The following is a 144,179-nucleotide window of genomic DNA, read 5'->3' on the forward strand; positions in this document are numbered from 1 at the left end:
ATCAAAAAGCGGAACCAATTTAATACATTTTAGACCAACAATTGAAAAGGTACTATCAACTTTTTTAAACAAAACGTTGATTATTCTTTCCTCACAAATCGAACGCAAATTACCCGCACCATCGGATAGGGAAAACTTTCTCCGACCCAAAGATGGTGTTAGGTAGGTATTAACATTTACTTGACTTTTAACTCCGCGAGTTATTTCGTCAAGGGTGTCTCCGTGAGGGCACTGGTAGTTGGTAATTAACGCAGCAGCTGGTAAAGCTGGAAAGGCCCACACACGGGATGGCCATGGAAGGTCCTGCTGGTCCTGCTGGTCGTGGCCTAGCTAGTCAGTTTGATGGCCACGTCCCTGTCTTTGTGGTTTCAGTTTGTGTTTCTATTTGGTGCGCGTGAGTGTTTGTGGTATAAGTAAGGCCAAAGAGATTTCGTTTTATTGGGTCCCTGTGTGTGTTGATTTGCTACCGCTTTTTGAATCTGTTGTTCTTATTTGTGTTTTACATTCTGTGGAGGGTTTCTGTTTCTCTTAGGAAGTTTATTAGGTTGTTCTCGTTCTCATGTGAGTGATTGTATATTGGTATATCTGAGGTTTGGTATTTTTCTCTTTCAGCATCATACGCACTGCATGCTCTTATGCTATGGTCTGCTGTTAGCCGGGTGTATTTGCGTATGTGGATTATCTTCAATTTGTGTAGGGCTATTATGAATCCAATGTCATTTACCCATTATACGGTTTTGTTTGCTGTGTTTTGTAGTTTAGTTTTTGGTTTCTTTTTAACTATGCCTATTACAATTATGGCAATGTCATCTACGTATACTAGTATCTTGATATTTTTGTTGTTTTTGACTTGTTCAAAGACTGAGTTCGTGGCTATAAGGAATAGCGTTACTTATGTTGTTGTTCCTTTGGGTATGCCCTTTTCTTGGGTTTTGGTATTTGATCGCGTGTTTTCCACTTCTACTTGGAATGTTCTATTAGTTAGGAATTTCTGTGTGTATTGTGTCGTTGTCCCGTTTATGTCCTACTCTATTAGTTAGGAATTTCTGTGTGTATTGTGTCGTTATCCCGTTTATGTCCTACTCACATAGTTTTCCATTATTGGTCTACGCCGTGCTCTGTTTCCAGGTCGAAAAGTGGATTAGTTGGGCTTTTGCTTCCGCTGGGTATATAGTGCGCATTTTATTTAGCTTTGTGCTTTTGTTGGTATCATAGTCGGCAATGCTGTAGCCTACTTCGTTGCCTCTAACTGATCCATCAGTGTATATTTTGTTGTGGTTGGGGTATTTTGTATTGTTTCCAGGAATACTTTCGCAACTATGTTGTTTTGTGTTCCTGCTTTTATGGTGTTTTTGATTGTCCAGTCTATTTTTGGTTTTTGTTTGTACCATTGTCTGTCTTTCGTGTATATTCTTTTGGTTGTTTCGGGTATTTCCTCTCCTCCTAGTTCTACAGCAAAGTTGTTCGCTCTGCCCATTAGTGGTGATCTTAGGGTTTTGTTATTTGGTTCGTTCTAGTTTCTTGATGGTCTTGTTTATTGTGTTTAGTTTTAGTTTTGGTCTTGTGTTTAGGGGTAGGATTCCAGCTTCAGCTGGTATGTTTGGTATTAAACATGTTCTGAATACTCTGGTTATTGTTCTTATTGTTTGATTGTGTATTGGGGTGAGTGGTTTTATCTGTTTTGTCTGAACCGCCATAGTGGAGGTGGGCCCCATATAATGGTTTTGACATGTGTTGTTGTATTGTTGTTTTGGTTTGTCTGAGGAATGATTTATTTGTGTTGAACCATTCCTCTTCATTTGTCCGTATTGCTTGTTGCTTGTGCCGTTTTGCCGCGTCTTGTCGCATGTTGTGCGGGTACTTTCATAAAGTCTTCCCTCCCGATTGTCCAGATAGTCGCCTCATACGACAGGGAAGGACGGCCCGTGGATCTATTCTTATTCTACCCGGAGTCCACACGGGGAAAAGATGGTGTTAGTTTGCGTAGGCGAGCCTTGAGTCACGAAAAAAGTGTTTCCGAAGTTTTGTTCGCAATAGCTGATGTGCTCTTTTCTGTTGTTGGTCGTGATTTGCTCGATTGGTTTCACTATTTGACAGCTCAATTGGTTCCCGAGATTCTATCCGCCAGACTATGAATATAGCGACTTTAGATTGTCAAGCCGGTCCCAGGTATCATCCACTACTTTATATTTATCTGTGCGGCAATGATATGCGGTAGATACGAAGAGAAGATAGGGTTTTTGATCTAATTTCCGTCCTACCGCGCTGTACCTCTCTTTTCTAGTTTAAACAAAAAATGGAACATGCCTGTCAAAGATGACTTCTAAATTTATTCACCTTGCCATACGTACCGTTAGATTTGAAAAAGAGTCACAAATTGTTGAGATATTGTTTAAAATCTAATACTGCTTCTTGATTCTAAATTCGTTCTAAGAGTTTCAATTTCGTCCAAATGTATTGAAATCCCATTAGATTTTCTTCGTTCTACGGATAAACGTAGGAAAAGGGGATTCGCTAGAAGCGCTTCTTTTGTTTTGAGAACGATGAGAGTATATATTCATACAAAGCGCTCTAACAGGATTTATGTTATAGCTAATGAGCTAACGCATCGGAACTAACTTATTATTGATTTGTGCACGGTGAAATCATTGATATGATTGATGTTTTCTTATCGATAGAACGGAAATGGGCGATTACGACGAAGTAGCGCTCTACCCTATGTGCAGTTCAAACTTGCATACAATCATTGAACGCGTTATTTGGTAAACTGTTGAGATCGTTTTTTTATTTTTTATTTTTTTTTTTGTATTCAACCATCGTTCTTCGTTTCGTTCATTAATTTGATGCTACAAAACTTAATACTCTTATTCTGCAAAGGTATCTAACACTTCACTCATTTGTGAATATCTATTCATGAACAGTTACGAACCTGACAAACGGTAGTTCAATGACATGTTGACAGATTTCAGATTATCAAATTACTGGTCGCTGGTTTCTTTTCCCGGAAAAGAAACACCGTAATACGTTCAAGTAAGTTGAATTTAGTATGCCTTCGATCTGGTAGTCGAGATCTAAGAGACTTGAAAGTAGACTGAAAAAAGTAGGACATCGATCAGCCTTCTGAAAAGGTCAATTAAAATGTTATTTTGGCGAATATTTCTGTCATCGTCAACATCAATCACAAGCAAGACTTCACACTAATGATAAGTTTCAACGAAGAAATGAAATTCAGCTGAATCGAAAGCATTATGTGTATAAATATATAAATTTCCCAGGAAATTTGAAACTCCTGGAAAATATAATTTCCCTGGAATGAAAATCCGTACAAAAACAAATCGAGAAAAGGAGGTATCCAAGGAAAACATCGAGTTAGGGAGAGTACAACGATTGTAAAATTGAAACGAATATGAATCTCATCAAGTAAGGAAAAATATCGAGCATCTTGGGTAAATTCTTCAACGGATTGTTTGGAAAAAGCTACTAAGCATTAGAAATATGTGGGAAACTTGTCTGTTCAACGTTTAAATCTTTCACTCGTATTCTATTTGCATTAAATTCGAAAGTCCCCGCATCATTCAGACACACGTGCTACATTTTCCCCTCGGGCAACATTACGTAAGACCAACACCAAATGACACGCTGCATCGAACCGAACCGGAAAACTCCGTACCACAAATCCAGTTTCCAGTTGGTGTTGAGTTTAGCACTAGCAGAAATGCAGATCCTGCTGCAACGCAGAAGACCGCCTGGCCAACGGATGGGAAGTAGGTTGATCACGGCATCTCTTAACCACCCGTAAGTTGTACGGTTGCCGTTTCTCCGTTGGCAACCAATCCAGTTTTGTCACTGCTGGAAGCGTGTGCATAATAAGCACATTTCGCATGCATTGCGGAAACACCTCGTAGCCTCTAATTTGCGGCGATCATAGAAATTGACCTGGCGCTCATGTTAGTCAAATTAAATGTAGGCCTAATCAACCGCCAAATCGCTTTTCAGTCCAATCAAGTGTACTCCACTAAATTGACTAGTGTCTTGAGAGGTGCTGCAATTGCATCTCATTTCACTTCAGCTCACATATCAGCCATCAAATGCGAATTTTACAACGCTTGACCAACTTACCTACACATGTGAGTAAGTGCGTATATATAGGAAACCAAAAAAAAAAAATCCACAACATCGGCAAAAAAAGATCACAAAGCTCGATTCGACCTAATCACCTACAAATTTGCATCTGTAACCACTCTCATCAATCACCCAATTGGTATTGTAGTTCGCGAGTCAAACGATAGCGGAGTGTTTGCATGTACTCGCTCAAGTTACAAAATCGGCAAAACTCTTTAAATCGCTCACGTAATCCAAGCAGGCTCTGAACCATGGCAGCGACGACGCCGTCAACGGCGATCGCCACTGTCCGATGGATACTTTGTTTTTGCTGAGCTGAAGCGAAGAGAAGACGCTCGCGCCAACCGTGGAAATCGATATGATCGACAACGTTTAGCCGGTGTCTCTAATCGTACATATTTTTTTTCCGGCACTTTTGCTTTCTTTTGGTACGCAGCAGCGCATCTTCTTGCAAACAGAGTGCATATTCCATTCAGTCACAGTGAGAGCAACCGGCGTGGAGTTAGCATAAATTACGATTGACGACCCGCTCGCATGCATAAAATATGCAGACTGGCACTGTCAATGAGGGGTTTCATTGAGTTCTTTTCGCTGTCAGTGCAAGTTTCTGCGAAATGTGATTGCGCGATGCAGCTTGGGAATTTGTATGAGATGCGCAATACTACTCGAAAGTGTGACTTGTCGACTTGAAGTAGGCCTAGACAGATGTCACCGTGGGGTATGCGAATTTCCTGATTGGCTGTGCTGTGCTTGGAATTGATAAGAGCTTTATTAAACTATCGTTTGTTCGTTTCGTAAGAAAACGCCTGTACTGTTTTCAATTGAAGGTGTTTGCATTATTTTCTGCTTTTAAATATTTGGTGGTTTTTGGTAAATTTTCTACAAAAAACTAGAGTTTAGATAGAAGCTTTGAAATACACGGATGATTTTTACTAATATTAAAATATATTTTCAAAACTAACAAAATTTTCTTAAGGCCCAAACACAAGAATTTAAGATAGCTATCTCGTGATCATATTTTTGCAATAGCAAAGATATACTGTAATTAAATCATGGATTTGAAATTTCATGAAGTGTATTTAGTCGTTTTTATGCGAGCGTTTACCTGCAATCAAATTAGTGTTCTTTGAAGTACTTCCACCATTATCATCGGCAGTGTTGTTGCCGTTCAATTTGAGCTAAATGTATTACACTGACTTCTAGACACAACACAGCAAAAAAACTATTTTGATATCACATCAAAGTGGATGCACTTCAATCGTTTCAAAAATACGGCGTGATATAACTTGCCAAAAAGGATACAATTATCATTAATGCAGTGCATGAACTGAAATTACGCTGCTTTTACTGCATTTGTTTATATTTGTGGCCATAAAAATTACATGAGATTTTCGACATGATTTAAGTGCATCCTCTTGGAAGTAATATTAAAATTTATTTTTTGCTGTGTAGACTGACTGTGTAATTGTGGGAACAGTGTAAATATATAAATTGCCTAAGAGCACCCGCACCAATGCGTTACTATTCGGGCTGCTAGTTAGTCAACTTTAGCTATTGCTATTTTAGATAGAAACTTGTTTCCGCACCGGTCGCTGCTATCACGGTTGTTATTTTCGTTTTCGGCATTCGCACCGATAGTAGCTAAACTTATCGTCGAACTTCGAACTGAAATTGATCACAGAGTTTTGTGATTGTTTTTTTCGACGAAATTGATATACCTAACCATGAAGACTGAAAATTGAAGGTTAAGATCCATCTACATACCCAGGTACTCAATAAACGGTCCTCCGGAAGATCCGAATAGCCCAGCGATTTTTTTTTTTAAATCACTTGTTGTGATGCTACATGAATGAATTTGAAACTGGGTGTGGGGAAGGTTTGCCCGATAAAGGAGATGTGGGCCGTCAATGCATCCGAACACACCACTGCATCACCAGAGCGACAGCGGAAGCATTCGTCAGCGCGGTAGCGCAGCGAACGGGCCTCTTCTCTCGCAGACCGTCGCCAAAGACACACGTATAGGTGAGTTGCTCCCCAACTGGCAGAGCGATTCCGCCGGACGACTCCGAACCGCTGGAGCGGCCAGCGGAACTCCACACTGGGAACAGCATGCGTACACTGGTGGTCACGAAACTGTCCTCTATGAGATCCGGAACATCCATAAAAATGGTCAATTTGTAAAAATGATCGAAATATTGATCTTCGTATGCTCACCTTATAAAAGTTGCGCACCAAAATGCATATAGGCATTATCGGATATCTGGATTACTAGATTACATATTTTAGCTTGTGAATGTATCAAAAAATGTTGAAACCTTTAAGAAGTTCTGATTGATAGAAATGTGGGGAAGTTAAAATATCTTTAAGAGTAAGTTTCGACAGCTCCAGGGCAATCTAATAGATTTCAGGAAAATTTACTTCACCGAACATTCTGCGATGAACATCGTTCGCTTTTCAATCAAAAAAAGGCATTTGACAAGGGGCAATCAACTCTGCACACTGTGCCGAAATACAGCATGGCACACTATTCGGCACTTCAGGACAAACGTTGACAAGTAGGAAAAAATCAACATAATATAAAACGGCATCACTGTCGAGAGTTTACGTTCTGCCAATCGTTGCTATGGTTAACTTCTTTGTTTACTGCATTGGGCTTCACATTGGGTTCGGTTTGCAAGGAAAAAAAGCTGTGAGTATTGCCTGCACCTATCTGCACCATGAAACTAAGTTTATCTTATCCGATTCGTAGCGAAAATTCCAGCGACTTGTGGTTTCGTCCAGAAGCTTCACGCCAACAGAGTTCTTCCACACCATGGTCGGTCGAGAGGGTCGATACGACACTCAAGATGGCCAAAATGAGTGCGAAATACAATCGGGGAACTGAATTAACAACAATCCTTTGAACGACGACAATATTGTGCCTGCTGCGGAGGATTTTTGTTTTGTTTTACAAGGTTGTTATGCAGAACGAAAGATAAAGAAAAAAAATCACATCATAGGGGATGTGGGTGATGGGTTTTGTATTTCGGCCAGGTTTGAATCCCGGTTTGGCCAATGGTCTTTTGGGATGAACATTTTATCGTTTTCTCCTACGTTTTTCCTCAGGTATCCTTGCCGGTCATTGGTTTCAATTGATATGGACTTCGATGGGAAATCCACAGGACTTTATATGGATATCTATACAAGTCCCAGGACGTATTAACCCCAAATATTCCATCAGATCTGGACGATTGCCTTAGCGAAACAGTAAAGTATGTGTAGGAATAGATCAATGCAATCAAAAATGCATTTACATTCTATGCACTAGTTCATTTGAAAAGGACCCGGTGCGATGGGTGACCTACCAAGCAATCGATTATAAGGCCTTGCTCAATCTCGAAAGTGCATGACGCATGACGACACTAAGTAATTTGCTGTTCGGATAAATACGAAATGTAGGTTCTAGAGTGGACTGAAAAGGAAGAGGCAGTTAATCAGACCTCATTAATATCCTTAATTCAAATAATGCTGCAACTCACACAAAACAAACTAAAGAAGTCTATTCATTACCCTCTAAAGTCGGTCTCCAACAATAATCCCCACCGGTTCGAACTCTTTCCAGCCGAAAGCCTAGGTTTCTGGTCTGCCTTTGAGGGCATTATAAAACACTAAAACACAGGACTTTTATTATCCTAAACACCGAAATTTCGCACATTCATCACTTCCCGCGTCATCCTCAATCCGACTTATCCTTGCGATTTCAAACCAAAACATTCAAGGTGTCAGAAATACCGGATTGCCGGGATGGATATTTTACAAACAATCGCAGCTTGCTCTATGACTGGCACAATCAGCATACTTGCGGCACACTAACAAAAGAGATGACCTAAAATTGGTGTGCGGAGTGACCTACCTCTTGGTTACATCCCATAAATCGTCTATTCCAGTGGTCAAGTACAATCACAGCAATCGATCATTATTTGATGTTGTTTGCTACTCACGAATGTCAAGAGTATCAAATAAATTATAAGGCTATTTTCAGAAAACATGTTTGGCAAAACATGAAAAAGGTCATCACACTGACATATAACCAATGACAAATACAAACCAAATATTTACCATAGCAATATTGCGTCAGATATATTCGTCAAAATTTGCCAAATATTTGAAGTTTTTTGACATACAGTGTGATGTCAGCTATAAGGTTATTTTTTTTACTGATAAAAAATGGCCGTTTGTTGACACAAATATTGCTCTCAAATTTTCATTTTACATTTGTTGTGGATCTACAAAATTAGGAGTGTTGACAAATACCATGAGTATGTATCCTGTTGGCGATCAAGTAATACATGATCATTATACGCAGCAACTACAGTTTGTTATTCAGAATTAATATGCGTTCCACCAAAGGGATAGGTCACTCCACACACCAATCATGTGTCATCTTTTTTGTCAGTGTACTGCAAGTGAGCCGCAGGTGTGCCGATTGTGACGGTCATAGAACAATTTGCGATTGTTTGTAAAATACCCATCCCGACAACCCGGTATTTCTGACAACTTGAATGTTTTGGTTTGAAATCTCAAGGATAAATCGTTCAAAGGCAGACCAGAAAGCTAGCAACGGTCTATCAGTGGCCGGAAAGAGTTGGAACCGGTGGGTAACATTTTTGGAGACCAAATATATAGGGTGATGAATATGGCTTATGTAGTTTATTTTGTGACAGTTGCAGCGCGAGAGTTATTTGAACTAAGGGTACTAATGGGGTCTGATTAATTGCCTCTTTTTCTCGAGCCCACACTAAGACCTACATTTTGGATTTTAATCTGTAAGTGAATCGAGAAGTAAACAGCTGGGTTGAGTTCCTCTGGTATATTCAATAAGAGGATGTTCCTGAATATACAGTCAAACAGCATGTAATGTTGTGAACAACTTCAATGGCAGTTGTCCAGCAGTGCTCCCATTCTATTTACAGCAGTCCAATGCCTACTAGATTGTGCCGAAGGTGTACCGAAGGTGTGCCGATGGATATGCCCAAGCTGTGCCAAATCAAATAACACGTACCATAACGGTGGCCATAACTGGAAGTCCCGAAGAAGTATTAATTTTTATAGAAGATCGAAGTAGTAATGGAAGCAAAAAATGCGAAAAAGTAGTCATGGATGCGAAAAATGCGCAAGAAGCTTGGCAGAAGTTGAAAACCGCTTTTCAAGACGATTGAATCTTTCTTCGATTCTTTTGAACACTTTTCGAGAATTGGTTTGCTATACAGCAAAAAATAATAATTTTGATATCATATCAAAGTGGATGCACTTCAATCGTGTTAAAAACATGGTGTCATTGCCAAAAAATACAAAATTATCATTAATACAGTATATCAACTGACATTACGCTGCTTTTACTGCATTTGTTTATTTTTGTGAATGAAGTGCATCCTCTGGGATGTAATATTCAAATTTATTTTTTGCTGTGTACAGCAGCTGACATTGATTCACCTAGAAAATTTTGACAGCTCGGAGACCTACGTTGATGCTTTGGTTTCGACGATTCTTAAATTGTCAGAAATCAACTTTCCGGTTGCCGACAAATGGCTTGCGGCGCTGCTCCTGATGGGGTTACCGAAATACCACAGACAAACAGGCATAGCACATTGAATATTTTTCACTGTAAAACATCGTCGCTAAAACATTACCGCCATCTGTTGAGCACACTGTGGTGGGCACTACCACTGAACAGATGGCGGTAGTGTTGAAACGTCAAACGCAAGGGAATTGACTATGCGCGCCACAGCTGGCTGTACTACCAACTACGATACTTTTAAATTGTCCGTTAAATGCTTGTTCGATGAACAACTTGCGAGTGTTATGTCTGTGGAAATACTATGCGCCGATGGTAATAGGTTTGGAACCGTCTGGGCAGGTTGAGAGGGCAGTTCCAGTGAAAGCTAATATTCTGCAAGATATCAGAGCAAAGTATGGGCCACGGAGTAGCAGAGACGAAGGAGCATTCTACAGTGGAGCAGAGCGTGAGAGTGAGGTGATAAAACATGGGACATTATGCAGGGATTATACAGTGTGATGTGTGCTGTTCTGGCAGTGGGTAATGTGGACCAAGAAGAATGGTATTTTGACTCTAGTACCACTACTCACATGGCACGGCCTGGACGGAACCTACAAGCAGAGCAGGAGGTTTCCTATCAAGTCGGTACTGCGAACCAGAGCAGCATGACAGCTAAGGCGACAACCTGGAGTGCGTCGAAGGTCCTGTGGACGTGGAGGATGTACTGGATGTTCCTGATTTGGCAGCCAATTTGTTATCAATCAGCAAGATTTGCAGAAAGGGTTTCACGATGGTATTCACAGCGAACGGCAGTAAAGTGCTCACCAAAAACGTAGAAGTGTTTCGGTCGGGCACAGCAGATGGCTGAACCGGTAGAAACAGAAGGTATTTATATCATGCGAGATTGAGACGTGGCATAGGCCACCTAAACATGCCTGAAACAGTTGAAACAGATGGAAAAAGGAATTTCGATGAAGAATTCAGAAGCGCTGGACTGTATTGTATGTGTGCAATGCATGCATGCTCGTGAAACGTTCCCAAATAGTGAATCAAGAGCCAAAGAACGACTGGAGATGGTGGAACCATCGCTCGGTGGTAGCCGATTCTTCATCACTTCTATCGACGATGTTACACGGAAGGTATTCGTCTTTACTCTAGAAACTAAAGATCAAGCAATGGAAGCGTACGAAGATTTCAAAGCGATGGCTGAACGACTTACGGGAAGAAAATATGAATTTGTCAACGGCCTATTCCGAACGAGTTTGAAGCAAGATGGAGTACGACATCAGAAATCCTGTCCGTATACGTCAAAACAAAACGGTATTCCAGAACGGATGAATAGGACGATTCAGGAGAAAGTAAGAACCATGTCGATGCAAAATTTTCGAAAAAGTTCTGGGCTGAAGCGGTTAACACTGCAGTGCATCTCATCAACCGCTGGCCAACACGGTCGTTGCAAGGTAAGACGCCAGAAGTGGCATGGACGGGGAAGAAGCCTTACGTTGGCCATTTGAAGACTTTTGGATCTGGGGGCATGGTCAATGTGCCGAAGTAAAATAGATTGAAGCTGTAATATGCGTGTATGTGAAAATATTAACGAAGGTCAGTTCAACGAAATATCATCCGGGGAAGCAGAATGTATTGAATTTCTAGAGATTGAATTTTCTGAAGCGGCTATAGAAGTGAGTAACAGTGCCAGCGCATCGGCAGCACAACAATAATTCGTAGACGAGACGCCTACAGAGACAGAAAATGACGAAGCAACCAGTGACAACAGCAGCAGTTCCGAAAGCGAGTTCAAAGATGTAAATGCAGAAATCGCGCTCCCACCTAAATTAGTTAAACCGGCTTTACAGGAGCATGAGTTCAAGCGTAGCGGTAGGAAGCGCAGGTGTCCAGGCAAGTATACTGATTATGTTACTTAAAGAACGTATACTGGCAAACTTGTTTCCCAAGCCTAACAGTCGAAGGTGAACACTACATGCGGTACTGAGCAGAGTACGCTAGACCATATCGAGCAGATGAGTGATTCAGTCACTTACAATGAGGCAGTGAATAGACCTGACCGAGAGTTGTGGATGGCAGCAATGCGTGAAAAGATTGCTGCGCTGAAGAATAAATAGAGACGTCGATGCTGAAAGATCTACCAGACGGAGGCAAAGCCATCAAGAGCAAATGGATCTTTAAGACGAAACGGGGACCTGACGGTAATATTGAACGGTAAAAAACCCGCTTGGTGGTCAAAGGATACTCGAAGCGACCGGGTATCGACTACGATGAAGGTTATGCCCCGAAATATGTTTAAGTTATCTTCAATCCACATATTTATCTTAAAAAAAAATTACGAAAATGGGGCATAACAAATTGAAAGAGCGGTGATAGAGTCACCGGCAAACCGACATCACACTGAATTCTAATTTATGGCCGAGAATCGTAAACGGCTGATTTAAATTTGCAGTGATCCGAACTGTCAAAACCATAGGAGTTTCTAGATCTAGATTAAAATAATTTGTCCAGAATAGATCAGACACGAACCAATTCATAACTTTTGCATTCTGGTTCATGGCTTAGCTAAATATTTCCCGCGAACACGGAGCCAGATGTCAGTAGCTTTGGTCAGAAATTTTATTGTTTTTGCTATGGTCATTCATGTCGGTTTGTCGGTGATAGAGTGTTCATGAAAGGGATTGAAAGCCATAATGAAGTTTCGTTTAACTAGAAAATTGACGTTACTTGCATTGAAAGCAATGAGCAAAGCAACGTCGACAAGACCCACAGCCAGCCTTTCCTTCTAAGCGTGCTTCTTTTTCATTTTCGTTTCTTGCTTATAGTTTAGCTAGGCGTTATAGAAATGAAGCGTTGAACACGTTGTATGAGAGAAACAAAACTTTAGTTAATTTTAGAGTTTCGAAAATTGAGAGCCCTGTTCACGATATCATGCACAACTCATTAACATAAATCACGTTTACCAGAACTAGTTCATGATTTTCATAATAAAGTTCGCTATTACTTTTGTTGCCGCAGGCGTATTTTGTGAAACAATGTTCACGGTTTCATGATTTTTATTCGTTGTGCACTTTCGTAAACAAAAAATTGACTTGGTCCTAAATTCGTTAGTAAAGGTTCACGAATTTCGGAACGGATTATTTGAATTTATTGGACACAAATTTTGAGGAGTTCTTTATAAAAACTATTTTTTTAGCAATTTAATGTACGTAACTGTCCTTGATCTAAAATAAGTCATAAATCTTTTGAGAAAAACAACATCTCAAGTCAAACCCATGAATTCATTAGTCATTATTTTTACATACCGGTCATCCATACACTTCATACAATCAAATCTGATCCAACCTCCCTGACTATCAGTGACGTTACATCAGACCTATCAATTGATTGATGATACTTGGTACGATCGGCACCGATCCTCCATCGCATGGCATCCATACGGATGAAGACATTTTTCAATTTCACACTTCACCGACCGACGCCGACCTGTGCCGACATGAGCGCTCATCCAGTCAACACGTTTGTTGATTTTTATGAAGTCCAATCTAATCACGAACACGAATCAAGATGCAAACAAACAATGTCGATGGGGCAAAACCACCTGCTACCAACTCGTTGCTAATCACTGCTGCTATGGGAAGAAACATTTTAATCGATCTCCAAACGAGGTACCGATCCTTGCGACCACCCTGAACGGCATCGCATTTCCATGTTCATGTCCACTCCGTTCACTGGCCAAGCCAAGATGATGATGATGGTGATGATGATCACCCGAGTTAAATGACGTGTGTGCTGGTTTCCTCATTGGATCGATCGACTGGAAAACCAGTTCTTACGCCGGTGTAGGAAGAAAAACATGACCAATATCGGTTCGATGACGATGGACCGTCGCTTCCCATATAGTTTTAAAAGGCTGCGCTTATGCAATGCCCTCCCGAGCCAGACCCGGTCAGTGGTGGACAGTATCCGTTTTGTGTCTCTGTTACAGGGCTTGATCTGTGGAGACAACAAGGGTGTCATAAAATGGTTGCTCCCCCTATGATTATCACGACGACGCACCGACTCGCCGTCGATCGGTCAATCTTCATTATACCCATTCAGATGCGATCTACGTCAGGTTGCAACGATTTTATCGTTTTATTGAAGTGATCAACGAAATGGGTTGTCGATTTGTTGTTCCGACATGGCCCGGAAATCGGATACCGTGATCGTTGATAATGTACCACCTCGATGCTACCACTTTTGGTTATCGGTTTGTTGGAAAATTCCTACCGTCTGCGTGATTGGAATTGGGAATGCAGTAGCATTATGGTTTGGAGTGACACGCCGATGATTGGTGATTACCGGTTTTCCTGCTACTGATGACCTAAATTAGCTTGTTTATCGCATTTTGCGGAAGACTAGCATTTTACGGAGAAGTTACATGATTTGATATTATGCGATATATATGCCGTGGTTGGCTGCATGTTTATTGCATTTGGTCAAAAATTGATTAAACATTTTTCAAAAAATAAATTTCAGTAATAAGACTCAAAACAGAAATTCTGTACAAACAAATCAGTTCACTGTTTTCTATTTTTCAAGTGGAACACAGTGACATATTTTCATTTCAATCCGGTTCTGAACGGAAGAACATTATTTGAATTTTTGAAAAATGTTTTTCGTCCTCTCTCCCTTTGTTTTGTGAACATCTTCCGGATTTTAAAGAATAAACACAATTTTAATGATTCATTCTAAGAATAAATGATTTTTTTTTCAATTCAACATTTCAAATTTAAAATGAGAGAGAGAGAAGGATTAGTAATTTCCATTTTATTCCACTACCTTATTTGCTTATCCTTGACAGATACGCGTATTTCGTCTACAATGTGCAGACTTCTTCAGTGTTTTGTACTAATAATAGGCGAGTATTAGTACAAGACACTGAAGAGGTCTAGTGTGTAGACGAAATACGCGTATCTGTGAAGGATAAGCAAATAAGGTAGTGGAATTAAATGGAAATTACTAATCCTTCTCTCTCTCATTATACAGGTATTCCACTAACACGCCCACATTCATCAGGATTTCAAATTTATTTTTCGGGCATTCAATAGACAATCTACTCACTATAAGAAGTTGGATATGTGAAACGTCTTGAAATAAGTTTTCATATCTGCATATCTACTAGATGATGAGGTTAAACTGATTGTATGAAATTTAACAAAATTGTTATAATGTAAAATCACTTAAAAGCCAACGAACGATTAAAACATGTTCAGTCAACAGACGAACTCAGATAATACCAGGATTCTAGATTTACAGTATTTCCAGACATACAAACTTAATTGGCAAATCAAAGATAGCTCCCGAGAAGAATAGATGAACTACAAAAGTGATGATGATTTAAAAGTTTTCCTTGGGAAGTGGAATATGAGTATATGAGTACAAGCTTAAAGACCATTTATCTTGCAAATGGAGCTTTTTTTAATCTAGTTGCTGATACGGTGAGCTCAAATCTATAAATACCACTATGTATCAGAAATGAAATTAAATTTTATATTGAAGTTATGAAATTGTATTGTTAGTGGAATGCTTAAAAACACAGCAAAAAGGTTATCTTCCATTTAATTAAACTAAATTAATGTTGGTAACCATGAAAGCTACATATTTTTACTACAATGATGAAGAAGGCCCATTGTAGTCGAAATACGTATCTGTCATGGATACCAAAATTAATTAAGTTGAATTAAATGGAAGGAAACCTTTTTTGTCGTTTTTTTTTTAATTATGTCTATAATATAGTATGTGCTTAGAGTAGCCGTTAAGATTTCTACTAACGTAGCAATAACCATATTTTGTCCTTCGATATTTTTTTTTTCCAGTAACCGATTCAAGGATCTTAGATTTTGAAAATCTGCCCAGGTGTCAGATGTCATATATACTATGATCTCACATGCTGAAATGTGGATACAGCTGTTGCTTATTATCTCTATGAATAAAAATAAAATGGTGATCGTATGTCACGCCATACACAGCAAAACAATTATTTCAATATTACATCCAAGAGGATGCACTTCATTCATGTCGAAAATGTCATGTAATTTTTATGGCCACAACAATAAACAAATGCAGTGAAAGTAGCGTAATGTCAGTTCATGCTCTGTATTAATGATAATTTTGTCCTTTTTGGCAAGTAATATTACACCATATTTTTGACACAAATGAAGTGCATCCACTTTGATGTGATATCAAAATTAATTTTTTGCTGAGTAACTCGAGAACGGATTGACGGTTTTGCAAAAATCTTTTTTTTTTTTTAATTCGTCAACGGATTTATGTATATTACACAACTAGGTACTACGTGTTTGCTGCACCAGCTAGTCTGAAATAAATGTGGTGCACACTTTAATTCAAAACTATCCCAATTTTTGTAGGATCCACCCTGTTGTCATGTCGAAGTAGAAATTGGGAAACACAGTTCTTTTAGCAATTCTTATTCAAATATTTTCTGAAGTATGATTTCTGTTAGTTAACTTAAACTAAGGTTCGCAGATTTAAATGCTCACCATTCTGGTGACCCTATTCGCCTTCTCTACTTCAAGTGGAAAATTGTGCTTGTGGTTTATATTTCCTGTGCTTGATAATCAATTTTGTGTTAAGTTAAACTTAAGTTAAGGCATATATCATTTTTTATTTAAGATTTTAGGACGATAAGCTTTAATAGATAGTTGAATATTTAATAAATAAGGACTACAATTTTTTGTGTTTGCCACCTGAAATAGCTCATAAGTTTTAATCTATAATTCATATTCATAATTATTCATTTACTCACAACAAATTGTAGCGTGATCAAAATACATTAGAAATCCAAAGTAATCAATTTTATCTATACTAGTAATATACTACATCAAATCAGATTTTTTTTAAAGCTGCACAATTCCATTCTAGATATACATTTCAAAAGGTCCTATCTGCATTGATCGATTCTCTTCCTCGACTCTCTCTTCCGTTAATAACTTGGCTGCAAAACCTTTTCCTATAGTGTTTGACGTTTTGAATGCTAGATAAGAATCCTCTTTATCAAACTATGTTGTAAAATTAGCGCGAAATCTGTTTGCATAGCAGTGGTTATCAAAAGAGAAAATCGATGAAGAGAATCAATCAAAGCAGATAGGACCATTGGAAATGTTTATCGAGAATCAGTGTTTTCCTTTCTATTTCGCTAAATCGTTTCCCATGACTGTGCTCATCAATCTACTCATGACCTGTCGAGTTCACAGCTAGCCCGTTCATCTACTGGATTCGGGAAACCTCAAGTCCCTATGAGAACTTTAAACTGGTGTAGTGACGCTCGTTATGCCTTAGCAAACACACTCATATCAGTCAAAGGTGATCCTATTCAAAAATGAGATGACCAATGGCAAACATCAACCTAAATCCGATCGATGTTGTTCATTTGTCAACTTGTCAATCTCTACTTAGTTTACCAATTTTTTGGTGGGTTCACTTTTAACCGATGTGGGATGATCCTACTCAAGTTTGAATAGTTTAAAAATAGCTTGCGTAACTTTACCAACAAAACTTCTACACTAATGGTTACATAAATCATTAGTGACCTACATAATATTTAAATGTAGGAGAATTTTGCACCCTACCAAAAAGTAATGTAAATTTCCGTGTCCTGAGACCGACACATGCAAGCGGCCCAAATGACATAAGATTCAGTTGAAAGAAACGAGAAAATAAATTCAATCAATCGTAATTTTCGCCGAGTTGCGTATGTTTCAGTTTGGGAACACTTAATTTTACATAACATGTTTGTTTACGTTCCATAATTTACGTCAAAGATGGATTACGTCTCGTGTAAAAATAGTTATTTTTAAGTGTGTGGGTAAAGTAATACGTAAAATTGACAGTTGACGTTTTAAACGCTGTCCAGACTGCACAGAAAAAAATTCTGAATTTTAACTATCGCGTAACATCTCCCTTCGTATAATTTTGAGCTATACTTGGCGTAAACAGCGAAATCGTTTACAAGCTTGCATACATATTGCTAATTTATGCGATATTGCACTTAAAATTATACGAAATATTGCGTAAATTTATGCCAAATCTAGCGTTAATTTTATGTGTGCTATATCTGGCAGAAATTTACATGAATTTTTCGAACGGTGTGAAGAGTTATAACATGTTATAACGGCTGTCAAATAATTGCAACACAGAGACCACCATCAAAATAGCGCTATAACATGTTTTAACTCTGTAGTCTGAACGTACTATTAAAGTGCTTATCGTTACACTGTATGAAAAAATCATGTTAATTTCCGCTATGTCACTGAAACAAATCGACATGTACCGTTTATTGGATCCATCTTATAACATAGCAATGTCAGCAGATTTATTCATTCTATGTGATGATTGATAGATTCCATTGGATTATCACTTAAAAGCTATGACTGCGATATGGAATGATTTCTATCGTAATTTCACATACTTAGTACTTGATAATACTTTGCTTCGAACGTGGTTAGCGATAGGTAATAAGTATATGAATATTGTCTGATATATTTCATGGTGAAAAACTGTTGATATGTCATGGGTGGGAACAGACATCTAGAAACTAATGGAAAATCATATAAGTTTGCACTATAAGAAAATCCAGTAAAATATACCTGTTTTCATGATGAATATTACTCACTAAAATGTATATCTTATAAGATAATGATGTATATTTTATTGGAGTTGCTTTTAATGATTTTTGACGTTTGTTGATATGTCGCGTGTAAACAGACATGAAGAAACTATTGGACTGTCATTTAACTTTGCAGTATAGGAAAACATGTATATCTCATTGGAATAGCTTCCTTTGATTTTTGATTTAATAGTCATATAGATATGCCTTTTAAGAAATCCAACAGCAAACGTTTGTTTTTGCATGTTTTTCTGGGCTGAATATCGCTCCCAATAAAATACATCTTACATGATTGTTCTTTATAAATTATTGAAACAATTTTCAACGATGTTATCGTACACTTATTAATATGATTAGTTGAACTAAATACTACTAACAACAATGATACTGTATTGAATAATCTTTGTTTGTTTCCGGAAAAGAATGTATTGAGATTGAAAAAAAAAATGATTCTACTGCAATATTTACTTTGCTATGATTCTAATTGTAAGCCTTCTACACGGCTAATTCAGATTCCAGCCCTAGTACTCGAACTTCATGAACCAGTTACATCAACTTATATAATTTAGTCGTTGATTTATTGCACACAGGTGCATTAAGAAAGATTTGAACAAACCACACCACCGAAACGGAACATAATTTTGTCAGTGCTATTTGTCTTCACTCTAGCAAAACGAGCATAACGTTGCACTGCATTCCATTTCGGGAGAGCTGTTCTTACTTCATGCTATTTGAACGAGCTCAATCTTGAAGTCAGCCGTGGCCCAGTGAAATCGAGCGCAGAAACCGAAAGCATCACACCTCAACAGTCCTTGATCGAATCCCAAATCAGCTACAATAAAAAAAGGCACAACTGTGAAAGCTACCGCTGCCTGATGTTTATTTTTCGATTTATTTTTAGAAATCGATTAAATATATGTGTCAAAAGAAGAAGTAAATTTCATGTGATTTTCACACAAACTTTACTTCGATTGATTTATGACACATATATTATATTGTGGTGAAAAGTGTAGCTTATGCTTATGGGTTTCAAATCCATTTCAGTTAATTATTATAATTTGATCGATTTTCATTTATCATACGACGATCATATAAAAGTTACCAAATTATCAGCATTGTAAATGTATCAGATATTCATATAGAATTTACCTGACACATTTTCAATCATATAATTTTCAATGGATTATCTTATAGCGCAAATTTATAAGATTTCCACATAACAGGAATATGTCATATTGGTTCAGTGTATAGCGCACATGTTATTAATGCTCGATTCGGCGTAAATTTACACGATATTTTATATAAATTTAAGCGCAAAACCGCATAAATTTACAATGTTGTGTACAAGCTTGGAAGCAATTTCGATGATTATGCCAACTATAGATCAAAATTAAACGAGAGGAGATTTTACGGGACAGTTAAAATTCAGATTTTTTTCTCTGTGTATATCAATCTTATTATCATCATTACACAGGCCTTTTAATCGATGTATCGTTCACTCCATAAATCTATTACACAGTTTAAAAAAGAGGTGTAAATTTACGTTACTATGATGCATAAAAAAGGATCGTCATATATCATACAAGTTTACATGATAGATCGAGTAAATTTATGAGACATTTCATGAAATATTCAAAACATTGTATGCAGTCACCCATATTTGTAGGCAACATTTCCTACAAATTGCTAGTTAACGAGAAAAGGAAGTTGACATGCATGGATTTTTTTTTTTCCTTTGGTTTGTTTTTTCCGTCGATCTTGTTTTCCGTGCTGAGCACCAATGCTACCGACGTGCCAGGAAGGCAGCTCCCACACCTGGACCCTACCTATCGACCCATCAACTCATGAACCGGGGACCAACGGCTTTTACTTCCCATCCGAAGGAAGGCGTGATCAGAGATGTTATGCCTCAGAACATCCCGGCGGCACCGACTGGGATTGAACCCAGGCCTGCTGGGGTGAGAGGTAATCACGCTTACCACTACACCACCGGCGCCGTTCCACATGCATGGATGTTTACATCACCAGTAAAATTCAGATTTGTTTTTCTGTGTGTGATCCGATTGTTCATTTTACCCCCAGTTCCTCTACCTTTTGGACAAAGCTGAGGCTGTTTTGTGAACAAAAAAATTAATGATACCCAAGCAGGAACGAATATCTTGATACCTTAAATTGGTATGGACGAGCCTGAAATAAAAGCCGACTAAGAGTAAATTGGTACGCTCAAAAATACCTGTAATTCGTGATTCAATAAGTTTAAAAAGTCCATTAATGGTTGCTTTACAGTGCTTTTATTAGAACATCAAAGTTACAGCATTAGATGGTTACATTTCTCCAGTTCGAACGAAATCTCGAACCTTCCTCTTGATGGAGTCCACCAGCCCCGCCGCTTCGTCGAAGTCACTGCTTTGAAATTGCCCAGTATTTTTCGATTGGTCGAAACTCCGGGCAATTCCTAGGATTCATTAGCTTGGGGACAAAATCGATCTTGTTGGCAGCATACCACTCCAGAATCACCTTGGAGTAGTGGTAGCTAGCCAAATCAGGCCAAAAGATGACTTTGCCCCTATGCTTGCGGATGAACGGCAATACACGCAGGCATTCTTCGATGTAAACTTGGGATGTCATCGTTGAGGATGTGACGAATGGCTCCGTTTTCAGGCCACAATTCCAAATCATGGCCTTTTTGGCGAACTTGTCAGCAAACACGAACTTGAATCTTCCCGGCACATCCCCACGTCAAGTCGCGATATAAAACTTTTGACCGGGAAGCTGCTTAAAATCGAGTTTGACGTATGTTTCGTCATCGATCAAAGTGCAGCCCTTGTGTTTCGTCAAAACATGGTCGAACAAGAGCCTTGCACGCTTTTGACCACGGAATTCTGCTTCATGTGCCGGTTCGGATATTTACTGCCTTTGTACAACTTGTATCTTTCTGTGACAATGATGTTCCGCACCGTTTGAAAGTTGGCGTTGTACCTTCTGGCCACATCTCGGATCAAAAGACCGGGGTTGGCTTTAACGTACCTCAACACCTTGTTGAGCAGCTGACGATCGCTGATTCGAGGTTTTTTCGTAGGTCCGCTGATTCCTTTCCACACTCAGGGTTTCCTTGTAGGTTTAGAGCACTCGACAAACTGTTGTTTTCGACATCTGCAGCACTTTAGCCAGCTTGGAACCGGACCACTCCGGATTTTCCAGGTGTTTGTGCACAATATTTTTTCTTCTTTCGAGTTCCATTTGACGTTAGTTCTGAACGTGATCGACTACTTTGATCAAACTTGCACCAGTTGTTATCTATAGAAGTGAAAACAAACCACCGATTCCCAACACTAGAGGCGTGGGAGCGGCGCGCAAGGGGCGTACCCATTTACTTTTAGTCAGCTTTTAAGAGGTAAAATACCAATAAAAATACAAAACTAAAATTTCTTAAAATACTTAATTATACAAATGTAATACCAAAACAAAACCAAACATAAATAAATTTGTGTCATCTGCAAAGTAATTTGCATGACATTTTTTTGGTAGTATTCTGTGGTATTTTACCTTTTATGTCAGGCTGATCTACACCAAATTCTGGTATCAGATCGGAATTAGGTATTCATTAGCTATTTTCTCCTGCTCGGGTTGGGATGCGGTTTCTGAGCAGGAGAAAATAACTAATGAACACCTAATCAAAGATGAATACTAAGATGAAACTGTCGGAAGAAAAACTTTCTATTTTAGTGTCCTCTTTTTTAATTACTCGATTAACAACTAATTGTTTTTTTTTTTTTGTTCGCTGTGCTGTCATTTTTCCACCAATGAGAGTGTAGCACATGTTTGAAACGATCGGTGATGATTCTGTGGAAAAGTTAATGCTTATATCGACATGATATAGGGGAAATGACGGCTTCGGCATGCCAGACTATTTTCGGCAACCCAAATTGAAACACTATTTTCACTGGATTTTCTTACGAAAACACTTCGCTGAATGCATGCAAACGATTCTTTATGCTTTCAGCTTCAATTTGACTATATTTTTATTACTGAGAAAAAGCAATCTAGCAAGGTTTTCTTGAAATGAAACACACGCACTACAAATTGTAGCTGATTTCGAGTTGCCGATAATAGAACAGCAGATTTACATGCAGTTCAAATGGAACGGTTGCCGAAGAAAAACTGGTTGCCGACAATACTCGCTCTCACTAGAGAAGATTGGAGCTTTGTAAAAGCGTTTCAAAACAGTTTTTGACAATTCTTTCGACTGAAATTGTTAGAGCAGCTGGCAGCAAAAGATTGTAAACAAACCAATACTGCATATGTGTGTGTTCCTTAGAGAAAAGGGATATAGAAAGAAGGTCGCTGCTTAGGTTGTCGAGAATACGTAAATTCCCCTAGCCAATTACAAATATTTTACTTTTCGGTTCGTTAATCGATTAATCGATTATTCGAATGAAAATCGGACATCACTAGATGAATGTGAAACGTCATTTCAAATATAAGGACCGTTCGGAAATAATGATACAATTTTAAAGGGACCGGGGCTTATCACAAATAACGTCCCCACGGTAACTGAAATAAACACGAGTGTTCACCGGTTGACCTAATTCTGATCCGATACCAAAATTTGGTGTTGATCAGCATGATATAAGTGGTAGAATACCAAAGAGTTATACCAAAAAAATGCACGCAAAATACTTTGTAAATAACAAAAATTGATATTTGAATACCAAAAGAATACCTGTGTGATATTCTTTGGTATTGCATTAGCATAATTTGGTATTGGAGTGGTATTGTGGGAACAATGTTTTGGTATTATTTTTTGGTATTTTACCTCTTATGTCAGGCTCATCCATACTAATTTAAGGTATCGAGATATTCGTTCCTACTCGCGATACCTTCATTGATGCATAGGGCCTTGAACCTGGTCAAATTCCTGTCGACTTAATTGATTAATAATTGTTGATGCTTCAGCGCCATTTACCGACCAATGAAAAACAAATAAATGAAGCATTTGGGCATAGAAGCTGATAAAGCTAAGATAACCTATTTTTAAAGTATCCGTTAACTAATCGCAACAAAATGCATTTGAAAATATACGTTTACGTAGATTAAATACAGTAACCCCTCCGTATAAGGGGTGAGTGGTACTATACACTAGCGAATCAATCTTCGAAAAAAATTCTTTCACTTTCATCGCGCAAGAAATCTTCAGAATCGTCATCAATCTTCTTACTATCTACTCAGCGTGCACGCAGCTGACCACAGCAAAATACAATTCAGTGCCAACATTTCAAAGGGGCGTAATTGCATGTGTAAACAATGGCTTTAGCCGTCGATTTCTCGCGAATAAAAGCTCACTCATAAAAAATAATGACACCAGCAGGTAGAGGAATGTTTCCTCTACCAGCTAGCATTGTAATTTTGGAGAGGTAAGATTTCATTCGCGTGAAATTGACGGCTAAAGTCATTGTTTACAAAAGCAATTACGCCCCTTTGAAATGTTGGCACTGATTTTTTCCTACATCGTAGATAGAGTTGCCCCCTCGCACCCAACGCTCTTTCTCGGCTGCCCTTCAACCAATTACGCTTTTTTGTATGTGACTAGTGTCAACCATAAACTAGTTAGATACAGAAAATCAGCTCAATTGGTTGCAGGACAGCCGAAAAATAGCGGTGAGTGGATGGTACCACTCATCGCATATAGAGTGCTATTCTGAACATATACAACGATGGTAACGGAAGTATACCTGTGATCGAGTATATTGGTCTCCTCTAGTGACATCATGCGGACACTAGCAGCATCTTTTTGTTTAAGCTTTCCATCGATCACACGGTCGATCAGACCAACTCAAAATGGAGTCGAGTCGAGTCTATTTCGTCAATAGTTGATTTACTCAAAAGCGAGTTTAGTGTACCGGGCCAAAGCCGTGGAAAACCAGTAAAAAATAATCAAATATGAGGAAAATTCATGAAAATTTAGCTCAGTCTACGTGTATAGTAATAGACTTAATGAACTTTCTATCGATTTTCCTCTATTCGAGATTTTTTTTGCCTCGAAAAGCACAGGGAAGTTGGGTTTTTTAATTTTTAAAAATGTATTGGTTTTCGTACATCATCTGAAAGAGCTTCGTTTTCTGAGCACTGCGATATTTTTTTTTCGAACCCACACTTTTCATCTTAATTTTTAAATAAATATTTAAAGCAAAATAATAACTTCACTGTTTGACACTAAACTAACAAACTAACAAACTCGCCTCCATACAAAGGACACCGAGGGGCGCTCATGATGTGATTTTTGCAAATGTAATCGTACTTATTTCAAACAGTACCAGTACCACTTTTGACGAAATTGAGTCGACTCGACTCAATTTTGAGGTCATCTCACCGATCGTGTAGCTCTACTCAACGTAATCGATCAAAGTGAGCCGTACAAAAAGCTCTCTTCAGCGCGAGCGATTCATAGCATTATTCGAGTTGTTTTTGTTATCGTTAGATCGCTACTGGTTGGCTGCTTATTGGTCCACAAGCCACGGGGACAGTATTTAGGCAAATTCAGACCCCCTGCCCACTCTCTGTGTGAACAACAGTTGTTACTATCCTAACAAATATGAATATACTATGGACACTAGGGTGGGTCAAGTTTATAAGGTGGATCACAACCCCTGGCTCTCCACAGCACTTCCGATTCGTACTCAAGTAACATTTTAAGTTTTATGAAATACTACAAAGCTACTATAAAACAACATTCATAAAACCCTTGTCAAGACTGCTTTGCCATTGATGCATCCACCAAAACCTCATTGATGCTAGAATCTGTCTAGTTGGTCCACTCTGGAGAAGGTTCTGAAGGGTATATTTTCGAAGCACTTCAAGATTGATTTACTGCAAAATGGTTGTACGATAAACGCATTGAGATCCATTTCAAAACCGCATTTAAGCTACAGTAAAAGCTATTTGGCAACAATTAAAACCATTATCCGAGCCATTTACCCTAGCTGCTTGCTAAGTTCACTAGAAAAATAACAATCAAGATAAAAAGGATTCATAAATACCATCCGATCTTAGCAAAATAATAAAATAAAAACTGATCGTATAAAAATCAGTTCTTATGAAGTGGCCTAGTTTTAAGTGCCATATAAAATTTGATGTGAAATGTACGTGAAAATATCGAAAAACTTGAGTCCGCCCACAGAAAACATCGATTTTACAAATTATTTAACATTAAGAAAAAACATTTTTTCTTCAGATCGATCATTAAGCTTAGCTGAGATTTTTATTTCTCATGCTTTTGCATTCTAAATATTTTCTCATTGCTTAATTAAAGTTATATCCAAGGAAATAAAGATTGAAAATGGAAGATTGTAAAAAACAAACAAAATAATTGTAAAATGGTGGAGGCACAAAAGTTGATTTTCATGGGCCATTTGTGAAAAAGTTATTTTGCTTTCAAGAAATCCAAGGTTTGGAAATGGCTTTATGAAGACTGTAGACTGAATTGTATTTATCTAAAGCCATTTTGTTTGGTCCTAACCCGTTCAGATTTATGACAGCATTTATGGCGGCAATGTTGCCTACCAAATGTTAAACGTCAAAGTTTGTTTATCTTTCGATAGTTGCGCTGTGTGATTCAGTGTTCTTCCAGGCGATTCTCTCCCGATGGCTTGGAAGCAGTTACTCAGAAAGTGTTCACAACATTTCGTATTCCGCACAGCTGTAACCTCGATCATTCCCGAAAAGATCCCCTTCTTCCGGATGGTTCTGGAAGTGCACCATCAAACGATGCAGGAATTTACGGTTGAATGAATTTGTCCAAGTGATGACCCTTTCACCGAATAAAATCGCAGCTATGGATCGGAAACCAACTAGTGTCCGCTAACTGACAGTTTCAGTGGTTTGCTGTCAGTACTGACGCAAGTTATTCCGATCTTCATCCATTCGCAAAGTCTGGAGAAGGCTGGTCTGTTTTCAGATTGTTTTGACAATGTTTTATGAATTTACCACTTTGTCAAGCAGTTTTGGCGTGACTTCTACCAGCGATTTCACAAAACTGGACCAACTAATTTCTATTTTTTTAAGAAACGCACAAATGTTGGCTCTTTTTCTCGTGGTTCTAGAAGAAAAAATCTCAAAATTATGTTTTATTTCAAAGTTTGAGTAGTAGTAAACGTCATTTTAACTGCTCGAATGAAGTGGTTAATTTGAGGACCACGCTCACTTCACTCTTCTCCACCAGATGCTCAGTCATTGATGGTACCCGTTCCGCCGGACGTGCTGGTTCTTCTAAAGAACTAAATATTACTGGAATCGACTTTGGTCGTTAGCATCGCTTGAATTTTTCCTCCAACTTCGTTTATCGAGATATTCTTGTCATAAATTTGGTTTTTATTCACTATGAACCGAATGGTTTTATGATTGCTTGTGTAATGATAGAACAGGTTTATATAGTTTTTTATCAAGACATTAATAAAAAATTGCTAATGAAGTTTATGATTGATTTTTAGAACAATGTTATGGTGGGATTGAGAACTATTTTAAATTTAATTTTAAAACAAGACTGTTTTTGACTTCTCGCCAGACTGTAACAGATTTTTAAAACAGCGAAAAGATGAACTACTAAGCAGGAACGTTTTACACTGCTACAAATGCTGTATCTGCATCTAAACTAAATGGATTATTCATTGCCATTACAAAACCATCATAAATCAGAGTGGACGCCAAATGATAGCAGAATTGTTAGTTGAGTTTTGAGGTCCCACAGCAACTGTGCCAAATGGATCAATGAAAATGCTGAGGTTTTAACAGAACTGTGCTGTGGCTACCACAGTATTTTACATTTGATCGTCCATATACAGTAGCGCCAAAATCATGATGTGGTGGGTTCAAACATGACAATATAAAATGATCTATTTAAACGTATTCGATTGTGATTGGACTTGCGGAAGAGGTCTCATCAACGAGTTAGCAGTGGAGTACCTGCTTCTACAGGAGATTAAACTTAAGTTTACGTAGCTTCTAAGTGAAAATGTACCTAGGTTTATATATATATATTCGGTAAGTTGCAGTGTTTTCTTCAGTCGAGTATTAGTACAAGACACTGTAGAAGTATGCACATAGTGTAGGGTCCAGAGGTTGAAACTGTTGACGTTTTTTACGACACTCGCTTCGTTGTCATGCGCGACAGTCTGTTTTTATTCGTACTCTCATGCTCTACCGTCGTCTCTCTCACACAACACAACCGGTAGAATAACATTCGAACAAAAAGAAAATGTTCAAATAACTATCATATGATATGAGTGATTTTGTTCTAATTCCTCAGTTTGGTGTAAATTAAACCATTTCTGATCAGAAATGTTATTCCTAGGACATCATTGCTTGATTTTTTCAGAATTCACACAAGCACAACATCAGCAGCTCTTATAATGAGAGAAACTAAAATACATACATTCGTGACGGTCTTCGGCGACAGTGTCGTATGACAAAGCCTGTCAAATGACATTTGAGTTTGGTACTGTACTATGATAGCTTGTTTTGCAAGTGTCGGAGGCAAAGGCAGTCGATTATCACAGAAAATGTGTCGACTACCGTGACCGCTTACAAGACTGGTAGGGTCACAGCCCTCGTCGTAGTTCTATGGAATTGCACAGCTCTACAAAAGTGGCAACCCTGAAGGAGATGGCAGCACGGGAAGGGGAGAACAAAGATGGACGGAGAGTGTAGGTTCACATTGTTGAGGAAGCAGAATAAATACAGTGTATCAATTTAATAAATAGTTGTTTTAAATCAAGTCCGAACCCTACAAATTGGCGACGGGATCGTGGAATCAAGGTAAAAAAATTTAATATTCTGAAGCTTTACTAAAAAAAAACAATAAAATAAAATTGAAAACCGTCGGTTAGAAAATGGTGGATTTTTATTTTCTTCTGATCGTTGCTCGATGATGCTTGCAGTGCTGTAGACTGTCGCGTGACTGTATTGGTATTAGTGCAATAATGAAGTAATGAAATTGGGTTGTTAGCGGAATGCTAAATAAAACAGCAAAAAAGGTTATCTTCCATTTAATTCCACTTAATTAATTTTGGTATCCATGACAGATACGTATTTCGACTACAATGTGCAGTCTTCATCAGTGTCATTCCCACTAAAGAACTTATCAAAATCTAACCCCCTTAAGTACTCATCCCCTAGGTAAAAAAGTCAAGATCATAGGTATAAAAATGAAACTACAATGTGTTGAATCGGAACCTACCTAACTAATAAAAACCAAAGATTTAAGTAAGCTAAAGGAGACAAATCTATACAACTCTCTAATAAGGAAAATCCCCAAAGGCTTGGTAGCCATCATAATGAAGTAATGAAATTGGGTTGTTAGCGGAATGCTAAATAAAACAGCAAAAAAGGTTATCTTCCATTTAATTCCACTTAATTAATTTTGGTATCCATGACAGATACGTATTTCGACTACAATGTGCAGTCTTCATCAGTGTCATTCCCACTAAAGAACTTATCATTTTTATACCTATGATCTTGACTTTTTTACCTAGGGGATGAGTACTTAAGGGGGTTAGATTTTGATAAGTTCTTAAGTGGGAATGACACTGATGAAGACTGCACATTGTAGTCGAAATACGTATCTGTCATGGATACCAAAATTAATTAAGTGGAATTAAATGGAAGATAACCTTTTTTGCTGTTTTATTTAGCATTCCGCTAACAACCCAATTTCATTACTTCATTATGATGGCTACCAAGCCTTTGGGGATTTTCCTTATTAGAGAGTTGTATAGATTTGTCTCCTTTAGCTTACTTAAATCTTTGGTTTTTATTAGTTAGGTAGGTTCCGATTCAACACATTGTAGTTTCATTTTTATACCTATGATCTTGACTTTTTTACCTAGGGGATGAGTACTTAAGGGGGTTAGATTTTGATAAGTTCTTTAGTGGGAATGACACTGATGAAGACTGCACATTGTAGTCGAAATACGTATCTGTCATGGATACCAAAATTAATTAAGTGGAATTAAATGGAAGATAACCTTTTTTGCTGTTTTATTAGTGCAATAGTTGAGAGGGAAGAAATTATGCTCACTATTGATATTCATTCTTCTCGATGCAGTGCGATACTCAAACGTACGACTGGTGTTAACAATTAAACAATCCAGTGGAAGTTATGCAAAATGTAAACTCGGAAGTTTATGTTGATTTCAAGCACGAGTGCCGAAAGATGCATTAGTAATGATTGTAATCAAGAGGGAAATGATAAACATGATATTAACGTATGTACCTGTCAATAGAACTGGAAGGGATCAAGTGTATTTGTTCCCGGGTTCAATTGTATCTCGGTCGTACCTGCCTTACGGGCAGGAGGTGAATAATTCACGGGTGCATGAACAAGTTTCCAAGTGCGTACCTGTTTCACAAACAGGAGAAGAACAGGATCAATGTTCTTGGAGTCGTCTATTAATGAGTGATATAATGTATGTACCTGTGGTTTAACAGGAGGTGAACTTGTATTCGTTCACGGGGCAGACCGTGTTAAACTGATATTTGCTTAAATATGTGCATGAAGTAGCATAACATTGCTGATGTATTAGACCAATGTATGTGAATACCGATTAATGGTTTGAAATTATTTACGGAGAGTACAATCGGAGGGAAAATATGCAATAGATGTTTTCTTTCATCACCAAAATTCAGCAATTCTTGCTTATGGAGACCAAATCAGTTCCGCAGAGATGATCAGATTTCAAGGGTATGCAATTCATCCTGCATTTTATGTATAAGTACTACATTTTATTCATAAAACAGGCATGTTGCAAAGGGAATGATAGATATTGTGTATTAAGAGACCAAGGATTTACGTCCATCCTACGTATTTTGAATAAGCTCATGATTAAGTGGGGAGTGCATTGTGAAATATCGTAGTTTGGAATGTTATTTGTTTTCAATGAGTATAATAGCATATGAGATTAGCATAATATTCACCGAAGATTGCGTTTTTTTTTTTTTTAAACTCTTTATTTGTTTCAAATTCAAAATAAATTACATTTCATTTTAACCTAGGTGCTCCAGTTACTGCAGTAACGTATCAGCCTTAATTGTTATGATATATATCTAACTGTTTTTACAATGTTCATGTCTTGGCAATTCAGTATTTCAAACAGATTTTTTAACCTGCATGTCAGTATAACAATTGATATCTTAAAACTAAAAACTAAAACTAAATCTTATCTAAGTATAAAGGGAATTAATCGTTGCAATTGAGAATTATAACGATTTTTGCCTGAAATTATTAATTATTTTGTTGGACATTTGTTCTAAAGTCTCAACATTCGAAATTCTATGTACTTCAGTAGTACTGCACCAGGGAGGCAACTTCAAAATCATTTTCAGAACTTTGTTCTGAATCCTTTGAAGTGCTTTTTTCCTGGTAGTGCAACAACTAGACCATATTGGCACAGCGTAAAGCATGGCCGGTCTAAAAACTTGTTTAAATATTAGAAGTTTATTCGTCAGGCAAAGTTTGGATTTCCTGTTTATAAGAGGATATAAACATTTTATATATTTATTACATTTGGCTTGAATGCCCTCAATGTGATCTTTAAAAGTTAATTTTTGGTCAAGTATTAATCCAAGATATTTCACTTGGTTTGACCAGGAAATTGGAACTCCGTTCATAGTGACTATGTGACTACTACTAGGTTTCAAAAACGAAGCTCTAGGCTTATGTGGAAATATTATAAGTTGAGTTTTGGAAGCGTTGGGAGAAATCTTCCATTTTTGTAAATAAGAAGAGAAAATATCTAAACTTTTCTGCAGTCTGCTGCAAATAACACGAAGACTTCCTTTAGCGGAAATGCCTGTGTCATCAGCGAACAAAGATTTGTGGCAACCCTGAGGCAAATCAGGGAGGTCCGAAGTGAAAATGTTATACAATATAGGCCCAAGAATGCTACCCTGAGGAACTCCTGCCCTAACAGGTAGTCGATTAGATTTGGAATTTTGATAATTTACTTGAAGAGTTCTGTCAGTTAAATAATTTTGAACTAATTTCATAATATAAAGTGGAAAATTAAACTTTTTCAATTTAGCAATCAAACCTTCATGCCAAACACTGTCGAATGCTTTTCCTATGTCTAGAAGAGCAACTCCAGTTGAGTAGCCTTCAGATTTGTTTGAACGAATTAAATTGGTAGATCTTAAGAGTTGATGAGTAGTTCAATGCCCATGGCGAAATCCAAACTGCTCATCTGCAAAAATTGAGTTCGTATTGATGTGAAGCATCATTCTATTCAAAATTATCTTTTCAAAAAGTTTACTTATTGAAGAAAGCAAACTTATTGGGCGGTAGCTAGAAGCTTCAGCTGGATTTTTATCCGGCTTCAAAATTGGAACAACTTTTGCATTTTTCCATTTCAGGAAAGTATGCCAAATGGAAACATCTGTAAAATAATTTTACCAAGAAAGACAAGGTACTCTCTGGGAGTTTTTTGATGAGGATATAGAAAATTCCATCATCACCTGGAGCTTTCATATTTTGAAACTTTTTAGTTATAGACCTTACTTCGTCCAAATCAGTCCCCCAGGAATCATCAAAAATATTTTCCCGAGAGAAAATATTCAGAAAATCCCGAGCAACCTGATTCTCAATAGGACTAGTAAGACCCAAACTGAAATTATGGGAACTCTCGAATTGCTTGGCAAGTTTCTGAGCTTTTTCCAAATTTGTGATCAAAATTTTACCACCTTCTTTAAGCGCTGGAATAGGCTTTTGAGGTTTTTTCAAAATTTTTGTGAGTTTCCAAAAGGGTTTGGAACTCGGGTCTAATTTAGAAATATTATTTTCAAAAGTTTTGTTGCTCAGGGCAGAGAATCGCTTTTTAATTTGTTTTTGCAAATCCCGCCAGATAACCTTCATGGCAGGATCGCGTGTTCTTTGATATTGTCTCCTATGGACATTTTTAAGACGGATCAAGAGCTGAAGATCGTCGTCTATTATAATTGAATCGAATTTAACCTCGCATTTTGGTACTGAGGCAGCTCTTGCTGCAACTATAGAAGTAGTCAGAGATTCAAGAGCATAATTAATTTCATCTTTGGTTTGCAAAGGAATGTTTGGATCGAAGTTATATTCCATAAATGTTCGATACTGCTCCCAATCAGCTCTATGGTAATTGAAAGTAGAGCTGTTGGGATTACAAATTATTTCTTGGGATATTTCAAAAGTTACTGGAAGGTGATCAGAACCGAAGTCAGCATGGGTAACCAGTTGGCTACAAAGTTGACATGAATCAGTTAAGACCAAATCAATAGTGGAGGGATTTCTTGCAGAAGAAAAGCATGTTGGGCTGTTTGGATATTGAATAGTGTAATAACCTGCAGAACAATCATCAAACAGAATATTACCATTGGAATTGCTTTGAGCATTATTCCATGAGCGGTGTTTTGCATTAAAATCACCAATAATGAAGAATTTAGACCTATGACGGGTAAGTTTCTGAAGGTCACCCTTGAGAAAATTCTTTTTCTGGCCTACGCATTGGAATGGCAAATAGGCAGCTATAAACGTAAGTTGTCCAAATTTTGTTTCAACAGAAACTCCCAAAGTTTCAAAAACTTTGGTTTCAAATGAAGAAAGAATTTTATGTTTGATTCGTCTATGAATAATGATGGCAACGCCACCACAGGGTCCATCAAGACGATCATTTCTATAAATCAAGTAATTTGCGTCCTTCTTAACCTTATGGTCAGGTTTAAGGAACGTTTCAGTTATAACGGCAATATGCACGTTATGAACTTTCAAAAAGTTAAATAGCTCGTCTTCATTATCTTTAAGAGATCGAGCATTCTAATTTACAATATTTAATGCTTTAAAATCCATTACTGAATTTTAAAGTCATGACAATATTATTTGCAAATTTTACTCCAGTTTGAATAGCATCAAACATGGAGTTAGATTTAAGCATATCAGAAATCATGTCAATTAATGATTTCTGTAAAAATTCCATTTTAGGGGCAGTAATGCTTCCTAAGTCAAAATTGTCAAAATTTCCGTTAGAATTACGTAGATTAGTATTTTGATTTCTACCCGCTGCAATAGCAGCAAAGGTAGCTCCATTAGCTTGCTGAACATTGTTAGCAGCGAGGGGAGTAAGTACAGATGAAAAATTTGAAGCAGGGGTGATATTTGTACCTACGGGAACGAGTGTAGAATTTGTTCCTCGCTGACCGTTGTTAACAGCAGAGGAATTTGTACCTGGTCGGAAACGTTGAGCGTTTCCTACCTATCGCTTAGAACGAGATTGTAGGATCGCTTTGCGAGTCTTACATTCCCAAAAATTGGATTTGTGGTTTTCACCACAATTTGAACATTTAAATTTCTTAGGATCTTCCTTCACAGGACAGTCGTCTTTTGCGTGAGAGGAATCACCACAATTCATGCCCTTAGCTGGCATGTAGCAATTTTTAGTTCCGTGGCTCCAACCCTGGCACTTACGGCACTGAGTGAGGTTTTGGAAATTCCCTCCAGTCTTCCTGAAGTGTTCCCACTTCACTCGGACATGGAGCATAAGGCTAGCTTTTTCTAAGGCCTTAAGGTTGTTTAGTTCACTAGACTTGAAGTGAACTAAATAAAAATCATTAGAAATCCCGTTGCGCAAATCGCCAGGACGGGATTTCATTTTCATTTTGATTACTTGGAGTGGCACAACTCCAAGTAATTTTGCCAGTTCATCTTTGATCTGATCCAGGGATTCACCACTGGGCAGTCCTTTCATGACAACCTTGAACACACGTTCAGTTTTGGTGTCGTAAGTAAAAAAAATGTGCTTCTTCTCAGTAAGATACTTGAGAAGACATTTAAATCCGTCCAAGGTTTCAGCCAACACACGGCATTCACCCCGACGTCCAATTTGTAGTGAAAACTTAACTTTCACAAAATTCAAAAGTTCCATGCGAAGAGCATGGAAATCGGAAGTGGTTATCACAATAGGAGGAATCTTTTCCTTCTTGGCATTAAGCCGGGAAAGTTTACTAGAATTTTTCTTGGATGATGGATCATTCTCATCATCCGTGAGCAAATCAAATTGATTACTCAAATTAATTTCATCAGAAGGGGGGTCAAGAGTTTGCCCCTTTCTTTTGCGTTTAGGCGCCATGGCGGCAGTAAATTTTTATCCAAATCGACTTCCAAGCAGATTACTATAAGAATCTGAAGGATCGAAGAGGATCCAAGAAGGATTACCTCGGGTAGGGTCCAAACAAGGATCGAAGAGGAATAAGAGTTGAACAAGGTAGAAAATTTTTTTTTACAGGTTGAGCACTGAAAAGTGCTGTTTAAATTTGTTGTAGCTTTAGGTAGTAGTAACACTTCCTTCAGCAAAAAGCAAATAGATCCGCACGGCAAGAGAGCACGATGCGGACTGCCCGAAGATTGCGTTTATTATTAATTACAGATGGAAGACTCTCGGCCTCTTCCACCTTTTCGTTGTGAGGAGATTGAAAAGCAAAGGTTGTACAAGGACTGGAGGTCTTGGAAGGGCGCATTAGAGTGCTACTTTGATGCTTATGGTATTGTTGATCAAAAACAGAAAAGGGCAAAACTGCTACATCTGGGTGGCCCGCCGCTGCAACATGTATTCCACAATCTGCCGGATAGAGAAAACTTTTCTTTGGTATCACTTGAGAAGCAATGGTACGATGTTGCAATTAATGCTCTAGATACATTCTTCCAGCCGTATCGACAGGACTGTTTGGAGAGATACAAGTTAAGACAAGTTAAGCAAAAGGAAGGAGAAAGATTCGCTGATTTTGTTCTTCGGTTGCGACAGCAGATATCCGATTGTGGCTTTGCCAAGTATCCGGAAGAAGTGAAGGTTGTGTTGGTGGAAATATTCCTAACCGACGCTGTTATTGAAGGCTGTCAATCACAAGAACTGCGGCGTAGAATACTGCAACACGATCGGCCCTTTGCAGAAGTCGAATCATTGGGCGTCACTTTGGAAGGCATAGAGAATCAGGTGAAAAGTTTCGGTGGAAGATGTGAACAAGCGGAAATGAAACAGCAGGTACACAGAGTAAGCGATGAACCTGCCTTGTATACCAAGAAGAATTATCAACATTCTACTGGATTCAAGCGTAAATTTGAAGGAAAGGATGAATACAGTTGTTTTAACTGTGGACGCAAGGACCATATTTCATCATCTGAAACATGTCCAGCAAAAGGGAAGGTGTGTCATGCCTGTAAGCGAGTTGGACATTTTGAGTTATGTTGTCGCTCCAGAAAGTCAAACAGGAAAATTCATACTGCAACAAAAAAAGTACGAACCGTAACGGAATCCGAAAATAACCAGAAAGTCGTTCCAGTTGAACCAATAACGAAAACTTATTATACGTTTCATTCTGGAAATGAAACCAATGTCGTTTCATGTGGGGTTGGCGGTATCCAACTGGATTTACTCGTGGACTCCGGATCTGATGTGAATTTGATTCCTGATAACGTGTGGGAACATCTCAAGCAAGCGAATGTAGCTGTTTATCAATGCGTCAAAGGAAGTGAAAAGGTTCTTAAAGGATATGCTAATGACAATCCTTTACTAATCATTGGTACTTTTGTGACGGATGTCAATGTTGGCAAGAAGACTGTTCTGGCTGAGTTTTTTGTAATCAAAGGAGGACAACGAAGCATCTTGGGAGATAAAACATCGAAGGAGTTGGGAATTTTGCAAGTGGGGTTGCATATCAATCGAGTTGTATCTAAGGTCGAATCGTTTCCCGAGATCAAGGATGTACAGGTGCAGATCCACACATACCCAGAAATTAAACCTGTTTTCCAACCAATCAGGCACATCCCAATACCCTTGGAGGTAGCGGTTGACAAAAAATTGGATCAACTCTTAGCGAAAGACATAATTGAGGTGAAACATGGTCCTGTCTCTAGGGTCTCACCCCTAGTAGTTGTTGGCAAAACCAATGGAGAATCAAGAATTTACCTTGATCTACGGCGAGTTAACAAAGCTGTCCTTCGAGAACGTCACCCTATGCCTGTTGTTGATGAGTACCTGGCCAGGTTGGGCAAAGGTAAACTTTGGAGCAAATTGGATATCAAAGATGCATTTCTACAGGTTGAATTAGCTCCGGAATCAAGGGATATAACAACGTTCATTACGAACAAAGGACTCTTCCGTTTTAAAAAGGCTTCCTTTTGGTTTAGTTATAGCCCCTGAACTGTTCCAAAAAGTCATGGACCAAATATTAGCTGGGTGCACAGGTACGTACTGGTACCTTGATGATGTAATAGTTGAAGGAAGGGACAAACAAGAACATGATGAGCGTTTAGAAGAGGTTTTAAGGCGTATGAAGGATAGGTCAGTGGAATTAAACTGGGAGAAGTGTGTGTTCTGTGCAAAGAAAGTTGAATTTCTGGGACACACGATTTCTGCTGATGGTATATTTCCTTCAATTACGAAAATTGATGCCATTTTATCGTTTCGTCAACCGGAAAGTGAGCCAGAGGTTCGAAGTTTCTTGGGTTTAGCGGCCTAATCTGGCCACTCTCGACGAGCCGATGCGAAAACTTACAAGGAAGGGTTCTTACTTTCTTTGGACAAATGAGCACCAACAATCTTTCGAACGTGTTAAAGCTGCAATGGCAAACGCGCAGAAGTTAGGGTTCTTTAATAAAGAAGACCGTACCGCAGTATTGGCTGACGCAAGTCCAACAGGGCTAGGAGCATTGCTACCACAAACAGATGCATCAGGGTGCAGTAGAATTGTTACCTGTGCATCCAAATCACTAACAGACACGGAAAAGAAATACTGCCAAACCGAAAAGGAGGCTTTAGCAATCGTCTGGAGTGTTGAACGATTTTACACATATCTTTATGGAAACGAATTCGATATACTCACAGATTGTAAGGCATTAGAGTACCTGTTTACCGTGCGTTCCAGACCTTGTGCCAGAATTGAGCGGTGGGTTTTGAGAATTCAAGCTTCCGATTACAAAGTAATCTACATACCTGGTGAGAAGAACATAGCGGATGTTTTGTCTCGGCTTGGAACACTTAAACCGGTCCCATTTGATTCTTCTGAGGAGCTTACTATCAAACAAGTGGCGCAAGATGCTGCAACAACAGCTGCATTGGATTGGAAAGAGATTGTTAGTGCATCACGTGATGATACAGAATTACGTCATGTTTTGGAATGCTTGGATCAGAACAATTTCGAAGAGTTGCCGCTATCTTTCCGCATAGTAGCCAACGAACTTTGCCGTTGCGATGACGTTCTCATAAGAACTGATAGGGTAGTAATACCAGCGGTTTTACGGGATCGGGTATTGCGTGTTGCTCACGAGGGACATATCGGAATGCGCATGATGAAATCCCATCTGCGAAGTGCTGTATGGTGGCCTAAAATGGATGCTGCGGTGGAAGAATTTGTTAAAAAATGTCGTTCGTGTATTCTGGTTGCTGCTCCTGAACCACCTATACCAATGGTCCGTAAGGAAATGCCTTTTGGGCCCTGGGAAGAACTAGCTGTGGATTTCTTGGGTCCACTACCAGATGGCCATACGCTGTTTGTCGTTGTTGATTATTACAGTCGTTTCATCGAGGTATGTGAAATGACGCAGACCACTGCAAAGGAAACAATTCTACAACTTTCGAGGATTTTCAGCCGATATGGTGTACCACTAACTTTGCTCGCTGACAGTGGTCCACAGCTGAATACGACCTGCGAGGAGTTTAAAGGCTTCTGTCATGGGCATCCGGTTGATAAACACAATACCCTACTGGCCACAACAAAACGGAGAGGTTGAGCGACAAAACCGCTCCATATTAAAAAGATTGAAGATTGCTCAGGAATTGGGTCAAGATTGGAGAAGGGTCCTGGATCAGCACATATTGTCGTACCACTCAACTCCCCATCCGACCACTGGCCGGTCTTCTTTTGACCTAATGTTTGGAAGGAGGATTCGCAACAAACTTCCTCAAATACCTCGCGAAGTTCATTATGATGAAGGAGCTAGTGATTTTGACCGAACACAAAAGGAAAAGGGGAGGGTTTATGCAGACCACAAGCGAAGGGCTCGCCAAAGTGACATCGAGGTAGGAGATCAGGTATTAGTAAAAAGATTTGAAAGGAAAACAAGCTAAGCACTGATTTTACTCCGGAAAAACATATTGTTATACGACGATGCGGGGCAGATGTGACATTGCGATGTTTGAAAACTGGTAAAGAATGCCGCCGGAATATAGCGCACCTCAAGAAGTTTTTAGATATCACACCAGCAAGCTCACCAGGCAGCTTAAGTGTTCCAAGGTCAGGACCTATTGAGAACACATTACATCCGGATCCTGAAGACGAACGGCAATTGAACGTTAAAGGACCTACAGAAGATAATGGATCAAACGACCATAGGCAACATGTGAAGCATAATAGGAAGGAGCCCAGTAAGTTCAAGGATTATCTTCCGCACTAAAATTAAAGTGAAAGGGGATTGTAGGGTCACAGCCCTCGTCGTAGTTCTATGGGATCGCACAGCTCTACAAAAGTGGCAACCCTGAAGGAGATGGCAGCACGGGAAGGGGAGAACAAAGATGGACGGAGAGTGTAGGTTCACATTGTTGAGGAAGCAGAATAAATACAGTGTATCACTTTGACTATATGTTTTTAGTATTACTTCTACGTGAAGTCAACGATTTACATAGTTAAAGATGCTAATTTCAAATAACAGACTGTAGTGGTAATTTTTATACGATAGATGGAGTAGATGAAAGCATAGAGTTGATAGTTCCGTTAGAGTACGACAGTGTGAAGATTGTATATAGATATTAGACAAGCGAGCTAGGACAACTTTTAAGGAAGGTACAAATTGGTTTTTTCATCTCTCTTTACCAAACTCCCCCTTTGGAGAGGGACGGTGAGGGGTGTCCCCCCCCCCGCCACCACTGGCAAAAAGAGATGAAAACTGACCCGCTCATGTACCAACTGTGTGTTTGAAACAGTTCTACCGATTTTTTACCGCACTTCAATTGTTATTTGAAGGAAGGCATCCAGTCGTAGGTTTGGAAATTGCAACTATTGTTTACCCCTACCACGATATGTGCTCCTGTCATCGTCGACTTGACGATCTCGAGGGGACACGGGTGGGGTAGGTGCTGCTACTGTACCTTTCGACCATTGACAGTAATTGATGGTATGCTCCCATCCAGAGTTATGTACTTTGACTATATGTGTTAGGGAAATTAGGAAACATAATTGTGTGCATCACTGTAGATTAGGGAATCCAGGAAAAATGAGTGACCACGATCGTCTGCATGTACCTACACGAGAGATAGGCACGATAGGCTATCAGTGATGTGCTCTCGCAGCATCACTTGCAAATAGAAAAAGGAGAATAGCCAGTTAGCTCCCGACCGCCGACGGTACCGGTATCGATTCAGTTCGATCGCGTTGTTTAAATACAGTCCACTTTCGTAGAATAATAAAATCATTAATTAGTGATCGTATCACACCGGTGTTAATCCGAACTAGCTATTCGCGGGTGCGCACGTAGTGCAAAACGGGGAATTATCCAACATTTTGGTCCTGGCGAACCGGATTTGCTAGACCCGTTGATAACTTGTTCGGTGATAGTGCGCGTCGCTTGGGTTCGATACGGTCATCGAACTACTGGACAATAGACCAGTGGTGTCTGATTGTTTGCCGTTTTACTGGCGTGGTGGTACACTGGTACGAAAAAAGTGGCTTGTTCTGCTGGCGTGAGGATACGCTAGTGCGAGAAAAGTGATTGTTCTAACCTGCCAGCGTGATACGCTGGGGTGAAGAAGGTGCTTTTGTCCGAGTGGCGTGGTGATACGCTGGCGCGGAATAAATTGAGATAAAGATTCTGCTGGTGCAGTCTGCGTCAACAGCGTTTGGATTTCTACATGTGTGATTGCAGTAGGTGATACCTGTTTAGGTTTGAGAAGGATCTCGTTCATCTCCTGTGGACATCACCATCGATTCCCAAAGGCCTAGGGCCAAGTCAGCTAAGTACAGTGTGTGTGAGATTGCGTGGTTGAGGTGGCTTGGTTGGTTTGCATTGTGCGACAGCCATAGCAAAAGCTCTACGAACGGTAGAGAAAATTAAAGCTTGATGAGATTACATTGCATGCGAGATTGTACTCATCATCAGTAGAATACTGTGGAGAACGTTTTTGCATTTCTCCGGTTTTTATAATTTATTGCCTAGCTGGAAAACTTTGATACTGCTGATAATTGATTGAGTTTTTACATTTGGCCTGTCAGTTGTCAATCGTTCGATCGCTTGAGGTCTCGGGAGTGATTTGGGCTAGTGATTCGTAGTAAGTGCAAGTGCAAGTCTTCTGTAACGATGCCAGTGTCTGAACTGAGACAGCTAGTGAAGCTGAAACGTCATGCGTGGATTTCGTTGGAGAACATCGAGGAGTTCCTGGCTTCGTATCAAGAAGAACGTGATAAAAGTGCAGTGGAATTACGTCTAAAGAAGATCGACGATGTGTATAATAAATACTGTGAAGTGAGAGTAAAAATTGAAGTGCTTACAGACGATCTCGACGTTGATGATGGCTCGCAGAATGCAGCTGAGGAAGTAGCCACAGAGCCGATTGATATGGCTGAGGCGCGCCAGAGAGAGAATGAAGAAAACTTCAAGGAGTTTGAAAATAAATACTTTCGACTGAAGCAGGCACTTCTTTTGAAATGCAGCGTAGATATGGGAGTTGTTGCTGAACGGCAACCTGCAGTTCAGGTCTGCCAGCCATCGCGGACGAAGTATCCGGAGCTGAGGCTACCCACATTCTCGGGAAAGCTGTCGGAATGGATCAACTTTCGGGACAACTTCAAGTCGTTGATACACGACAACCATCAACTCTGTACAATCGATAAATTTAATTATCTACGTACCTCGTTGAAGGATGATGCTCTTCTGCAGATCAACCAAATTCAAGTGACTGCTGCCAACTACACTCTCGCTTGGGGAATTCTGGAGTCGAAGTTCGAGAACCACAAGCTCATCGCACAGGAACATTTGAAGGCATTGTTCGCTGTTGCGCCAATGAAATTGGAGAGCTTTCAAGGATTGAACCATATTCTAACGACGTTCAGGATCAACCTCCAACAGTTGGAGAAGCTGGGTGAAAATACGGAAAACTGGAGTACGCTGTTGGCTTTCATGCTATCCCAGAAACTGGACGATGATACGCTTCGCCAGTGGGAAACCCACCACAGCTCGAAGAATATTCCCTCCTACAAGGCAATGGAGGAGTTTCTGGAGAATTACTGTGGAATCCTGCAGTCAACGTCAGCGCGAAGAAGTAACGAGTGCAGGAAGTCATACAAGAACCCAGTAGTTCACGCTGTGGTATCGTCGAAAGACGATTGCCCAATCTGCAATGCTGGACCACATTCCGTGGAGCAGTGTAGACGTTTCGGGAATATGAAGGTCGTTGATAGGAAGATGCTTGTTCGAAAGCTCGGATTGTGCCTAAATTGCTTGCGTTCCGGTCATTTCGTTGCGGATTGTTCGAGGTCTACGTGCAATAAGTGTGGATACAGCCACCACTACCTGCTTCATCCGTACACCGCATTCGCAAGTAAGGGGCAGACATCGAATCAGCCCTCCTCCCAGAAGCCTGCCAAAAGACCTCAAGACGCGAACTTTCAGTCACAGCAATCAAATCAGGCTCAAAACCGGAACAGTTCTCAACACACACAGTCTACACCAACTCCAAGTACATCTTCGCAAAATGCATGCTTGTCACCTCCCACCAATACTCCAACAGTACACCACACTGCTACACCATCCAAAACACACCACCATACAAACAATGCATTGTTATCAACCGCTATCGTGAAGCTCGGTGATCGTCACGGAAACATCGTTCTTGCACGCGCTTTGTTGGACAACGGGTCTCAGATTAGTCTGATGACCGAAAACCTTTCTCAAAGGTTGAATTTCCAACGAACTCGGGAAAATGTACCAGTAAAAGGAGTGGGTGGTGCCCTTTCTGTTGCTAAACAAGCCGTATTAGCAACGGTTTTGTCATGTAATTCGTCGTACACGTCTTGCGAGGTCAAGTTCTTTGTGCTGTCAAAGATTACATCAAGCCTGCCGCAGCAGCACATTGAGGTATCATCGTGGAAAATACCTCCAGGAATTTGCCTAGCAGATCCAGCCTTCAATGAACCTGGATCTATCGATGTGATACTGGGTGTAGCTGTTTTCTACGAGCTGCTGCTAAGTGCACAGTTGAAACTCTCTAATTCGGGTCCGATTCTACGCCACACGGAGCTTGGATGGATTGTTGCTGGAGAATTACCTGAAACCCCTGTTGTCAGCTACAGCACGGTAGCTTCGTCATCGGTAACTACGGAAGACGTCTTAGAGGAACTAACTAAGTTCTGGGATTTAGAATCCTGTCAAACGACGAGCTGCTTGTCCATCGAGGAGTCTGCCTGTGAAGCCATCTTTGAGGAGACAACCACAAGATATCCTGATGGAAAATTTCGGGTAACATTGCCGAAAAGGAAGCATATGCTGGAGAAACTGGGAGAGTCTAAGGCGATAGCGAAGAGACGGTACCTCTCCATGGAGAAACGGCTGAATGCCAACCCGGAAATGAAGGCATTGTATTCGGCTTTCATGCACGAGTACCTTTCCATGGGTCACATGACGGAGGTAGTAAACGACGATGAGGAATCTGGTCCGGAATATTACTTGCCGCATCATGCAGTGCTGAAACCTGACAGCACTACTACAAAACTAAGAGTAGTTTTCGATGCATCGTGTTCTACGGATTCGGGTGTGTCCTTGAATGACGTCTTGATGGTGGGACCTGTCGTTCAAGACGACCTACGAAGCATCCTTTTACGATTCCGGTTGTTCAAGTATGCTGTTGTAGGAGACGCAGATAAAATGTACCGGATGGTATGGCAGCACGAACTGGATCAGCTGCTGCACAAGATATTCTGGAGAGATTCGGTTCAGGAGCCATTGCGGACGTACAAGCTATCCACTGTAACGTACGGTACATCATCTGCACCTTATATTGCCACTCGTTGTCTGAACAAGTGTGCTGAGGATGGAGCAGAGCGCTATCCCGTAGCTTCAGTGGTGGTCAAGAAGAGTTTTTATGTTGACGACATGCTAGCCGGCTCTCATACCGTTGAAGAAGGCGAACAGCTCTGTAAGGAGGTACTGGAGCTCCTGAAGGGATCAGGTTTCAACCTCAGGAAGTGGAACTCCAACAATCCGAAGATTTTGAAGGCAATACCCTCGCATCTGCAGGACGATCGAGAATTCCTGAATTTAGATGAGAAGGCAACTGTGAAGACGTTAGGTCTCACTTGGGAGACGGCTACGGACACACTGTGGATCAAGGTTCCGGATTGGAGGCCAGGTGGGCCAATCACGCATCGTGTTGTTCTATCCGAGATAGCACGTCTTTTCGACCCCTACGGACTAGTTGGTCCGGTAGTAGTCCAAGGAAAACTATTTCTTCAAGAGCTTTGGAAGGCGAAGTACTCCTGGGATGAACCACTAAGTGATGAGCTTCAGTCACAATGGTTGGAGTTCAGAACCAATCTTTGCGAGTTGGACGCTGTGTCTGTTCCTCGATGGATCAGGTTCGGAAGAGATGTAATCACATGTGAATTCCACGGATTCAGCGATGCAAGTGATAAAGCATACGGTGCCGCGATATACTTACGATGTGTGAACCGGGACGGAGAAGTCACGATCAACCTACTGATGGCCAAATCAAAGGTTGCGCCGTTAGAGGACCTTAGTAAAAGGAAGAAGAAGCAATCCACACCTCGGTTGGAGTTATCTGCTGCGCTACTGTTAGCGCACCTGTATGAGTCTGTCTCCACCAGCATGATGATAGCAGCCAAATCATTCTTCTGGACCGATTCTACAATTGTAAAATTCTGGATTTCGTCACACCCGTCTAGATGGCAGGTCTTTGTGGCCAATCGTGTATCAGAGATACAACATGTGACAAAGGGTGGAATCTGGAACCACGTTCCGGGAATCGAGAATCCCGCTGACATAATTTCGAGAGGAGCCACTCCAGCTCAGATAACGAGCAATTCTCTGTGGTGGAATGGTCCAGAATGGCTGAAAAAGGAAACCCAGTACTGGCCTGTAAACGCGCAGGTTCGAGAGCAGCAGTTCGATTCGGTAATCCTGGAGGAGAGACCACTAGTGTCAGCAGTCCTACAGACTCTGCCTCCAAGTGAGATTTTCACGCTACGTTCGTCTCTACTGAACCTTGTTCGTCTGACCGCTTGGATACGCCGTTTTTCCTTCAACTGCCGACCAAGAAATCGGTTGCATAGGAAAACTGGATTGCTGACAGCTGGTGAACATGATTCATCCTTGATTCTCCTAGTGCAGCTAGCCCAATCGGAATGTTTTCCATTGGAATTATCAAACCTTGCGGCTAAGGGCGAAGTTAGGCCTTCGTCGAAGCGTTGGCGGCCGGCTCGGAAATGCTCCTGTTTCGCGAGGAAGGAAACATCCGATGATTTTGGATAGCAATCATCCACTCACGAAGCTCATCTTGGTCGACTATCACCGGCGATTGCTGCACGGAGGACCGCAGTTGATGATATCGTGTGTTCGAGAGAGGTTTTGGCCGTTGAGCGTCAGAAACTTAGCCAGGAAGGTAATGCACGAGTGCGTAAAGTGTTTCAGGGTGAAACCACGCGTCCATGATCAGTTGATGGGAGATCTTCCGTTGGAACGAGTATCACCAGCTCCTGCTTTCCAACGAGTGGGTATCGATTATTGTGGACCATTCGAACTGCAGCCTGTCACCCGGAAGAGCGCTCCGGTGAAATGCTATCTCTGTTTGTTCGTTTGCTTAGTCTGCAAAGCCGTCCACATTGAGGTCGTGATGGACCTCACCACCGAGGCATTTCTTGCTGCTCTTCGGAGATTTGTTGCCAGACGCGGAAGACCGGAGTTGATACTCTGCGACAACGCCTCCAATTTCGTGGGAGCACAAAGAGAACTGCGTGAATTGCATCGAATGTTTCGTCAACAACAGTTCCAAGAAAAGGTGTCAATGGAGGCTGCTCAAGATTCGATCGAATTCAAATTCATCCCTGCCAGATCACCCAACTTTGGTGGCTTGTGGGAAGCCGCAGTCAAATCGCTGAAAGGGCACATGAGGAGAGTAATCGGCAACAGAATGCTGAAGTATGATGAACTGCATACCGTTGTGACGCAGATTGAAGCATGTCTAAATTCGAGACCGCTGACACCTCTCAGTAATGACTCCGGTGACTTGGAAGCATTGACTCCCGGGCATTTCTTGATCCAACGCCCACTCACCGCAGCACCCGAACCAAGTCTCCATGATCTACCAGAGAATAGGCTCAATAGATGGCAACGTGTTCAGAACTACAGTCAACTGATTTGGAAGCGCTGGTCAACGGACTACTTGTCAACTCTGCAGAGTCGCAACAAATGGACAAGGCAAAGAAATAATTTGAACGTTGGAACAATGGTTCTTTTGAAGGAGGACAACATTCCACCTCTCAAGTGGAAGCTGGGACGCGTCATGGAGACTCACCCAGGGCCAAACGGGAACGTGAGAGTTGTCACCGTTCGTACGAAGGATGGCTCTTATCGCCGGGCTATTTCGAACATATGTATTCTTCCCATCCGAGATAATCAACTGGATGTCGAGGAATCGCAGTAGATCCAGCACAACAATAAGTATTATCGCCCCCGTTGGGGCACTTTTGGCACCTTGCGGTGTAACCCCGCCGCTGTTGCCAGGGGGCAACCTATAAGTTACGTATTATATATTCTGTGTATCCGGGAACATACTGATCTGTTCTCCCTCGACAGTCATAATCTGCTGCTCATATGCTTGGCTGGAGAGATCATCCGTTCCTTCGTTCATCCGTGTGCAATCAACCATAATACGGATCAACCTCTGATACCTTGCGGCATCGTAGATCACTGAAGATCAACACAGCTAAGTATGGCGCCATATGGGGCAAATTTGGCGGTAACCGACAGTCCATGTCGTTTTATGCCAGGGGCCGCAGTATAAGTTACGTTATTAGAAATAAGTAGCATTTCGGAAGTCAATCGAATTCCCTTCCTCCAGGATCATCTCCAACACTTCAACAATCGACGGTCGGTAGAGATGTATTCTCCCATGGATCGACAACAACATCGGGAAAACTCAGATAAGTATGGCCCCAGTAGGGGCACATTGGCAGCTGACGGCGCTTTCAGCCGTTATCGCCAGGGGCCGCACTAAAAGTTACGTTTTCCAAGCTTAACAAGTTGTTCGGAGCCCAATCGGGTTTTCTCTTCAACAGAAATCCTCTGAGATAACTTCTGATCTTCTACGACCACAACTTCCGCTGAGCAATTTACGCCCCCATTAGGGCAAACTTTGGCAACAATGGAGAGTTCGTCCGTTATCGCCAGGGGGCGACAGTTAAGTTATGTCTGTCCAATAACGAATTTGTTTCGGAATCAAGCCGTCTTATTCTCCAATAGCAAACGAGGGTAAATTCCACCGACAGAGGCCAGCATGTTCGTTCCACCGGCAGCGGAAGCATGTGCGCTAGAGGCGTATGGTTGGGAGTCATACGAAGTCAGTAAAGTTTCCAACATCGGAATCTATGGATTGAGTTAGGAGTATCGTCAGCGTTTGGTTTGGCTTGACGGACGGTCAAGGCCAGTCACCGATCGCGAAGAGATACGACTTCCACGAGGTTGTTGAAGGAGATAGAGAGGATCTGTGTATATATTTGAATTTATCTTTTGTAGTTATAGTTATATTTTGAAATGTTTTCGTTTTGAGTGAACTCAAGGCGGCCGGTATGTTAGGGAAATTAGGAAACATAATTGTGTGCATCACTGTAGATTAGGGAATCCAGGAAAAATGAGTGACCACGATCGTCTGCATGTACCTAAACGAGAGATAGGCACGATAGGCTATCAGTGATGTGCTCTCGCAGCATCACTTGCAAATAGAAAAAGGAGAATAGCCAGTTAGCTCCCGACCGCCGACGGTACCGGTATCGATTCAGTTCGATCGCGTTGTTTAAATACAGTCCACTTTCGTAGAATAATAAAATCATTAATTAGTGATCGTATCACACCGGTGTTAATCCGAACTAGCTATTCGCGGGTGCGCACGTAGTGCAAAACGGGGAATTATCCAACAATATGTTTTTAGTATTACTTCTACGTGAAGTCAACGATTTACATAGTTGAAGATGCTAATTTCAAATAACAGACTGTAGTGGTGGCGGGGGGGACACCCCTCACCATCCCTCTCCAAAGGGGGAGTTTGGTAAAGAGAGATGAAAAAACCGATTTGTACCTTCCTTAAAAGTTGTCCTAGCTCGCTTGTCTAATATCTATATACAATCTTCACACTGCCGTACTCTAACGGAACTATCAACTCTATGCTTTCATCTACTCCATCTATCGTATAAAAATTACCACTACAGTCTGTTATTTGAAATTAGCATCTTCAACTACAGTGTATCAATTTAATAAATAGTTGTTTTAAATCAAGTCCGAACCCTACACATAGCAGACGAAATACGCAATATGTATCTGTCAAGGATCAGCAAATAAGGTAGTGGTGTTAAATGGAAATTACTAATCCTTCTCTCTCTCTGTATTAAAAAAAATGTTTTTGAGAAAAACTTTTTTTTTTTTTTATATTTACTTTAACACTCTTGGATCATTCGTGACTTGTCCGGGGTGAGATTTCAACTCGTAACTATGGCGTGAGAGGTACGGATGTTAACCACTACGCCAGAGTCGTCCCCATTGTTGGGAAAAACGATTTTTAAGTTTATATTTTAAATTCAATCAAAAGCGATGTTCTCTACCCAAGGTACAAAAATGATTGAACAAACATTTTCGAGTAACAGTTTTCTGAAAATAAGCTCAATATTTTTCTATACGTCCTTTTCAAAATTAAGGCTCGATTTAAAATGGCGATCTGAACATGCAAAATGGCATTTATGGTCATAAGAAAAGTTTCTGCAAAAATTCAACAAATAAAAAAATACCAAAACTAATTTGCGAATTTGTCTGGAATCCCTCCTTTTGCAAATATCTATGTATGAAAACATGGAAACAGAGATTGAATTTTCCTCACTGTTCATATTTATTAACTATTCAGGATATCGGATCAAATAACTGGCGCCAGCTTCAAGTATACATTTTATTTATTTATTTATTCATTCAACGTCCTCTTATCCCTATCACTTAGGTGCATAAGTGTAACAATAAATTACTTATCCCTACTCGATGCTATTCTTCTAAACCTTACAGAACGAGCTTTGATCTATACTTTGTTGGCGTTTGGGTGTTTGTGTTTATATCCATCCGACTGATTCTAACCTATAATCCTACAACCGAAGAGTCTCCAGTAGCATCATCGGCAGAACTAGAACTACTCCTAAGGCTAGACAGTTACGAAAAACAAAAATCAACTATTTCAGTCTACGCACACGATTCGCCTTCCCGGAATCGATCTCAGTTCGCGTTATGTTCCTTGTTCAGCGGAATCCCATTCTCGTCGATCTCCAGCGATGGCACTAGCGGTGGCTTGAAACCCCCGTACTCGATCCGCAGGCTCTTGCCATACGCGGGACTCCGGCGGAACTTGACGTCACTCTTGACAGCCCAGTGGTCCTCCAGCAGGGGCGTAGGCCCAATATAGTCGTCCTTGTAGATTCCGGGCAGAAGCTGAGGCTGCGGTGGCTGGTGGTAGTGATGATGCTGTGGCGGTAGCGGAGCTGCTTGGTAGGTAAATTTGCCTACAAAGTGCGATTGATCGATTAGCGGGTAGGGCAGATAAGGGTTGAAATGGTACGATGATTTACCGTTGTAGACATCTCCGGTCAGTGGGACACCGTAGATATGTTTGGGCTTTTCGGGGAAGTGATGCGGAAGGACGTTGATCTGGCCGACGTCCACGTAGGACGGTGAAGCGATCGATGCTCCAAAGTGAAGATCGTTCTTGGGGTATTGGCTGTGGAAGTAGTAATGCTTCCCAGGGGCTTCAACAACTGGAGGCTTAGGTAGTGGCGGTGCTTTTAGGATATAGTGCTCCGTGTAATGTTTCTTTTTCCCACCGAAGAATTTGTGAAAGTCAAAGAGTTTTTCGTGGTGCGTGGTTTTGATGATGGCGTGCGTTGGTTTGGGTTCATGGACGGTAACAGGGATGAGTTTTTCGACGGGGTACGGAATGGGGACACCTACTGGGACTTCTACCGGGTAGTGAACGGGGACCTGGACCTGGACTTCGACAGGGACTTGAACTGGATAGGGAACCGGACGATCTATGAATTTTTCGACGACCTTTTCGACCGTTACGGGTACGGGAACTTCAACGTGTTTCTCGACAACCGTTTCCACGGGGCGATCAACGATCTTTTCGACGATCTTCTCTACCTGCACTTCAACCGGGTAAGGCCGATTAACAATATGGGTAACGGGATAGGGAACCTGAACCTCTTTGGTGACGACCTTTTCTACCGGGAAAGGGCGATCAACAAATTTTTCGACGATCTGTGTCACCGGGTAGGGCACCTGGACTTCTTTAGTGACGACCTTTTCAACAGTAACAGGCTTCTCGACTATCTTTTCCACTGTAACGGGAAACGGTACATGATGAGGAACGGGACGATCGACGTAATGATGAACTGGAACCTGTTTCTCGACGGGGTACGGGACGTGGACAGGTGTTGGAACATGTTTCTCAACGATCTTTTCCACTGGATAAGGTACGGGGACTTGCTTTTCTACAATTCGATCAACCGGTTGCGGGACTGGTTTCTCGATGTAAACTGGTTGTGGAACATAGCGATCAACTGGTTTCTCGATGTAGATGTTCTGTTTGACAATCCGATCAACGGGCTTCTCGACGATGATTGGTTGCTGAACTATTGTGGTTCTTGCACCAAACTCACGCTGTCGTTGTGGTTGAGATGGCTCTGGGCCAATCAGGAGATTCTTGATGTTGACGCTCTTCTGAACCTCGACGATAGTCTTGGAACCTTTCTCGTCAACGCAGTCATCAATGTTCTTACCAGAGTTAGAGAGCCGTAGTCCTGCCTGAATTGGGGCCAAGTACTTTTGTGGAACAGGTTTTGCAGTTACAGTGATTGGTTCTTTGGCGGTGTAGCGTGCAGTTGACGAAGGGACGCTGGCTGAAGTCGTTCGAAAACGTGTACTCAACCTCGTTGCGGTCGATCCGCGAGCCTTGGTGGATATAGTAATCGGTCGAATCGTGGTGACTTCATGCTTGATCTCAACCGGACCATACTTCACATCATCGTCACACGGCTCTGAAGTCACCTGATTGGTTCGATAGGTAGTCTCCTTCAAGAACTGTCCCTTGTTGTGATCGTCAGCTTCTCCGAGAATTTCCACATTGATCTGTTTGTAGAAATTATCTGATTTACCACCCGACCGATGGTTTCTTTGAGCTCCCTCAGGCATATCTCCCACGATGATCGGATTGTCGAAGGACGGGACAGCTAAATTATCCTTGAGTCTGTGTTCCTTCTTGGAACTCTCACTCGGTTCGCTGTCCGATGCTTTCTGTTCCTTCTTATCCGCTTGAACGTTCTCCGACGGTGGCTCCTCTTCCTCGGCATTGTTGATACTCACGACATCTTCGTTCGTTACCAGGTTCTGCGTGGATGTCACCAGCTTGTGGATGCCCTCCTCGTTTATATTCACATACGGCGAGGGTTGTCGCGCAGCAGTAGCATTCTCCTGTTGGACCGGGGCTTCGATCGTCGGTTGCACTAGCGTCACTAGCTGCACCGGTATGGAGTTGGGGTTAAACATTATCTGACTAGACTGTTCGTTGGAGTAACTGCTGAAACGGGAAAGTCCTGTATTAGTAATTGGCGTGAGCTTAGGTACCATAAGTCAATTCGTTGACCATTTAAAATTGAACATTGAACATGGATAACTAGAACCATTTTACACGTTGTTCAATCTTATACTATTCTAATAAAGTTACCCAACGAGAGGCTGATAAAAAAGTTGATGTTGTTGCTGCTGTTGCTGCTGCTGCTGTTGCTGCTGTTGCTGCTGCTGCTGCTGTTGCTGCTGCTGTTGCTGTTGCTGCTGCTGTTGTTGCTGCTGTTGCTGTTGCTGCTGTTGCTGCTGCTGCTGCTGTTGCTGCTGCTGCTGCTGCTGCTGCTGTTGCTGCTGCTGCTGTTGCTGCTGCTGTTGTTGCTGTTGTTGCTGCTGCTGCTGTTGCTGTTGCTGCTGCTGTTGCTGCTGCTGCTGTTGCTGCTGCTGCTGATGTGAATTCCGAACATTGTCCGAGTAGTACACGTAGTAGTTGCTGTGAGGACCCAGCGGTATCGAATGTTCATAGTGAACGCCATCCATCAAAAGTGGTCCCATCGTAGGTGCTGGAGACTGCGCATTTATCACGGTGAATAACTGGAATTGTTTCGAAAGCAATTTAGGTTTCAGAACTGCAAAAGCACGCCAAAGCTACCTCATCCGGTGGAACGGTCGGCAGAAGAATCGTTCGATCCGGCTTCGCTGCCGGGTCATTTGGGAAGGGATTTTGGGCGGCCGTCCGCAGTATGGACGTGACCAGTATGAGCGCTACCGTCGTCAGCATCCTGGATCATCAAGGCTAGAAATCTGTGGAAATCAAAGGAGAACGATTATAGACTGTGGTTGATGAAGGCGGGTTTGTCGGACGCTATTGTGCAGGGTAATTTTTTGCGATAATCTCGTGGATCGTGAAACAAGATGAACTATCATTACGGGTTTGCCTCTACTCCACGTTGAAGCTGGTGAAGGTGGATAATTTTAAGCGCGTTATACTTGGATACGGTTCGGAAATTGATATCTGTGCGAAAAGTTTCCAATACAACTGCAGGTTATTGACCGCTGTTTTCATCATCCGAAAAATATTCAATACAGTACATAACGAGCAGAAGGTGAATTAACTTCCAACTAGCCCCCTCGGCCACCCACCTCCGAGATAAACTACCTAAGGCCAAGCCACTGACTGGCAGATGGTCACACGTTGATAGTAAAGCACGAACATTTCCCATGTTTTTCGACCAAACAAATTGAACGAAGCAAAATCGCATACCCATTTTTGGAGGCCTCGAACTTTCTCGTTGTCACCAATTACATAGATAAAAACTTAATTTTCCTGATTCACTCGCAGTGCCCAGCGTTTTGTCTTTATCTGATCCGCTAAAGGGTGAAGCGTGAAATGTGACAACGAAGAGGGTGCAATTTGGGTACGCCGTATAATGAGCTGAGAAAATTTGGTTATTGTTCAAGGTGGTTGTGCAACGCTAATGGCGCACAATGGTCAGAGACATCCAGTGCTTGGTGAAAATGTGGTGTTTATAGTGATTGGCATGATTTGGCTTTGTTTTTGATGAAGGTTGAATTTGTTATGTGTGTCTATTACTTAAGAAACATTTTTAAGAAAGTCACTTCTAAAGCATTTGAATTTGCATGGAAGTGACAGGCAGCGATTAAAGACATGCAATGGCCGATTAGAAATAATTAAATTGCAATCACAGCGACGGTATAGTATCAACAGTTTATGGTTTGACGCTTGGTTTAACAACTTTCTCAGTCTTACTTTCACTCTGGATACTTAAGTCAGAGTGTATTTACCAGGATATTCGGGAGAATTATCAATCACGTCTCCTTACGTGCAGGCCATTCATCATTTTAGGACAACCGAAATCATCTTAGCAACAAACAGTTCGATTTATTCACTTTAATAATGAGAAAGTGTAACGACGAACGTACACTTTTCATGGGTTTCTCTGCGCTGTAACTTAAGACAAACGGCATCTCCATAGAAATCGGGTGACTTAAGTAGCTTTGAAAACTATTTTGATCGAAAGGTGATTACGTCAAAAAGGAATTTGACTGGTAAATATATTAAAAATAAGATGTGATCCTATATTCGAACAGTATATAAATAGTGTAATAGCAGGAGGTTAAAATGCAACCGCTGAAAATATGAATTATCGCGTATTTCTGTTGTTCGTTAAATTCCAAGTGAAATTCGAGAACGTAATTTCATTGGAATAGCTTGTTTAACCAGGTCTTAAACAATCGTCACGTCGGTCATAGCTTGTTATGATTGTCTGTACCATGCGTAAAGAGAAAATCGAAACATTGAACGTCACGTGAAAGTGGATCTTAATGAAGGCCTAAGTACTCTTTCGTAGCTTTTAGTTTTAGGATTTCAAAGATCGTCGGTTGCAGTGGCTTGCTTACTGAGGAGAAAAACGCGGTCCCAGATCCTTTCATATTAAAAATGCATGGTAAGATCGCTTGTTTATCGTGTATTTTGTAAAACTTTTCGTTGTCGTTGGTGCCGGTTTTGAATAGTTATAAAAACATGAGTAACGCTATAATGTCATATGAGAGGTTCGGTGGCCTTAGAGCAACCGTTTTTGCTTACTAAGCAGAACATCTCAAGCCCATCCACATTCAAGATTCGTCAATGATTAAAAAGAAGCTCGTCTGCCTAGTGGCAAACGTTTTTGCTTACTGAGCAGAAGACCAATCAATCCCAAGCTCCTTCGCGTTATACGATCGTTAGGACATCAATTCAGCTTATCGTTTACCAAAACGAACCCTGCTGCAAACCCAACCCTCTTACCCAACATCCCTGTGATTCTTCGTGGAAGTGCAGAGGACTCATCGGCTTCCATCAAAGCGAGTGTCACGTCAACACATTCCTACCCATTCCTTTCTTGACCTGCGTTCAGGCGCGGCTGGCGCTGGTATTGCCTAATTCGAGATCACCAGTTTTTACACATTGAGGATGATTGCTAGCCCCAACCATCGTCTATTGGTTCTCTGTGTAATTACAGCTGGTCTGGAAATAACAGAGTAGCAACCGTGGGCGGTCAATCATGCTCATGCTCATGCTCAGTCTTACTTTCACTCTAACGACTACGATTTAATCTTCCCAACGTTTCGACCATGGGAAACCACTTCAGAAAGTACTAAATTACTTCAGAAAAACTCGGAATCTCTTCGGATAGTATTAAATCACTTCAGATAATTTCGGATTCACATTGGAAAGTACTGAATCATCCCAGAAAGTTTGCAATCATTTCTGCAAGAACGAAATCACTTCAAAAATACGAATGCACTGAATCACTTCAGGAACATTCGGAATCATTTCGGAAGTACTGAATCACTTCAGAAAAAAATTACTCAGGAATGTTTGGAATCACTCTGAAAGGTTCTGAATCATTCCAGATAATTTGTAATCACTTACGAAAGTACTGAATCACTTCGGAATGAACTGAATCACTTGTTAAAAGTTTAAAATCTCTTCTGAAAGTACTTAATCACTTTAGAAAAGCTCAAAAATTCTTGGCATAGTATGAAATGACTTAATACAATTTCTAAATTTCTTTGGAAAACAATGAATCGTTCCAGAAAGTTTGTATTCGCTTCCGTAAGAACTGAATAATTTCGGAAAGGTCTGAATCGCTTCACAAAACTTCGAAAAGTACTGTATTAATTCTCTCAAGTTTGCAATCACTTTGTAATAACAGAATCACAGAATACCATAATAAAATATTTAATCACTTCAGAAGAATTGAAATCACTTTGGGGAGCACAATTTAAAATAAAAATGAAATCTCTTCTGAAAGTACTGAAATACTTAAAGAAAATCCCGGATTTAGTTTGAAAAGTACTGAATAACTGCAGAAAAGCATCATAAAGTACTGATTCACTTCAGATTGTATAGACATAATTTAGCATGAACAGGGATGGAAAATCATTTACATTCATTTCTTGCATTCATTTACATTCATTTGCCTCTAACTTTTTTCATCAGTAATAAAGTGATTAAAGCTTTTATAGGTTTTTATGTTAGCTACATCTTTTGTAAACAAATCAAATCTGTATCTCTTATGCATGATGAATCAGAGCGATTAGAACCAACCTTTGTTTTTCAGTAAATGTAAATTGCATTCACTGAAAAACAATAACATGTTCTGCCAGCTCTATTTCATCATGCATAAGAGGTTCATATTTTAGTTGTTAACAAAAGTTGTAGTTATTATCAAAAGCTACAAAAGCTTTATACATCATTTAACTGTATTCTGTTGATGAAAAGAGTTAGAGGCAAATGCATGTAAATGATTTTCCATCCCTGAGCATGAAAATGATTAACTGCTCGTGGTTACTACTCACTTATTACCAGAACACCTGTATTACACAGAGAAGCAACAAATGCATCTGCAATGTGTAACACTGGTGACCTCATTCTTTACGATAGGCAATAACACCACCTCAGCGGCGCCAGTGGTGTAGTGGTAAGCGTGATTACCTCTCGCCCCAGCAGGCCTGGTTTCAATCCCAGTCGGCGCCACCGGGATGTTCTGAGACATAACATCTCTGATCACGCCTTCCTTCGGAAGGGAAGTAAAGCCGTTGGTCCCCGGTTCATGAATTGATGGGTCGATAGGTAGGGTCCAGGTGTGGGAGCTGCCTCCCTGGCGTCGGTAGCATCGGTGCTCAATACGGAAAACAAGATCGACGGAAAACAAACCAAGGAAAAAACACCACCGGCCGTGTCCAATTCAAGGTCAATTAGGGGATGGATAGGAATATGTTGACGTGATTCTCGCTTTGTTGGAAACCGAGAAATCCTCCTCACTTCCACGAATTTTTCAATAGCTTTTCAACAGGATTCACTCAAGAGAGTATTGATTTTCAACGCCAAGCCATATTAGTACTTAATTGTGACACATCGAAAAAGGTCTCGATTTTGGCAACATAGATGAAGAACAGTCAACTATCCACAAATCGATGTCCACTAACTCGATATCGAACTATAGAACTACTGAATGTCATGACTACTGCGATAGCGAATTTGAATGGGATTGTTAGTATATAACTCGATGGTCCCTTGAACATCGAGTTGTAAAGAGTGCACTGTAGTTTAGTTTCCAAAAACGAGATCTATCTGTACTGACATTACATTTCAATAGGAAAGTTTGGAATCACTTCAGTACTGTACTGATTTATGCTATCTTAAAAGTAGTTCTTATTTAAAGCTACTTGTTCACGCCGAACGTGAACCGCATTTGATTAATAATATTTTGACCCCCATGGTCACCCCCGAGCCCATAGTGCAGAAAAGTTTATCGATCTTACTCTCCAACTCGGCTATATGCAGCACACAGCTGATCGACGTCCATATGATGAGAAACAATAGTTTCATCGTCTGGGACATTTCCACACTTCTCACAAGCAGATCAAACCGGTCGCATAGGCACATACAGGGTAGAACGTACTGTGCTTTCTATAGCCTGAAAATAGATGTACCTCTTTCATCCTACCCCACTTCCACCGCAACAGAAGCAGCAGCAGCAATAGAACAGTTCGATAGTTGACCGCCGAACCAAACGGTCCATCGTCTACACAGACGGACTCTGTGTAGACCGCGCGCGCTCGCTCGCCTCGTTGGCACCCACCCCTTGCCCACAGATCGGGAATGGGTGTAGTAACATAGCAATTGTAAATATTGTAAAATAAATATGGACTATTTTTGTATTGTGAAGTTTGTGAAGAATGATTACTGCACCTCAGGCCCTGAGTATCGGCCAGTCTATCCCGGCGTCAACACTACTCAAGATATAAAAAATCCACCATTTACAGCATAAATTGACCAGCCACGAAGAAACCAAATTGGTAATTATTTGTAAAATGCTCCAGGTATTCTGATTTAAACGCATAAAGCGAATCCATTTGTAGGTATCTTTTTATTTGAATTTAAGTATCATCATATCTAAAATCTTCTTCTTATTTAGCCACGTACTTGAGACATAAGAATGGCTACCGAGTGCCTCGGAGAAACAAAAGTCCGTTGCGCCATTGCTTTGGTTAGGGCTTCATACTGTGGAGGTTTTAATTTGGTAACTTACTGGTAGTTTTAAGATCTTCGTTTTTCCCACGAATGTTTGGGAAAATTTCTAGAAATTGTTCAAAGATTTTCCTTAAATTTTGAAGGAGAATGATGTGAGATAAATAAGGAAACGAAAATTATGAAGCTTGTAAAAAGATGATGGAACTTTAGAAAATTAATCATAAGGGATTTTGTAGATGTTTAAGGAACATAAGAGCGATTCTCCACCCCTCGGGTTTTGTTGTGTGGCAAATTCCACCTTCCCAACCTGTAGAGTACGATGCTGCTCATCATGAAGCATACATAAACTTCAAATGATTTGCAACGAACATGAAACAGATTTCTGTTTTCCCTTGATTTATTTTCCGTCGATCTTGTTTTCCGTACTGAGTACCAATGCTACCAAACATTTATCTAGAGTTTCTAGTTATGTCTTATAAAATTGTAATACCAGCGCAGAAAATAAACAGTGCCTATCTCTGGGTATTTTCGAAATAAGCATCACTCCATTGTCGTATCGCATGTGCTCTATTTAATTGCTCTTCTTTCACTTTTACTTTGTTAACTCCATGGTACCAGAAAAGATATAGCAAAGCTGTGATATAGCAAAGCTGTGATATAACTACAACGGGATGGCCGTTCAAAATATTTCAACGGATGTTAAATGAGGGAACATAGGGTAACTGATGATGGTTGGACCTATTTAGGCCGGTTTCACACGACGCCAACATTCATGTCGTATTTTTTTTTTAATTCAACATATAATTATGAAAAATGCGTGATTAGGGGAAAGATCTACCTTTCGTGTTTCTAATAATAACATAAAAAGTTTAATATTATGAACAAATTATTTTATAAAACGTTTTTATTCAGCAAAGAATTATGATGTTGGTTGGACCTAAAAAATGATGATGGTTGGACCTATTTTTGCAAATGCTAGTTTAGCCCATATTTGTTCAAAAACTTTGTTTAAAGCTTATTGGTATCATGAAAAAAAAACCCTTTTTATACAGTTTTTATGAATTTGCTATTTAAAAAAATCAAGAAATTTGAGTTTAACTTCGTATTTAAAAAAGTTCACTTTCCACGCATTAGCTATTCATCATGGCTCATTTTCTCGGAAATCATTGACCACTTCTGGCCACTTCCGGGCATGTTCTGGGTGCCCCCGGGGAATTTAGGGGCTTAAAATGACAGAATATCAGAACTTAATTCCGGTTTTATAGTTTTTTTTTTTCTCCTAGGAGTTTTTTTTTTCGGAAATAAGTTTCAGTTAGCAATTTTTAGTTTGTTAACATTTTATTTCAAGTTGATTCACACACAGAAGGTGTATGAGAAATGCTTGATGTAAATTCATATTAACAGATTCTTTCGGCGCTTTCGTGGTAGTTCGAAAATCGGTGGTTACCCTTTCAGCCAACCTGACGATGAAATTCCTCCTTTAAATTTACGCCCTACTAGTGACGCAAGGTCTTTAGCAGCTTCCAAAATCTTTTTGGTCGTCTTGAGACTGCCAGAAGCAGCGCACATACAAACCCAATCCCCTAGCAAATCATCACTCACGATTTCTTTTCGTGGCTTCCCTTAATTTTTGCGTGAAGTGTCGTTTTCGGAATAATGTACCTTTTCTGTGCCTGATACGCGGCAAGTGATTTATTTCTCACTAAAAGAACAGCCTCTTGAAGATTTTCGACCGTATAACTCTTTTCTTTAGCCATTTTTCAATCGAAGAAACTGATCAGTCGGCCAAAACGAAATCGAATTTCAAATCAGCTGCGCATGAAGGATGTAGACAAACCGAAGCGCACCTAGCGGCCGTCTTAGGAAACACATAGGTCCAACCATCATCATGCGTAGGTCCAACCATGATCATATTTATCTATTCGAATTTCATCAATTATTCAAACATTTTAGTGAAACCAATGGATAAATGGTGTACTAACGTGTTGTTTACACCTAAAAGCAGTTTTTTACTGCATGAAAATAAAAATAAATGTAAAAAATATTCCTTTTTTGTATGTTTGAAAGTAAGGCATGATGACGAGCTAATGCGTGGAAAGTGAACTGTTTTGAAAACACATTGAAACTCAATTGTTTTAAAGTTTTTTCAATAAAACACCCATGCAAATTGAAGCAAAAGAGTTTTTTATCATAGTAAAGTGATCTTTGAAAATAAAAAATAAGCGAAGATTGACAAAACTAGCGATTGAAAAAATAGGTCCAACCATCATCAGTTTTTGGATAGGTCCAACCAGAATCAATTACCCTATCAATTTAACACGATATAAAGTATTTCAATGCAACATTATATATTTTAACTAACAATTAACATGTTCTTCAATATGTTATCTTAACTAATTTCTGGAAATATTTGCGTTCCGTCATATCGTATCTTAAAGTGATCTTTTCAAGCGCCTATTGACGTATCAAGAAGATTTATCTAAAAGGTGCCTAGGAGAGGGGGCTGTCACATTTTTTTTTTTTTTGCTAAACTACGGTTAAATAAAAACATGCGAAGATACTATTGAATCAAATTGAGTCAAGGCTACTTGTTTTTGGGTATTTTTTTTCTATAATCAATAATTTGTCATTGAGGTTTACTATTTTTTCAATGGTGAAGCAATTAATTTGATTTTATTTATTTCAAAACAACGATTGGGACCTCGATTGAGGGAGCCTTAAAAGCGTACTGATTTTGAACAAGCAATGATCGTTTGTTCATGCTTTTGTAATGAAATATCACAGCGTCCGGATCTCATAAATTAAACATCTCAAACCAAAAAAGCTCAGAGCTAGGTAGTTCCATGAATTTTGTAACTTACTTTTAGAATATTTTGAATATTTCATCATAAGTTATAGAAACGAAAATTATATTCTAGGAGTTTGAGTTTAATAATTTTCTAAATTTGTAAAACATGGCAAAGTGCACACAGAATAAATTTCATACATTTAGGACTAAGGAAAATGTTTACGATATGTGTCAATTGCACAATATGCACAATTCTGAACATTCAATGTTCAAATAAAAATAGTTTTGATAGCCAAAACCCACATGTTTCCAAGATAGCTAAAAAAATTGATAACTCGGATACAGATTGTAAGCATAAATTTTACGAATACAAATGTTAATAAAAGTCAACGAAAATCAACTGTCATAATTAAAATTCTGGTAGTCATTTCATAAAAATTCAAGAACATGAACATTAAAAACAAATAAATTAAAATTTTTAATAATTATAATATGTTCAACCTACACACTTAGAAATTTTTACCGACTTCGGATTTTTTTTATAGAACTTTCAACAGCTGGACATTCGGAAGAACTTCGACTCTCATTTCAAAAGCTGCTTTACTAAATTTTAATTTCAAAACATTGCCAGCCTTGTTTTGATACTCAAGTCTTGCCATTGCGATAATGTTTTCCTTGATTTGAAGCTTTAACATTAATGAATTAAAATGCCTGATCTCTACCGAACAGTCCAGGTGTTGAAAGTTCGGTGAAAATTTCCGAAGTCGGTAATCATTTATAAGTGCTTAAACAAAAGTTTCATAAAACTACATAAAACACATATCCATGAGAAAAAAAAATTCGACGAAATTTTGTTCAAAATAAATAAAGGAATTAAAAACAAGGCTTGATATCGTAGACTTGGACAAGCATGGAATCTCCTGGTCTTCAAAATTCGTATTTCAAGATCTTGGAAAACTTACCTAGATTCTGAGACTTACAGCATGTTTCGAGAGAAAAAAATTTTGAGACAAGAAAGTAAGAAAAAAATCAGATTCATTGAATTTCGAAAAATCTCGGCTTAATAAAACATATGAAAAATCAGGTTAAAATTTAATTTCATCAATTTTTTAAGAGGCGGAATTTCGAATGTTTTTTTTTTCCTTGATTTGTTTTCCGTCGATCTTGTTTTCCGTGCTGAGCACCAATGCTACCGACGCCAGGGAGGTAGCTCCCACATCTCCCAAGTAACAATTTTGGTTTTATGAGGGTTCTATAGACCAGGATTTAGACTTGTAGAATGCTATAAAACCGCAATAAAACCTGCAATGTTACTTGGGCTGGACTCTACCTATCGACCCATCAACTCATGAACCGGGGACCAACGGCTTTACTCCCGGCGTGATCAGAGATGTTATGCCTCAGAACATCCCGGCGGAACCGACTGGGATTGAACCCAGGCCTGCTGGGGTGGGAGGCAATCACGCTTACCACTACACCACCGGTGCCGCTGAATTTCGAATGTTATGTTTCTGATATTTGAAAAGAAAAAAAGTAATAAAGCATTTATCAAGTACATTTTTTATCCGATGCATCGAACTAACTAATATTAGGATTTATATATAAAATCACGAATCCAAAACTTGAATGATTGTGTCCCTGTTTGTAGCTAGTAATAATTGAATTTATTTTTTAAAAGGGATTGGGATATTTTTGTATTTTTTTAAGGGAGTTAGTTTTGGTAAAATCAGGGTTGCTTCCACTCACTTGCTATAAAAACATATTTTTCGGAATTATGCAATCATTAGATGATTTAATGATATGCTGTAGTTGCAAGTAACGAGAAGAGGGTTTAAAGTATGTGTTTGACTCATAAAACCGGTCAATTTTGCTTTCAGAGCGTCGCAATAAGCGATCTTATGATTCGTGAGCGTTCACTCAGAGTGAGCACTCACGAGTCGTAAAATTGCTGATTGTGACGCACTGAAAGCAATATTGACAGATTTTATGTTTCAAACACATACTTCACGTCCTCATCTTGTAACTTACAAGTTCTAATTATCAGTATACCATCTCATGATTTCATAATTCTGAAAAACATTTTTTTATAGCAAGAGAGTGGAAGTAACCCTGGTTAAATCGATTTGGTACCAATTCAATACTTACACGTACTTTATATAGGTAAGAGCTTTTTCATTGTTTTTAATTGATTTAATTAAAACAAATAAATGGATTTTTTTTGTGCTAAGCCATTCAAACTATCCTGAAGCTGAATTCCGGGCATAAATTTCATCGAAATGTATGCCCGAAATTCAACTGCTGGAGTGCTAATTCTTGACAATATAGCTAAATCACCAAGGCACGGGTCTTCCCTATATAGAATGTAAAAACATGTCCATAAAATCTAGATTCACCATTCACGATTCCATCGGATTCACATACCGTATGCGTGATAATGTTTGCACCATCGTACAAATAAGGTTCCCGTTTCACCTGTGCATACAATGCCTTGGTTTTCTTTGCATGCACGCAGGGTTGCTTCCACTCACTTGCTATAAAAACATATTTTTTCGGAATTGTGCAATCATTAGATGATATAGTGATATGCTGTACTTTGCTTTCAGAGCGTCACAATAGGCGATCTTATGATTCGTGAGCGCTCACTCAGAGTGAGCACTCACGAGTCGTAAAATTGCTGATTGTGACGCACTGAAAGCAATATTGACAGATTTTGTGTGTCAAACACATACTTCACGTTCTCATCTTGTAACTTACAAGTACTAATTATCACTATACCATCTCATCATTTCATAGTTCTGAAAAACATTTTTTATAGCAAGTGAGTGTAAGTAACCCTGCATGCACGTAACCTATAGCTCATACCGTAGTAGGCTGTGTATAAAAGAAAATTATTTACTCAGTTTGACAGTTGCACCATGACGAAGTGGCAGCGTATTCGTGATTTGTCCCACACGCAAATGTCGCAAAAAGACATTTCAATCGCCGTGGGACTGTCCCGGTGGACCGTCAAAAGGGTTTTAGAGGGTTATCGCTGCTATCAAAATGAAGATTCGGATGAAGCCAGTGCGTTCAAATGGCAAAGGAACACGGGTTCAGTGACTTTACGGCACGGAAGATTGCGTGGCGAAGTCGAGGGCACGGAAAAAAAAACTCACATGATTACCAACCGCATCCGGGAGCTACGAGTCGAACGATGCAAGAAAATCTTGAACTTCCTTAAGCGAAAAAATCCGGTAATCCTGTTAACCGACGAGAGCATGCTTACCGTCGATCCCGTATCAATTTCCAGAACCGACCGGTATATTAGTTCTCTTCCGGTAAAAGACGTGGCCGACGAGCACAAGAACGTGTATCTGACCAAGCATCCTGCTAGCGTTATGGTGTTTGGATTGGTGGCTTCCGATGGCAAAAAATGGACCCGGTGTTCATTCCAGAAGGCGACTAGGTCAACACGGAGGTCTACATCGGGATATTAAGTAAATATGTTCTTCCGTGGATCAAAGAACAGTACGGTCCAAAGCCAAATGTTGTATTTCAACAAGATGGGGCGCCGTGCCACACCTCGAACCGCACTCAGATGTGGTTGCAGGAACATCTTCCGTTCTGGGCGAAGGATATGTGGCCGCCATCAAGCCCCGATCTTAATCCGCTGGATTACTCAATATGGCGCGTTATGAAGACCAAGGCCTGTTCTAAATGCCACCCGAGTACAGCAAGCCTCAGACAAACATTGACCCGTACCTGGAGAGAAATGGATCCGTGTGGAGGCCGTAATTGCAGCAAGTGGAAACTCGATCGATGATTAACATAGTTAAAGACTCTGAGAAACATCTCCCCTTTGAATAAATAAAAAAAAAACTTTCGGCATCTTCAACACTTTAGCCAGCTTGAAACCGGACCACTCTGGATTTTCCAGGTGTTTGTGCACAGTATTTTTTCTTCTTTCGAACTCCATTTGACGTTATTTCTGAACGCGGTCGACTACTTTGATCAAACTTGCACCAGTTGTTTTCCATAGAAGTGTAAGCAAACCACTGTCGAAGATTTTCAATTCCCAACACTAGATGCGCGCTAGCGGCGCGCGAGGGACGTACCAATTTACTTTTAGTCAGGCTTCAACATTCTGTTTTACTTAAACGGTCCATTCTGTGACACTCTCCTCCAAATTGGTATCCTCCTATTAACAAACTTCCATAATAAAACACCTCCCCTACCGGATTCCAGCATCACTTTCATGCACTTTATTCCACTGAAGCTATTAAATTCAATAACCCCCTAATTCCACCCACCAATCAACATATCAAACATGGAATCACTTCGTGATTTCCAAACCGAAACCCTTGAAGGCTATTAGACGTTCAAACCGCCAATTATGGATCGGATAGTCTCAACCGGCGGATCATTTATAATAGGTCGCACTCCGCAGCCAGCCTCTTCGTTAGTGGGGACCCGATGCACCATCAGTGATCAATACTTTCCCGCATCCGCGTGCATGGTGCCACCCAAACACCAAACCGCATCACCTCAGCTTATATTAGGGAGAGAGAGACTTCAACGAACCGTAAACCACAAACCTGGTGTTTCGGAAAACCTTTCATTAGTGTTGCACCTTCGGTGATGCTCTTTTGGCGAACAAAGTAGATATTAAGCCAGGTTGATTTGCCACCCCAAGCCCAGCTTTTTTTTATAAACCTTTGACTTTATTAACACCGCAATAAAACCGCGGTCGCCGCCTGGTGCCAACACTTTCTATTTGCCAAGACGTATAAATATGATATTTTATTGAATTACAATTGTACCGCTTGTTTCGAACGCAGATTTTACTACCGGTAGCACACCCGCTGCCCATTGCCAGTTATTAACTTATTTTTCTTTTCTTTTTGAATGCCTTAGGTGGTGCTCTTTCATCGTTTGATATTTCGCGGTTCAAGCCTCAAAGTAGTAGGAAGGAACTAACTAAAGTATATTTTTAATAAAAGAAAAAAAGCAGATACCGCCGTTGTCGTTGTCGACATCGGGCCAAGCTATTACGATGTTTTATAAAAACCCACGGGCGGTCCTTCCAAAAGTCTTACGTACCAATCCGAATCTCAGCGAGGGTCTACTGGCTGCCTGTTACAACATTGACCTCCGGTAAAAGTCATCAGGTGCACAGAAAGAAATTTTCGGAAATACACCTGTCTGTTAGAGCCAGAAATGGCAATAACTTTTCACAGTGCACTCAAAATTACAACCCAACAAACGAGCGGCAGAAATGCAAAGAAAGATGGGAAAAAATGACATTACCAAATCTGAGAAACTAACCGCGGCATCTGACCGAACCCTTAACCGTAGCTGGTGTAGAGTAAGCAAAGAGGAGCGCCACACACCAACCATTAACTAACTACCTTCGCACTGAGAAAAGTGGCAGTGAGGAAACATAAATCGGAAAGGAAAACCTCCGGGGTACATTATGTTGGAGCTGCTCCATGGTTGGCATTTGTTTTCGTCGTTTCCCCCTCTGTTCCTGAACCAACTGCGTGTGTTAGCACCTAGTATTAGCGCTTGTAAGCAAGCTAAAGATACGGTACGATTTTTTTTTGTTGTTGTTCGATTTTGCGTCTTTCTATTACCCTTTTTTTTCTTCTGTGCAGTGTTATGTCTGATATTTATGTTTCTATTTGCTCACGTTTTCAGGGAACATAACACGTGTGTTGCGCGGCATTGTGTGCATTTCCCATTTTTTGTTTGCTGTCGGTATTTATTGTGTAAATAGCCGATAATGGCACTTCTAATGGAAGGTGAGGGTTTTTTTTTGTGTGTGAAAAGGTATTGATGAAGCGCAGCTTACAAGTCCTCAGCAGCTAATTTAGTGGGTTGCACAGTCTGGTTCATTCATACATGGGTTCTTTGAATCAATGAAAAGAATGTGGTTAATTTCTAAGCAAACCAATAAGGCCAGAACAAATAATAAATTTTACTTTTTAGTGACGTCGCACATAAGAAGGTCCCATACAAAGATGCGCCCAATAATGCCAAAATATTAACAGCGTTTATTTAACAGCGTATTTTGATAAGTTTTGATTGTGTTTCAATAGTTGATAAGCTATATTTCCATGATGGAATGACTAAAGTTCCTTAATTTTTTTTTTTTGCATATAGCAAAGGGTCAAGTTGACCATTTCAGAAGTTCAATTTGAAAGTCCTTCGAAAAAAATGTTTTTATTTAACAATAACAACTTGTGTTTGTAAAATGTTGTCATACTATTTTCAAGCTTATGAATTAACCTTTTAAAAATTGTAGATATAAAAGATCCAATAGCAATGTAGCCTGTAGCCGCATGTAATAAACAGGGATTTTTCATATATTTCACATATAAAAACAACCAATATCATCGCACGTCGTCGCAGCTGTTGATAGGGCGCCTTAAAAATCCCATTACTATCTTTCAAAATCCGCACCACAAGTTTGTTCCAATTTGCTACTTTTTGAATACAAACTGTTTCAAAATTGCCATTTTCATTAAATTTTCAATATTTCGAGCTCTTTATTAACATATAAAATCGAATTTGTAATTCAGATCACTTAAACACACCAAGAATTTATAAACTACTCAATTCAGTTCAGTCTGATTTGTAATAATACGTTACATTGACCTACTTATTCACAAGATTCAACGAAAATCATGTGTGAATTCTTTCTAGTGTATACAAAGAGTGTCAGCTGATTTTATAAGCAAACGCTTTTTTTTTTCTTTGGTTTGTTTTCCGTCGATCTTGTTTTCCGTACTGAGCACCAATACTGACGCCTGGGAGGCAGCTCCCACACCCAGGGCTCTACATTTTCGAAGCTCTAAAATGAACTCGAGTTTTGTTTCTCTCATACAAACGTGTTCAACGCTTCAATTCTATAACGCCTAGCTAGACTATCAGCAAGAAATGATAATGAAAAAGAAGCACGCTTAGAAGGAAACGCTGGCCGTGGATCTTCTCGTCGTTGCTTTGCTCATCGCTTTCAATGTAAGTAATGTCGATTAACTAGTTAAACGAAACCTCATTATGGCTTTCAATCCCCTTTCACGAACACTCTATCACCGCTCTTTTAATTTGTTTAAAATGCGTTATGTCCCGTTTTCGTTAATTTTTTTTTAGATAAATATGTGGATGGAAGATAAATTAAACATATTACGTGTAATCATCAAGTGTTTTCACGTGAGAAATGCTTTAAATGTGTAATTTCATTTTCCGTCATATACGTCATGAAACCTCTGTTGATGTGTTTCATGAAAGAGAAAACTATCAAAGTCGAGCGCTCTTTCGCTCATCCGTTTCACTGAAGCTTGAAAGGAAGACCAATGGAGCGACGGGAGAAAGAGAGACAAGCAATTGAACATTTGTTTGTGCATGGCGACTGAGGTTCTAGAATGCTGCGAAGCTGTTCGACTTTAACAAAAAAAGAAAGCCAGCAGTCTCTTCGTCGCATCGATTTGGTCGATTGAAGCTGATATTGTGACGCCCTGCCCACACCTGTCGACCCATCAACTCAAGAACCGGGGACCAACGACTTAAAATTTAAAGCTTAAACCAGTATTTTTCTTCATAAAAGTTATTTATTTAATACATTTGCATAAGACAAAAATATAAGATTATATGGTTGTCAGTAAGAAAACCGAAACAGAAAGAAACAACCATATTTTCGACATTTTTTCTTTAACTCCATATAACTCGGAACCAGTAGGCTGTGAAAATTTTACGTCTTCAAAAGAGTTGTTTATTTTGTCAAGGCAAACAACTTTGCAAAGACATCAAGTCTCGAAAACGTCAGAGAAAGAAGTTAGATTGTGGTGCCATCTTTGAGGAAGAGTTTTGAACTATTTTTTAATGTCAATAGATGGCCCTTATTATGATGAGAAACTTTACCGAAGACACAAAGTCGCGAAAATGCTTTGTTTCGGAGTTATTAATTTTGCTCCTCTAGATTGCATTTCTGGCCCAGAGTGCAGTCAAGGAAAATATATGGAATAAGCAGTTCCACGCCAAATGACGCATCTGAAAACCTCAACCTTCTCCAATTTGTATGAAACTTTGCGTACTTGTTTGTTATGGGTAAAGATCTTGTAAAATGTTCAAATGGCTTGTAAAATGTTCAAATGGATTTTTCGAAAAATTGTAGCATGAAAACGGTACTTCTGATCAGGGCCCATCAAAGCCACTTATAGATAGCTGCACCGTCGGGTTAACCTCACTTTTTTGACATCTGGCAGTGGTTTGTTTACATGGACTTAGAAAAACAAAATAAAAAAATGTGTTTTTAGAGTTTTTGGAGAGGAATATTTTTCAAACGGACATAGTCGGATATCATATCTTTTAATTCTTTTTATTTAAAACCTCAAACCCAGTTGAATCGACTAACAAGCAAAGGTAAACAAACCACCACTGGATGTCAAACTGATGAATGCGGGTTCATCGCGTTCATTCGTGACGTCAGCGTGCAGCATCCTATCATCGAAAATAGTCGAGCAACGATGAAGCTGTCAATCATCACTTTCAAATGAAAGTCATTCTGACTTGTCGAGCAGATCCCCTTCAACATCATGAACAGAACCACTTTCGATAAGTAATCATGTTGTTTTTTTTTATCGCCTCGTGTTCATTTTGTCTTTCATTGTTAAATGAACTTACTCTAGCATTGATGCATTGATTTCGGAATTCTGTTGATTGTTCACTCGGTTAATTTAAGCGCATGCGCATAGATCTGTGCACGTGGTTGTCAAGTATAACATTGTCGGGTGGTTTATTTACCCACCAATATGGGTATTTTTGGAATCGGGGTGACGTCTAGAGGTCGGAAATCTATGATCGACGCCATTTTGAAATTCAAGATGGCAGTTTCCGATTTCAGAAAGTGGAAAATACTGACAATATGCACACTTAGAAATAAGTAATTTTACACGAGACAAAATCCATATTGGACGTCAATCATTGAACGTAAACAAACATTTCATGCAAAATTAAGTGTTCGCACACCGAATCAAAAGCAAATCGACAAAGAGAACGTTTCATTGAATTGATTTTCTTGTTTCTTTCAACTGATTCTTATGTCAAAAGGGCCGCTTACATGTGTCGGTCTCAGGGAACAGAAATTTACATGACATTTTTGTAGTGTGTGGATATTTTTGGAATCCGGGTGACGTCTACAGATCAAAAATTGACATGCAACGCCATTTTAAAATCCAAAATGGTGGCTTCCAGTTATAATAAAAGTGGGAAAAACTGTCAAAAACCCATCAATATACACACCAAAAAATTCTGAATTTTACTGGCGATGTAAACATCCATGCATGCAAACATTCATACATGTAAACTTCCTTTTCACGTAAACTAGCAACTTGCAAGAAATGTTGCAAACAAAAGTGGACAGTTGCATACAATATATGGGATATTGCATGACATGTCTCATAAATTTACACGATCTATAATCTAAACTTGTATGATATATGACGCTCCATTTATGTGCATCATAGTAACGGAAATTTACACTACTTTTTTTAGCTGTGTAGGTATTTTTTTTTAATAATCGGGATGACGCTTAGAGGGTGAAAATCGATATCCGACACCATTTAGAATTTCAAGATGGCGGCTTCCAATTTCCGAAAATAATGGGAAATACTGATGCCGACCCATCAATATGGATCTCTTTGGAACCGTAATGACGTTTAGAGGCCAGAAATCAATGACCGATGCCATTTTGATTTTTTTTTTCATGATTTGTTTTCCGTACTGAGAACCAATATTACAGACGCCAGGAAGGAAGCTCTCATACCTGGACCCTACCTATCGACCCATCAACTCATGGACCGGGGACCAACAGCTTTACTTCCCTTCTGAAGGATGCTTAGAAAATCCCGGCGGCACCGATTGGGATTGAATCCAGGCATTTTGCGCTGAGAGGCAGTCACACATACCACTAGACCATCTGCGCCGCTACTCCCGGAAATCGATGTCCAGCGACATTTTTAAAATTCAAGCTGGTGGCTTCCAATTCTATAAAAAGCGGGAAATACTTAATCTTTTTAAATTTGTCGAACCTCTTAACGGAATCCCTTTATGAAGAGCTTTGGTTAGTTTATTTCCTTTAAATTCCGTTATAATTGCTTATCTTTTGACAGATACGCGTATTTTGTCTACTACTTGCAGACTTCATCAGTGCCAAGTACTCAACACCACTGAAGAATTCATCTTTTATCTACGAGTTGTCACAGTTTACTTAACCAGGTACCTAAATTTAGTCTCCAACAAGTAGATGAGGCATGCTACGATGTGTGGCTTTAGGTAGCATGCTAAAGAGTCTCGAGTATCCGTTTCCTTGATCTCTATTAAGCAATATTGATGGACTATGTTTAAATAATTCTAAACTTTCTACTACGTCTAGTTTCTAAGGCGAAGATACACTCCGCAGGATATTAATGAAATACCTTTGTCAAATTGTGCCCCTTTGTAAAGATATTACGCAGCAGGTCACAGAAGAACAATTGACACTTCTCAACAAGGGATTAGGATATGCGATCTCCTCAAAACCTGACGTGGAAGAGGCCATCGTTGATATGGAGACAGCAATCATTCACACACTTCCTATTCAATTACACGAGACTACCAGGAATATTATTTCAGAGACGGAAAGGGACATTCGATTAGTAAAACCGAAAAAGAGGAAATCCGAATTCTAAAAGAACTAAAAACAAAGCCGGTATTCTATACAAAACCGGACAAAGGTAATGCAGTAGTGATTTTGGACAAAGAGGACTATGACAATCGGATGACGGAAAAATACTAATGGCCCATACAGACAGTTGAGGATTGACCCTCTCCCATCTATGGTTAAACATGTGGATAAAACGTTGAAAGAGTGCAAGGCGTTTATTGGTAACACTACGAATCAATTCAAAGTTTCAAACCCTATTCTACCTAGGATCAAAGGTTTACCAAAGATTCACAAACCAGGAAACGAAATGAAGGAGATTATCTCGGCTGAAGGATCCCCCACTCATAAGCTTGCCAAATGGCTAGTTCAGTTAACAGCACACAAGAATTCGCAAATCAACTTCAGGCATCAGGAGAGATTCGGGAAGATGAAGTCACAGCACTTTTTCCGAGTGTACTAGTAAAGGAAGCCATCAGCATCCTTTTAGAGGACTGGCTTCTGAAGCAACGTGAGGATTCTACTTGTAAAAAACCAAGTTCGGTCATATCTCAAGCTTGCTCGTCTTTGTATGGAGAAAAATTATTTCATTTTCAGAGTAAATATTTATAAACAAATTAAAGGTGCTCATATGGGTAATCCGCTTTCTTTTATGTGAATTGTTCATGGCTAACCCGGAAAATACTCTGGATGAAAGGAATTTGTTGCCCAAGTGTTGGTATAGGTACGTGGATGACATTTTTAGCATTGTCAAAAGGGAAGATTTATCAAAAACTTTCGAGGCCATAAGCAACGTTCACAATGACATCAAATTTACTCACGAAGAAGAGAGAGACGGCAAACTCCCCTTCTTAGATCTTCTCATCATCAGGGAAACGTTCAATTTCGAAATCTATAGGAAACCAACAAATACAAAGAGAGTAATGTCGCTTTTCACCACATGGTTCTCAGGATGCAAACTCTTCCTCTAAGCGATACAGGCAAATCAAAGGAAATAGCTCAAATTGTTGAAATCGCTAGACTCAATGGGTATCAAGAAAAAACAATTCAAGCAGTAATCGATAAAAGAACAAGGGATCATTTTAGGCGTATTTCGACAGCCCTTACACCAGTAATTGAGGGCTTTAAACGGGTAGCGGTGAATTTCGACAAAAACATTACCAAACCATTGAATTTGATTGTTGCCCAAGTGTTGGTATGACATTTTTAGCATTGTATTTGACACGTTTTCTGAAAACCGATGGGGGCCAACTTGGATTCCAAAATAGCGTCGAATATCGATTTGCGGCATCTACGCGTTGTCCCTGTTCCGAAAATACCCATATTTTAGAGTATTTGACACTTTATCTGAAACCGATGGCAGCTATCTTGTATTCCAAAATAGCGTTTAAAATATATTTTCGGCATCTACAAGTCGTTCTCGTTCCGAAAATACCCATATCATAGGGTATGTGACACTTTTTCTGAACTGATGGCCGCCATATTGGATTCCAAAATGGCTTTGGATATCGATTTTCACCATATACGGTCTCTTTTCTGAAGATACCTTAAGCTTAAGGTATTTGATACGTTTTCTGAAACCCGATGGCCTCCATCATGGTTTCCAAAATGGGATCGGCTACCGATTTTCGGCATCTACGCGTCGTTCCCGTTCCTAAAATACCCATAGTGTAGAGTATTTGAGACTTTTCCTGAGCACGATGGCCGCCATCTTGGCCTTCAGAATGGCCTCGTTAATTTAATTTTCGTTTAATATGAAATAACAATTTATTACTACACATAATTCAGATGTCATCTCTATCGGCAACCGATATTGTGCGGATACTATCCAGATACTAGATTTTGATGCCTGACCACGCGACGCGAATTGAAGTGAAAGTCGAAAAACGAAAGGAGCAGTTTTCGAGTCATTCATTGCGTCAATTGAAACAAGTCTTTGCTTCAAATAAAATGAACTGATGATCTTGACGGACAAAACAAGCGCCAGCCAAGACATGTTTTGACAGGAGGAATGATTATCGTGAGTGGATAACAAGAAACACAATAGCTTACACGAAAATGATTTTGCTCGAAATGAAGCGATTCTGCGGAGAGTTCGTTTTATTTTATTTGTTTAGAAAACGCAGAACCCTGCTTCTGATCGATATGACGTCTGAGACAACCTATTTTTTTTTAAATGCTTATGAAACATTCAAACTTTTGATATGTTTAAAATTATGGACACTTGAAAAATTTCAAAAAAACGTACAACAAAAACTTTTGGTCTAATTTTTGAAATTTTTTTTCGAAAATTTAGGTTATGTATGGTTGGTGTGCCAGAACAACGGTGGAAAACCACATAAATTTATGTTCAAATGTATCTTCCCTAAAGTAAAGTAGATTTGCATACTTGATACTTAAATTTTTTTCAAAAATTACAGAACCTATTAATTTTCCTTAAGATTTTGACTCCTTTTCACCTATAGTTGCGGTAGTGTTCCTATAATAGTGGAAACCATAAGAAACCAATGCGTTCCACTATTATAGGAACCAAAGTTAGCAAATACCACAACTACTGGAACTGTGTTCCTATTAATGGAGGACGAGTTTTCCAAAAATGTTGGCATTAATCACAATGTTATATTTGTTTAGCTATAGGTACAAAAATTGTACACTCTCCCTCCGAAGAGCGCGAGTAATACGTACCTCGTAAATCGAATTCTCGTAAATGGAGTACACGTAGCATATGCATAATAGCACAGACAATCAGACATAACACTCATAATCACATTCATCACAAATAATGTTTTAGTTGGGAATTTGCATGCATTTGTCATGGAGGCGCTACTGAAGCATTGAGCAAGCCACCACATTTCGAACTTATCAGTGATACCAGTTCTTTTTCACGTCTAGTTAGTAGATGTCAGCTTTTGAAAATGATAAGTGGTCAAGGCATCCCACTGGAGACACTTACCACATCTGACGAATACAGAAAAAAAGTTGTTGAATATTACATCAAAACTGCTGTACATTAGTCATTCCGTTCCGAGGTGAACCAGCCCAAGGCTGAAAGCCTCCCTAATAAAGATAAATTAATTAATTCATTCATTCCGTTCCTTATATACCGCTGTACGATTAACACAGAGCTTGAGAATAAATCATGTTGTTGAGTGTAAAATTCTTTCAGTTTTTACCAGTTATTGATGTTCAATACTTCACCATGATTATCATTGATAGATTTTTTTTTTCTGTGTACACATTAAAGTGATGGGCGGTGGTAGAAAGGGCACTAATAAGTGAGGCATTACCACGTTTAAAAACTTGTTTCCAGCAAAAGAAAAATCACACTAAGCAAACAAAACAAATCCCTAAACAAAAGTCTTAGCTTCTGTGATTTTTTCATACGGATACGTATTTCTGCAGAATTCAATCAATTATATAGATCTTCGGAAAATTTCGTAGAACCGACATCACTGACTTCCATCTGTTTTGTTTTTATTCAACACAGCTGACGCGTTGACAGAATGAGGAAAAAGCAACTAGTGATTGCATGAACGAGGGATGCTCCGGTTGCAAAACAATGCGATATTTTTTGAAGAATTTTCTTCCAAGAGTTATGTCTGTTTGTCTGTGCTAATAGGAACCAACATGGAATATCTCGCGATCCTGGACATATAGAAGGTTACTGTCTTGGGCAAAATTGTTCAGTGAATCAAGACCTAAAGGTTAGTGGACAGAAGTTCGAAATTTTCTCACTACGCGGCGCTAGTGTGCTTGAATTAATTATGCCCTTGTTTTTGTGATTTCTTGAAATCGTTGCCATCTAGAAGGTTGATTTCTTGGGCGAAGTTGTTAAGTGGATCAAGACCTTATTGTTGGTGGACAGAAGTTCTAAATTTTCTCACTACACGGTGCTAGTGTACATGTATTTGTGATCTCCTTGATTATGTGATATCTTGAAATCTTAGCTATCTAGAAAGTTGCTGTCTTGCGCAAAGTTGTTCAGTGGATCAAGATCTTATTATTGGTGGACAGAAGTTTGAAATATTCTCACTACGCGGTGCTAGTATGCTTGAATTTGTGATTTCCTTGTATATGTCTTATCCTGAAATAATCTCCATCTAGGAAATTGTTGTCTCCGGCAAAGTTTTCAGTAGACCGAGACCTCATAGTTGGTGGACAGAAGTTTGGATTTTTTTTCTCACTACGCGGCGCTAGTGTGCATGTTATAGTGATTTTCTTGTTTTTGTCGATATCTTCATATAATTTCCATTTAGGAGATCGCTGCCTTCGGCAAATGTGTTCAGTGGATCAGGACCTAATGGTTGGTGGACAGAATTTCGGTATTTTCTCACAACGTGGCGCTAGTGTAGATGTATTGATGATTTCCTGTTTTACGTGAAATCTTAAAATCCTGGCCATCTAGAAAGTTGCTGTCTTGGGTAAAGTTTTTCAGTGGACCAAGACCTAATGATTGGTGGACAGAAGTTCGGAATTTTCTCACTACGCGGCGCAAGTATGCTTGAATTTGTGATTTCTTTTTATTTGATATCTTGAAATCCTTGCCATCTAGGAAGTTGCTGGCTTCGGCAAAGTTGTTCATAGGATCATTACAATTACAATTGATTATTTTTTACAATCATACCAAATATGATTGTTATTTAAATAGCAGCTGGGTTCAAATAACGAAGGAATGATAGAAGTGATATTGCTGAATTACGAAGTCAACTCTCCTTGACTACTTTCCATGTTGGACTTTTGTGTTGCTCGAAGTCGTCTCCTGCAGCAAACAATGTTTAAGGGCAGATTTCATAATGTTATATTTTCCTACACCCAACCGGGAGATGTAAGATTCGCTTACAATTATGTGGGATTCATCATCAGAGGATGTTAGTGGAGACCGCATGAACCGAGGATGCAATATACCTAGCTGAGGTCCCATGCAAGAAAATTGGAGACCGAGAAATGTGGAGTGTATTAGTGAGTTAAATTAATTATGTCGAAAAAAATTGGAAAAATGTTGCCGACTGGACTCGATTATCAGACCTGTGTGTATGCAGATTGTATATTTTTTTTAATGAATAAATTGTCTAAGTAGTAGTCACTACTAGCTTACTCATACTTAATTTACAGTCATGAAACAATGTTTGAGACATTTGGAAACATTTTCTGTGGAATAAACATACCCCTGTGTATTAACAAAAAAGTTCACAAATGTACGTATGTGTGTATGTAAGAAGCCACCATTCTAGCTTGGGTCTTGCCCTGCATGCGGCTCCACTCAACAGCAAGATCAATGTTCGTAATCATTATGAATTCAACATACTGCTGTATGAAGGGCCAAAAAGGGTTGGACGGGCCCGTAAGCAGAGACACTTACGCGAAACCCGCGGGAATAAGAGAATCTCCTTCCAACAATATGATCCAACCAAATGAACTACGAAATTTGCAAAACATGTTGAGCTTTCCACGGGATGGTTTGTTTGAGAAGAGAATTATTTATGTGCCCTAGAATGAAACTGTGTCCCATAAGATGTTATGAATATTTTAATTAATGAATCGTAAAAACGAAAAATCTAGGTTATTTGGGTGTTAAACAATATTTTTCAATGATAATACATCATCAATGATTGTAAATAATGAACACCCTGCAAGTGTAAAATTATATGGCTAGTTAATCTGTAATGTAATCGTCATATTAAAGAGTAATTGAAACTGTCTCCAATGATGTAATGCTGTCTTTTTTTCAGCTGTTTGTGGATCCTCTTTGTAAATATGTAAGCAACTATTTAATTAGTAAAATCTGTAGTAATATATATTCATGTAATGTAAGGTATTAAATTATAATAACATGGATACTTGAATTAATTGGACATTCAGACAGGTTGTATGCTACAACATAATTTAATAAGAGTGTTATACTGCTTATATGTAAACGTTGCATGAATAGTCCTCGATTGATGCCTGATAATATAAGATTACAATTTGAACTTTTAAATATTGATGATCTAAACAAAAATCGTTTTGATTCTATTTGAAAACATACGAATAGAAAGAATAAAATTCATTGATAAAATATTATGTACAGTAAAATCACAGACAAACAGACATATTTCTCACTGTAGAACATCATCGCTAAAACATTACCATTTACATTGAGTACACTCTGGTGGTCACTACACTGAACAGATGGCGGTAGTGTGTAAACGTCAAACGCAAGGAAATTGACTATGCGCGCCACAGGTGGCGGTACTACCAACTACGATACTTTTAAATTGTCCGTTAAATGCTTGTTCGATGAACAACTTGCGAGTGTTTTGTCTGTTTGTCTGTGGTAAAATATCAGTCCTAGACAGTGCTGAGATTTGTCATTGTCATTGACAGACTTTCGCACGATATTGACAAAATTGTTCGTCACATAGTCACTGACAGACTTGATCCTCAAAAAAACCTTCGTCAAAATCTCATTCATTTTTTCGTCAATGACAAAGATTCACCTGGTAACAAAAAGTGTAATTTAGTACATTCTGTGTCACATTATTGTTATCCAAGTAGCTCAGGACGTAGATACTTGTTCACTAAAATGGATCCATGTAATTGTTTTGCTCAAGTCATTTAATTTCGTTACAAATTTAGCTAATAAACAAATCTGCACATGTTCGTCACTGACACCATTGTCATTGACAATTGACATGGTTTGCCTTGACTATGACTCTTAGCTAAAATGAGTGACCAAAGCAGAATTGTCAATATCACCGTGTACTGTCGAGATTGTGCAGCACTGGTCCTAGACAATACATTACATGTCGACTGCATAATTTACATCCAAGATCCCGTCAAATCACAATTTTACATTGAATTTCATGCTACAGTAAAGAAAAAACAACATAGGACGTTTTGATTAGTCAAGTTGTACATCAGACATGTTACATCAATGAATGTTACATTGGACGTTTTGTCTACATGATACTAGATTCCCTTTCACAGATTTCAGAGTAGAGTACCTAACTATAGATTGGCCCCGCCTTTGGAAAATGAGCACCAATCATGTTAGGCAGTCCAAATGACCGAAGTAACAATCATGTACCCGTTATCTTAAATAAACGAAAGCAAATTTGGATGGGTGTTTTTGTATCACATATGAGCAATGATAGAAGAGCAATAGTTTGTATCGCTTAGCTCGATTTGTTTACATTTGTTACTTAGGACCTTTTGAAAAGTGACGCGAGAAATCCATCTGTTTTTACTTGCTAAAATGGCTCCCCTACCGACTTGCCATAAATTAAAAAATAAATAAAAAAGTAAATAGTTGGAGACGTTTAACGTCAAATATCAGACCTAAAGTGCTCATTTTATACGATAGATGAGGAGATGCAAGTATAGAGTTGCTAGTTCCGTTAGAGTACGGCAGAGATTGGGGAGAGATGGTGAGGTAGTCATGCTTACCACTACACCACCGGCGCCGCTACAGGAAAAGTTTGGTTATAACTTATTTTCGATACAGTCCATAGTACTGAACTTTCCTGATTTTTCTAGACTTCCCTGAATTTCTCAGAAGTTTTATAAAGCTCTTGCAATGTTCCTTCTATTAATGGAATTGACCTGAAGTTGTATGATCTAAACCGCCCAAAAAATACATGAAATCTGACCAACTCAATCAAATTGAAATAACAAATTTCTGATTAGTAAAATCATTTGTTGGTTGGGCGCTAAAAAAGAAGGGCAATTTGGGAAAATCCTCTTCGACTAAGCGACCTTTGTCAAATTTAGTTCAATACACTCTTCCAAGATTTCCCCGCACACGGTTAAACCACTTTTTTGTCACATAAACCAGCTTCCCACTGCAAAATAACAAACTCAAGACACACCAGCCCACCCCCCATCATGGTGGTGAAAAACTCCAACTGCTGATTGCGGAGACAAAACCATTTTAACAGATCGTTAACGATCACGCAAAACGGCAATTTTCGTCGAAACTGCCTTCGCCATATGATGCAAAATGTGTAAACATCCTGCTGACAAAAACAACATGACCTGCACTAACCAGAAACAACATCAACCGCGAGTGGGGTGAGGCGGACAGCAGTAGCAGAGCGTGGTTGTAGTAATGAAAATTTGCAATTGCGATTTTTAAGCCCCCTCATTGAGCTCACCCAATCAACGGGGACCAATCGAGCAGGGTGTTTTGGGAGATTGAAGAGGATTATGCTCGAGACTCCATCTGTTTTCAACGAGATGAAGATTCAAATCAATTATAGCCTCTGTAACATTTAATGAATGACTTTACCGGTCCTTGTTGTGCTGCCTTGCGGTTGCTGCCGTATATTATTACGCTCATTCACGTGCTTGGCGGTTTTTCTCATTTTCTGTGTTTTTTCCCCCAACGTTCAGAGTAATTTTCGCAACCGTACTGACATTGGCTACCTGCCACACTAGCCGCGCTAGCGCAAGGTCTCGCCGACTTGATGAACCTCAAACGAGCACCGATTAAAAGACTTCGGATAATTTCACCTGTGGCTCGCAGTGACCCATTGGAAAGACGAAGAAAAAATGCTGTAATTGATCTCTTTTGCTTTCAATTAGGAAAGGCTCCGGGGTGGTGTGCGGTGTCGGTTTGTTGATGGTTGCCGCAGATGCCACCCGGTTGCTCTTTCTCACGCCGAGTATAAGTTTCAGTTCGGGCAATCTGCATAATAATAATTATAGAAACATTTTGCCGTCGTTTGGTGGTCTCCAGTGTGAGTGCCGCAAACCGTTCGGAAAGCGTGTCTTCATCGGCTGTTACTGAGATGGCTTCTTTGCTTTTCAAGTGATAACATTGATTATATATATCGTGGTACTGAGAAATGAATCTATTTTCGTTTCTCCAAAACGCGTGCGAAGTGCAACTGAAGTGATTATGCAGCAGAGGTGGAGCTCCAGTTTTCGATTTGGGACGGCAACTGATGGAACGTTTGGGTTTGCTGACCGTAATTGAGCCAATGGTAATGGGTGGGCTAATGGTGTGGGCGTCGGGTTTAATGGAAGGTTGCATGAGTGGTTTGCCTTGGCTGATAAGCAAACGAGGACAGTCGATTGGATGATGGGGTGAATGCTGTGGTTGACATTAATCAGATTTTAAATGTACTGCATTCGCTGTTGGATTCAAAACCCACACACTGGGTCCTTGATGTTATTTGCATTGAACAGATCTAGACAGAATTCAGGCTTAGGAAACAAATCTGAAAAACAATTTTGAAAGTAAATTGAAGTTTAAACGGCACGGTTAGATCTTTCTTGGGTCCTTCACTGCGCATAACCGAGAGTCAGTTCCGCCTATAAAGAACTGGAAATGAGAAAACGGCGTTCAAAGGCTTTACTAGTTGTTTCATTTTACACTTATTTTGAAGGGAAAATTTTGAAAATAAACCTGCAATGTGATAGAATGCATCTAGGGTAGAGCGATACATCGTCGTAATCGTCCATTTCCGTTCTATCGAGCAGAAAACATTACAAATCCGTAATACGTTTGCACTGCTGCGTTAGTTCATAAGCTACAACACGAAGCCTATTAGAGTGTATTGTGTGAATATTTATACTCATTGTTCTCAAAACAAAAGAAGCCCTCCTCGCTTTTTCTACCCTTATCAGTAGGACAAAAAATCCAATGGCGTTTCAATGCGTTTGGACGGAATTGAAACTCGTAGGACGAATTTGGAATCAAGGAGCAGTGTTAGACTTTTAACAATATCTCAACAATGTGTGACTTTTTATCAAGTTCAATGGTACTTATGTAAAGGGAATAAATTTAGAAGTCATCTTTGATAGAAACATTTCATTTATTGTTAGAACCCGTTCAAGAAAGAGAGGTAAAGCGTGGATTGTGCTTAGTATGACTGAAATTAGATCAAATACCCTATGTACTTTTTTTTTCCTTTGGTTTGTTTTCCGTCGATCTTGTTTTCCGTGCTGAGCACCAATGCTACCGACGCCAGGAAGGCAGCTCCTACACCTGGACCCTACCTATCGACCCATCAACTCATGAACCGGGGACCAACGGCTTTACTTCCCATCCGAAGGAAGGCGTGATCAGAGATGTTATGCCTCAGAACATCCCGGCGGCGCCGACTGGGATTGAACCCAGGCCTGCTGGGGTGAGAGGTAATCACGCTTACCACTACACCACCGGTGCCGCTACCCTATGTACTAAACATAGGGATATTGGATAAAGATCGTGAATGTTTTATTTTATGATTAAAATCAGACATTTAACGTCAATGAGAAAAATAACCGCAAGTAACGCACACCGCCATGACGATTCTACATTAGTTAGCACATTGTTGAACAGTAGAAAGATACTATGGTCCCATCGAACATTTTTAAATGTTTTTGGAATCGTTCCGCCTGTTCCGGATCTATGGCCGGTTCTGGTATATTCTTATTAGTATAGTATATTATTCTGGTGAGTATGGGTTTTGAGGCCAGAAATTTTCAAAATCGTGCCAAACTCACCATCTTCTTCTTCTTATTCTTCTTCTTCTTCACATTTCAAGTTTATTGCTTATCGCATATTAGCTTATTGCGTGCTGTCAACTTAGTGTTCTATATGCTCATCTACAGTTATTGATTCAGAGCTTCCGATGCCTGTACCATTTTTGAATTAGTATAATTGTGTGGCAAGTACAACCAATTTTTAATTTGTTTTAATTCTTGTCGGGTATTTTCAACACTGCGACCATTTTTATGAACTATTGTGGTATATTCTCCATCTTTTAGCTATATCAAGATGCCGTATCACTATTTTTAGGAGTGATCGCCATTGTTTGACTTATAGCATTATCCTAGCAAGGCATAACACTTCGAATAAAGTGCACTGCCTTACTGGGAGTTCTTCTCCAAATGTCAAAGGGTTCTATCAGCCCCTTGTGAAAGAATTTACACCTTTTATTGAAAAATTTCCGGACAGTTGCATAGAAAATGTTCCGAGTCTTCCTTTTCTATGCCACAGAAGCGACATACATCATCTTGAAGTTTTCCAATCAACTTCAAGTGATAACGGCTCGGACAATGACTTGTTATAAGACCTGTATATATGCTAAGATCTTTCTTAGAAAGTTTCAGGATTTTGTGGGTCACAGAAATGTTTGGATTAATGAATCGCTTCGACTGCCTAGCAATAGAAGTGTTCTTCCAGTTTTCCTCCACTTTTGAAGATTTCCACGCTTTTAGCTCCATTCTAAAATATACAGCCGATAAGCCACAAAAGGGCTCTGACCCTATGCACTTATGAGAAGATCCGAGTCTTGCTTGTGCATCAGCTCTTTCATTTCCGTCAATCCCGCAATGACCAGGAACCCAAAATAAGTTGACTTGATTATAACAAGACAATTTTTGAAGTGATTGAACACACTTCCAAAAAAGTTTGGACATTATGCATATTTTTGAACTCTTATAGTTTCTACGCAAGCATATAATAGAACACTATAAAATTGCTTTGACTTCAGCTTGGAACACATCTGGCCATCTGTCCATAGGAACCGATTTGTCTATCCCTGGGTCAGTTACTCCTGCTCCCACTTGATTGTTTAATCTTGAACCATCTGTATAAAAAAACAATCTATCCTGGACGAAGAATCGGACTAAATTGCCATGAATTACACCCAGGGCCAAATACTTCAAAAAGTCGATTTTTTTTTTACCTTGATTTTTTTCCGTCGATCTTGTTTTCCGTGCTGAGCACCAATGCTACCGACGCCAGGAAGGCAGCTCCCACACCTGGACCCTACCTATCGACCCATCAACTCATGAACCGAGGACCAACGGCTTTACTTCCCATCCGAAGGAAGGCGTGATCAGAGATGTTATGCCTCAGAACATCCCGGCGGTGCCGACTGAGATTGAACCCAGCCCTGCTGGGGTGAGAGGTAATCACGCTTACCACTACGCGCCACTAGAAAGTCGATTGAAATTCTTTTCTCCATCCAGTTTTCGTTGCTCCTGACTAGAGGCTTGATACTACTAAAAGTAATAGAGTATAATCATACTCTTTTGCCCAGGGAAGTCGAGACATTTTCCAACCCGGAAAATTACTAGACCGAAAAGGGATTCGAACCCAGCCATATCCAGCATGGTCTTGCTTTGAAGCTGTGCCTTTACCGACTGAGCTAAAGAAGGCCTCGTCTAACCCACCATTTGATAAATTAATTCGGTTCTCCACTGGTGGTGAAGCAAGTGCCACTCAACACGCTGATTGGCGATCTCTCATCGCTGGGCGTTGCAGCTCGGCAGGATCGGCACTAAGGTGATGCGCTCCGAACGAAAGCGGAGTACAAGGTGGCCATGAAATATCTGAAGGATTCCAAGGCGGAATTCTTCACGCATGACATCCCCGGTGAGAAGCCCTTCAACGTAACTCAGTGCCAGAGGTGCCTCAATTTTGGGCACGGTATCCGCAACTGCAACATCAAGCCACTTCTGACTGCCCTGCGGATGGAGCCGTGGCGTTAACATGCGCCAACTGTGGTTCCAACAGACAGTGCTTCAAACGCGAGGACTTCAAACGCATCCGAAAGCAGGCGTCAAGCAACAATCAACCAGGACGCAAGAAGGACAAACCCCCAGCATTCAGGACGGAGGATTTCCCGCCTCTTCGAGCTCCCCCAGTAAAAACAAGCAAATTCGCTGGTGCAACCTGCCGCCCCTCAAGAAGCTTCCGGTGATTCTGCTGGACATAGGTAGCCACCCCCTTCCCCTGGATTCTGTAGACAACCACCAACGCTAAACAACAACCTCGATCTGCTCTCAGCAGATGAACTGATGGAAATCCTCGTCTACATGACCGGTGCTCTTCGCAAGTGCCCCAATAAGCCCGAGCAGATTCAAGTCCTCGGTAAGTTCATCATCCAGTATGGCGTCTGTGCCACTCACTATCTTCACCTGGAATGCTTGCTCCGTATGAGCAAAAGAGATTGAGCTTGCCGACTTCCTTCGCAAGCACAGCATGAACCTGGACCTTCTAACCGAGACCCATCTAAAGTCCAGCGACAGCTTCTGGTTGCTTGACCGTGTGGAGCTAGAGTCGTCGACTGGATACGTCCAGTTCATCGCCGTCTACTGCCCGCGACAGTGTGCCGCCAGCAGTGGCTTGCGGCTAAATTCAAGAAGGACCTGTCCACCATCACCCGTACCGGTTCCCGCTTCGTAGTTGGAGGAGATCTAAACGCTCGCCATGAGGCCTGGCGGAACTACCAGCAGAACCAGAACGGTCGTCTGCTGTTCGACCACTCACAGCATGGGCTGTACTCCGTTTGGTTTTCGGATGAGCCAACATTTATCTCACCGGTGGGCAACCCATCGACGCTAGACCTGTTCCTGACAAACGAACTCAGCTTCGACCACCAACCGATGGTGGCTTCAAGCCTGCGCAATGACTACCATCGGGTAAACTGGGCCCAGTTTGGACAGGCACATCATTGACAACCCGCCGCTTGACACCGTGGAGGACATCGACCGAGCTTTGGAGAGACTCCACCAATCCATAACCGTGGCTGACGAGGCGTGCGTCCGACGAGTTCCTGTGAGGGGTAAGTTTATTGCCATTGATTCCCACATCCAACTCTTGATTCGCCTGAGAAATGTTCGTAGACGCCAGTTCCAAAGAACCGGAGATCTAGCGAGGAAATATGAAATGCCGATCTGAACAAGGAGATTGCTTCCAGAACGGTTTCACTTCAGATCGAAAGTTTCGGGCACCTCGTCCAGAATCTTGACGACCGCTCCAGACCATTCTGGAAAGTTGCCAAGGGCTTAAAGACGCACCCCAAACCCATTCCACCACTTAAAGATGAATATGATGACGATCGACTCATAATCACTCGTCAAGAGAAAGCAAATGCGAATGGTGAGCATTTTGCTTGGAACTGCACTACGTTTCAAATATCTGGAAAACCGCGAAAATCATACCTATCCGCAAACCCAGGAAGGACCCAACGCTAGCTTCAAGCTACAGACCGATCAGCCTCCTTTCAACGCTGAGCAAATTGATCGAGAAACTTATTCTCAATCGTTTGCTCAAGTTTGTCGAGGAACACAACATTCTCCTACCAGAACAGTTTGGGTTCAGGAAGGAGCACTCCACAAATCATCATCTAGTACGGGTGATGAATAACATCCGAAGTAACAGGTCTGTATCCAAGTCCACAGCCATGGCATTGTTAGACGTTGAGAAAGCGTTTGACAATGTCTGGCACAATAACACCCTAGAAATTTACTGCAGATCAATGAAAAAAAGCATGAAATTCTTCGAAATTTCTTTCCATAATTCTTTTTAAAATTTACATTAATTCTGTTTGAAATTCATCTCAGAATTATCTTGAAATTTAACTAAGAAATTTTCTGAAATTCTCTAGAAATTTGTTTTGTGATACCCTTGGAATTCCTTTAAAATTATTCCCAGAATTCCTTTGGAATTATACACTTACAATTCCATCCCCTTGATATTTTTCACCGGATCCTCTGCTCAATCAACTTGTAATTTTCCGAAGAGCTACTTAAAAATTCTACTCTGAATTTGAACTCACACCAGTGACTTGACGTTAAGGTTTAAAGTCCATAGTTAACTCCGTAATGTGGGTAGATCACCATTTCTTGGGACGTTACGGGGTGTAAGATCTACCACCGATTTCTAGTCCTGACTACTTCAAACTAAGGGAACAGGATTTTTCAGTAATCAAAGGAACACATCTTAGTGCTTGTTACATTTTGTGCCTTGTTGATAGTGACAAGACACGGCTTTGTCCACCGAGGATGATCTTGAAACAAGGAAAAAATGAGTTAGTTAGTCTTCATCAATGTGATTCCTAATCTTCTATTCGTTGTTCCCTAGGTTAAAATGGTTAATACTAGTACTCAAATATGCTGGTGCATGGTCATTATCGGTGTCATTGCTTATTTTTGTTGCTAAAGAATCCAATTTTGACTAACAAAGGTGCTCTTTGAAGGGTATAAATAGCGGGACCTTTCAATCAGAGTCGGATCCTTGTGATGCAAGAATGACAACTTTAAAAAATATCGAATACTTCATCATTTCTCAATAGTGATGGATTAATACGACATGCAATAAACTAAGGACACGGAATATACTACAATAGATCAAATTACTGGTCGCAGTGGTGTTAGGTCCCGAACAGAGGAAAAAGTCCATAGTTCTTTAAAAAAAAAACTTCCTTTAATTTTCTCTGAAATACATTGGTGTTATCCTGTCACTCATTCTAAAATGTCTAATCTGCTCACCCCCACCACTGGTTGACAAGGTGATATCACTCATCACGCCCAGGGGAAAATTCTACCTCTGACCGCTGGTGAAGATGTTGCTTTTGCTTGCTGCTGGTACCTTGAGCGATCTGCTCACCACGCCATCCGATACGAAAATAAGCAAAGGCACGATAGCTGCGCTGTTTTATAACTTTGAAGGTTCAAACAGAACGATGCACAACCAAGTGGTACTCGATTATGACAAGTGGGTTAATGAAAAGTTTTTTTTTATGATATCAGTAATAAAATTATCATTTGTTATTTGTACATTTTTCAAAAATGTTTCTATGAAAACTTGGAAAAGTATTTATTTCATCAGATTTGTAGAGTTGTTTCCTATCGATTGGAGTATTTGGATTTTTTTTTTATCTATCAATGACAAAGTTATAAGCCTTCAAAACCTAACATCTTTTCGTGACGGCCGCAATTTTAAATGTTCGATTTACCCCCTGTACCTTCCCGTAAGACGAAGTATACGTTAAAGCATAGAAGGATGACCTGAATAATGAAACTTATTCAAAATTGATAAATATACAGCTAGGACTGATTTGCGGTTAGGTTCATTAAGAATTTCGATAATGTTCTGCCATTTGACTGTATTTGAAACATTACCAAATATAAATCACAGTACCTATACCAGCTATATTATTTATGTCTTTTGTACTTGCTGCACTACATCAAAGATAGAGTAGAAATTTCAATATTGCATTTTTTATGGATGCTGACATTTATGTTTCTGAAGTTTCACGCTAAGGCTTCCTTAGAGTATACCTTAATTCAATCTTTCAAATTAATCACCTTTACAATCGATTACCTCTGAAAAATTTCGATAATGAAAATATCATCGTGTGAATTAAATAGTTTCATCTAATCAATCATATTTCATTTCACCTATTAGCAACATTTGACGACTCTCGATTTTTTCTCCACACACGCCCCTACATAGCTCAACATACCATTATCCATTTCATGGACAAGCGTGAAAAACTTCGACCGAAAAATTACACCCATCAACGCACCCCGAATCCAACGCACCATTTTTCGCAACCACCAGCCGTTCCGCTAAATACCGTGCATAACAGTGAGAAGCAGCCGAACGCATCCGCAGCATCATTTCCAAACAAATCACCAATATTAGTGCTATGGTTTGACGATGCACCACCGAAGGAAAATCAATTATCACACTGTGTCCGACGGCGTTCACGGCAAGCCCTCCCTTTCCGCATGTGTAAACCTCACCATTGCGTAATAATGCCCCTTTTTGGTGGCCACGGGCTATGCATTTTTTCCCTCCATCCGGTCCAGTCGGATATGTTTATATCACCCGATATGATAAAAAAAAAACAGTAAAGCGAAGTAAAAGAAAAGCACCACGTGGGATCCAATCAGGGATGGCATGCTCTGATTTTACACAAATTGCTCTTTTGTTCATAATTTTTCACTCACTCAGTTGATGAAACTTTTAGCAATGGATATAGTAGGATCACAGTTCACAGTAGACACTCAGATAGTAGTTAAAACACAACATTTGAATTCACACCAAAGAGTTTTTTCATTGAAAGTCCGAAATGAGCAGCAATTGTTTCTCTTTTTGTTTTTGTGACGCAAAAATGAGAAACAGCTTTTCGCCAAAATATAAATGTACTGTGTTTTACGAACCACAAATGATTGTCCATCAGTTGATTCAATTTTTTCTTCAAGTGAGTAGTTATTAAAAAAAAATGAGCAATTTGTGCGGAAAACTGAGCATGCCAACCCTGGATCCAATGATGGCAAAACGATTGAAGAGGCATTTAATTTACGGAACGAGTGAAACAAGCCTCATAATCGTAATCGGATCCATTCCGTGGGGAGGATTGGCACCACATAAAACATCATGTCCATTCATAAGGAAATTTTGCATTCGCCATTCGTTGCCGATCGGTAATGGCTTTTGAAGTTTGTTTACCTACTCATTGAAGCACTACCAATAGCAAGCTTTTCAGAATGGCTTTTTAGAGCACTGACTTCAAATCAAAACGATGAATGAACGGCTGACATGCTTGTTTTTTTTTAATCATGACAATTGATGAATTACAATCTATATAATTTATTTTACACACTTAAACGAGGTTTGATAAAGTGTTGTTCTCACTTGAGCAGTCAAGAACACTGCATGTTTTAAACTAAATCTCGCATTTAAATGAATCATATCTTGTTATATTGACCATCAGCTGTTTTTTCTCTCATGGGTTGCAGATATTTGAACATGTTCACTGCTCAATCCAAGAGAAGTGATGTTAACAGTTAAAAGGTTTTTAAACGTCTCTTAGTCATTATTGTCATTCATTGTGGCTGACATCTCTTTGACTTACAAATGTATGCAGAATGTGAGTAAATGTGATTACAGTTGATAAATATCATTCATATATGGTTTAAGATGCTAAGTTTCAAATAACAGGCTTAAAGTGGTCATTTTATATGGTATACGGTACCTCCCACCCCCTTCCAACACTGGGATACCCTTTACCATTTCTCTTCAACTGGGGAGTTTGGTAAAGAGAGATGATCCACCCGATTCGTACCTTCCTCAAAGTTGTCCTTGCTCGCTTTCTACTCTCTATTTGTCTGTTTGTCATACTTAAAATGCTAATAACTTGGTAAGTAATGAATGGATTTTGATGATTTATATGTCGTTAGATTCACTAGTGTTATATAATTTGCGTGGTGTGTCACACATTATAATTGTTACATATGTAAATAGTTAACAATGCAGAAATGTGAAAATAAGCAAATTTCCCATACATTTTCTTCCACCGTAAGGTGCTTACCCCTAACACAGTCATCAGAAAGTTGATCCGCACAATCATTCAATGTTGCGCGTTGGATGGTTTGACCTTGGACTTGTTCGCTGCAGCGTGGACATCGTAGTATTCCTAGCAGCTCAATACATACACCCCAACAAACAAATCAAAGTCATAAATAAGCATACATATTGAATAAATGCTGTATAACAGTGTACAATGCTGAATAAAACAGGGCGTTTAATTATGTGCTGAAAAAAGCACATTGAGATCGATAGATGAGCCTTTATTAAGCTCTTTGCTCTGATATGATTAATTTACTTAATAAAAGCTTTATAAACTTTGATTTTCTCCCTGTTTCAGAACCAGAAGTTTGATTTAATAACAAATTGAGTAAATGTAATTTGCACATAATTGACGCTTTCATTCGACTGTGTTCAATTGATTTAATAAAAATGCTTTATTAGACGACTTATAAATGTTTTCTAGCTCCATTTTTAGATTCATTTCCTTGCTTTAGAATATTTCTGTATAAAGGTGAATACAGTCAGCAAAACAGCTCTTATACCACTATGCGTCCATGTTTTAATTGCATGCTTTGTAAATGCTTTATATACGACGTATTAGATTCATTATTCCACAACACTGGTTCAGCCTATCAACAAGACGAGATCAGTATAGTATTGGTTTACGCTTTCCAACTAGAAGGTCGCGAGTTCAATTCCAAGCTCAACCTTTTTTAAATTTGTGTTCTAAATCGTAATCGTCGAACACATCACTCACGACAACAAATGCATTGATTTAGTTTATTAAGGGGTTACGCCTACCTGCAAACTTTCAAAAAATCGATTTTTTTATTGTCCTAATCGAAAGTATATAAAGCCAAGAATATTTCCTCAAAAGATCAAGTTGATCCGATGAAAATTGTGAAAGTTATGCGACGAACAAAAATATTCACTTATAGTGGACTAAACCCAACTTGAAACTTTAAACGCGATTATCTCGGAACCATATTTTCAAAACCGGTGCCAAAAATTTCTCAAAACATTCGATTCGTCCGATTCGTTTTGATTTCTATTCAGTGCTATTTTGTGCAGTCCACGATCGTTCGGATTTCGTCTATCATTTAATTTCGATTTTTTACAGCCGATCAAAGACAAATTTTAAGGATCAAAAATCGGCACTTCAACTTTGCAAGGCCGCCATTTTGTCAAAATTTTTTTTTTTTTAAACCGAACGATCAAGGCCTAGTTTAACACATGCCTTACGATTTGGCATGGTTTTTTTTTTTTTTTTATTTCAGATGATTACATCACAAACCGCAGTTGGCACCGCAAAAAGCGTTTTTTAGAACATCGTCCACGGGGAGCAGCGGTGCGGGGCACCAGGACCTCGTTTTTACAGCATCGACTGATAAATGTACCATTTAATATGTGTTCAATAAACGGCAGAAAACCGTTTTTCAATATGCTGCGTCGTTTTCGAGAAAAAAAAAATCCAAACTTTCGCTTTTTTTCGGTCTTGCAGGTAGGCGTAACCCTTTAAATAACCCAGCATCCTTTCCTTGGAAATTGGAGAGGTGAAGAGGTAGAATTGGTATCATGTATCACAACGATGAATGAATTAATGATTCCCGCTGGACCTTGGGACGATCGGGAGTGCTGATATAGGTATTCAGCTTCAAGCTGATGATGTATTCTAGGATAGCTCAGATCGCAAGACAAACGGTTGGTGATCAGAAGGTACATGGGTTCGAAACCATGTATATGTAAACTCATAAAATATATCACATAACCAGTGGAAAATATCCATGTGAATTTCACATAACTTTCATGTGATTCCATAATTGGAAATTGCAGCAGTAAATCACATGAACGATATATATATATATATATATTTTTTTTTTTATAATTACTTTATTTGTACAGGCTCAATCGAATAAACTTTACAGAGCCAAGTTATCCTTTCCGTTATACATTATTACTGTCTTATATTTAAAGTTAAACGAACTGGGCCGAGTACTCGCGGTTGTCTCAAGGTTAGTGGAGATTTACAATTTTTTGGATGGGAAAAGGGAAGAAGAAGGTTTGAAATGTGGTGTACCATACAAATATTTAATTAATCCTAAAACATGAAATTATTTCTATTCATCTTGAAAACAAACATTGAAAAAAAAAACCCACACGTACAAAATACAAACTAAACACAAGGCTAATCAAACTTACAATCTAAGGTTAATATTCTTAAAGTAAACATATATGAGTTTCATAAGCTCCAGATCGTGTCTAGCCAAAATATCCCGAACTGGAACATTAGGTTGTCTCCCTCGAGCCCGAAGGGAATCATAAAAATGTGATCTGACTCCACGATACTCCGCACAAGACCAAAGGATGTGATCAGCGTCCTGGTCGCCTTGTCCACATTCACAGAGATTGCTGTCTCCCAACCCCACACGGAACAAGTGAGTGTTTAGACAATAGTGATTGGACATGAGACGAGACATCACGCATGTGAAGTCTCGACCCAAGTCCAACCCTTTGAACCATGCAAAACTTCGACACCTTAGAGATAATTGAATGTAGCCGTCGTCCCAAGCTTTCTTCACTCCATTGGTGTTGCCAGCTAACGAGCGACTGCTGACGATAAATAGAGAAAAATTCACTATAGATGATTTGTCGATCATAAATGTTGCCTTCCATAGCGCCCACCTTCGCAAGTGAATCCGCCTTCTCATTGCCCAAAATTGAGCAATGCAAAGGGACCCACGGTGATGATGAAAGAGCGACATGAACGATATGTGTCAAATGAAATAAATATGATTAGTGATTACTGACATATAAATTCTGATTTTATGTGATATTCAGATAAAAATTATTATCTTTGTTTTTGGAAAAAATATTATGTGCTTTCTTAAAAGAAACTAAGTGAAAACATTTTCAGTGTATGTAATAAATTTTCTAGCATCTGTGTGGTGCGTGCTTCGTCAGAAATAATTAAAACAATCACTAAAGGAAAGACAACTCTGTCTGTCTCCAACCGTTCTTTATATTTTTGGGCTGCAGTTGAATAATCGTTCAATAAATGTATAATAGTGTCTAATTTAAAAGTTACTTCATATAATAATAATAAAGCGTTAACATCATCACTGATTAAGGAAGCAAAGATGTCCAATAAACACTGAATAATAAAACATTTGTGTGTGGTGTTTAATTATTTTCACTAAATACTTAGAATGTATACTGCCAAGAAAATAAATAACTGAAAATGATACATTGTTTTTTTTTTCTCAAGGAGATACTCCCCAAGCTCAATCGGTAAAGGCGCAGCTACGAAGCGAGTTCATGCTGAAGGCGGCTTTGTTCGATTTCCGTCTGGTCTATTAACTTTGCGGGTTGGAAAATTTCTCGACTTCCTTGGGCATATGAACAGGCATAGAAAGCTCTCAATTAAAATGTGGAAGTGCTTCAAAGAAAACTAAGTTGAGCAATAAGCTTGAAATGCCTTGTAATGTTATTTTATTATTTATTATTTATGTTATTTTCAGATCAGAGCTGGGTTTTGATATGGATTTTTTTTATGATGGACAATTTGGCCGAATCTCAAAATATACCATTATTTTTCTGATGAGCTGTTTTTTGAAAATAATCTTCTATAGACTAATGGTTTTCTATACGAATGATCTCTGATTTTGAGATGTGATTTAGCCGCCTAGTCTGCTTTTGTGTTGAGCAGGGTTCTGCATTTTCGAAACAAAGAAAATACAATGAACTCTCCGCAGAATCGCTTCATTTCGAGCAATATCATTTTCATGTAAGTCATTGTGTTTCTTGTTATCGAGTCACGATGAACATTCCTCCTATTAAACATGACTTGACTACCGCTTGTTTCGTTCGTTAAGCGCATTAGTTCACTTCATTTGAAGCTAAGACTTGTTTCAATTGACGCTATGAGTGACTAGAAAATTGCTTCCTTAGTTTTTAAAGTATCCGGATTGTATCTGCACAATATCGGGTGCCTTAAGGGATGGCATCCGGATTATATGCAGTAATAAAATATTATTTTAAATTAAATTAACGAGGCCATTCTGGAGTCCAAAATGGTGGCCATCGGGTTTCAAATTAAGTGTTAAATACCCTAAGGTATGAGTTAAATTAACCTAAGGTATGGGAAAAATCGATACTCGACGCCATTTTGGAATCCAAGATAGTGACCATTGCTTTTCTGAAGTGTCAAATACCGTAAGATATGGGTATTTTCCGAACGGGGACAACGCGTAGATGTCGAAAATCAATATCAGATACCATTTTGGGATCCAATATGGTGCCCAACTGGTTTCCGAAAATGTGTCAATACCCTACAATATGGGTATTTTCGGAACGGGGACGACACGTACATTTAAAAAATAGATATCCAACGCCATTTGTACGCTATTTGACATTTCTTCTGAAATCGGAAGCCACCATCTTTAATTTCAAGCTGGCATCGGTCATCGATTTCTGGCATCTAGATGTCACCTCGATCCCCACAATACCCACATTGATCGGTATTTGACATTATTTCATACTTTTTCTGATCCAAAGCCACCATCTTAGATTTTAAAATGGCAGTCAGCCATCAGTTTCAGACCTCTAAAAGTTACTAGGATTTAAAAAATACCCACATTGATGGGTATTTGACAGTATTTTCCACTTTTTCTGAAACCAAAAGTCACCATATTGGATTTCATGATGGCGTCTGACAACGATTTTTGCAATCTACGTGTCATTCTGTTCTGAAAATTCTCAAATTTTACAAACCACCCGACAATGATAAATTTGACATCCACGTGCACAGATATTTGCACATACGCTTAAATGAACCGAGTGAACAATCAACAAAAGTCAGAAAAACTGCGCGAATTTTTATCGAACAGCTTCGCATCAATGAGAAAGCAAGTTCATTTGACAATGAAAGACAAAATGAACACGAGTCAAGCCAAAACAAACAGCATGAAAACTGATCCAAAGAGGTTCTGTTGATGTTGAAGGGGATCTGCTCAAAGAGAAGCCAGAATGACTTTCAATTGAAAGTGATGGTTAACAGCTTCGTCGTCGCTTGATGATTTTCAGTTGAAAGTGACTTTGTTGGGCCCTGGTGTTAAGTCTTGAGCTATTAAACCGAATGACATTATGCTTAACATCATAAGGCCGAATGTGGTTAGATTATACGGGTTACAGGTAAACATAAAACATTATTTCACGATGCCAATAGTCCTTCAATATATGTACTAGAATCATTAGGTCTAGCAATTTATTTTCATTTTTTTTAATATCCATCTTGAATATTTCCATACTAACAGAATTCTTAAATCTTTCGAAATCTCAAATGCCTTGAAAACAGGGATAATAAACATTGGGAACCCGGTTTGTCGAATATGTTTGTGAGTTGTGTGACCTAAATTCTTGAAAAGATGCGGTTCTTTAATACAATTTTTCCGTATCAAGTGTATGACTAATTTTCTTATTCTGAGATTTCACATTATTTTTAAGATAAATAATGTTTATCTAGTTTTCTATGATTCATACTCAAGATGTATTTTTTTTTTAAATTGGGTTCAGAAAGATTGGTCGAAGCATGAAATCTTGCTATAAATTTCCAGTTCTAGAATATGTAAGCCATCATTTGCTTCCTCTCACTTGCTATAAAAACATGATTTTCGGATTTTTTGAATCATTAAATGCTGTAGTGGTATTTTGTACTTGCAAGATACAAGAAAAGGTTGAAAGGCAAGTGTTTGACACATAAAACCAGTCAAATTCGCTTTCAGATAGTTACAATAAATGATTTTACGACTTGCGACACCAATCTTAAAATCACTTATTGGGACACTCTGAAAGCAATATTGACAGGTTTATTGTGCCAAACACATACTTTACAACTTCAATTTACAAGTACAAATTATTAAAATAACATCTATTGATTTTATAATTCCAATTTTTTATAGCTAGTGCCCTGAGTCATTTTTTTTTACTCAATCCAGATGTCGAAATTTTGTTTACGTCTGAGATTCCATGAATCCTGGACTATTCCGAAATTTTTCCGAAATCGCTAAAAATCTGCTATTGATCAATTTTATCTAGATGAACGCGTCATTGGGATGGTACTAATGGATATTTTTGGTCGCTATTGAAAATTTAAACGATTGCTGAATTGATGTATGGGCCCAAATTAGGGGCATTTAGGCCGACATTAGATCCATTTCCCCTATCATAAGCTATAAGTTCTAGAAGGCTCTGATAATCATATTGCAATCTGAATTTCCAGATATGAAGTTGCAGAACGTACCAGAAAACTTTCTTAACAGCATGAGCTTTAATGCCTATCGTGTATATATGCCTAACGTATGTATGCCTAAAGTTCGTACGCCTAACGTATATATGCCTAATGTGGTACATTCGTACATATATATATATATGTGTTTTCACAAGTCATTATGCATTTTAATCGCTTTTTTGGCACCCGTTTTTTGACCATTTTAGTGTTTTTTAAATCAATATCTGTCTACAAAATTCGTGGGTCGTGAGCTTACTGAATGTTCTAAAGTGGGTCGCAGTCAACGAAACCTTGAGAACCGTTGGCTTAGGTGAACAAAAATATACTGACGTCATTTCCAGAACAAATTCAATGTTAATGGACCAATTTATTATCAGTAGACTTGCAGTAGAGCCTTGTTTTGAGATCTATAATCATTTCAGATTTATTTTTAATAAAAATTAGCAGCATAAAAATAACATATCTATCACGAACTTTAAACATTTAGGCTATCTCCGGGGTCCAGAAGCCACTTCAAGTTTTGATCATATACTAAAACTCAATCATTTCTTTGTCGCATACTTTCAGGCACATACATGAAAGTCAACTGATTCACGGAACTGTGACACTTTAAAGATAAACAAAATGTTCCAGCCTCTGTATATTTGTGTTTGTATTGCTTGTCGATCATTCAAACTGCAGTCTTGATCATTACTTACTGATTACTTACTTCTCATATAAAAAGCTAATGTCAGCCAAATGTACCACGCATTTCCCATATTTTTCAAATCTTCAATATGTATGATGGATCGCTCTTGTAGGACGCTAAATCCAATTGAATTTTCAATAAGCTCATCTAGTAATGTAATGCTATTAATCTCCTTATTAAAATTAAAAATGTCCGCACCACAGAGCCACACTTTGTGTTTTTACTGAAAGTACAATAGAGCACTCTGGAGTGCACTTTCAGTGATAACACAGAGTGTGGCTCTACAGTGCGAAAATATTGCATATTTATAAGGAGATTAATAGCATTAAACTATCTATTTTACGAACTTTATTCAACTGGATTTTACGAAAATTCAACTGGATTTTACTTAAGCAATTCTATGATCCATCCCTATGAGTATCGACTGCTAGTAAAGACTTGTAGGCCAGACGACGTATACTGGGCCAATTGAATATGTTGTATGCTTCCACTAGGGATAGATGTCTTGATTCTCAAATCTATATTTCTCCATCAGTGCATGCTCAATACTGTTGTAGGTCACAAAGTTCAATGTGGTAGATCTTACTCCATAACGCACAACTTAGACACATTTAAGAGGTGTAACAAAACGATTAAACAATCAAAAATTTCCTCATCCAAACACTTTTAAAACCCTTCTTTATCGACGCTTCCATTGGTTGTAGATTTCTAAACGTCAACATACTGAGTAGAAACGAACGTCCAAAACATTCCCTTCGATCGGTCACCAGTCCACCTTTCAGTCGTCGCTTCGCGTTTGAAGCATTGATTATCTCTGCACAATAGCATTTTTCGGCTAATCACTCTCACTCAACAACAACACCATCTTACCCTTTTGGAGATGTTCATCAAACTATCCGCACTTCACGTCTTCTCTGTAGGGTTTTCCGCTCAACACATTATTATCCTCCTCTAAGACACAATCTTTTTCTTCGGGAAAAAAAAACTGCCTGCTCACCACCTTCTAATCTACGTGTTCAAACCGGCACTCCCAAGAACTTGATTTGAAATCTCACTTTATGACCTTTTCAAAACCAAAAAAAAATCACATTTCCCTTTCACGCCAACCAAAGTGAAGCCATGAACTTTCCCGTTCGATCTTCTCCACCAGCAGGTACCCCAGGTCCAGGTCGTTATCCGTTATCCGTCCGACAAAGTTTGAATTCACACGCGCGCGCGCGCACTCTCGCATCCGTCCACACACCGAAGAGGGAAATGTTTTCGCCTCCGTACCGTCCGCGATCTCGAATCGATATGAGATGGCCTGTCTCAGATGCTGCGTCCCAGACCTCTGTGATGCACGACACTCTCACTCTGCTGCTGCTGCTGTTTTTATTTTCTGTTTTTGTTTTTCTTCACTCACTTCCACAACCAGCCGAATGCGGCAGGGGTCCAAAAATCCGGACACTTTTCACACGCGCACCCGCGCCAAGCCTTCGTCTATATGGGTGGAATTTTCAAAGATCGTGCCTCATTAGCGCAGATCGCGCGCCAATCAATCGTGACGTGATCCAGTCTAGACTTTTTCGAGGCCTTAGAGAAATTGATCCTTTCTTCTGATGGTGAACGGCAGTTGATGATCACGTTCGCGACGACGGTGTGGAATGCCAACTCAGTGCGGCTATCCGGTACCAGCGACTACGGCCAAATGGTCTTAGGACCCCCGGATCTGCTGCTCTATATTAAACTTTTCGCCCCTCTTTACCATTGGGCCCAAGTAGCCACGCAGCATCCAACTTAGTTCATAAATTTCATTCCGCGAGTTTTCCACCTAAGCTGATGGCGATCCGATGTGACAAACGACTTTGTCACACCGACCGACCGACCGACCGGCCCGAGCGGAGGTAGGTGTAGTAGCAGCACCAGCGTCAAGTGACCAAACAAGTTTCACGCCTCCGTTTCTCACTTACGATTACGATATGTACCAACTTGTTGTTGAACAGTACTCATCGAGAGTGAGAGTACTTCCACGAGGTCTCACTCTCAATGAACACACAGCTGCGGGGCCAACGGCGATACTTTTCTCATCAGGTGAACCGCATGAATTTTCCCTAAATGGGCCTTTCGGTAGCTGGAATGCGAATAGAGAGGGGTGTGTCCCACAATGATGGATGCCTTTTTAAATGAGTAACGTAATTACCGTTTTGCCGTTTTGCTGGAGCATTTTTAGATATGATGGAGCAGTTGACAATTAATTCCTGATCAAACAAGGTACATTCGAAAGCATGACTCTGCACACTTAGACGATAATATCAGTATTTTCTTAAATGTGGATCAAAAGTCGGTTTCGTAATCATACAAAACAAGCAGATATGTGTGTTGTAAATTTCCATTGTCATTCATAAAATGCAATCAATTTGTTTTGTTGGCTATCGATATCTGAGACGTAAAATACATTCACCAATATAGAGATGGCCAGACCACATCGCCTTGATAAGCCAAACCCCTTACCATTGATCCATCCCACCATGCTCGTAGTATATAATTAAGAAACGGCAAATGGGCCTACCCCATAGGAAGTGGCTACAATCAGTACTGATAAAAATCTTTTCTTCTACACTCAACCAGCGCTGCCATTTATACAGATTTATCTGTATTATACAGATTTTTTAATCTTAATACAGACCCGATACAGAATACAGATTTATCACAGATTTTTAAATTACAATACAGATTTATACAGATTTTTATAAAATGCTTGAGAAAAAAAATTCAAAATTTATAAAAACAAAATAACTTGCTCGATTTTATCAGCGTACCCCCTTCTCTCCAAAATTAATAGGACAGAGGACCAACCGCTTTCGGATGCATATGGAGCTGGTAGTAAACGATTTGAGATTGTATGGGGATTTACAGTATTAATTGAATATTTCCAATATAAGCATGTATGTTAAATACAAGAAAAGTGCCCGAGCACATTAAAATGGTACAAATACAAGTACTCGTAAACATTTTACTTGCATTGAAAATGTATTTCGTAAGAAATTGCGGATGTTCTGATATTCTTCATGCTGCAAAAATGATTTTACCAGCACTGGCGGGGCGACATCTCTCGACTTTTCGGTGTAACTACCACACAAATGATGTAATTAATTGTATTAATCTATATTAAAAATATCAAATAGTAACGAACTCGTGCACTTTTTTGCATTTAAAACTGCTTATCAGGAAGATAATGAATAGAAACTAAAATCTCCGTACATTTTCAAACGGCTTCATATCACTCTTATAAATAAGTACGGACGATATCACAAATGGCGCAATTATATCCCGTATGGTTAGTACGATAGCCCGAATAGGTGGTTAAGCACTTTTTATGGTTATTTTGTATGCACTGTATTTGTAAAACAACAAAACATGATTAATTAAGAAAAAAATCGTCAATACAGAAAATACAGATTTTTTAATAGAGTGGATACAGATTTTTTATAAAACCACCTGGCAGCTCTGCACTCAACTTAGCTGAAAATGAAGACAACCTTAAAAGATAGACCAACTACCTGCATGAATTTGAATGGCATATCAGTGCTAACATTTGAAAACGGCGCAGCGCAAAAGCCATTTGTAAACAAATGGTTTGTGGGCCCTTTACTCGCTACCCGAAGAACGCCCACGCAAACCAACAGCATCGTCAGTAAGGGGAAAATTTTCCCTACTCGATGTTGCTGTTGTGTCGCGTGGGTGTACTTTAAGTAGTGAGTAAAGGGCCCACAAACCATTTGTTTACAAATGGCTTTTGTGCCGTTTTCAAATGTTAGCACTGATATCAAGATTATCTTGATCGAGGCAACCTCTGAATATCCAAGGTAACATTTGTTTTTCTTCATTCGTGGCCTGTGTTGTTGATAATATTAACATTCGTCTTCATCTTGGTGCGGGTGATTTTAAGGATCAAATGCAAAATGATTACACATTTTCATTTTACACAAATATAGCGCTGAAGAACGTGTCGTGTTGGTTTTATTATTGCCTCTTGCTGAATTGATGATAATATCAAGGATTAAGGCTCTGGGGTTGACAATATTCAAAATATTCATTTTGCCCAAAATGAATTTGATTATTTTGCTTTTGAGGATCGCTTCTGATTTTGACAATTTTGGATAATCAAGCATTGGCGAATATCAACAAACACGTATTCGTTGATGTATGATAAACTCAATTCTAGATAGAGCTGGAATTAGGGTCCAACAGCTTTTGTAAACAATGACTTCTATCGATGATTCCTAGAAATTCAAGGCTCACCCACGCAAACCAACATCCTCATCAGGTGGGGAAAGACTTCCCCTATTCGATGGATATGTTGGTCTGCGTGGGCGTACCTTGAGTTCCTAGAAATCATCGATAGAAGTCATTGTTTACAAAAGCTGTTTCGCCCTAATTCCAGCTCTATCTAGAATTGTTCATTTCGCTCGTACGTGACAGCGAAGATTTTCAAAACAAACGCAATTCATCTACACTTGGTTTAAGGGCTACTCCTTGTGGGCGACGGTAAATGAAAATAATAGACACTCCCGCATAAACAATAACCATAAGATGCGCCTAATCACCAATTCGGGATATCATCCCAATTTTATGTGGTATGGTCGCACCATCTAAGATATCGTCAGTATATGGTACACGTTTATTAGGGCTGGCTTCAATCTTCCAAAATGCTCACGTTACACAACAAATCATATGAAGATTCCGAAACAAGATGGTTGGTGGACAAAAAGAGTACAAAGGAATAAAAAGAGTAATTCCTAAAGATCTCATAGTTGTCCTGAAAATCTCGAAACTGTCCATAAGTTCTCAGACCGGATCTATAGTTTTCTCAATTTTCTAGATGTTCAAAAAGCCGCTTTTAAGATCCCTTAATTAACGGCGCCGGTGGTGTAGTGGTAAGCGTGATTACCTCTCACCCCAGCAGGCCTGGGTTCAATCCCAGTCGGCGCCGCCGGGATGTTCTGAGGCATAACATCTCTGATCACGCCTTCCTTCGGATGGGAAGTAAAGCCGTTGGTCCCCGGTTCATGAGTTGATGGGTCGATAGGTAGGGTCCAGGTGTGGGAGCTGCCTTCCTGGCACGTCGGTAGCATTGGTGCTCAGCACGGAAAACAAGATCGACGAAAAAAACAAACCAAAGGAAAAAAAAAGATTTCTTAATTTTCCTAAAGTTCTCGGAACTGCTTTGAATTTCACGCAACTTTTATGTAGACTTAAAATTCTCTAGCGTATTATACAGTATTTATATCAGTATTTATTAAAAGTTCCTACAGTTTCCCAAAAGTTAATGAAACTGCCTTGATGTCTTTGATCTTCCCGGATTTTTCCTAAAAATCATGGGGCTCCCGCAAGTTTTGTGGAATTTCGGAACATCTTGAAATGTTCAGAACATCCCTGAAAATATCAAAACATCTTAGCTAATCTTAAGACTTTTGAACTGAATTGCTCTGAGGTTCTTTGAATTCCCTGAAAATTTATCTGTAGTTCTGACGAATCTCCTGAAGTTTTGACGTAGGACTACGTCTGTGATTTCTATATGGGGGTACACTTTGTGAAAACAGAAAATGGAACATGTAACAAAATTTTGCAAGATTTTGAACGTTAATAACTCAGCTGCCCCTGGACCAATTTCAATAATTTTATCACCAATGGATCAGAAATATGTCTATGCATCTGTTAAATTGAAGAAAGCTGCAGCCCACATGAGCATCCATAGAATCTTCTCTCAAGTTCCCACCATACATGAAACTGCCCAGCTATTTACGGATCTTTCATTCAAATATTTCTACGAAACCCTACGAACTTCTTTGGAGCTTTTGCAATTTTACCGATGTTTTTGGAACTTTTCTGAAGATCCCAAAGTTTTCCTAGAATTCCCTAACACAGCAAGAAATTAATGCTGTATCACATCAACATGGTGTAATTTTACTTACCAAAAAGGACAAAATTATTATTAATACAGAGCATGAACTGACATAACGTTGATTTTCCTGCATTTGTTTATTTTTGTGGCCATATGAGATTTTCGGCATGATTGAAGTGCATCATCTTGGATGTAATATTAAAATTTATGTTTTGCTGTGAAACTTCAATGGAGTTCTATGAACTTTGAAGGTCAACAAGTTTTCTTAAATTCCACTAGAGTACTGTTGACTTCCGTAAGATTCTCGGTAATTCTTTAAAGTTCCCATTATTTTCCTAAAGTTAAAAGAAAATAGTTAATGCAGTGAAAATCTTTAACTGAAGGTCTTGATTTTAAATTTTTTCAAAGTTCATCAAACTGCACTTAATTTATCAGAACTTATTCCTCAAGATCTTTGAACTTTGCTGAACATTTAGACTTATTTTTTGACGTTGATCCCTGAATCTACTAGAGCTGTCCTAAACTTTCCTAAAGTTATCTATATTTTCCTGAGTTTCTCAGAAATTTTTTAAAAGTTCCCGCCTATTTCCTGACATTAATTAAGCTGCCTTGAAGTTCTTTGATCTTTTCTGAATTTCTTGAAATGTTTCTTAAAGTTTTCGAAACTTCCACGATGTTCACGGATCATCTTTTTTAATCTCTAATCTTTGCTAAATTTGCTTACATACATTTGAGCTTGAGCTTGAGCTTGAGCTTGATTGACCGCCCACGGTTGCAACTCTGTTATTGCCAGATCAGCTTTTTTTTTTGTTTTTTAATTTATTTGATAAGGCTCAACCGAATTAACTTTACAGAGCCGAGGATTCTTGGTCACTAAACAATACATTTTAAAACTATAGTCAAAAGGTACAACACAATAAACACTTTATCTTCCGCTATCCAAAAAGCCTCCTCCATCAGAACTGGAGCCGCTTCCAGTAGTTTCATTGTATGGCAAATTGTTGTACGCCAACAAGGGTCAGAGCGCGTCCATTGCAGCAATGGACGCAAAACGTGGTCAGCACTCACACACTCATCACAAAACGGTTGCTTTCCAAAGTCGACGACGCATCGACCGAAAGAACTGCTGATGAAGAACAATGAGGAGGACCACACAATGGTTGCTGCCGAGAAAACAGACGATCGCGTAGCACACATCGAGAGTGGCCTGCTTTTGTCGACAGCCGAGTGAACACTGCCAGATCAGCTGTAATTACACAGAGAACCAATAGACGATGCTTGGGACTAGCAATCATCATCAATGTGTAAAAACTGGTGATCTTAAATTAGGCAATACCAGCGCCGGCCGCGCCCGAACACAGGTCAAAAAAGGAATGGGAAGGATTGTGTTGACATGACACTCGCTTTGATGGAAGCCGAGAACACCTCTGCACTTCCACGAGGAATCACTGGGATGTTGGATAAGAGGGTTGGGTTTGCAGCAGGGTTCGTTTTGGTAAACGATAAGCTGAATTGATGTCCTAACGATCATATAACGCAAAGGAGCTTGGGACTAAACTCACGGTCTTCTGCTCAGTAAGCACAAACGTTTGCCACTAGGCAGACGAGCACCTTTTTAATCACCGAGTTGCTGTTATTACCATGTAGTCATATTAACAAATAAAACGATTGACGAATTTTGAATGTGGATAGGCCTGAGATTAGACTCATGATGTTCTGCTCAGTAAGCAAAAACGGTTGCTCTAAGGCCACCGAGCCCCTCATATCACATAATACCGTTGCTCAAATTGTTGTATCCATTCAAACCCGGAACCAACGACAACAACGAGTTTCGCAAAATACACGATACACAAGCGATTTTACCATAAATCTCTTTGATATGTAAGGACCTGGGACCGCGTTTTTCTGTTCAGTAAGCAGGCCACTGTAACCGACGATCTTTCAAATCCAAAAACTAACAACTACGAAAAAGTACTTAGGTCTTCATTAAGTTCCACTTTCACGCGACGTTCAATGACAGGGTCCTATCCAGGATTACATCTGAACAATCCAAATCTGGCCAACGCCCACCCTAAACCTAAACCTGTTCTAATCCCCTTAAATGACTAACGTATGGAAGACTTTGACTACCCAGCCATGCAATAGTCTCATTCCGTGTCTTATGGCAACTTGATGATTCTATTGCGCTCATCTTCTGGCACCACCCAGGGGAGACTTGGTCCTGTACCCAATGCTTAACTTATCTCCATTCCACTCAGCTACTCGCGGTTTCTTGTGATATAGTGGGCGGAATATTATTATATGAGACAATTCAATGCAGACGTCTTTCCAAATTTGGCAGATCGACAGGTAATCGGTGAGTTACCACGATAGTTGCTATTCAACAACTCGACAACGTCCCATCGTCAACGCCTGCTATGAAAATTTCCCATTGCAGACGCCAATGAAAAAATGACGTCATCGAGCTATCGATCAACTACCCTGGTTATCGCCTGGTACCACACGATGCTAGGAGGCAAACCGGAAGAATCGATGAGCTACCTCTCCCCTCCTTGCTTACATACATTTGAGTAAGCTAAAAACTGAATAATCCTGTTCTTAGTTGCATAAGGCACATTGGAGGCGAACCAGCCCAAGGCTGAAAGCCTCCCTAATAAAGATAAATTAATTAATTGCATAAGGCATATCTGCAGCTTGAATTGATAGTTCTGTTCAAATACCTTCCCTGAACTTGTTGGTGCTTTTCTGAAGTTCCTTAAATTGTCAATAAGATCTCAGAACTTCCTAAATGTCGTAGAAATTTTCCTGAAATTTTTGAAATATTCTTGAAATTGTCGGAAATTTCTTAAAATTTTCGGAATTTTACAATATTCCTTGAAATTACTTAATTGCAATTTTCCTGAAATTAATGCAAATGCTCTGAAGTTCCTTGATCTTGTGCAAAGTACTCGGAATTTTCTTGAAGAGAAAGAGATTACCTGAAAATCACCGAAAATCTTTTAAGTTTTTTGGACCTCCTTGAAGAACTCGGAACTTCATAAAAGTTTTATTAGATTTTTTTCTGGAATTAATGGGACTGCCTTAAAGTTTTTTGATCTTAACTAAAGTTCCTGCAATTTATCTAATGTTCTCAAAACTGCCATATATCTATATGCACTTCCCTTAAAAATGTTCCCGCTATTTCCCGGTGTGCATGGACCTTTCTCGAAACTGACAAGATTTTCCTTAAACTCTCGGAACTTTGCTAAAGTTTTTGGAAATTTCCTGAGTTACTTAGAACTTCTTCGAAAGTCCTGTAATTCCACTGATGTTAATTGAACTGCCCTGGGGTTCTCTGATCGTCTCAGTTGTTCTCGGATCTTGCTGAAGTTCTTGCAATTCTCCTGAAGTACGCAATTTTCTGACGCTCTGAAATGAATGGGAGTGACCGACAATTCTTTAAACTGGACTTCCCTCAAATTTCCGGAACTTCTTAAGCCTTCGTCTGTACCAAAAAAAACATGCGTTCACCCCCAATACAAGTTGCCATATCTGAACGAAATAGATTGGTTGAAATTTCAAATGTTTTAAAAAGTAAATTTAGTGTAATTTCAGTTAAAATTATCAAACTTTTTTTAAGGGGCGGATATCTCGGGAGGAGGGGTCAATGTAAAAAATATGCCCATGAAGAAACATATTTAGATGTTAGAGATGTTTATATCACGAGATCCCGACCATATACATACCATTCTTCTGCAAAGATGTTCAGGAGTACAAAATGGTTTAAACTATGGTTAGTGTATGGCAGAATTTACTCACTAGTTGGCGCTAAAACGAAACTGATCAAGTTGTGCCATCTTAAATACACATTATATAACGCTATCTGCAGATCTTTCCCATATGGATGGTTCCCGTCTTGAGCAAAGATGTTCAAATGGACAAGACATATCTTTAAAAAAAAATAGTTTTGTTCATAATTTGCTCACCATGCGGTGCTAGTGTTTGGCCTAACCAGTGTTGGGAAAATATCAAAAAATCAAATCTCACCAACGCTCAAGATCACGCTTAATTTTCGTAGACAAAAATCAACAAGCAAACAACTGCGGTTGATTTTGCAAGCTGTGATATCGCAGCTCGGAATATCAAGCTAACAAAACTCACCAACTGCAAATCTCACCAAACTGTGGTAAGTTTGAGTTGAATGAATTTTGCTTTACACCCGAATGCAATCGAAACTTCCATAACGGCTGGCAGCAGTCCCTTCGTGTCTGCCATCAGTGAAGAGTAAAAAGAGATAGCAAACTATGCTTTCTCTTTTTAAGAAAACGATGTGCAATGGAATCATTTTTGTGTCGATTCAACTCTCAGCATGATGTTTGCACGTTGTGAATAGTCTCGCAATATCAAAGGAGCTTGTAAAATCAATATCAAGCATGATATTTTGTTCCAATATCACGCGTGGTAGGTATTGCGAGCCTATGAGAGCGGAAAAATATCAATTGATTTCTGATTTTGCCAACACTGGGCCTAACTTAGCATCTTGACCAGATAGAAGGTTCCCGTCTGGAGCAAAGTTGTTGAGATGGACAAGACCTATTTTATGGTAAAGAGTACAGCTCAGAATTAACTCTCCAGGGGGCGCCAATGTTGGCCCACGGTTATGCTCGCTACGTCTACTTGTTATTAGTAGAGATAGGGGTGCCACTTCCCTGATTTTTTCATGATTTGTCCTAACTTTGGGCAAGATAGAAAGTTTCCGTCTCCAGGAATGACCTGACCACCTACACCAGCAACGGCCTGCAGAAAATGGCGTCGATAATAGATTCCCAACCATCCCTGCAAAAAGTGCTGGTGGTGCCTTCATGGGACAGCCAGCTTTGAAAGAGCTTCCAGCAGAATATGTCCTCTTGCGTTGGAACATCTGCTTCCCCACTCCACTGCCCAAGCATTGCTGTCACCTCCGGTGACTACCGGTCTTAGTCCGAACAGCTCTTCGGTAAATCCATCCAGCATCCCGTGGAACTGCTTCATCGTCCATCTCGGGGGTGCGTAGCAACTGCATATGAAGATTCCGTTAATGTTGGCGATCACGAAACCTTCTTCGTGCATGGAGTATCTGCCCATAACATGTATTGCAGCCATCCCAGCTCTATCCGCCACCTAGGGTCCGTTACCGGGAGGGACTCGATACGGTTCCGCAATGATTTCACCTTTGCACTTTGTTTCCGTTGTCGACTGCAACAACAGCTGTGCAGTGTCGCCATGAATGAGGTTTATTTGGGTTATCTCTGTTACTGTTGTGAAAAAACAATTAAGGGGGTATTCCCAATCTTTTGCCTTTTTTCGGCCTGTTTTTCAATTATTTTTTTTTCAAGGAAAATGAATAGTAATGCGCCTAACTCTTTGGGATTATTGTTTATTGAACATTAAAGTTTACAAATAAATTTTTTTCGACATAAAAAAAGACATTATTGACGTCACAAAATGGCGGCAAACAGACCCCTGTTCGCCGCAAACGCCTGGACGGGCGAAGACTTTTCTCTGGAACGGCTTCATCTGAAACAGATTTCGTGATGAAATTAATAATCTGCATAAGATTCTCTGGAGCTTCTCCCGTTGGCAGCAAAAAATCTTGCAAATTAACAAAATGGCGGCCATATGAAAAAACAGGCGATTTTTAGCCCGCTTTTTTGCAGCTTTAAGGTGCTTCAAACAATGTTAAATGTTAATATTTTTGGCTGAAAGTGGGAGAAGCTCCAAAGAATTTAATAAGGAACAAAATGTGCAAAGATTCAAGTCAATATCTCTTATAGTTTCTGAGAAAAATCTTCGCCCGATAAAAAAAATGTTGTTTCGAGAAAAACGCGTTTAAAGTTTTGACTTTAGTTAAAACCATTTGGGGGTTCTTACCATTAGTCAGCTATGCCTGGACACCTAATTCGCTGATCGGAAAACGGCTTGGGGGGATGAAAGTATATAGTCTAAAGTACAAAAAAACGTGAAAAACAAAAAATTGATTTTTTGAAAAAAAAGATCGGGAATACCCCCTTAAGTGACATTTGGAGCAAAATGCTTGAGAGTTCATGCTTAAAAACCAAAAGTTCAGCAAAACCTGTAGGCTGACACAATCGGGAAAACAAAGTTGACAAAATCAGAGCAGACAAAATTGAGAGTAGACAAAATCGGGAAAGCACTGTATTACATCCTTTGGTTTGTTTTTTCCGTCGATCTTGTTTTCCGTGCTGAGCACCAATGCTACCGACGTGCCAGGAAGGCAGCTTCCACACCTGGACCCTACCTATCGACCCATCAACTCATGAACCGGGGACCAACGGCTTTACTTCCCATCCGAAGGAAGGCGTGATCAGAGATGTTATGCCTCAGAACATCCCGGCGGCGCCGACTGGGATTGAACCCAGGCCTGCTGGGGTGAGAGGTAATCACACTTACCACTACACCACCGGCGCCGTTAAGCACTGTATTAGTGAAACTAAAAAAATGTCAGGGTTGGTTGGGAATGGTCTTGACGAAACTGAAAGTGTCTTACTTTTGAACAAGGCTGTTTACAGTGATGGCATTTTCATATTGATATTTTTCCGCTCTCATACGCTCTCAATATCACGTGTGATATTAGAGCAAAATATCATGCTTGATATTGATTTTACAAGATCCTTTGATATTTCGAGACTAAGTTGAAGCTGAGAGTTGAACCGGCGCAAAAATGATTCAATTGTTCCTCGTTTTCTTCGCATGGGGGTATGAGGGTACACCGATGGGCAGCTAACAACTTGGGCGAACACAAGATGACACTAACTTCTAAATCCTCATACCTATCTGTTTTTTTTTTCGTGTTGGGTATTTTGATCACTGCGACCAGTACTTAGATCTATTGTGATATATTCCCCGTTTTAATATTGCTTTATCAGCATGTCGTAACACCATTTTATGAAGCGACCGACATAGACTGACCGAAAGCATTTTCCCAGTCAGGTATTACATTTCGAATGAACTGCACTACTTGGCTGGGAACTGAATTCCAAATATCAAAGGGTTCTGTCAGCCCCTTATCCAGAAAAATACGCATCTTATTGAAGATTGCTGTACAAGAGCTTAGCAGGTGTTAAGAGTCTTCATTTTCTATGCCACATAATCGACACATGTCATCTTGAAGTTTTACTATTAGCTTCAAGTGATATTTACATGGACAGTGCCCTGTTGTTAAACCAGTGTACATACTGAGATCTTTCTTTGATAGTAAAAGAATTTTGCTAGTCATTGAAATGCTCGGATTAATAAACCGTTTCGACTGCCTAGCAATGAGAGTGTTGTTCCAATTGGTCTCCACTTTCATATTTTCCCATTTCTTGAACTCCATTCTAAGAGAGCAAGCAGAACCTCCACAGAATGGTTCTGGTCCTATAAATTGTTGAGATGATCCAAGCCTAGCTAGTGTGTCGGCTTTCTTATTCCCTTGAATTCCACAGTGACCAGGAACCCAAAATAAGTTCACTTGGTTTTGGCAGGCCAATTTTTGGAGTGACATTGCACATTCCCATACAAGTTTAGAATTACATGTTGCTGATTTCAAAGCATTTAGTGCTGCTTGGCTATCAGACATTATGCAGATATTCGAATGTCTATAATTACGACGTAAGCAAATTTTAGAACATTCAAGAATTGCTTAGACTTCTGCTTGGAACACGGTAGGCCAGTAGCCCATAGATATTGAGATATTTATAGCTGGACCTGTTGCCAATGCTCCTACACGATTATCCAATCTAGAGCCGTCTGTATAAAAGACAATTGATTCTGGACGAATGTTTGGTCCCCCATTGTCCCACAAATCGCGATCCGCATCTGCTACATTGTAAAGACGATCGAAGTGATATTTTTTCATCATCCATTCCTCATTTTGTAACACAATAGATTGAATATTGAACATTTTTAGGATGCTCATATGTCCTCTAAGATCACCTTCAAGGAAGTGCTGTGACCGTCGGATCCTTAATACACTCCTTTCGGCTTCTAATTGAATAAATTGATGCAACGGAAGCAGATAAAGTAGAGCATCTAGTGCCATACTTGGTGTGCTACTCATTGCACCAGTTGAGAGAGTAGCTTGTCTTTGCAGCCTCCCCAGCTTTTTCTGAGCTGATTTTTCATTGGTTAAACCATTGATGCATATGGTTATTCAATGATGCATAGGTTATAAATCCAGTGAATCATTTTAGGTTTTAGTCCCCATTTCCTACCAAAAGTTTTTTTACTTATCCAAAGAGCATTTGTTGCTTTACTAATGACTTGCTCTAGATGCGAATTCCAATTTAGTTTGCTGTCAAGAGTAACTCCCAGATACTTGACTGTGTTTGAAAGTTCTAAAATTATTCCTTTCAGTTTATTACTATTTATGGACATTTTTTTTTTTTATCTTCGTGCAAATGGTACAATAGTTTTTTTAGATGGATTAATATTCAATCCTTCGCTAGTGCAGCCACGATGAAACATAATTTAAAGCAATTCTACTTGAAAAGATATAGTCATATGTTCCACGCATTAATATGACTATATCATCTGCGAAGCCAATAATCTCGAAGCCCTGTGCTTCTAAGTTTTTGAGAAGATCATCAACTATTAAAGACCACAGTAGAGGTGAAAGAACACCTCCTTGAGGACACCCTTTTACAGCTCTTACTGTTATGGATGAGCTTCCAAGGTTTGCTGAGATTTCTCTTTTGCTAAGCATTTCGTTAATCCAATTAACTATGCTTTTATCGAACTCATGTTTTATCATAGCATTTTTCATTGAGTGATAAGATGAATTATCAAATGCTCCTTCAATATCAATGAACGCTGCTAGGTAAATTTCTTTTGAGATTGAGATTTTGAGATTTTTCTAGTTTTGTAACCAGCGTATGAAGTGCTGTTACGCTAGATTTACCAGTTTGATATGCAAACTGATATTTATTGAAAGGAATTGTAACCAAGTACTTTGACTTTACATACTCATCTATTATTTTCTCCATTATCTTCAGCATAATGGAAGATAGGCTAATCGGCCTGAAGGATATAGGAGACGTTTTATCCTTTTTGCTAGCCTTCGGAATAAATGTAACCTTAACTTGACGCCAGTTTATTGGAATATAACTTAATGTTAAGCTTGCTCTAAACATGTCTGTAAGAATAGATGTCAATGTTTCTTTCCCTTTCTGGAGTAGTACTTGAAAAATTCCGTCCCTACCTGGTTCAAAAGAATCAATCGCCCATGCAACTCGTTTCTCTGTAAAAATTATTTTGGCCAGATTTTGAGCATCTTTCCTGGCTCTCGTGCCGTCCACTTTTTTAAGAGTTCCTAGGCCATTTGAATGATATTTTGAAAGAACTTTCTGCAATCTAGCAGCAATTGGAGTATTTTCAATGTTTTCACATGTATGCCTCCAATCCTTTCTTTTTGATCTTCTTATTTCTCTATTATAAGCTGTTAGGGCTTCTCTTTATTGATCCCATTGCTTTGTTATTTTTGCCGGTATGGAGGCGAACCAGCCCAAGGCTGAAAGCCTCCCTAATAAAGATAAATTAATTAATTAATTAATTTTTGCCGGTTAAATAGTTTCCGGGCTTTCTTCCAAAGTTTATGTAAGGTTTTATTCCACCAAGGTACATCTCTATTGGTAGAACGTTCCTTTGCAGGACAGCTATCGTAATAAACCTGTTGTATTAAGCCAAAGAGCTGTTGAAAATTGTTCTCAAGTTCAATGTATGTTTTTAAACATCCTCTCAAGCTGTTCACTCCAACTATAAGTTTTGATTTATACTGCTCCCAGCTAGTTTTCCCTGGATCTCTTATTTTTTCAATGAGCTGTTGATTTACTTCATAATCAAATAAGATTTGCTTGTGATCGGACAAAGATTCTTCGCCCGATACATGCCAATTCTTGATTTTATCAGAAATAGAAAAGCTGCACAATGTTATGTCAAGAACTTCTTGCCTAATTGCATTTATAAAAGTTGGATCCACCCCCTTATTATATATATCCATTTCATGCTTTGAGATTAAGTCTAAAAGGTACTCACTGGCCCACAACATATGGTGGGCATTCGCGTCGCATCCAATGATGAATGGTTTGTTATGTTTCTTACAGTACGAAACAAACCTTGCAACCTCTGGTGGAGGTACATCTTCCACGTCGCTAGGGAAGTACGCTGAGGCAACGTAGACTTCTGTTTTTCTTTGGGTCGTTGGAACCTCTAACATGATATCTGCAATGTCTCTTTTGATAAATTCTGTAATCGCAAATGTTTTTAGCTTTTTCGCTAACCAGAATGGCAGCTCTAGGAGATAGCTGCCCTTCATCATAAATTAACTTACATGATTTTGTAGGAATTCCTAGTATCCTACTTTTATTAACCCATGGCTCCTGGATCAGAGCTATATCCAGTATGCTTTCTGTGAATCGTTTGCAAAGTACAGCAGTTGCTCCCTTTGCGTGATGCAGAATCACTTGAATGAATTTAATTGTTTATGTTTAATGTTGATTTGATTTGCCGCGCTTGCTGGGTCTTGTTTTATACCCTACATCGGTTTTGCGGTTACCAGTAGATGAATTTTTATTAGCCTGGGGATTTATGGCTCTTATATCCCGGAGTTGATCCTTTAGTTGTCGTTTGATCATCATTTTTTTCTTCACTAACTACATTTGTAGTACGACCAGAATTTAGTTTCTGTTCCATGTTCCCGGCACCACTTGATCCTGGGATTTGGGAATCTGAATGATCTACGATCATTCTATTATATCCAGTTTCCTCGTGGGTCTTATCAGATCCATGGTCGCTCTTAATTTCTGGCCCCCCAAAATGATCTTTGTTTTTTCCGCTTGATTTTTTCTTTGGAACTTCTTCCTTGTTTGGGCATTTCCAAATTTAAAATTCAGCACAAACTCATAATCTTTGATAGCGTTCATGGAAACCCCATCTACAGTGAACACGAGTTCAACATGCTGCTGGTTAATAATGTTACGCTGTAGTATTCTCCATGCGTCAACTCCTAGCCCATCATTTTGGCTATCCAAGAGTGCTAGAATTTGTTCATTGCTGTCTTCAGCACTCCATGGAAAAAACCCAAGGTCGAGGGATGTCTTTTTCATCGACCACAGTAAATTTTGCCCAAGTCCATGGGTTTAACTCCGGAATTATGCTTCTTAACCAGTTAGCTGTTTCCTGGTTTTTACAAACGATGACTAAGCAGCCGGGCTTAAAGGCACAATGCCCAAATTTTGGTTTAAGTGCTTCTTTTCTTTGCCCCGCAACTTTAGTAATGGTTGCTTTTTGAATAGCAATCAGTTGTGTTGTGGTAAGTTCAATATTAGGATAGCCTTTCGGAAGGAAACCTAACTTCACACCACTCACTACTTCCTTGTAGAAAGGGTTGATCTTACCCTCAGTCCTTTTTTGCCCTGAGTGTCCGGATCTATGTGCATCCATTCTTTGCTGTACAGAGCTTTTCGATGTTGAAGGCTTACTTGTGCCATAGCTCTGACGTGGGATTTTGGAAGGACTAGGATTACCACTAGTATTCTATCTGTTTCAATAACATAGAAATTAAATTCAAATAGTCGAAATCTCGGCTAGCCAAGACATATCTAACGGGTATCGCGGGTTGTTTTCCTCGGGCCCTGAGGGATGTGGATAACTCAGATCTGGAAACACGCTGTAAGGTACATGACCAAACAACATGCTCGATATCATGATATCCACTGCCACACACACATAAACTGCTGGGCTTGCAATATCAATCGTAGTTGATTACTTGTTGATTTTTGTCTAGGAAAATCAAGCATGATCTTGTTCTATGGAGAGATTTGATTTTTTTATATTTCAACACTGGTTGTTTACAGCACTGACAACGTTTACGTTCGAAATTGTCACATGATGGCTCAGCCTGGATTTAAATTACATTGGGATTTAATTGTTTAGTTTATTGGAAAACTCGTCCTCCCTTAAAAGGAATCCAGTTCCAACAGATGTGATATTACAATGTATAACTGATGTAAGAACTCAGCACTCACCAACTACCTACTCGGAGATCAAACATACAGCACCCGGTCGACTCAGGCGACAAGAGCAAGCTCCGGAACACCCAGGGTCGGCTAGCTACCGGGTAATCAGAGGGTTTCGCGATACAAAAACGAAGAACTTTCACTTTTCTTTAATTGCATTTATTGGCCACTTTCTGTGTTGTGTGCGTGTTGTTCTGTGTTCATAATTTCGTGTAATATGTGTCGTGTAGCCTAATCGCGTTGTTCGCTGTACATGTACATACCGCTGCTGCCGTTGATGGTGAATCGGGATGGCCGACACAGTGACTCCTGTCCTACTGTGCGGCCGGAACTCTCGCCAGATTGGCGAAGCGAGCGGATTAAAGGCCAGCTGGCGTTGCTGGACGGTGGGATGGCAAGCGTCGTCCTTCGTTGGCACGATCGGCCGACCGTGGCAAGGCCACCTTGGTCAAGCCGAGAAGGGAAAACTATTTTGCGATTGGCCAGATAGTAGTGTTCCGGCTCGGAAACTGTTCCAATATTTCTCGAGCCGGCCGTGTGCTGACGGATGACCCTTTAAGGTCCAATATAAAAAAGAGGTCCTGAACGTTAAATTTCCCTAGCGCACACTAGCTGTTGCTAGGGGGGGGTCCTGGTTCACGTTCTAAATCACCAACCACTGCATTTAGCTAATACAATTGCGTCTTAGCACACGGACGCCTGATATTAAAAGAGGCCGATTTTGGGCAATGGCCGTTCTTTCTCCCAATTTTCCTTCATCCCGTCATCCCGTCATTCTTGTTTGTATAGTTTTTTTGTAGCTCTATGGTGGACATAACGTAACGGCACAACATTTTCACAGCGGTACAGAACCCTATCACTTCTGTGGTATACTACTGTTTTTGCACAAGAAACGTGAAGGTTCTGAATATATAACATAAATGACAAAAACCTATGAATTTGTGACCAAACGGTTACAAATGTTTCGTTTCTATAATAGTTGAGATAGGTTTGGGATTGGGTTGTAGTGAGTTCCTCTGTTATAGGAAATAAACATAACCGCAACTATTGGCTCAAAGGAGTCAACGTATTAAAGTAAATCAATATTTTTCCGTAATTTTTCGGGCTTAGTTAAAGGTTGAAGTATGTAAATCTGCCTATCGTTAAACTAGCCTATCGTTAAAACATAAATATAACATGCCAAAATGTTAATCAAACAACTATTAAGAAGCTATTCGGGCTCCAGAGCTCCAGGATTCATCCCAAAAGACATTCGATACAATTTTCATCGACAACCACATCCTTAACCTTTTTTTGTGAAATTTGATCGGTTCAGCTTAGAAATGAAGCCTTACATAACCTGTCATGCCCTGCAGATCCTGATCTGCCCCAATTGATCGACTAACACAATGCCAAACTGATTGTGCAATTTTCTGAAACCAGAAATATGATCAGGTTGTCAACTATACGTAACACGGCCGGAGTAAGGTCCGATAAGAAAGGTAAAACCGCTCCACCCCGGCAACATCGACATCAAAGTTGTCTACAACGGAAAAAAAATATGGGCTGGCAAAGTGTGACCGGTATTTTCTGTTCCCTTTCCGAAAAACGCTCACATAAAACTTTCTTCCACTTCCTCATCGCCACCTGTGTCTGTTGCGATGGAGTTGTTGTTCGGTTGGAACATGTTGATATATGTTTCCATACCTACAGTTTTGTCCCACACCCTAATAAACGACGGCAATTATGGCTGCGGCGATATCAACAAAAACAACAAAGACGTCAACAGTAATAAATGTCCAGTGGATTGTTTTGGACCGGAGTCTTTTACGACCTACTCGAAGGAGTAAAATTCAAATTTGCATAATTAAAGACCACCGGTTGAAGCGACGAAGGGATCGACCTCATATGTTCAGTTTAATGTATGTAAAACAAAATATGAAGGTGGTACTCTAGTTCTTTAAGTCTCCATAAACGATTTTCTTGCAGTGCCTGATTTACAACCCACAAAAAAGTCATTGATTCACAGCACCCCCACCGACAGACAACGACCTGTTCAAAGAGCCTTGACGAAGGTGAAATGGAGCACACCCCAAAAACTTTTACTCTCCCTTCAGTAAACATATAAAAAAATAACCGAGCTGCACTTACGCAATCATCGATTGTTTTAGTACTCAATGATTGATGATCTGCGTTGAGGCTTTGACGATCTAACAAACTTTGAACCGCAAGGAAACCTCCTACCATGTCCGAATCAGACTAACAATGGCCAAATTGCACGGAGATAAAAAAAAAATACCTGTAACCCATCGCAGCCGGCAAGGTATGGCTTCAGTGCGATGACTCTGGCAGACGTCGTCATTTAAATGCCTCTAGCCCAGGGGGGCCCAAAGTTTTTTTTTATGGCCCTCATGTTATTACTCCTTGTTGTTTTGGTCGATCGAATTAGGAAGTGCTTTATGTAATTTCTGCTCTCGAAACACGCAGCAGAGGCGGCCACTCTCTGTGTTTGGGCCGATTCGGTAAAAGGGGAGCCCATGCGGCCGGCGGCCATCGTCCATCGCCTGCAAAGATAAACGCTCGCTCGGTATATGTATAAGACAGTGAGGGTCTTGTCTGGGTCTGGTTGGTCGGAACAGGTTCGTCGCCTAATCTGTCAGCGCAAGTCTCCTCTAGGGGTTGATGTTGTTTTGATTGATAAGGCCGCGATTATGTCATGCTCGTGCGCTGTTGTAACCGGGTGTCGGATGCAATTATCGTAATCTGCAAATATTAGGTCAATTATAAAATGACACGAAAAATACACTGCATCCGACAAGACACGCGAGCGATTACGATAGATAGGGCGGATTGAGGCCCAATTGATAGGCAAGGGGAAATTGGCTTGAAGTTGAATAACGGCGATGGTGGCGAATCAAATCAAGTTACGGATATGATTCTGGTGCTAGTACTGACAAGCTACTCTGGGTTACATATATTTAGGGATTATCTTGTTCAATAGGGGTGATTGGTTAATGAAAATTGAATTCACGTAAAATGATTCAGAATTAACCGCTCATTACTCAGGTGTGCAGCAACCGATTGAGTTGGCTTTTAATTTTAATACAAAAATTCAGCTACTGAAGAACAGATTTGGAGTTGGGTGACGAAGATCCAGCATACTACCGTAATTTTGTCGAAATGACAAAGCAGGATTTTGATTATGTCCTGTAGAAAGTTTCACCGGTTATTACCAAGCAGGATACCAATATGCGCAAGATCCGGAACATCCGTTAAAGTGGTCAATGCATAAAACATATCCTAGAACACTACGTTTTTTTTTATCAAAACCATTAATTGACATCCTATTAATATGAATTCAAAGTTGTGATCAGAAAATTGACTCTTGGATCAACTAAATGGCCTTCCGGAGGATCAAAATCATCCTTTAAAGAGGTAAACTCATGAAACTGATCCTAGAGCTCTTCTGATCGTTCTAAATCACTCATAGATGTCTCATCAGAATAAAATGGGAGTTGTGACTGGAAAATGGACCCTTGGGACCACGAGATGGTCCGTTTTTTTTTTTCAAAACCACTCATTGGCATCTTATCAGCATCAATTTGGATTTATGACCAGAAATTTTATCCTGGGAACCGGTGCACAAAGATCCCCAAGCCGTATTTAGGAAGACAAAAATATTTGCACCAAAACCATCACTTTAGGGTACATGGAGTATTGTGGAAGGTTTCTTCGTATTTTTTTTTTTTTGGCAATCTTTTTATGTTAGTGAAATTAGGGTGGTCCATAACTCGCGAATTGAAAATACAAGCCTTTTTCAATATTTTAGATAGACCAGTGCAGTGTTCTAAAAAGTTGTATAATAATCAATTTTTATCAATTTTGCTAAAGATTTCAAATTTCTATCTCTTATGGTTCATTACTTATAATTCTTTTAAACAAGCAGCTTAGGGTGGCCCCTGGAAAATCAGCTTTCTTTAAATATCATTTTATAAGTTAATTTCTCGTTATTTTAAATACTTACTTTTAGTTATTTTAAATACTTTCAGAACTTTTTATGACGCATATTTTTTGCTGGAGCGACTAAGTTAATATCTCCTTTATTTGAAAATGTATGGCTAGTTTTTGGTAAAAAAATCGACTTTTTTAAATAAAATAAAATACTTTAAACAAAAAACGCTCTCACCGTTCTTTCACCAAAAATGAAGAAAACCACGATCTTTCAAATGAAATCCAAAATTTGAAAACCGGTTTGCTCCTCTTAGAGATATTGACAATACAAAAAAAATCGAAGAATATATCCATTAACAACGTTTTTAAGAGAAATTAACGTATGAAAAGTTATTCAACTAAATCTGTTTTTAGGGGCCACTCTAACCTGCCAGTTTAAAAAAATCATAACTCATGAACCATAAGAGATATAAATTTGATGTCTTCAACAAAAATGCTTTGAATTGATTGTTCTACAACTTTTTTAAACATTGCATTGGTCTATCTAAAAAAATAAAAAAGTTTGTATATTCAATTCACCAATTTTGTCGACCACCCTAATTTAACAAACATAAAAAGATCGGCCAAAAAATACGAAGAAACTTTCCACAATACTCTATGTACCCAAATACGGCTTAGGGACTTGTGCAGTGGATGGTCTTCCGAAAGATCCAAAACATCCGTAAAAGTGGTCAATTCATTAAACTGATCCAACAACACCGTTTTATTTGAAAAATCTCATAGACGTCTTATAATTATGATTAATGATCGGAAAATAAACCCTCCCTGCGCTTCGGTCAGAGAGCGTATAGGGCATCGTTGTGCCAATTTGGTCGTGGCACATTTCGAGTATGAGAGAGTAATTGCAGTTAGATCAAATGTGCCTGAGAAAAATGCAAATACTTTCACAGATTACCCGAAGTTGCGATAGTGAAGGTATGATCACAGACAAGCAGACATAACACTCTTAAAACCTTCATCGAAATCGTTTTTAACGGTCAATTTAAATGTTTCTTAGTTGGTAGTACCGCCACTTGTGGTGCACATAATCAATTCCCTTGCGTTTGACGTTTACACACTGCAGCCTTCTGTAGATGGCGGTGTGTTTACAATGAGAAATGTTCAATGTGTTGTGTCTGTTTGTCTGTGATATAACATTGAGGTAACGTTAGGATAAAATCAAAACATTGAGAAATATAACGCATCACTTTCAGAAATATTTCACTTCGCAACCGATGAACCATTCTGACGGTCATATGAGTACCCAAGTAACCATATAGTCGCAATATAGCTTGTATATTCTTACTTTGCTTGACTATGGTTAGTTGGGGAATGTGATGAAACTGTCACTTCTTGAAACTGATCGCTTTCGTATTTCTTTCATTCTCTTTTCGCACACGGAGCGCTCGGTGGAACAGCGACTTTGGACATGAGCCTCGTCCCAGATCACCATGGCAATTCATTTCAATTCAATGAAACCGACCAAAAAAGGCGGAATCATATTAGAACCAACCAAGGACGATCTACGGAAGGAAATTGCCGGTGAAGCACGGAATGAAATACGAAGCGTTAGAGAAAAAGTCCAAGGGATTCCAAAAGAAGTAATCAACGACGGCGGAAGAGCAGAATATGGTGAGAGCTTTCCAATTATTTAAAAAAATATATCAAAATTAAAGTAAATACATGCCAGGTTTGAAAAAATATATTTTCAAACCTGGAAGCGTGTATGTAATACCAATATCCATTTGATAACGGTGATGCATACATGCGGGGCTTATTGTAAGTGAAAGTAACCTCGGAGTGAGCGTGACTCTCCAGACATTCTGAAATGGGTTGCTGGATCTGCAATAGATCTATCACCTTCTAACTCCCGGACTAAAGCTGTCTACAATGACCATAAATGCGACATTGTAGAGAGAGTTCTTCCATAATAACACTGCCGGCCAGTGGGGGTTCGATTGAATACACACACACACAATGATCGGAAAATAAACCCTGGAGACCATGAATGCTCCTCTGGAACATCATAGACGCTCCCCTAGAAGATAATAGACGTCTCTTCAGAATGAACTCGGAGTTGTGACTGGAACAATAGACCCCATTTGATGGTGCTCCAGAATATCCGGATATTATTATTATTATCCGGATAAAAATAGTGGATCGTTCAAGAAAACTGATCTCAGCACTCTATGGTTTTTTAGAACTGCTCATAGACATAATTTTTCAATTTATCATCATGGATGGTAGGTGGTATTTAAGTGTTTAATAACTTCTAGGTGCTTTTAACGGAATTTTTGAATATTATTCCTTGGAATTCTTGGATTTTTTTACTCTTGACATCTTAGAGATCTTTCTTTGGATGTTTGGACTATATTTAATGTTTATTGTTTTAATTCATCACATCAGAATTGAATCAATAAGCCATTTAAAAATACCGTCTTATTGAGTTATTATTCATATTAATTTATGAGTGGTTAAAAAACCGCGTAAGAATTGACATTTTTTACGAATGTTCCGGATCTATATGTGGTCCCCAGCATCCATTGTCTGGTCAAAACTCCGAATTTGTTGTCATAAAACGTCTATTAGTGGTTTCGAAAAAACCGGGGAGTTCTAGGATCAATTTCATTAATTGACCACTTTTACGGATGTTCCGGATCTTTTAGTGGACCATCTCGTGGTCCCCAGTATGAATTTTCTGGTCACAACTCCGAATTTATTGTGATAATACGTCTATGAGTGGTTCCTAAAAATCCGTGGAGCTCTACGATCAGTTTCATGAATTGAGCACTTTTACGGATGTTGCGGATCTTCCGGTGGACCATCCCATAGTCTCCAGAGTCCATATTCCGAACACAACTCCGGATTCATTTTGATAAGATGTCTATGAGTGGCTTCTAAAAGAAAAACAAAAGTGCCGCGCACAGACCGCTGTCAAAAAACTATGAACTATTCTGGCTTGATGGAATAGTTTATAGCTTGCAACTATGATATAGAAACTATCGCTAGAGTGTACACACGACAATGAATTTGGCTCTATGTCATAGCTCTAAACTATAACTTTTAAGTCATAACTATGAGCTATCACGTTATAGTTTAGGTGTTCATATGGGCTATAATATAGTTTTCTATCACATAGCTCGCTATATACTAGAAATAGCCTCCATGTGACGGTACCTTCAGTGTATTAACTATGCAAATCCTTTATTTTTTGAGATTTTGATCATTTTTTTAACTTTATCAAAGTAATTTTTAGCCGTGGGCTGCTTCATCACTAGTCAGTGGTCATTCAGTTATCCAAAACTTCCCTATTTGTAGGTTTATCGTGTAGCATATCGGACCTTTCTTATTCTTGCTGTACTTGACTGACATCAACCTATTGCTTGAATGTTTTTAGCTTTCATATGCTGATAACTTCAAACTTTACTATGTAATAAACTATCAAGAAGATGCACATTACCTTGAGCAGGAACATGATTTTTTTTCCAAATGATGCTTAACAAATCAGCATTCAATCCTTTAAATTTGTCGAACCTCTTAACGGAATCCCTTTATGAAGAGCTTTGAGTGGGTTGGTTTATTTCCTTTAAATGCCGTTATAATTGCTTATCTTTCGACAGATACGCGTATTTCGTCTACTACTTGCAGACTTCATCAGTGCCAAGTACTCAACACCACTGAATAATCCATCTTTTATCTAAGAGTTATAAACTAATCAACAGGTACTAAAAATGACAAATGCTCAGTAATTGTTTTCGCTCGTAAACGCTCCGTAGACTCATTTGATTACACTATAGCGGGTACTTCTTTAAAACGTTTAAGGATTTGGGGTTTTTTTTTAGAAACGAGATTAACTTTTAAAGATCATGCAGAACACATAACATCCAAAGCAACGAAATGCATTGGTTTATTTTTTCGGGCCTCATAACAATTCTCAGATATGAGGGATTCCATCCAGAATGAGCTGAAAAAACCTGAAATCGTGCTCGACCTTCTTCGATTTGGATGATACTTTGCCCATATTTTCAGTATGATAGACCAAGTATTTTCCGCAGGAGAGGAGACCCTTTTGACTCAAGGGTAATTTTTGAAAAGAGCCTATGTATTTTTGCACACATACTTTTAAAAAAAATGTAGGTCGAAAACAGTTGGTTGTAGAAAATTTTTTACTAAAAATGAGTTGTAGGAAACTAATAAGGCTTTATAAAAAAATATACACGGAATTTTTTTTCGTTCTTTTACAAAAACAAATAAAAATAAACCTCAAAGTTCAAATAACAAAAGAAACGGAAAACTTAAATAGAAAGCAGGAGTTTTGAAAACAACTCTAGGATGGACAAACTTTCAATAAAAAAGTTTTTCTAAGAGCAACTTTTGAGGCATTTTTGAAAATTTTATTATTCACGGCAAAATGTTCAGTTTGATGTTAGTATATGATTAAAAACATCATTTCAAACGATAATGCTGATATCGATAAACTTCCTCAATATAACCGTTTTCGAGATATTTCAAATTTACTTTCATCAAAATCATTTTTTTGTAGAAAATAAGCCATTATCATAAGTTAATCGTGATTCTACATCAGCATTGATAAGTTTAGCAAGATACACATTAGACTGATGCAAAATTTGACTTTTTCGCTCCACAATGCTTAAATGGTTTCAAATCGGGTCCTGATTAGCCTCCCAAAGTTACAACTCAATTGGTTAGAAATAGGCTTTGCACAAGCCATTTGAAGTTTACATGTAAATTAATATGGGAAATCTCAACTTTCTGTCCATTGCCTTCTAGTCTTTTTCCATATTGAGCTACGGAACAGTTTGATAGCCATTCTTAAAGAAAATTTTCTCAGCTACAACTTTGCTTAAAATTGTTTCTATGTAAAACGAGGCAGGAAAAAGCTATTAATTATTTAAGAGATTCATAAACTTATGACATGATCCAGCAACTGCTCTGTAGGCAACACTGTATTTTGCAGTGTGACATAGTAGCCATAATTTTTGTGTCCTATTCAACGCCCCAGAAACACCAATGTTGCCTGCTGAGCAGTTGATTGAGCATGATCATAAGACATCAGCGCATTGAACCATTGATAACTTTCGATCCTTGCATTTAATCAAGAAAAATTGTAGCTGGGAAAATTTCCTACAAGTACAGTTGAAAGCTTTTGAAGCAGACCGATATGGTGAATTATTAGGTAGACATTAGGTAGACATGAACAAAAAACCATAGTAATTCCCATACAAACTTCAAATGGTTTGTGCCATCACAGTTTCTCACCAAATGGGGTCAAATCTTGAGAGGTTAGTCAGGATCCGATTTGGAATCGTTTAAGTATTGTGGAGCGAAAATTTCAAAATCTGCATCACTCTAATACACATATATTTACCTTTAATTTGTCTTTTGACGATTGAACGATCAGACAACCCGTTTAGAATTTACAGGGGAAATGAAAACACTATTATTTTAAATATAGAAACCAACACAAGTTTAGTTGCACTTATTTTCATTATCAAGCATAGTTTCATCCTATTTAAGCTGTTAATATTGATGTACCTATCCATCTCATTATTTTAGGGACATTATAATGGTATTTTTCATGAAAAAAAAGAGCTTCTCTGTTAGAGTAGCTTCAATACCAAAACAATATTTATACCTTAATATCCAAATGGTACCTACGTTTGTATTTAAGCATGACCATCCTTTTGAAAACAGACATCACTAAAAAAATCTTTTTGAGTGACCAAGTATAATTTGAATATGGAATTCAAGAAGGTCGAGTGTTGCAAGCCGTTTCCTAATAAACGGTGTTCGTCAAAGCTTCGTAAATTATCCGAAAATTTGATTGAAAAATATAAGTTCCTAGAGTGGAAATTTAATTTGGATACATCTCTGTCAACCTGTGATACGTGTCGCTTGAATTTAAATAGAATCGAACCATTGCTGAAAACCTGGAACTAGAAGTGCAACCGTCAGTCATGGAAATCGCGGAGCCGCAGCCATCTACATCTCGACATGGCCTTGAAGAAATACTATCAACTACGTCAATAACAACAGCATCATCTCAGGATATTGGAGAGCAACAATTTTCCAGGACGCATAATATTGAGCTATTCAACAAGGGCTGGTATCAACGTATCGCCAATATCGACAAAAAAAATTCCAGAATGTTAACTATCCCCGGAGAAAGTATATGGACAGTTATGACAGTTATTAAGAAACGCATCTTCGGTTTTCAAGCGGAAGAAGATGACCTGGAGCAACTAAAATTGAATGCTGCGGAACATAATGAGATGATCGGACTACTGAAGAAGAGATTAGCTCATCCAGGTTCATCGAGAGATAATCAAATAGGATGCTGACGATTTTGTCGAAATTTTGGTCAACGCAAACGGTAATGGACGAGTTTGAAACAAATAAATACATTACAATAATACAGACAATTCATATTCAAAAGCGACTCTTAGTTTGTACATTGCGAGATGCTTTTATTATATAGCAGTATATTACGTTAAAGCAGAAAACTCTGCATACATACAAATTTAATAGAAAATTCAGAACAGATAGATGCTTAAACAAATGTTAACGAAATGAAAAAGTCAAGATATAATCAGCCATAAGACCCATTTCAAGCGAGGTTGAAACTCTGTATGCTGTTTTTGGGAACGAATCCAGCTATTTATATGATCAAAATGAATGCCTAGGTACCATAAGTATCTTGTTCAGGTATATGTAGAATTTTGATACTATTACTAGGTATGAAAATAAGGGATTGTAAAACTTCTTACCTATTATAAAACAGGTAACGATGATTGAAACAGGTAAACTGACGTTACGTTAGGTAGTGAAAGTATGTTTTTGAGTAGCCACCATCGAATAGGGAAAACTGGACATATTTAATCCTCAATGATATATTTGTCGTATTGTACCATCGGTGTTGCACACAGAAAAAAAAGGTTCGAATTTATTTTCTAAATATATCGAAAATGGCATTTGAACGACGTGTGATCACCAAAATCTATGAAAAGTCGGTCTTCTTCAAAAACTTTACTTTCAGCTCACACCATTTCCAAATTATTTTTAAAAGTCTCCAATTGACAACCATTTTCCAAGAAATATAAATCAAAAAACTAAATATTTTCGTTGAAGTTTTTTGATGATTTAAAAAGTATGTCATTCTTTCTTATTCAGGTTTTACATTCTTTCTTATTCAGGTTTTAAATTCTCTACCACTCGCCTCCGTGAATAGATGCCAATTTGGTACAATCAATAGGTTTTTAGATACGTTTTTTTATTCAAATAGTGCCCATGAAAATACATACACCCTTTTAAAATAAGACGCATGAGCCAAAATGGTCTTAATATGGATGAAAGATTCATGATCCCCCTGTCAAAATATAAACATCGTTTCATTTAAAATAGAAAAGACTCAAATCAGGTCACTTACATATCTCGCATGGAGCCTATGAACCCGTAGAGCATAACATAACATTTTGTGGAGTTGTGCTACGAAAATATAAATGATGCTTCATTTTGTCCAGAAGATTTTTATCTTTGTTTTGAATCCTTTGAAGTGCTTTTTTCCTGGCAGTGCAACTAGACCATAAGCCGGTCTAAAAACTTGTTTGAATATTAGAAGTTTATTCGTCAGGCAAAGTTTGGATTTCCTGTTTATAAGAGGATACAAACATTTTATATATTTGTTACATTTGACTTGAATGCCCTCAATGTGATCTTTAAAAGTTAATTTTTGGACAATTACCAATCCAAGATACTTCACTTGGTTTGACCAGTAAATTGGAACTCCGTTCATAGTAACTATGTGGAAATTTTATTTGAGTTTTAGAAGCGTTGGGAAAAATCTTTCATTTTTGGAAATAAGAAGAGAAAATCCAAACTTTTCTGCAGTCTGCTGCAAATAACACGGAAACTTCATCCTTTAGCAAAAATGCTTATGTCATCAGCGAACAAAGATTTGTGGCAACTCTGAGGCATATCAGTGAGGTCCGAAGTGAAAATGTTATACAATATAGGCTACCCTGAGGAACTCCTGCCTTAACAAGTAGTCGTTCAGATTTGGAATTTTTTTATAATTTACCTGCACAGTTCTGTCAGTTAAATAATTTTGAACTAGTTTCATAATAGAGTGGAAAATTAAACTTTTTCAATTAAGCAAATGCCAAACACTGTCGAATCCTTTTTCGCGCACGAAAATCGTCGCATTACAAGGACGTAAATATGCAAAAAGTATAAGGATAGGATTACGGAAGTAAAGAGGCTGGAGCAGAGTTCATCAGAAGATTTTCGACAGCATGTTCTGGGCAGGGCTAAGGTTGAGTAGTGTGGATCGGATATGAAACGGAAACTACTCTGCACAGATATAAATATAATAGAAAATTCGGAACAGATAAAAGCCTAATTCTTTTAACGGAAACCAAAAGCCAATATATTATCACAGGCAGACAAACTAAGCAAACAACGCCATTAGTCCCCAGTCACCGAAGAACAATTGACACAATAAGCGTTAAATAAAGAAACAAATACAAGAAGCAGATGGAGCGTGGAGACAGCAATCACCAAGACATTTTCAACATCATCACAAGAGTTCAGGGCAGGAACAAAGTCACAGCAATGAAAAGGAGATTCGCATTGTAAAGAAGTTGAAAACTAAAGCAGTATATTACGTGAAGGCAGAAAACTCTGCATAGATACAAATTTAATAGAAAATTCAGAACAGATAGAAGCAAATGTTAACGAAAAGAAAAAGATAAGGTATAATCAGGCATAAGACCCATTGCAAGCGAAGTTGAAACTCTGTATGCTGCTTTTGGGAACGAATCCAGCTATTTATATGATCAAAATAAATGCTTAGGTACCATAAGTATCTTGTTCAGGTAAATATAGTATTGATACAATTACTAGGTATGAGCTAAAGGGATTGTTAAACTTCTTACCTATTATAAACCAGGTAAAGATGATTTAAACAGGTATACATACGTTAGTATAGGTAGTGAAAGTATGTTTTTAAGTAGCCAATAGGGAAACTGGACATATTTGATCCCCTCTGATATGTTTGTCGCGTTGTACCATGAGCATTTTTGTTCAAAACTACATTAGAAGTCGTTAGAAGTGTATAAAATTCATACTTTACATTTGTAACGCACGGTGAAATCCTGAACGACGTCTGACCAGCAAAACCCATGTCAGTCTTCTACGAAAACGGAAATTTAAGTGCGCACCGATAGCCATCCACACAAGCTATCTCACCTTTATAAAACATTCCCAGTATTTATTTTTTATTTATTTATTAATATATTTATTTATTTATTTTTTTTTTTTATTTATTTATTTATTTATTTATTTATTTATTTATTTATTTATTAATTTATTAATTGATTTATTTATTTAGTTATTTATATATTTATTTATTTATTTACTTTTTATTTATTTATTTATTTATTTTTTTTTTATTTTTTTATTTATTTATTTATTTATTTATTAAATAATTATTTATTAACTTATTTATATATTCATTCATCGATTGATTTAATGGTTCATAAATACATTTCGTTATTCATTTATTATTATTTTTTATTCCTATTTTTCTTTTTTTTTTTTTTTATTCAAACATAAATTTTTTTATTAATTATATGATTCATTCATTTATTAATTTCTTAGTTTAATAATTTATTTATTCATTTATTTATTTAGTTATTTATTTATTTAATAATTTATTTATTTATTTAATAATTCATTCATTCATTTCTTTATTCAATTATTTTTTTTAATTTTTTTTTTGTTTATTGATTCAAATATTATTATTTTTATTTTTCTTATTATTTATTCATTTATTTATTTATTTATTAATTTATTGATTTTTTGATTTATTTATATATATATATTTTTATACACTTCTTTATTTACTTAGTTTTTGTTATACAAGTTTTTGGTTTTTGACGAACATTTTAGACTTTTTTCAGTTTCTATGTTGTTCATAAGAGATAATACTATACCAATTTATCTCACATCCAATGTAAGGTTGGATTCAGGCCTAAACATAACCATTTCAGCTAAAATACTACTTTACGAAATTATGAAACTATGAGATATTATAATAATAATTTATATTTGTAAGATGCAAGAAGAGGCCGTAAAGTTTTTTTATGACACATAAAACCATTCAATATTGTTTTGAGAGGGTCACAATCAGGGATAGAAAATCATTTACATTCATTTCGTGCATTCATTTACATTCATTTGCCTCTAACTTTTTTTCATCAACAGAATACCGTTAAATAATGTATGAAGCTTTCTAGCTTTTAATATTAACTACAACTTCTGTTAATAATTAAAATATGAATCTCTTGTGCATGATGAAATAGAGCTGGCAGTTATTGTTTTTCAGTGAATGCAATTTACATTCACTGAAAACAATGGTGGATTCTAATCGCTCTGATGCATCATGCATAAGAGATACAGATTTTAATTGTTCACAAAAGGTGTAGCTAACATAAAAGCCTACAAAAACTTCAGATAATATTTAACGGAATTTTGTTGATGAAAAAAGTTAGAGGTAAATGAATGTAAATGATTTTCCATCCCTGGTCACAATAAGCTATTTTAGCTGTAATGAGTAATCGTCATGAATGAGGACTATTCCTTATAGCTTATCGCTGATTGTGACACTCTGGAAGCGGAATTGACAGCTTTTATGTGTCATACACAAAATTTTCCTCCTCTACTTGCATCTTATATATACAAATTAATAATTAATAATATCTCAAATTTTCATAATTTCGAAAAGTAGTATTTTAGCTGTATTGAGTATGTTCAGGCTTGGTTGGATTTATTAGATCTTCTGACAACAAATGTAAGACAATTCTTGCAATGGACAGCAGTGTACAAGTATTTTTTTTTTTCCAGAATGCATATTTTCGTTCAAGACCTTTATGAGATGATTTTCTAGATGCAATACATTTGAGAAAACAAATCGTGTTCAAAAGATATGCTAACATCGAAAACATAAAATAAAAAATAAAACAGCGAAAAAGGTAATCTTTTATTCAATTCCACTTAATTAAATTTGGTGCCCATGACTAATACGTATTTCGACTTCAATGTGCAGTCTTCATAAGTGTCATTTCCACTAAAGTCTTATCAAAATCTAACCCCCTTCAAGTACTCATCCCCTAGGTAAAAATGCCAAGATCACAAGTATAAAAATAAAACTACAACGTGTAGAATTGGAACTTACCTAACTAGTAGAGTAAAGGAGAAAAATCTATGCAACATTCTAAAAAGTATTTCTCCATTATTTAAAAAAAACCTTCCGGCGATCACATTACGCAATCTGTCCTTGTGGTCAAATATTACAAATTCTTTATACTTGTAATCACATTTCCCGGTTGGGTGGTTCACCATAGCAGAGGCCTTTCTGAGCCTATCCGGATAATCTGTGGTGTTAGTAAATTTCCTTAGTCGTTGGCATTCAATATTACTGACCCTAACGATTGAATTGAGACCGAACAATCATAAAAGCTTTCCTCATAACTAAATCTTTCTGTATAAACATTGTATCAACATTTAGGTGTTCGTGCAGAGGGAATGTAGTTATGGACGAGATTAAAACATTTGCTTTTTCATTCGTACCGATTTCATAACTTGCCTCATCTCCGAGCCATCAATTTGCCGAAAATGTCCAGTCGAGCCAAGCTGGTACGACGACGCCAAACGATACCCTTACGTCCGTCGTGATTATAAGTCGCACTGTAATCTGTTTTCTCATGTCCGTCTGTCATTGTGAGCATGTCTTCACTCTCCGCGAACTGTTAAGAAACCAGATCATTGAATGGAACCTACAGCAGGTTCCTCCATCCACCATGCCTCTGACGACCGTGTGGCCTGCAGGGCTCGTAAATCAGTGGGAAACTTCTCGTCGTCACCCCGGGTCGGTGTCGGCAAGTCCCGGGTCATCGTCGTCGTCGTCGTCGTCGTTGGCCAAGGCAAGTAATTGTATTTGTTTTCCGTGACATCGTCTCGCGAAAAAAAAGCGGAAAATAATAGCAAACCCAATGTCTCCGAGGGAAAAACATTTCCACGGAAGCTGATAAAGCGTGCGAAGTCAATGGGATAAAAAAGCAAACACACACCACAATTGGATTACCTGCCGACTGGTGGAACGTCCAAAGAATGGTGCGATAAATTTCCCAGTCATGCAACTTGCAAAAAACGAGCTACACGATAAAAAACGGAACGCTGATTTCGGTTGTCGGTCGGTACAAAACGGTTGCACTACTGGAAGGTGGAGCACAAGCAGAAACAAAAACAAATATGGTGTAATACCAATGGAGTGATGCAGTGCAGTATAACAGGAAGCAGCGACCTGACCCACGTGGTGAGAACTTGATGATAGCTTTACGATGCACACTGGGGCAGAATGGAACTTCAGTTGGACAAAAATCGTAGCGCTCCACCCATGCTTCCCTAGAGGTTTGGTGTCTTGGGCAAAGTTGTTCAGGTAGATAAGGACTATCTTTTGACTTAGTTTAGTTCCAGATTACGCTGTTCGGATGGCGATAGAACTATCTTTTGACGGACACATCCTAGAAAATAACAATATTTGCCAAAAGTAGTTTGTTTTTACTTTTTGGAAACCCTTCCGAAGACGTAAAAATTCCACTGAACATTAGATGGTCTAAGATGTGCATTGTTTGTTCATTCAGCAGCAAAGGGATACGCTCCGGAACCTTCTAGTAACGGGTGTTCAATAAAAAATGAGATTTTTTTCAGTCATATAGCTAGTAAAAAAAATTCAACGAATTCAGCATTTTTTATTAAAAACAATGTTTATTCTTCAAAAAAACATCAATGAATATTGGAGAAGGGGCCCTGGTCAGCCGTACGACGCAACTTAGTCGCGATGCTCTCACAATCGCGCTGGACGGCACTGAAATCATTTTAATTTTTTATTGAACACCCGTTACAGGATCCATCGAATCCTGAAGCGAACATAGATTCACTGGCCGGTAAAATTAAGGTGAAAGGGCACATCATTAATTTATTTTAAATGCAGAAGCAGTTTTTTTCGTTCTGAACCAAAATTACATTCATGAAAACGTGTCATTGGCAATCTACTTGCCTACCGGAACACAATGAACTCATTTTTATGGACAGAATTTCGGTTTTAATCGAAAAAACTGCATTTGAATTTCTTAAAATGTATGACGTCTCCTTTCTCATTAAAGGTTTTCTGCATTTGACCTGGATGTTTTAACTACTCTGTATTGACAATACAAATTATCTCGAGACATCGTGATTCCTCTAGCTATAGCTTCATTAATTTCCCAGTGGGGCTTAAGGCTCTCTCAATTTAGTATTCCTTGAGCATTGGCTGTTAGTTGAGAATTTTCTATTCCTGTACTTCCCAGGGAAGTCGAGAAATGTTGTAACCTGAAAAATGTCTAGACCAGACCGGGAATCGATCCCAACCGCCTCCAGCATAGTCTTGCTCTATAGTTGCGCCTTTACCGACTGAGCTGAGAGAGGCCCCTACATCACGGATCTGAAGGCACTTAATTTTACTCTTCAGTTCATAGCACAATGTTACAATCAAACTAAATGCAAATGTAGCTCCATGATTAGTTAGCATCAATTTTGATCCAACAATTACTCTAAACTGCCCATACAAATCCGTTTCCCATTTTCCAAAATTTCAATCCATTCATTGTCTGTTCCCACCACCAAACCAGCAGCAGCAGCAGCACCTTATCAACAATCTTGTTGTAGTTCAATTAGTCCCGCATTAAATCTCATTAACGCTGCATTTAGCTTTGGGCGAAGACAGGCGTGCACAAAATTTACCGAGAGGCGTTAATTGGCTTCATGCTTCATGGCCTCGGGTCATGCACACAACAAGTGCAATTGGACGGAACCTCCGATATCAGATAACACCTTCACCGGGTTGTCACGGCCGTTTTCAAACCACTTTCGGTTCGGTTTCGGTTTGCCAAAACAACTCCGATGAAAAATAATACGATTACCAGCAAGACTGGCTCTGCATAAGCGGAGAATCGAGAAAGTTAATCCTTTCGTTGCGGATCGGGTTTTTTTTCTACATTGCCTTATGCAGTGGCTCAATTTGAGGGACCCCAGCTGGGGCGGTTTCCTCGCGCTAGAAAAGTGATCCGGTTACATCACCGAGCTCATTGCTTTAGCTGGCGGCCGCCGGCTTTGTCAGAAGTAATTCGAGACACTGTACGTGAATGGGCGAAAGAAATGGAGCAGGCAGGAGTCTAGTGCGAAATCGTGCTGGACTCTGATGGCCGACAGGGCTGGTTGACTGGGAGTTATGTCATAGGTAGTAGTAATATTTCCAATCGGGTTCATCGGGGTGTAGACAAGTGGCGCAACGAAAAATCTATCGCTCTATTTTTGATCCGGAATGAAACCTGTTCGTTCCGAGGCGCATTTGCTGAGTGTGATTTAGCTGAAGGGCTCGTTTGTGGGTTTGATTTACCATTGTCTGTAGACCTTTAGAATCATGAAAATATATTTATTTGACAAACAGCACACGACCTTCTAACAGTTTTTGGATCTGCTTAGATTAATACACCTCTCCATAAAATCTTATAAGTCCCATATGGAAAAACAGCCAGGCTCTTATAGATGGGGTATCCTAGTTTTGGTATATTTCACGATATTTTCCAAACAAACTTCTTCTTCTTCTTCTTCTTTGAATTTCAAGCTTATTGCTTATAGCATATTAGCTTAATGCGTGCTCTCAACTTTGCGTTCTAGTTATACTTCTACAGTTATTAATTGAGAGCTTTCGACGCCTGTACCATTTTTGCTTTAGTATAATTGTGTGACAAGTACAATGTGATCAAAATATATAACTTTTAGTGCACATTGTGAAATGCCGGTAGTTTACAGTTTAGCTCATTTCTGACAAAAATCCATAAGGGACTGTTATGCTTTTATGGGCAGTATAAGTATCTGACAAGTTGTATGAAAGAAACCATTGTAAATTTGGGTCCAAAATATAAATTTTTACAGCAAAAACACATGACCTCTGTTCGTTTTTTTTTTTTGCTGTTTTCCAGCATTTGTATCAAATTCTGATACTCAAACAAATGATTCAGATGCAGTTGAGCAAAAATATGCCGTTCCAAGCATCAACAAGAGACTCTAACAACCGTTACGGCATCCGTGACAGTAAGCCATGTAACATGATTATGTCCAAAATCGAACAGAACAGATTTGGTCGATGGCTGATAGTTTTTCCTGTATCTACAAGTAGGTAGGAGTAGCTCCACTGTCGATCCAGTTTCGAGTCACTTTCTTTCGCCTGTCTCTAGCAAAAGCAAGGCAAGTCCGATAGTTACCTTATAGTAGCATAAACCAGATCTGTTGATGCTTTGGTCAATACGACGACGTTCGCTGCCAAGGAAAGCTCAACGAAGGCAAAACGGAAAAGCGCATTCACTTCAAGCTCCGAATCGTATAATATCAATCCGTGCCAGCAATGCCAACGCTGTCTGATCGTCCGCCTTCCCAAAAAGCGGCCGCTCGCTGGAAACCGACGGTCGTTGGCGGTGCCGCACACGACCGACGACAGTGTGTAATCGATTTCGTTTTCGGTAATAAACATTCATTAATAATTCAAACACAAAACAAGTCAAACATGACATCGATCAAACGGTGGGCACGTAATGGACTCCGAACGCACTGCTGGAAGAAAGGTGTTGCGTAACGTTTGTTTTTACTCCGGATCGACACGAGACACCATACCAGACATGTAACCGATTTGGGACAAATGTTGATCATGCGATATATGTGTGTCGAGTGAAAGACTGAAATGAACTTCGGCAACTTAGTGAATAGATTTGCTTCACTAATTGTTAGCATTTGTTTTCGGACTGATTATCTCTTGATGATTGCAATGATTTATATCATATGTGTTTCATGTTCATGTTGGTTATAATCTGTTGGGCAGTTCCAGGCCAAATAGACAAAAAATATACATTTTTTTGATTTTACTTAACTTTGCATAATTGATCGCTAGGGCCAATGAACCAAAGGTGCACACTAATCGAGTCAGTACGGTTTTACTGAGTTTTTGAATTGCGGAACTGTTCGGTAAAAGTTTTAAAATCTGTAGAAAATTTATTAATGAGAAAATTTGTTCTGAACTTGTACATACTTAGTTCTGTTAACCCCATTTAATGATAGAAAATAAAATTGGTCGATTTCATTGATTCCTTACGGATAACGGTCATTTGAATTTTACCGACTTTTTCAGCAATTCAAAAACCCAGTAAAAAAATACTGACTCCTATAAAACAAATCTTAGTGTGTGTGCTAGAAATTGGCCATGACTCACGCCTAATTTTTCAACATGTATTATTTGGACACAAAGCACAGTTAGAAATTCTAGAAAAACATTTCAAAAGGTCCTATCTGCATTGATCGATTCTCTTCATCGACTTTCTCTTTCGTCAATAACTCAGCTGCAAAACCTTTCCCAGTTGTGTTTAACGTTTTGGACGCTAGATAAGAACCTCCTTTATCAAATCTGTTAAAATTGCAGTGGTTATGAAAAGAGAAAATCGATGAAGAGAATCGATCAAAGTAGATGGGACCATTTAAAATGTTCATCAAGAATTGATCAAAATCGTAGAACATACACAATAATTCTACGATTTTGATCGGTTTTTAAGTCTTCATTGTGTCCATTTAAGAAAAGTGAATTTTTTGATAAACTTTTAAAACAACAAAGTATACAATGTATCTCAAAGTTGAGCGTACAGATGTTCTTAAATTTTAGAAAAACAACTTTAAAAGCACAATTTAAATAATGATGAATGTGGGCGTCTTAGTGGAATACCTGTATAATGAGAGAGATAGAAGGATTAGTAATATCCATTTAATTCCACTACCTTATTTGCTTATCCTTGACAATAACGCGTATTTTGTCTACAATGTGCAGACTTCTTCGGTGTCTTGTACTAATAGTCGAGTATTAGTACAAGACACTGAAGAAGTCTGAACATTGTAGACGAAATGCGCGTATCTATCAAGGATAAGCAAATGGAATTAAATTGAAATTACTAATCCTGCTCTCTATCTTTTTACACAATTTTAAGACATACGTTTCTCAATTTCTGGCTTCCGAATCATCATAAATTTATAAATTATTGGTACAGTGTTGGGCTTATTTGGTTGCGTTTATTAAAAGTAAGAGCTATTTGAGAAAATACGCTTTTTCCTTGAAAAACCATAATATCTTGAAATATTATGTACAACACTTTTTTTTATTTTGCTCATTTTAAGTAATAATAAAGATCATTCACATTCCACTAATTTTACTACAATTCGTCCACTAGGTAAAAAGTTGAAAATCGAGCGTTTTACTAAAATAAATCTTACTTCATACAGGTTCTTCCAATAAAGTCCAAAACTAAAGCGATAAATCAATAAACATCTGTTTAACCACCAGCCAAAATAAAAAAAAGTCTACTCGCAATGTTTCAAAAAATGCTCAACTAGGGTGTACGCCAGAGATGTCAGATTTACAGACATGTCTGTGAATTTACAGACTTTTATTTGTTTCACAAATATTTTTTTCGTTACAGACATTTACAGACTTTTTGGTTTTTTATCACAGATATTTACAGACTTTTGTAATCAAGGGAAAATTTTAAAATTTATTTGGTTACACTGTTTTACATCTTTAATCAAATAAAACGAGCGATGCATTAGAAATTCGCGCGTTTTCAAATCCACCACACAAACGAGCTGTCACTGTTTTAGACGGTTATAGTTACAGATCTGTCAATGTGCTGCCATGTTGTATCCAAAACGAACATTTTTCATACGATTTGACGGTTTGTTTGTAATGTAGTATAGTGTTTCCATCCTATTCCATCTTTTTACTCGAGAACACCCACCCCCGGATACAGTTTTAGTGCTGAACGAAGCAGACTTTTTCGCCTGAATAAGAGTCGAAAAAATGTGAAAAAAATCTTGAAAAATCAAAGGGAACCCGAGAGGAAACCCCATGACGAACTTTTTATAGGATCAGGAAAGCTATTAATTAAGGAAAATCAACATATTTACTTGCACTAGTCATTATGTTGAGTTCCATGTGTGTAGACCCATTCTTATCTTGACCCGCTGGACGTTACTCTTCGAGGATCCCACTTTTTTAACCACGTCTCGAACCGAAACACTTTTCTTACGAGTGAAAACTTGCACGATTTTCCGGTCCAGATTTCGGTCAACAGGGTTCGGTTTACGTCCAGATTTTTGCTTGTCCAGTAAAGTTGCTTCATCAGCATACTTCCGAATCGCGTTTCGAACGGTTCCGATGCTTATACATTCCAATTTCGCTAATTGACTCAGAGAAATGTTGAGGATAGTACACCATTTGTGCACGATCTGTTTGCGCTTCGCATTGCCACGGAAATGTAAAGAACCGACACTTGCGATACACGAAAGTGTTGGTCGAATGTAAAAAAATGATTCAGCGTGATAATCAGCTGATTAAATGTGATCTGAAACAAGCAAGGGTGTTCCACAGTCTTGCTTAGACGTTCTGAGACACTCTATACCATAGGCCATTTCTCGAACTTTTCTTCGTGCATGAACCCTGTTCCCACTTGTTTAGCTGCCAAATTCCATTTCCACTTGAAATCCTTGAGGCAATTGCAGTTCCATCCTTTTTCTTCAGTATGTGCTTCACAATTGACCAGTATTCCTCAATTGGCCTTAGTTTCGGAGTATTAGCCGGATTTATCTTCTTCCACTGTGACGCGTTTTTCGTTGTACCACTGTTTGGTGGAATTTGAGTATTGGCAGCTTGCCAAGTCCGGCCATAATAGGTCATTCACCTCATGCTGATCCAGAAAAGCAGTAGACTCTTTTACGTAGGCACTGCTCCTGGTAAATTTGCTGGGTCATGGTCCCAGAAGTAATGAAAGTTTCGCTTTCAGCCCACAACTGCATATTGCTTGCCAGATAAGGAATTTCGACTTTTTTTATTTTACATTTTTCCGGGGCACTCTTCTGGGCAACCGAGCCGAGAAATTTGATTGAAAACTGATATACCCGGGATTTTCGTTTCAAGCGTGCAGGATCGAATCGCGACGTGCTTGCTCCGATGAAGCCATGATGTAAACAAATGAACTTATCCTGACCTAAGAGGAAGAGGTGACAATTGGCTTCTTCTTCTTTTATTTCTATCTCTATCTCTATCTTTATCTATCTTTATCTATCTTTATCTCTATCTTACGCACATGAAATTGGCCAATCAGGAGCTGGTTCACGTTTTACAGAAAAGTGGTTCATTTTCGCCCGTATTGTCACCTCTTCTCTTAGATCCTGACAACTAATGCCTACACGCTATTTCAAAACGACCCAAATTTGGGTAGAATCCACCCAGATCGGTCAAAACTGAACCTACCCAAAAATAAGTAAACTATGTTCGAAGTGACAAGTTAACAAATGAACAAAATCGATCGAATTCATGTCGATGTTGTCAATTTGTAAACTTGTCACTCCCAACATAGTTTAACATTTTCGGGTAGGTTCAATTCTGACCGGTCTGGGTGTATTCTACCCAAATTTGGGTAGTTTTAAAATAGCATATACTGTGATTCTAAACACTCTTAGCTTGATTCAGTGAAATTAAAAAAAAAATACGCAAAACCTGCCGGACGTGATTGTTGACGTAGAACTACGTCTTTGTCGATTATACTGGGGTGCAAATCAAAAAACATGTATGGTGAAATAGTGTTAGGTTTTAAACGATTGTAACTTTGTCATTTAGAGATGAAATTCAAATCCAAATACGCCAATTGATAGGATATTACTTTATGTAACGACTAAAAAAATACTTTTCCAATTAAAAAAAAATAAAAATTTTGAAAAATGGTCAAATGACAATTTTACCACTGTTTTCATGAAATAAACGTTTTCCTCAAACCCAGTCATCATAATCAAGTACCATTTGGTTGCACATCGTTCTGTTTGAACGATATAAAAAAGCGCTTCTGTCGTGCCTCTGCTCATTACCACTTCGGATGGCATAGTACTGGGTCCTGCTGGCAGGCTGCAGCAAGCAGGAGCAAGTCAGGTAGTATGTACAGAAAAAATGTGCTCAACTTTTTGGCTCAGCTCTGGTACTATCTTCGGTATAAAGCTAATCGATGCACCCGTCGAAACATAGGAAAATCCACGAACCCCTCATTTTATCTGTCAAATTTGCATAGCGAATCAAAGCAAACATTGTGTAGTACTAGAATTTTAACTAGAATGGGGTACGTTAATCCATTTGCTCGGGACCAATAGGCTAGTCAGGTAGTTTACAATTTCCTATGCGCGCATCAACATGATTTTCTGTTTACTTTCCTAGTTTCTTGAACAGAGCATAGAGGAAGTAGATGAATTCTCATGTGATTTGAGACAACGCATAATGGATTTTGATCCAAGTCTGAAACTGGCTACTTCCCTAGGAGTTTCTGGAAATTGACTGGATGTGGCCAGCGTGATCCGGGCTATTTCTAATAACTGTCATTAAACTGGGTTTTGACCATATTAAGAACTGGCCAGGAGTGGCCAATGTGGCACTGGACCCTCCAAATGACTACCATTGAACTAGTTTTTGAATTCTAATGTGATTTGAGGTGGCACATGATATGTTTTATTTGTTTGAGGTCGCAATTAGCCTCATGCCTCATATAAACCTCAGCATGTTCCAGTCATATTTCCAGAACTGGTTGACCGATTCCAAAAAAAGGGTGCTGTATAATACCTTTCATTTAGCGGCTGTTGATTGGTTTATGACACTCGCTTCTGCGTGCTCCTACACACTTAGAAATTACTACCGACTTCGGTAATTTTTCACCACACCTTCAACAGATGAACGTTCGGTAAAACGTTGACCCTCATTTCGGTTTCACTAAATTTTAATTAAAAACACTTTCAGTGGTGAAGTTTTCCTTGTTTTGAAGCCTTAAAACTAATGAATTAAAATGTCTGACTTTTACCAAACAGTTCAGCTGTTGAAAGTAACAAATAGTACTTTATATAATAGATGCATTTTTAGGTCCAACCGTGATTAAAATTCATTGCTGAATAAAAATGTTAAAGAAAATCCTATGATGAGAACATTATTTATTATTTAGCAATATTAGAAACTAGAAAGGTAGAATTTTTCACCAAACACACATTTTTCAACCAAAACCCATTACCCTACACCGGGGCAAGTTGATACGCGTCAGGAAGTTAAAACGGTAGATGTGTCTCTTAGCGGAAGTGAATAATCACTGAGATTATTTTTAATATAGTAGTTTGCGATAGTACACGATGCCTTTCAAAAATGATTACAGTGAATATTCACTTTCACTAAGAGATACATCTACCGTTTCAACTTACCCCGGTGTACCTTAACTATGACGCTTACTATCAAATCATTGAACAGGTGGAGATCCTGTATACGAGCTTTTGCTCTGACTTTGAAATTTAATAACTGAATCTCCCTAATTTTCAATTACTGTTTTACTAAGCACCTACATACTTATTGGAAACCATACGTTTGATTTGAGAAAAGTCACAGTATTCTATTTTGCACCATTCTACGAACACGCTGTAAACTACATAATGATGATGTATGATGTACAGGGTGTGTGACGAATTTTTGCAGTAAATGACATATTTGAGAAAAATTACACCAGTTAGCTATTCTAGCAATGAATGTTATGTGATTTATTTTCTTTCGCAAAATATGGAAGTTGTAACTAATTTTATTGAAAAAAATCGCCTTCCCTTTCGACGACTGTAGCTAGACGCTTCCGGAAACTGCCATATGCACGTTTGACAATGTTTTAATCCATAGATGTCATCACTACCTTGATTTTAGCTTTTAGGGACTTAAGTGTGGTGTTAGGGGTTCTATTGGTATTCCGTTCGACGATGCCCCGTACAATTTTTCCACCGAATTATTTCTATTACGCTTACTCCGGCGCGCAACAAAGCGACAGCGGTTGACCGATTGCTCTTTTGTTTCGACATCTTTACGTTTACTCAACACTGTTTGTTTACATCTTACACCTAACAGTATGAGACATTCAGTGCTGCCAAATATATCTAAATCATGATCCGCAAGCATGAGAAATTACTATTTGAAATTTACTGCAAAAATTCGTCACGCAGCCTGTATGAAACACTAACAGTTGTCCTCCAAATTAGAGAACAAAGAGGTACTTAAACTCCGTATGATCGTTTTACCCCTTTCTTCCTCTACTTAGCTGACAATTGAACCAACATTTTGTTCAATATGTTGACTCTCTTCTCAACTTCAGAGACCTAATTTAAAACTAATGATGGAGCTACTGAAAAAAAAATAAACCTATTGTTTAACAATTGTTTTATCCCACAACATGCATGGCTTCATAGTGGACTATACTGGGGTGCTACTCCAAAATACATAACGGCTTGTTAATGACCCCTGATTTGAATTTTCATAATTTATTACATTCCAGGAAAATACTTGAACCAACATTGAACCATAACCGAAACATTGAAATGCTACGTCATACTGCGGTCATGTCTAGGACACAACCCATACATTTTTTTCTCTCGTTGATTTTGTTCCGTTTTCTCGTGTTTCGGGTAGTTTTGGTTGGAGTTTAGTACGATGTTACACATACAGTTTTCAAGAATCTGGAAAAATTTGAAACTGGGCCCAACCCAATGGAATTCCATGAATTCACCATAGAGGCATTCAGCGGTGCCGGTGGTGTAGTGGTAAGCGTGATTACCTCTCACCCCAGCAGGCCTGGGTTCAATCCCAGTCGGCGCCGCCGGGATGTTCTGAGGCATAACATCTCTGATCACGCCTTCCTTCGGAAGGGAAGTAAAGCCGTTGGTCCCCGGTTCATGAGTTGATGGGTCGATAGGTAGGGTCCAGGTGTGGGAGCTGCCTTCCTGGTATCGGTAGCATTGGTGCTCAGCACGGAAAACAAGATCGAAGGAAAACAAACCAAAGGAAAAAAACATAGAGGCATTCAAATAGAACAAGAAGCAGCTTTCAACACCACACAAATTGGTGACAGCTATCCATTTTTATTTATTAAAACACTCAAAAAGACACTCACACACACATACACATTTACTTTATTTTGACAAATAAATATAACAAATAAATCTGCCAGCAACGTTACCGAACGTAAGGCCTTATCCTCCCCACTAAGAAACCTCCAAACTTCTGTGACACTTATGACAGGTTGTAGAGTTCTCTGCATCTCTCTTAAGTAAGTGTCCAACTTAAAATCCTTCTCATCCCCAGCAGCTGCAAGGACGTGGCCAGGGCAGTTCTCGATTATTGGAGATACTGCTACTTCCATCTAAGAGGCCGAGATCAATCCCATATCCCGGTCAATACGGTAACGGACGGAAGTGGAAATACTCACATAAAATGGTCTAAAGCTTGTACCACCTACGAATTTGTGCAACTTGCTTAATGCTAATGCTAACATGTTTGGTTACGTTTCATCCATTATGTGAAAGATGGATTTCTTCAATTAGTTATTTCTGAGTGTGTAGTTTGAACGTGAATGTTTGGATTAACTGCCTAACACTTTTATATTAAGTCACTAATCTTAATAACCACTTCAAAATTTCAATATTAAACCAGTTCAGGTACTTATGTTTAACAGCCTTTCAAATACCCTTCCTAACGTTTTATTTCACGACTACACCCTTAGCTGCGACGCTGAGTACCTACTTAATAAACATATTTGACTGCACCCAACTAAGCACCTCTTCCGAGACGGAATTATGATCACAAAGACTGCCCACAGGCGCTTCGACAGGCAGTACTAAAAACCGAAACGCCTTCGTTTAATATTTGCCCAAGTCGCGCTCTCTGCGGAAGGGGTTATTGATATTTCAGTTGTTAAGTTTTAGCGCGAGTAACTTTCAATTTCCAAAATCATTTAGCTAGCGGATGCTGCAGTACTGCGCTCTGGCATCGTTCGCTACCTACCAGCGTAGACGTACAAGCATTCATGAAAGAGGAAAAACTGGTAATTACATAGTGGCATGTACTTCCAGACTGGGGTCCAACCGAAGCAGACCCTGGGAGTTGCATGGATTGGAATGGTCGGGTTTTCGGTATGTACGCCACCGACCGCCACCATGTCATGTCATCGCCGCGCTGGGTAGTAGGTACTGCGTAATCGCGATCGGCTTTAGTTTTTTTTTTAGGAAAAATAGCATAAAACCAGATCCCCATCGATATACAGACCTGTGTGTGTAGCGCCCGAAGAGACAAATTGAGATGGGACTCGATTCCGGTCGTTCGTAATTGCATTAATGAAAGACATGTGAATGTGGGCTTTTGCCCATATGGGATAAGTACTACTTCTGGTTCCGCCAAAAGCTGAAATCCTCTCATGAAAGTGACATTTGACAACGACGACGACGTTTGAATAGAGTAAATTTTTTGGCAAGGATCAGCGAAACTTTTCCTCACTGCGCACAGCTCGATCTTGCGTCACGAATTATTATAGGTAAGCACCATCAACGTTACCTTCGCTAGCCTGAGAAAGGGAATAGCAGAAAGACCTTGATTGAGATTTACAAAACGCGGATCACCCGGGGATCGACCACCGACCGCGCTTCGATGATGACTTTCCTGATTTTGCCACATGACTATGCAAACACACCGCAGTTATGTTTCAGCATTTCATGCGCATTCCATCTAATAAAGATCCCATGGAGCGGCAGGCAGTTGAGACCAAACGACCCGTCGAGTGGGGGTTGACGGGTTAGGGTCCATTGTTTCTGCTCTGTTTTGAAAGTGCCCGGCTGCAGTGATGCTGATTGGCATATGTCTGATCAGTTATTAGCTTGTCCTATTGAAAGCAGAAATATGAAATATCTAATGGAATTGAAAGTTGATTTTGCGACTGACGGGGACGTTGACTTGGTTGTCATTCTTGATGAATGGGTTCATTACGATAACAAAGCGGAATTAGATTGGAACGAGAAAGATAGTCACCTAACGATGGATATTTGAATGTCTCAGAAACGGAGCATCCGATCTAAAATGTACTCAAGTAATCCTTACTACACCTCATCCACCCAATCCGGTCCCGGTTCAACCTACTTATCGCAATTTCAAACATCCATTATTTATCATTAGACGGTTGGACGCTTTTGCCACTGCACATACTTCCACCGTAGTCGACTTCGTCCAGCCCAGCATGAGAGGGCGTCAACGGGGCAAGGAACCTACCCAGCCGGATCGGAGAGGCTGTACAGCAAGTTTTTCCTTTGCTTCATCATTCATTCATATCTCCTATTGGTGCAACACTTTTGCTGTTTTGCGCAAGATACCCACTTTATGTTAATGACAAATGCCATTCGTAATGGAGTTACATTTCTGTCAAGACAAACTTGAATCGATAGATAATTCAGAATCAACAATCAGCTCGAATGGCATGCTGAAAGCGATTAATTGTCTGGTTGGTGAAAGTTTCAACATTACCGCAGTGCCAAAAGGATTATAATGTAAACAAACTAAAATCAAAACAATCTTACGTACCATTCACCATCTCGATAGCTTTAATAGAGTTTAGGTTCCGTTTGACATCAAATACGCCATCGGAGTTAATTACCACCTTCCGGTCTTTCCTTATCTTCTTATGGTTCACGACAAGAAGAAGGCGCATATCGCATCGCACTACCTGCTTGGTCTTATTCGTAACTATTTCTGCTACCAGTTTAGCAGCCTTTTACAACCAATCAAGCTTCAGTTAAGAGGTGCTGTAATCTTTGAAACATATCGTTTCAATAAAAAGTGAAATAGTAAAACTGAAATAACTAGCTACTTGCCCACCTTTCATGTACCCCAACAAGGTAAAATACCAAATTGGTGAGGTCATCTTGTTGTGTACAGTTTTAGCGGCTTTGTTCAAGCAGGTCTTGTTACTTCCATTTAGAGTAGGAGTTAGTAGGAAAGCGGGAGGTGGGTTCGTAATTACTTGTCAGAGAAAATAGGTATGAGTATGACGATGATCACTTTAAGTATGGTTTTCAGTGTCAAAAAACATAAACTGATATTTTAGAGCAATTTGAAAACTTCTACGGTAAATTTCAATAGGGCTTCTATTGCTTCAATTTTATCATGTTTGAAATAAGCAGTAATTAATTGAAATAAATGTTGAAATGCTATGAATATTTATTTTAGTAAGAAATCTTCAAAAACAATTTAACATTTTGAAAAAATTAAGCATATGGTACCTGGTAAAACTTGTTTTTAAGGCCGACTATCGAGCAGTCATTCGACTCCGCTTACCATTGGCAGCCACTAATTATGCGACATGTATTTTCGAAATCTTAACAATTTCTCTTCCATTGGAACAAAACTTTTAAACTCATGAACGTTTTGAAGAGTTCCATTTCAGCATTGCCAACTGACGAATCGATATTGCTTGCTCTCTCTGAATTCCATTTATTCA

General features: G+C 39.0%; 1 protein-coding gene across 2 annotated transcripts; it reads right to left on the reverse strand.

Moving 5' to 3' along the window:
• Positions 1-48,815: 48,815 nt before the first annotated feature.
• On the reverse strand, positions 48,816-96,997 carry LOC135709450 (probable serine/threonine-protein kinase kinX). 2 transcript variants are annotated; one of them, XM_065231794.1, is made up of 5 exons: positions 96,640-96,997; positions 51,860-52,011; positions 51,371-51,801; positions 49,218-51,220; positions 48,816-49,151 (listed from the first exon to the last, which is right to left on the reverse strand). In XM_065231794.1, exons 2-5 carry the CDS (start codon positions 51,986-51,988, stop codon positions 48,868-48,870), a joined length of 2,847 nt encoding a protein of 948 aa, XP_065087866.1. In that variant the 5' UTR covers positions 51,989-52,011; positions 96,640-96,997; the 3' UTR covers positions 48,816-48,867. The 2 variants fall into 2 exon arrangements, with proteins under 2 accessions (XP_065087866.1, XP_065087865.1); XM_065231793.1 differs by having other exon boundaries at positions 48,816-51,220.
• Positions 96,998-144,179: the final 47,182 nt, after the last annotated feature.

The sequence above is a fragment of the Ochlerotatus camptorhynchus genome, unplaced genomic scaffold, assembly GCF_037179485.1.
Source record: "Ochlerotatus camptorhynchus isolate MF236.1 unplaced genomic scaffold, CSIRO-AGI_Acam_v1.1 ptg000361l, whole genome shotgun sequence".
Classification (NCBI taxonomy): domain Eukaryota; kingdom Metazoa; phylum Arthropoda; class Insecta; order Diptera; family Culicidae; genus Ochlerotatus; species Ochlerotatus camptorhynchus.

Excerpts from the sequence above, each read along its gene's own strand:
- LOC135709450 (XM_065231793.1), bottom strand. The coding sequence starts at position 51,988 with ATGCTGACGACGGTAGCGCTCATACTGGTCACGTCCATACTGCGGACG. Across the intron at positions 51,802-51,859 it reads CGACCGTTCCACCGGATGAG|TTATTCACCGTGATAAATGC; the intron begins GTAGCTTTGGCG and ends AAACAATTCCAG. Across the intron at positions 51,221-51,370 it reads TTTTATCAGCCTCTCGTTGG|TTACTCCAACGAACAGTCTA; the intron begins GTAACTTTATTA and ends CCGTTTCAGCAG.